General features: G+C 35.6%; 7 protein-coding genes and 1 long non-coding RNA gene across 10 annotated transcripts; 4 read left to right on the top strand and 4 right to left on the bottom strand.

Annotated features, from left to right (window-relative positions):
* Window positions 1-1,963: 1,963 nt before the first annotated feature.
* Window positions 1,964-3,030, bottom strand: LOC112012914 (uncharacterized). The gene is made up of 3 exons (XM_065772397.1): window positions 2,951-3,030; window positions 2,549-2,850; window positions 1,964-2,209 (listed from the first exon to the last, which is right to left on the bottom strand). The coding sequence occupies exons 1-3, from the start codon at window positions 2,979-2,981 to the stop codon at window positions 1,964-1,966; spliced, it is 579 nt and encodes a 192-aa protein (XP_065628469.1). The 5' UTR covers window positions 2,982-3,030.
* A 444-nt stretch (window positions 3,031-3,474) lies between these two features.
* Window positions 3,475-6,413, top strand: LOC136061491 (uncharacterized). The gene is made up of 2 exons (XR_010628625.1): window positions 3,475-4,574; window positions 5,453-6,413. It is a non-coding gene; the product is annotated as an uncharacterized LOC136061491 (long non-coding RNA).
* Window positions 6,414-14,734: 8,321 nt separating this feature from the next.
* LOC112009733 (chromatin modification-related protein EAF1 B) lies at window positions 14,735-31,850 on the top strand. 2 transcript variants are annotated; one of them, XM_024042056.2, is made up of 23 exons: window positions 14,735-15,164; window positions 16,922-17,163; window positions 17,276-17,330; window positions 17,406-17,503; window positions 17,660-19,103; window positions 19,221-19,340; window positions 19,539-19,814; window positions 20,931-21,119; window positions 21,279-21,359; window positions 21,575-21,632; window positions 21,712-22,229; window positions 22,367-22,417; window positions 23,363-23,420; window positions 23,524-23,720; window positions 23,834-23,887; window positions 23,990-24,070; window positions 24,245-24,382; window positions 24,503-24,619; window positions 26,080-26,180; window positions 26,331-26,543; window positions 26,636-27,014; window positions 28,863-30,669; window positions 31,328-31,850. In XM_024042056.2, exons 2-22 carry the CDS (start codon window positions 17,021-17,023, stop codon window positions 30,585-30,587), a joined length of 6,096 nt encoding a protein of 2,031 aa, XP_023897824.2. In that variant the 5' UTR covers window positions 14,735-15,164; window positions 16,922-17,020; the 3' UTR covers window positions 30,588-30,669; window positions 31,328-31,850. The 2 variants fall into 2 exon arrangements, with proteins under 2 accessions (XP_023897824.2, XP_023897823.2); XM_024042055.2 differs by having other exon boundaries at window positions 16,974-17,163.
* Window positions 31,851-38,387: 6,537 nt separating this feature from the next.
* On the top strand, window positions 38,388-39,828 carry LOC112009767 (trihelix transcription factor ENAP1). Its single transcript, XM_024042099.2, has one exon. The coding sequence runs from the start codon at window positions 38,676-38,678 to the stop codon at window positions 39,501-39,503; it is 828 nt and encodes a 275-aa protein (XP_023897867.2). The 5' UTR covers window positions 38,388-38,675; the 3' UTR covers window positions 39,504-39,828.
* Window positions 39,829-69,037: 29,209 nt separating this feature from the next.
* LOC112009755 (endoribonuclease Dicer homolog 3a) lies at window positions 69,038-80,141 on the top strand. The gene is made up of 18 exons (XM_065772425.1): window positions 69,038-69,174; window positions 69,304-69,484; window positions 69,729-69,842; window positions 70,759-70,893; window positions 71,441-71,510; window positions 72,647-72,711; window positions 72,806-72,937; window positions 73,102-73,254; window positions 73,707-73,836; window positions 76,956-77,061; window positions 77,140-77,332; window positions 77,424-77,584; window positions 77,715-77,933; window positions 78,053-78,318; window positions 78,818-79,089; window positions 79,239-79,804; window positions 79,901-79,994; window positions 80,136-80,141. Exons 1-18 carry the CDS (start codon window positions 69,074-69,076, stop codon window positions 80,139-80,141), a joined length of 2,964 nt encoding a protein of 987 aa, XP_065628497.1. The 5' UTR covers window positions 69,038-69,073.
* Window positions 80,142-80,278: 137 nt separating this feature from the next.
* Window positions 80,279-87,320, bottom strand: LOC112027623 (endoribonuclease Dicer homolog 3). The gene is made up of 9 exons (XM_065772426.1): window positions 87,242-87,320; window positions 84,702-84,919; window positions 84,394-84,603; window positions 83,066-83,542; window positions 82,433-82,705; window positions 81,780-82,103; window positions 80,867-81,119; window positions 80,472-80,583; window positions 80,279-80,333 (listed from the first exon to the last, which is right to left on the bottom strand). The coding sequence occupies exons 1-9, from the start codon at window positions 87,318-87,320 to the stop codon at window positions 80,279-80,281; spliced, it is 2,001 nt and encodes a 666-aa protein (XP_065628498.1).
* Window positions 87,321-88,754: 1,434 nt separating this feature from the next.
* On the bottom strand, window positions 88,755-96,660 carry LOC112027632 (phosphatidylinositol/phosphatidylcholine transfer protein SFH9). Of its 2 annotated transcripts, none has more exons than XM_024060287.2 (16): window positions 96,259-96,660; window positions 96,076-96,116; window positions 95,635-96,001; window positions 94,523-94,622; window positions 94,013-94,279; window positions 93,840-93,917; window positions 93,642-93,743; window positions 93,505-93,554; window positions 93,287-93,386; window positions 93,083-93,157; window positions 92,896-93,003; window positions 91,660-91,744; window positions 90,378-90,781; window positions 90,202-90,276; window positions 89,096-89,257; window positions 88,755-88,999 (listed from the first exon to the last, which is right to left on the bottom strand). In XM_024060287.2, exons 2-15 carry the CDS (start codon window positions 96,080-96,082, stop codon window positions 89,204-89,206), a joined length of 1,872 nt encoding a protein of 623 aa, XP_023916055.1. In that variant the 5' UTR covers window positions 96,083-96,116; window positions 96,259-96,660; the 3' UTR covers window positions 88,755-88,999; window positions 89,096-89,203. The 2 variants fall into 2 exon arrangements, with proteins under 2 accessions (XP_023916055.1, XP_065628470.1); XM_065772398.1 differs by having other exon boundaries at window positions 89,096-89,260.
* Window positions 96,661-101,950: 5,290 nt separating this feature from the next.
* Window positions 101,951-107,608, bottom strand: LOC136067108 (phosphatidylinositol/phosphatidylcholine transfer protein SFH9-like). Its single transcript, XM_065772427.1, has 10 exons — window positions 107,466-107,608; window positions 105,689-105,788; window positions 105,173-105,439; window positions 105,000-105,077; window positions 104,802-104,903; window positions 104,664-104,713; window positions 104,446-104,545; window positions 104,246-104,320; window positions 104,059-104,166; window positions 101,951-102,862 (listed from the first exon to the last, which is right to left on the bottom strand). The coding sequence occupies exons 1-10, from the start codon at window positions 107,606-107,608 to the stop codon at window positions 102,746-102,748; spliced, it is 1,140 nt and encodes a 379-aa protein (XP_065628499.1). The 3' UTR covers window positions 101,951-102,745.
* Window positions 107,609-114,977: the final 7,369 nt, after the last annotated feature.

The raw sequence follows: 114,977 nt of genomic DNA on the forward strand, positions 1-114,977 counted from the left end.
AAAAAAAAAAAAAAAAAGAATCAATATCTTATGATAATTTTGGTTTTTCAACTTGTCTTGCATCTGATATTGTGCCTTAGAAAGCATGAACCTATCTTCCATTTCTCTTTTCATCCGTAACTTGTAGCAATCTTAACATTCATAACACTTAAGAATTAAGTTAATTGTGGAAAACCACTTTAAACTATTGGGGTTACTTTCCCTTGCACCCAGGCTTAAAAACATGCAATCAACTCCCTAATTAAAGTAATTGTGCGATATGCGCCCTGCAATTTAAATAAGAAAATAAGTATGATGTTTGATATGGAGCTAAAAATATTGTTTGGAAAAAGTAGATCTATGGATATGCTAACGAAGAAGATTAAGTGTGTGATGCCTTAGGCCTTGGCTCAGTTGCTAAAAGAAAAGTGCAGGTTTGAAAAGGTCTCAGGTTCAAATAAAAATTGGGTAAAGACGATGAAATAAGTGAAAAGCTTTTCCTGCGAAAATTTGTGGGAGTTTTGGTCCTTTTGAGCTGTAGATGTTAGAATTTCTTTTCAAGTGTTTCTCTAGTATACTTCCAGCACTAGGATTTTTTTGGGGGGATAAATTTTTTTTTTTTTTTAATGAATGCTCATAAAAATTTATGGCCCTTTTTATATTTAATGAATTGCTCATAAAAATTTTAATTAAAAAAAAATGGTGAAATGAGTTAATGTAAAAAGGATTGTGCAACTTTGTGAATCAAGAGATTTAAAAGAAAGGCAATGAGCTAGATTTATCCGAATAATCGCAAGTTGACCAAGAGGCCTTTTTGGAAGCGGTGTTGATACTTATACAATAGCATAAGTGAAATAAGGGGAATAGAAAAGCCTAATGGAGCTTGGAAATAAGTGCACAGATCTTCATTATAAAAGAGTAATATGTTTGATACATATGAATTTAGTTCACCTGTTTAATTAGCAATAAGAAAACTTTTGCTGAAAAATAAAGTAGTAAATATAAAATATAATTGAATAAAAAAAAAAGCGGGTTCCATTGTTTCTATGGTTATTGTTTTTGTTTAGAGAAGGGGGCAGGATTTGAAAAGGAATATCTTGATCCTGGACTGGTGTTGATGTTGCTGTTCTACATCAGTTGTTTTGCTTATAAGAATAGTGGAGAATCAGTTGATGATCTTCTTTTTCATTGTTTAGTCACTATAGTCACTAGGGATACTGGGTCTTTAAGTGTTTGCCTTATTTGGAGCCTCTTCAATTATGCCAAAGACAGTGACAAGGAGAACTCCAGTGTCAGAAGTGCTAATATGGAAGGTGATTCCATTGTGTGTTATGTGGGCAATCTGGTGTGACCATAATCCTAGAATGTTTGAAGGGCTTGAGCATCCTAATCATGTCATCCAAAAATCTGTGTTGAGATGTTTGCACAGATGGATAACTGCCCCTGGCTGTATTCCTTGTCATTTTCTAGAATTTATCGACTCTTTGAACTTAAGTTTGTAATCCTTCAGGCATTTATCAAAAAAAAGTTTGTAATCCTCGGGAGTAGTTTGATACACATTTTGTGCATTCAAACCACTATTTTTTTATCAATAAAATTATTTTATTGTATACATTTTTAATATAAAGAGTAGGATTTTTCATATATTCTTGTATTGTATGGGATTGAAAGTTCTGTCAAAGTATGGTAATTCATTACTTAAGTACTCATTCGAAATATCAATATATCTGCAATCACATCATATCAGCTTTACAAATCAAAGAATAAATTGTTATGTTCTTCTTCTTTTTTTTTCCCCCTTTTTTCCTCCTATTTTTAATGTAATATGCTCTATTTTGGATGTCCAAATTGCATCATCATTACTAGGTCCCACACCCTCTTTTTTTGTTCTGTCACTCATTCCACAAGAAGGGCTAAAACCTCTTCTGATGTCGCTTCATTTTCTTCCATGTCCTGTCCCTGGAGTTGAGACTTCATCCAAATCTTAGTCTGCAGTTTTCTCTCCTTTCAAATCGCCTTTTCCAGAAATTCCTTTTCTACCATGTGTTGCCCCTGTTAATAACTCCATGTTCAAACTTTTGTCTACGTCTTTTTCACCTTCTGGTTTAGCCTTTTCACCAGATCCCACATTGCAATGTATCTCAGCTTTTGCCTTTTGCATTAGGATTTCTGTCATGGATATATTTCTGTCAGATCTCTGTTTGTCTTCCGCAGCTTTTTGGTTATCAACCTGTCACTTACAAATTACCCATCAAGGCTTGGAGAATTAATATATTGCTATGTGAGAAGAGACAAAATCAAGAGTTTTGTAACATTGTTGATGAAAAAAGCATGTGGTACCGGACTGCCAATATCTTTTTCTTTTTTCTTTTTCTTTTTTTTGAGAACATGCCATAATGCAACAGAATGTCCGCTTGTTTTTATTAACAAGAATGAAAATTTTTCCAAAGAATTTGTATATTGTGTTCACTTCGCAGTATAGTTATTTGTACTGGGAAATGCAGTCTAGCAGAAAGAATAATTTCTTTGAAAAGCATTAATTTGCCATTTACTATGTTGTATATCTTACGGATTTTTCAGCCTCTTTTAGACTCCCTGATTCTTCAGCTTTCATCTGTATGTCGCCTGGTCTGTCACTACTAACCCACTGTTCTTTTACAGAGATATTGTATTCAGATGGTGCACTTGGTTGAAGTTCTGCTGCTGCTGTCTTCAGTTTCTTCTTCTCTGCATTAGCCAGATCATCTGTAGGCAATGAATCACTAACTTTCCTCTGACTAGTAGGAGCAACTTGACCTTCTGCTAATGTGAGCCTTGGTTTAATTTCAAGTCGAGCTTCTATTGGTCTTGCAGTCAAACTCAACTCTGGAGCTACAAAATATTTGGATTTATAACATTTCATGTCATCTTGAGTCACTGATTGCTACAAAAAAGAGTTTTGCAAACGGAATAACTTGGGTAGAGTACCAACCTTCTGCTTTAAAGTATGGGATTGGCTCCATTCCTGTATAGGAACCCAGCAAAGGAGCTAGAAAATTATATTGTGTTAGAGCTTTGGAGACAGCTTCAACATACAAATAAAAAGAACAAGCTGTTCATGCTTAGAATTGGAGGGAGTGTGAGGACACATGCCTTGATCAGGTTGAGTCAGATCTGGGTTTTTAACTGCAACCAGCTGAGAATCCAAGGACATGTTCCAGTCCCTCTCTGGCATAGAAGCAGGTTCAGCTTGTGTCAAGAGGAGCTCTGTTCCAACCTCCCCTTGTGTTGGTAATGGTCTTGCAGTTGAACTCATTGTAGGGGCTAGATAAAAGCAAATTTTGGAGTAATAGCTTCAGAGACAGCTCTATAAAAAATAAATAAAAAAGTAAACAAGTTTTGCTAACTGACCAAGTTCTTTTACGTCAAAGTATAGGGTTGGGTCCATTCCTGTATAAGAACCCAGCCAAGGAGATAGAAAAGTATTGAGTTAGAGCTTTGGAGAAAGATTCAACATACACATAAAAGAACAAGTCGTTCATACTGAGAATTGGAGGGAGAGTGAGGTGAGGAGGTGAGGACACATGCCTTGATAATCTTCACCCAGATCTGAGCTTGCAACTGCATCCAGCTGAGGATCCAAGGAATAGTCCCAGTACCACTCTGGTATAGATTCTGTTAAGAGGCGGAGCCCTTCCGCAACTTCTTCTTCTGTTGGAATTGAACTTGAGCATGGAGCTGAGAGGATATTTTGCTGCTGTTGTTGACTGGTCTTGGCTTGAGTATTTATTGGAAACCAGCTGTCCACCATTGCCCAAAGTGAACTTGAATGATTTGGTAGCATTGTTGGTGGAGCTGCAAGAGGGATTCCTATCAACTTTAGAGACAGCAACACAGCAGATAATAGAAAATAGAAGCTCCATACACCTATCATTAGAGGGAGAGTTCCTACTTAACACTTCGATATCTGGTACTTGGTTTAACATTGCAGGTGAAATCAATGGCAGATCTGGATAAAAATTGCTCTCTCTCTCTTTGGTAGCAACACATGGGGCTTGTGCTGCTGGTAGCCTTGGTCTGAAGCTCCTCTTTTTGGTAGGGAAAGATGGGCCTTGTGCTGCAGGTAGCCTTTGTCTGAACCTCTGATGAGCTTCAGCTGGTGTTGTAGTTGAACTTTGTACAGAGGCTAAAAATATATGGAATCATTAGCATACAGGCAGGTTATTTATTTAACACATTAGCAGGATGGGAGTTCTGTACACCAACCAGCATTATTTTGGGCAATGAAATCTTCACAGTAATGAAGCAGGTACTCATCATAAAGATCAAGCAGGTCACAAACTGCTATATTTGGGTAAATAACATCACGGACCTCTTCCCACAATCCTTCCTTCTCAAGCTGCATGATTATTCACAGGCACACTGTGTCAATAAAGATGGCTTTACAAGGTCACTTTTCTAGCAGGAGTAAAAGGTTGTTGTAGAAGTAATTTTAGGCTGCATTGAGTTAATTTCTGGAGGAGATGGATTTTGATACTTGGACATACACTTTTGATTGGATAATTCCATTTTAATATCCAATAATGTGCAATTCTTATCTTACTCTTTGGAGGCAGGTATTGGATTTCCTGGACTTGAATTTTGTCTTAACAGCAGCATAGCAGTTTAATTTAGAAATATTCAGTGAAGAGCATTTTTTATTCCTCACCATATTAGTTTTGACTCCATATTGCATGCTGTTGATCGTCATAGATCTAACTCTAGATGGGCTACTATTAACTTGAATTAAAATCTATTTTCTTAGCTCTCTTTCAGTTTCTATACCACGCATTTTCATGGTTGCAGTAGTTTCTTCAATGCCACTGTCTTGATCTTCCAAAGTGAAGTGCATTTTTTAGAAGTTTGGAGGCCATAATTACTATGAAAGTGGGTGGAAGTAGATATATCTTTTGAATGATCTTTGTTAGTCTCGTATGTCATTGCATCAGAATTTTCTTTAGTAAGAGTACAGATATATATATATATATAAGTAAAATAAGCCTTTTGAATATTACATTTAACTAATCTGGGATTGTAAAATTTTCAACTTCTAACATTTGTTCTTCCCTTGGTCTCCTTCACATTGCTTACCAATTCTCATGAATACATGTTTAGGCACACGGCAGAACCATGGCTCTACATACCATATATAGAGGCTAGGCAATAAACATCTAAAGAACATATATACAAAAGAAGTACTAGTGGTAATTGCTTCATCTCACCTTTCGCTTCCCGCCTCGAGAAATCACCTCTAGGAAAAGCCTATGCAAGTCCAGCTCCTCAGGGAGAGTGGGAAGCCTGCAATATAACATTAGAATTTTTATTTGTTTATTTATTTTTAAAGGTGGAGAAAAAGAATATGAAAGAAAGATTTAATGAATTCATTTTTCTTTTGGCTATTATTACTTTATTATTAGCATATCAAAATGATAACCTTTCATGAACCTTTGTGCAGGTATAAGGCCATATTATCAAAGCATTAAACAGTTGACCATAGATTGATAGAATGGATGAAAAGAATGGCTTACTTAGGCTCTTTTGTAACAATATCCTGCATCTGTCCGACTGTGTCAAAGAAGATCTCTCTATCTGTTATATCAGTGGTACCACGGCAAGCAACTTTTTCGATAGCTAGTCGGACAAAGTGAGCATTGTAAGTGCTCCACCCCAATGGAGAAGACTCCGAAGAGGTTGTCACCAACTCCTTCCCTTTTGTTCTATCTGCCTCTCTCTGATGGTCAGTCATTTCCTATGTAAAGACTTTATTCAATAATACGTTGATCACTGCCCAATAAGGAAAATGAGTTCATTTGAATCAAATGTGTTATACAAGAAAGTGCCTGAGTTTTCAATGGCAGTAGTGGAAGCTATAAAAAAATTAGAGAACATACCCAAATGGGCAAGAAAGAAGAGTCTTGAAATTAAAAGAACATGATGAAATCTGAAGGGAATTGGCATACCTTTATATGTAAAGTGCACAAGAAGAGCCAAGAAACACGCACTAATAATGAGAATGGGAGTTGCAGTTTGTTGTTTGTGAATAAAGGATTCAAGAATGTCAATGGAGTTATAAAGCTTGGATTCGGATTTGGAGTTTTGAGGGAACTACAGATTGTGGCTGATGCAACTGGGATGAGTGCCTCTCTTAATATATTCTGAACAGAGAACCAAAGAGTGTAACTGAATTAACTGACCAAGTAACTGCCCAACACACCACTTTAATAGCAAAGGGAGTATCTATGGCTATGTATTCATTTATGAAAGAAATTTTTTCTTTAAATTGGTTTAGACAAATTTGGAGTAGGATTCTCACACTTCTTAGGATAAAAATTGTTTAAATGTTGATCTATGGATGGGGATATGATTGTAAAAAGTTTATAATGACTTTAATCCAAATTTTTTTAAGTCCTTAACAATTTAGTTAAATATCAAATTCCTCTTGATAAAAATTTAGATTAATATAGTGTTTACGCTAAAAAATTAAAATTATCACGAGGAGCCTTTTTATTGGCTGATCATGTATAAAAGAAAATTGACACGTGAAAAGAAAAGAATACAATAAATGGACTTGGAGGAGCACAGAGTGGTACTTGACGGTTATGAACAGTTGAATGGCAGTATTTCTTACTGACCTTCCTATGATTATGTGCAGCTCTTTTGGGATAAGACGTTATTACTCCAAAACTTTGGGAACAATATACTGCAAACAACCACTCCGCAGGCCACTCCACTCCAAATCCAAACCTCCTGGGAACAATATAAATGGAAAAAAAAAAAAAAGTAGTATTATTTCTTCAACAACGTATTATTAGATCTTGATCAAAATTACTATCCAAAAAAAAAACTTGGAACCGAAATTGGAACTTCTTCTATAATCACTTAAATATTCGATTAATGTTTTTTTTTTTTTTTTGCTTGCATTTGCTTGTGTCTAATTCATGACCTGTGTATACTGCTACGTTCGTCAAATGAATAACTCTCTTGGGTGTTGACTGTTGTGGATCAATCCTAATATTTAAATTCGGAAATAAGCTGACTAATCAGGAGCTTGATGCATTTGTGGCTTAAGGCAAAAATTGATTATGTTTTTTTAGATGCAAAATTACTAATAATTAACATGAACTACGTAGATTTTTTTTTTAAAATTGTTTATAGACACAAAATTTTGACAAAACTTTTCACACTTGTTAATGTGGCACATTAATAATGGTAAGTAAAAGAATGATGTTAATAGTAAATCTATATGAGAACTTATAAAAGTTTGCTAATTCAATTATTGTGAAAAATGTTGTGAATTTTTTTTTTTTTATTACTCTCTTTTTTCTTTTTTTAGAAATGCAAAATTCACAATATATTTCATAACAAATCCTACGTGTTAAATTGCTTCTTGTTTTATATTTGAACCCACCACTATAATATTATTTTTTTGCCATCAATAACACGCAGTAACAACTTGCTACTTAGAATTTGTTGTAAAAGTGTTATGGACGTAGTATTTCTCTCTCTTTTTTATTTGTTTTTCATTTGATAAAAAAATATTATTTAATTTATTGGTTATAAATAACCCAATTGGTTAAAATTTGGGGGCCTTTTTTTTTTACTTGGGGCCTTAAGTGATCACATCAATTGCTTATAACATTTAGCCGATGTTGTGACTAATATGCTAGAGTGCCAATCGGCACTTGCTCTTTATAGTTTAAAATGCCAATTGGCACATTGTCGCAACACTTATTGTTTTCGTAGTTTTTGTCATTTTATAGTTTTTATGGGCATTTTAGTCATTTTTGTGGTATTGAGGGTACTTTGGTTATTTGTGATGTATTTGGGGTCTTTTGTCATTTTAATTAATGACAATTTTGTAATTACAAGTAATTAGCATGAGCACATTTGTCATTCAAATAAATCAACACATTTAGATGTGGTAATCGCACTACAATAATCTATATATATATATATATATATTAATAGGTAAAACTACGAAGAAAGTTCAATTAGAATTTGAAATTATAATTCAATTTTGCGCCATGTGTATAAGTTTATATAAGGACCCCACCATAATTATCTACTTAAATGTTTTTAATTTTTGTGCCAAATGAATTAATGAATGCAAAATACTAAGACTATAATATTAATGAACTATAAAATTTATAAATTAAAAAAAAAAAAAAAAAAACCATCACATATGCTCAATAAAAATTACCACACAACAAATATCACCACATGTTCTATTTTATTAAAAACTAGAAAAAAAAATGATCATAAGTGGTATTAAATTTAGGTAAGAATTTTATTTTTATGATAAAAATTGTGTTTAATTTTAAATGTATCTATACATATGCATGTGTTACATGCTATTTTTTTTTAATAATTTGACTAATTATTTATATTTTATAATAAAATTTGTGTTTTTATATATGGGTTGAATTCAAGTTACACCTGGTATAAAACAATATTACACTACCTAATAACTTCTTATTAATTCATATTTTGAAAATCCAACTTTTGAATTATATGTTCTATATGATCTTAACACATATATCATTTCATATGTAATTTGCCATTTGATCCATAAATTCATCTTTTATACATTATTTTAAACTAAGCTACAATCCATGCAAAAGAATGGATGCATTTAAAATATACACTATTTTTATTATAAAAATATAAATAATTAGTCAAATTATTTTTAAAAAATAGCATATAACACATGCATACATATGAATATATTTAAAATTAAACACAATTTTTATCATAAAAATATAAATAATTAGTTAAATTATTTTTTATAAAAAGTAAACGTAATTAGTCATATATTAAAATTCTAACTCAAATTTTATACTACTTATGATCTTTTTTTTTTTTTTCTAATTTTTAATAAGATAGAATGTGAGGTGATCTTGCCGTGTAATGATTTTTATTGAGTATATGTGATTAGTTTTTTTTATTTTATTAAGTATATGTGATTTTTTAGTATTTTGCACTTATTAACTTACTTGACACAAAAATTAAAAAAACTTAAGTAGATAATTATAGTGTGGCCCCACATAAATTTAGACACATTGTGCAAAATTGGATTCTAATTTCAAATTCTAATTGAACTTTCTTTGAGTTTTACCTATTAAACACACACACACACACACACATATATATAGATTACAAAAACTTGAATTTAAATATTGATTGATGACATTGTTATTGATTTTTGATCATCTTTAAATTTTGTAAGCATAAAGAATACACAAAGATAATGTAATCTAGTGGTGAATTTATCAAAATTCATATATAATTAAAAATAACTAATATATATATATATAACCTTTTTGAGTTTGGTATAAGCTAAATTAAAAAAAAAAGGATGGTTTTTAATTTTATTTTAATGAAAAATAATGATAATAATAATAAGAAAGTGTAAAGTTCTCTTAAATGCTTTATAAAATACTACATTCTTTGTCAAAAACATTGTAGCATAACTAGCACCTAATGCTTCCGACAAAAATATTAATATTTCAAATCTCCCATCCTCCATTACATGGTGTTTTAACTTCTATACCATTACATTTTAGAATTGTGGATAATTTAATTTTTGGGTAATTACAGTAAACTCACGTATGGTTATGCGCGAACTCACATTGTCTACTTGTATTTTGAAAAAATCACTTTACTCACTTGAGATTCGCTTCGTTTGTTTTCCTTAACAAACGTTTGTTATGAATTAAAATAAATAAATAAATAAATAAATATATATATATATATATTTGCTCCTATTTTATATCTTTCTCCTCCCAAAACAAGAAAAAACATAAAAAAGAATGAGAAAACAAAATTTACAAGTTAAGGATTTGTAAAATTGAAGAACACGTAATCAATATTTCATTTCCATGTCTCTCTTCAAATCAATTAATGAGAGTTAAAAGAAGAGACTAGCTTCTACCACGTGCAATGCACGATATTTTATTTTAGTCAATTTTATCTTTTATGATGTTTTATTTTTATAATAATTATCTTTTTTGTATTTAGTTTCAAGTTAACGTTATTTAGCCTAATAAGACAAAATTATATACTTGTATACAGTATATATAATAAAAACGATCTCTAAAAAATAAAAAAATAAAGGTTTTTTTATTTTTTTTTTAATTTTTAAAGAAGAGGGTCCTGGAAGTTGTGGTTGCATAAGTAGCTATCTTATCTTAGTGATAAGTGTATACACTCATTAATTATTAATAATGTATTACCAACTTGACGCAATGGTCACTTCATAAGTATAAAGTTCTTGTAGGGTGTAGGGGAGGGGTGGCAGGGCCGTAGGGGCTAGGATTCAAGTCTCTACGAGAAGTTTTACATACATGTACACTTAAATCAGGTTAGAGTACAATTTTTATCTAATATAAAAAATGAATCTATTACCAACTATTTACTCTATGTAAAACTCCATTACTTAAGTTTCAAGCAATTAAGTGCCAAAATGCCCGATGGGCCTCGGGCCCTAGCCTTGTGATACGATATATGGCCCCGTCCCCGTTGACCTAAGACCTTGACCCGGACATACCTTGAGGCCCAACCTGAGCCCAAAAACCGTAATAAGACCATTCTATTTTGAACGTCAAAAAGCGAGCCACCTTCTGATCAACTTTAGCTTGGTCGGGAGTATGATTGCTCGGCGATACAAGGACTCGGTGACCCGATATTGCCTTGGAGGATATCGTCGCCGAATAGTCTTTTGAAAGTGGGAACCAGTTCCAATGCCATTATCACCATTCCCAACATAACATCCACTTAGAGCTGATGGAATTGGACCCCCATTTGCACTAATAAGATTTGAAAATAATCATAACACCTCCACTTATCTAGGGCTATAAATGGGGGTTGGCAATTGGAAAGAGAAGACTGAGAGGCAAGAGCAAGAACATCAGTAGTAAGGAGAGCCATTTGGAGAGGAAAAAGAGAGGAGTTAACCAAAACCAGAGGGTGTAAGTGGGTTGTCGAGCAAAGGACTACCCATAGTAGGAAACTCTAAGCCCACTATACAAATTAGTTACGAGCCCAAGTACAAGCCCATCCCATTAAAGCTAATTGGGCGCGCACTGTAATTTTATGTTTTAATAGAGTAATATTTATGACTACAACTTTTGCTTGCATTGAGTAGCTTTAACACATGTCAGTATTACACATTGTATTTCTTTCATGTCTCATTAAAATAGTTAATTTGCTTTAGGTAAAACTATTTGATGTTTCAAATGACTCGCTAATTATTAATATAATTTTAATTTTTTTATATATAATGTTTTATTTGTATTTTTTTAGAATACTAAGTATTTTTAATACACATACACATGAAAAGGAAGAAGGAGAAGGTCTTAAAGAAACTAATAGTGATGTATATCCAAAAGGGTTTAACTCTTGAATAATCCAAAAAACCAACATCGTTCTCAACTAAATCCAAAACCCCACCACCCACCAAACCCATGAATCCAAAATGTCAAAACAACTACGATATCAACCAAATCTCAACCGGATTTTAACAACCCAAAAACTCCATGCTGCGCATTGAAGTGAATGAGAGGAGAAGAAGAAGAAGAAGGAGAGAGAGAGAGAGAGACTAAGAGACAGAGAGAAGAGGAGAGAATGCTGGACTGGGTAGAGAGTGGGCTAAGCGAAGAGAGGGCAGAGCAATCACAGGGGAGACAGAGAGATACAAATATAGGGTAGAAGCAATACGCGTGTGGGAGTGAGATAGTGAGCATGTGGGAATAAGAAAATGTTTTTTGCTAATAACATTCAGCTATAGTAAGCTGCTAGAGATAGCAACTCACTGTAGCCATCACCCAGAATGTTTTAGCTTTAACTTCTTTGTTGTAGTGTGTTTTTAGTGTTTTAGTTGCTAAAATGACTATTTAGTCATTTTAGCAACCTTGTTGTGAATGCTCTTATTGTTAAAACTTGAAACCTATGTTTTTAGTTTTTACCATTGCATGAAAATAAGTTCACCTATAGGGTTTTGGTTTTTTGTTTTTTATTTTTATTTTTTGGGGACATAAGTTTGCCTATAGCTAACACAGAAATAGAATACAAAATATTAAGGTTATTTTTAGTAACAGTTTTTGTTTTTCATTTTCAAAAATTTGTTTTTGGGAATATAAAGAAAAAACAATTTTATTGTATTTTTGAATTCAAAAACATGTTTGGTTAGTTAAAATTAAAAAGATAGTTTTTTGAAGAAAAATATAGAAAATACTAAAATATATTGTTACTAGAATTTGAACTTTAATGCTAACTCATTAAATGAGATAGATTTATTAAATTAAATGTGTGTTTTCATTGACTTTTGAAAATTAGAAATTGAAAACAGTCTTTTGCATATTTTCAGCTTCCTTCACAAATTGAGTTTTGAAAACTGTTTTTGTTTTCTAACCATTTTTTTATTGCCAAACAAGTTTTTTAGTCTAAAAAAATAATTGTTTTTGAAAACAGAAAATAAGGGCAAAAAACAGTTACCAAACATACCATAATTTTTTTGGTTTCCACTTTCCAGTACAAAACATTTAAAATGCGATGATATGGCATTGATTATATAAAGTGTCAGGAATAGCAAAAAATTGAAAAAAAATACAATAACATAAAAATTAATCCACCTAGTTATTATTTATTTGTTTGGTAATTTCAAGTCAAATTCTCATAATGGGAAATTTTTGTACTTACTGAGTTACTGGCACATTTCAGGTAATTTGACTTTAATATTTAACCCTTTCAAGTACACTTTTGGGCACTTTCATTGGCCTAAAAGTGTAAATAAAATCATTGAAATTACAAAGATCTCCTCAAATAATGCCAGATTTGTCTCTTTAAAGTTTGAATAAAATATTTAAACCAGGTCCCAAAAAAAAAAAAAAAAACCAGGTCCAAAGTCCAAACCCGATTACATCAACTAAATTATTAACTAATTTAATTTTGCTTTCAACATAAGAATTATGATAAACTTCCTAGTGTCCCACCGCTAACATTTGAGGAATGCCACCTATAGGGGAAAATTTGTTGGTAATTTCACATTGAATATTGGCTTGGTACATTTTAAAAAAATAAATAATAGTGGCTTGGTAGGAGCAAAATTTTAGGTGATTTCACTATTTTGGTATGAGCAAAGTTTAGGTAATTTCACTATAAGAATTAACTCTTAAGAGCATTAGCATTTAGTTTGCTAAATCTCTAAAAGTGTTATTTTCAAACTCTAAACCACAAAAAAAATGCAATATCTGAATTGTTAAATCTAAAAAAATTTAACAACTTGCTAAAAAAAATCTTTTTATTCTTTTTATTACCCTGTCCTTTCTCATCTCAATCTCTATATGACTCTCACTCTCCCTCTCTCTTGCCCCTCTCACACTTTCATTCATCACTCTCACTTTCTCTTAAGAATCCAATACCTATAAATTGGAAGGAACTTGAGACGAACCTATGGTGGTTGCTGAGTTAGGATGAACTTGGGATGGACAAACTCTCTTGTGACAATGAAGAAGACAACAATGGTGGTGGTAGATTTGAATGAGAGGAAGGGCTAGTGGATTTGTGGGTTTTTTTTTTGGCAATGGTGGTGTATTTATGGGTTTTTATGGGTTGCTGGTTGTGGTAGGTTTAGTTGTGGTGGTTGCCGGGTTGTTATTTTGGTTGTGAGTAGTGGTGGTGGTAGCTATTGTAAATCTGTAAAGGAAGAGAGAGAGAGAGAGAGAGAGAGAGAGATTAAAATGAATAAATAAATGAATATTGATAATTTTGAAGTGAAAAATAAGAAATGGGATGAAGGCATGGTTTTAAAAACTAGTATGGTCAATGAATCGTTTTTGGTCCCGATTCTCAGTTATTTTTGGTTTTGACCGGTTCTTACTAGTTTAGACCAATTTTTATTGTTTTTGAGGTTTTTATTGGATCGGATTAGGGCCTGGTTCTCTGTTTAATCGATCGGTCTTGTTCAATTTTTAAAACCATGGATGTAGGGTGAGTTTGCAAAATGGTATGTTAAAACAAATAAAGTAGTTTTTTAGAGCTATAAAATGAGTATTTTTTAAGATACCTGGATGCTAATGCTCATTTGTAACATATCCTTAGACTCCCATTGTTCAAAAAGCAAGTCAAAATTCCAAAACTACCCCCCTAAAATAGTGCTTGACATGCCTCTTTATTAAATAATTTAACTTTAAATTTAATAAATTTCAACATGGTAGCATTAAGCTTTTTTCCTAATTTAGTTTCTAGTAATCTTACTTTCAAAATCCATAGTCAAAGAAAATTCTTACTAACATTTGAGAAACCCACCAAGAGGGGAAGGTTTGTGGGTAATTTCACCTTTGGTAATTTTAGCTCTCGGATTAATTTTTCACGGGGGATTTTTTTTTTCAATAATAAGTTTGTAGTGTCACAATTTAGGTAATTTCACTAAGGGAATTAAGTCTTTAAGTAACACTTCCTATAGACTCCCATTGGCTAAAAAGTGAAAATAAAGTAGTCAAAATTCCAAAACTACCCCTCAAATAGCGCTTGACAATTTGACATGCCTCATTAAATAATTAAACTTTGTATTTATTTAACAAATCTAAATGTGGTAGCATCAAATTATAATAATAAAAATCATAATCCCAAATCTTAATAAAAAAAGAAGCAAACACATGGTAGTAATTAAAAAAAAAAATTTAGATAGAGAAAGAAAAAGAAAAAGAAAAAAAGAAAAAATAAAAAGCCCAAAATGGACGTCCAAAATGTAAAAGCTCAAACTCAAAATCAAATCAAAGGCCTCTTGTTCGTCTTCTTCTTCTTCATGCCCAGCCCACTACTACTACTACTCTTCGCAGAGGTCGCATAGTTCTCTTCTTTCACGAAATACACTGACCAAACCAAAACACGAACAAAACAAAAACACATAACAAAAAACACGAACAAACCCTAGAAATTTCACACACAGATTGAGAGAGAGAGGCTCAGCGAGGCTTTCATGGCTGACATTTTTGCGGGAGGGACGTGTTGAATTTCGCGTTAATTTATTTTGGGGGAAAAAATTAGGGTTTTCAAAACCCTAGGAGAGAGAAAGTTATTTGTTTGTGCGAGAGAGAGGGATTGAGCGAAATAGAGAGTTCCGTGTTGGTGCCCTAGCTCTTCAATTGGTTTAATATTCGTCAATTCAGGTAGTTTTTTTTTTCTTGCTCTTTTACGAAACCCTAGAATTTGTGAAATTTTGGTGCAATTCGAATGGCATTAGGGTTTGTTTTGGGGCTTTTTGTTAGTGGCAATTAATGTGGAATTTCTGCTTTGATTGAATGCCTTGAAAGGTTTTAATGTTTTGCATTAATATGGTATTTAATGTGGTGCTCCCCATTTTGGGGAAACTTAGTAGGGTGTGTATTTAAGTGGTAAGATAGTGATTTTGTTGCTCAAATGCATTTGTTCTGAGTTGCCTATATGAGAATTTGAAGGAATATTATTGACCCCAAGACTTTTTTGAGCATTTGTTACTCGTTTTGCTTGTAGTTTCGTGTGGCACTGTGTATTTATTAATGATTTAACTCTTCTTCTTATAAGTTATCGATTTCCATGATTCGACATTGCCTAGTTGCACCCATTTCCTTTATTTATTTATTTTTTTACTACTAAACTATATGAACGAAGCACCATCGCATAGTGGTCAAATCAGTTTTAGTAGTTAAATGCTTCTTGCTTGTGCTGTTACCTGTTAGACATTGGCTTGAGGTTAGAAATGTATTGTTAAGCGTGCTCTGTATCTTGTTCTTTTAAAAAAAAATACATTTCTTTATAGGCAATATAGAAGATATTTTTAGGGTTTTGTAGATTGAATTTGATCTTTATCATGCTGATCCCCCACCCCTCCCTCAATTGTATGCTTGATTTTATATGAAATGCTCTTATGTTTTTTAATTTTTTGTAAGGGATTCCGGGGGGATTTCTATATGCTTGTATTACTGCAAGGTCCTCATCTACATATTAAATTTCTGGAAAATTTATACTTTACTGATAAATTTGGCATGGCAGTGCAACTTTTTATTTTTGAAGCATTTCATTTATACATCAGGGTGACTGTGTAAGCAAGTTGTGCAGTTATTTATACATGCTTGTGGTCATTTATACATGGGGTGACTGTCTAAGCAAGTCGTGTAGTCATTTCTTGAATTTAGAGCTATGATAATGGATTAGCCTTCTTTTTTTGTGAAGCACATGGAAATGCATGCTTGTGCTTTGCCATTTAATGGACTCCTTCCATAGTTTTAGTTCCTATTCTGAATTGAAATTTTAGATGAGCCTGCTGACATATATATGCATTTGTTAACCTTTTCTTTTTTCCAACTCACTAGCTGGTTTGAATTTTCAATTCCAAGCATGTGAGAGTTAATGCATGTTTGCATGGTGTATTTTGCCCATATACTTAAAAATATCCTGATTAACACAGCTGATGTGAGATGGTGTTGAGGATTGGTATTGGATTCTTTTTTCTTGTGTCATGTAATTGTTGGTTATTTTCCCAAACTTCTTACATTTTATTTATTTATTTTGTGTTGGTTTTCTATCTGTAACTGTTATGTATTTTGAATCCTGTGTTCAGTTTTGTTGGTATTTGAGACAAATGGCATCTCCTCCCTCTAAAAGAAGTGGAGGGTGAGGTTACTGCCATCTTGTGTGGATCATGAGTTATGTATACATATATTTAAAATATCCCATGCCTTGAGGGACTTTCACAGTGTAATATCAGTGGACATTTGCTTCTCCCCCCCCCCCCCTCTCTCTCCAAAGTATGTGAATTTGTGCAAACTTGAATATTGACTTGAATGAGGAGATTTATCCCCTGTTTGTATGCTTTGATAAAGCGTTTACTATATGTTTTAGTGGAAAGGATTTTTTTGGCTGATAACATTTTCCTTTGTTTATTCAGCGACTTGCGCTCATATGACTTCTCTTACTCTTCTGCTTTCACAAATTTGTAGAATATTGAATATATGGGAGGGGAAAGATTGTAGATATTAAGGTAGGTATGCATGGATGTAGCTCAGGGTCTGGTCTACTCGTAAATGCTGAGGTTGATTCCATGGGTGGAGTTGTTGACGGCGGGGTTGGTATTGGTTTAAAAACCTCTCCACGCCGAGCAGCAATTGAGAGGGCTCAAGCAGAGCTTAGGTAATATGGGCGTCCTTTTTGTTTACTCTGACCCCCTTTGAATTTCCATTTCTAGATGTATTTCAGCTTTCCTTTCTTTTTTTGTAAGAAATATATTCCTTGTTGATAACAGGCAAGAGTATGATGTTCGTGAGGAAAGGAGAAGGGAGCTAGAATTTCTTGAGAAAGTATGGCAAATTAATCTTTCTCGCTATTTATCAAGTCCTGTGAATGATAATCACCTTATTGCTCCTCACTTTCAGGGTGGCAATCCTTTGGACTTTAAATTTGGGAATGCGGCTTCAGTTAGTGTCCAGTCTACATCGCTCACTGATCAGCATCCAGAACAAATTGTGACCAGGTAGATTGTTTTTGTCATTGTGCATTTATGGGTTTTTGATCAACATTGTAACAAACTGATTGATTGATTCTGTTCTATTCTAACTTATCAAAAAAAAAAAAAGATTGATGGATTCGATTTGATTTGATTCTATTCTATTTTTCTTTGTTATTCTAGTGAAGCAAAAGGTAGTTTTGCATTGGCTGCCTCACCTCATGGAGATTCTGTCGAGAGTAGTGGTAGACCAGGGGTTCCTACAGTATGTGAACCCAATAGTGCTGATAATCTGTTACTTTTAGATGGTAACAATGAGTTACTTGAAGGTGAAAGGAGCTCTATTCATCCTAGGCGAAGGAATAACATTGCTCCATCAGAACAGTCTTCCCAGATGGATGGGAGTCAAAATGCCAAGGAATCTGAAGATTCAGCTATTGTTCGCCCATATGCTCGAAGGAATAGGTCCAGACCAACCCGCGAAGGTGCTCGTGGAAGGGATGGAAAGGGGATGGCATCTGAAACAAACAACATAAAGGATCAAAATATACCTTCTGTTTCTAATCCAAAGTCTGCAAGATCAAATGGTGATATGGTCTCTAAGATTGCTACTTCAAATAATCAGTTGGAATCGGACTTGGATGGTGTGCGGGCTTTAGAAACTACTGGCGGTAGCCTGCCTGAAGGTAAATTGGATGTTAAGGTTCCCAAAATCTTGAGGGACAACCAACACGACCAACCTTCTCAAGTAAATGCTCAACAGAATGCTATTGATATGGCTTCTGGGAGACCTGATCCTGTTGGAGAGATGAATCAGGTAGTTTCAGCTGGTTTTGAACATCCGCCTTGTGCAACTGCAACAAAAGCTGAGAACGAAACTAGACCTGGTCAGCCAAATGGGTTCAGCAACATCAAATTAGATAGGAAAAGTATAAATGAAGGTCAAAATAGCAATGCAGTATTGGGCACAAAGGGTTTAGATTCGGAGTCCTCTTGCACCCAAGCTAGCCTAGGTGTAGATGTAAATAATGATAATGACATGTGTACTAATACAAGGAATGTCTTATCTAATGGGAACACTATGGAACAAACCTCAGATTTGGAAGAGACAATAAATTTAACAGGTGGTGAAGTGATTAAAGAAAAGAATGAGTCCAGGGACGTTGATGAAAAGAATGAAACTAACGCTATTGAAAAAAGAAATCAGGCCATGGATGTTGATAGTTGTTCTATTACTAATGCTTGTGATTCTGTTTATCAAAACCATTCTGGCAATGGTACTATAGTCAAAGTTGAGGAAGATGTGAATATAAGTAGATTTGAACCTCAAAATGAGGTGAAATATCCTTCCAACATAGAGGGAGTGCAACAAAATGAACATATCCCATCAGATACTGAGAGAAAAGTGGAAGATGTGTTGGGTGATAATTCCAACCCCAGCAAGGAAAACTTATGCACTGGCGTACTTCAGGAATCTATGGATGCCTTTGACTGTGAGATTCCAGTGACTGCTTTGCCGGGGAGGGACTCTTCTGCTGCCTCTGAACATCAAACGTGTTCTGGTAACCATTTAAAGGCAGACAAGGCACATGAAGATTCTATTCTTGAAGAGGCACGAACTATAGAGGTTCTTTGTTTACCTTCTGTCCTGGTTTATGTTCTCTTATTGTCAAATTTGTTGGAACTTCATTTATTTTTTGGTTGTTCATGAAGCTATAAAAGATTGACATAATGTAGTAAACAGGCTAAGCGTAAGAGAATTGCAGAGTTATCTGTTCACACTTCGTATTCAGAGGACCGGCGAAAATCTCAATGGGATTTTGTCCTTGAGGAAATGGCATGGTTGGCAAATGATTTTGCACAGGTCTGTTTTTCTAGGGATTTGATTCAGTCAATATCTTTTCCAATCATTTTTTTTCTCTCTCTAAAAGAACGTCTTCTCAATTTTGGATCTATCTATCACACTATTTGAAGCACAAATATTTTCAAAGCTTACTGTAATGAAGTGCATCCAGTTTTATCCCTGTTGTAAGCCTTTTATTTCCCTCATTATTTCTTATAGGAGCGTCTTTGGAAGATAAATTCTGCAGCTCAAATATGTCATCGGGTTGCTTTTAGTTCTCGGTTGAGATTTGAGCAACAAAACCAATGTTGGGAGATGAAAAGAGTAGCTCACTCCTTGGCAAAGGTTGTCATGCAATTTTGGTCTTCAGCAGAGGCGCTTCTAAATAGTGATGAGCAAGCTGTTGTTCAAAAGAACTGCAAGTATGGTTTGGTTGGATCAAGGAGGATTGATGGGAATGAAGTTTCTGAGGACAAGATTGGAGAATCTGATATGGTGCTTGTTATTTACTGTCTCTTTTTCTGATCACCACTTTGGTCTATGTGATGATAGTAATTCAGTGTTATACAAATGATTTTTCTTGCTTATTCATTTAATATTCAGCAATTGTTCATTGCCTAGTCCATTGCTGGTAGTTGTTTCACTTTCTATTTTTCATATATAATAATAAAATCTGGTTGGCTGTAATATTATAGTTTTTCAATCAAGGACCTTTTAAGTAAATATGAAGTTGTATATAACTGATGAATCTGGAAAATGTTTAAAGAAATGAGACAAGATGGAGGGAAAATGGAGACAGATATATGCAGATAGCCATATTAAACATGGGAGTAGCAGTTTATTTTCTTTTATAAGCTCATGTGGTTATTTGAAGGTTGGATTTATTTGAAGATGTTATTTCTTTTGGACCTATTTTTTATGGTCAACTACAAATATTTGCACAATTGGATCGGATATTCTGCAGCAAATGTTTTGATTGTCCTGCCAATGAGCTCTAGCTCAAATGGCACCTCCCTTAGTAAAAGCAAGGTGGAGGCCAAGGTCATAGATTCATGTCCAAACAGTGCATGTGTAATTACCAATAAAAAAAAGCATATGTCCTTATAGTCAGGTAGATTTAATTTTTTTTTTTGTTTGATAAATAATGATTATATTGAACCCAAAAAACATCAAGTACGCAGGAAGTATGCTGGATGTAGATTACATCTAAAGCTTTAAGAGTACAATTATCAATGAATTCTAAATAGATTTTAATTTTAAAACCACTTATTGAGGCATATGGACCACTTAACTTCTAAATTTCATTATTTAGTTGTTAGATGAGATCAGGGTGTTTGAGTTCAAGTGATGTATCTTGTAGCTTTAGAACTGTTTGTTATCTGGAGCCTATAGATCTGTTCTGATGGAAAATGCTCATTTTAATGTCTTCATGATTTTTTTTTTCCCTATGGAGAGATGTATTACTGTTTTATTAGGCAGTGTCTTTTCTTTATTGTGCTTTAAGATTCTTGGTTCTAGGATGAACACGAGTGAAGTTTCATTTAAATATTAGAGTTTTTGTCTTACCTTTGTGTACTATATTTTAATGATATTTATGTTGGTCCTTGGCAGGAGATGATCAAAGAATCAGGGACACAATATCCCAGAAAAAATCCTTCAGTTTCTGTACTGGGATATGCAGTTAGATTTTTGAAATATAACAGCTCCCTTGGCCCTCTTCAAGCGGAAGCACCAACAACTCCTGACAGGATATCTGATGTAGGAATTGTTGAAATGTCATGGGAGGACCATCTTACAGAAGTATGCTACAAGTTCCTGATAGCCTTTTAGATGACCTGCATAAACATGCCACACTACTTTGTAGACATGACTCATTTTTTTGCTTATTTTACTTTGTTTCATATATTTAATCAGTGATGCCTATGGAATTTATTATACGTTGAGTTTCTGGCTTGGCAGGAAAGCCTCCTCTATTCAGTTCCATCTGGTGCAATGGAGAGCTACAGAAAATCTATTGAATCTCATTTGCTACAGTTTGAGGTAAATAATTGTCCATCAAGATGGTTGTTTTAAGCATTTTCAAATTGGGAGTATGTTGTCATATATCTTTTGCCAATAACTCATTCATCTGTTTCTGTTGTTCTAGGATGAATTTCTGTTTTTCTTTTATATGACAACAGTATTATGCTAATGTATTTTATAAGAATCTTTCCTTTGCAACCATTATTTTAACAGATTGAATTGAATTATTTCAGAGAACTGGGAGTAGCATGCAAGAAGAAGTTGAGACATCAACATATGATGCTGTAGCAGGTATAGCTGTGACTTATGTAATATTGCAGTCCTCATTGATTAATCTAGGGCTCCTTAAAAGTTTAATTTTCAAATTCAGAGTATGGATATGAAGAGAATGCGTACGATGAGGATGAAGGAGAAACGAGCACGTTTTGTTTGCCTGGACCCTTTGAAGGTAGCAAGTCAACAAAATTTGCCCAGAAGAAACGGAAACACTTAATGAAATCATACACTTCAAGATCCTTTGAAGTGGGAGCAGATTTGCATTATGGACAATATACAACTGGAACTCAACAATCCATGTTGATGGGAAAAAGGCCTGCTAGTCTTAATGTTGGTTCAATTCCTACAAAACGTATGCGTACTGCTACCAGGCAAAGGGTTGTGAGTCCTTTCGGTGCTGGAGCAACTGGGACCATACAGGCTCAAGTCAAGACAGATGCTTCAAGTGGAGATACTAATTCCTGTCAGGATGACCAGAGTACTTTACATGGTGGATCGCAGATCCAGAAAAGTGTTGAGGTTGAGTCAGCTGGGGACTTTGAGAAGCAGTTGCCGTATGACTCTGCAGAAACATCTATAAAGCCTAAAAAGAAGAAGAAGGCGAAACATCTGGTACATAGGAAATCCTATATTTCAAGTTTCAACAGACACCAAGGGCATTCTTATTCCCTTGAAAATTAATGATATATTTCTTTCTGATTTTCTTCCTTTTTTCTCTGTTAAGTTGCTTGAATTCTATATGCTTGCAGGTTTCATATGACCAGGGATGGCAGCTGGATTCTGCTGTTCTTAATGAACAGGTGATCATTGTTCTGTTCATTGTATAAAGTAGCTTGATTTGTAAAGATTCTTCATTTTTTTTCCTCTTAAATATATCTGACTAAATCTGCCATTATGGTAATAACTTGGCAAATTTATGCTATTAGGGAGGAATGTCATTTATGATCTGCTTTGTCTGACAGTGCTTGGGTGCTTACGTAATTTCAATTCTCAAAGTCTTGGCTTATGAGAAACTATTATAGAAGGGCATTATCTTTTATGTTGCATTTTCCACCTGTTTAAGTTCATGTTATCACATGCTTATTTTATTTAATTATAGTTTATAGTATTTGGTAAGAAGGTGTTGAAGTTTTGGAATTTCATTTTCCAGCCACTAGGATAAATGGTATGCGATATTAGAGAAATGGCTAATAACTTATAGGACTTGGTCATCATGGCTGCTGTCAGTTTTTGGCTGCAATCTGCATAGAGGTTGTGATTAGCTTTTGCGGGCAAACCTTTTTGGTGGAGAGACATATTATATGTCCTCTAGTGACTGCGATGGTTCAAATGTACGATAAATGTTCTAAGAGAGTTTGTTTAGCAAGCTGAAGTGAAAAGATAGGCCCTTTGAAGAGGAAGGGAGCTTTGGGAAGTTTTTGGTGATGGGGAAGCTATAATTGTCTTGTCCAGCAGTTGGGTGAACCAATTATAGAAATAGCGGGAGTATCATAAAGTCAAAGCAGATGTTCTTTCTCTTCCCTCATTTTGTTTTGTTAGCAGGCTTGAGTTTGTTGACATAAGTTTCTATGAGGAGGGTATTGCTTCCTTTTTTGGTATTTGCATGTTGTGGGTAGCGTACATGTTTTTTCCTTTTATTTATTTTTTTGCTTTTGGTCTGTTCTTTTTCCGGAAATAAATACTGCATACTGTGAAATGTTTTGTAGAAAGTATTCAAATAATTTATGGTGCCATTTGACTTGTAGAGGGATCATTCCAAGAAGAGATTGGACAGTCTTCATTTTGAATCTAATGGAAACAGTGGTAAAGCACCTTTTTCTCTCCTGTTAGCTTTATAATTTGTTTGACAAACATACTTTGTAGTTTGTGTTCTTTATCCTTATTATTTTCAAATGTTTCTCTGAAGGTTTATATGGGCAACCTAATGCCAAGAAGCCAAAGATTATGAAGCAATCACTAGATAATACTTTTGACAACATTACTCCAATGAGTGGGTCCATTCCCTCCCCTGTGGCATCCCAAATGAGTAATATGTCCAACCCAAATAAATTCATTAAATTGATAGGTGGTCGGGATCGGGGCCGCAAAGCAAAAGCGCTGAAGGTACACTTGGGGTTGCACTATTTGATAGGGCTTCTAACAGCTTGTTCTCATAATTGCTAATTTACCTTGTTTGTATTTTTCTCCATGAACTTAGCAATTCACCTTCTTTGCAGATATCTGCTGGGCAGCCTGGTTCAGGAAGTCCATGGTCGCTATTTGAAGACCAGGTTATTGTAGTCCCATATTTGTTCCAACTGTGGTTCTAGACATTTTACTACCACTAGGTAGCTGAAATGTTATCATTCTTATTATTATGTTTGTTATATTAGGCACTTGTTGTCCTTGTACATGATATGGGTCCTAACTGGGAGCTCGTGAGTGATGTTATCAACAGTACTCTGCAGTTTAAGGTAGGCATGTGTTTATTTGTCAATTTTTGACTTTGTGGCTGTCCTAGCTCAGCATGCTTTATTTTTATTGGTAAAACGTTATTATATTTTCATTTCAATTTGATAATGTTTTGGAAAATCTTGTTAGTTGTCTTTTATGCACTAGTCCCATTGACTTCTCTCCAACATGTGCAGTGTATTTTTCGTAAGCCTAAAGAGTGCAAGGAGCGTCACAAATTTTTAATGGACAGGAGTGCTGGTGATGGGGCTGATAGTGCAGAAGATTCAGGGTCTTCCCAGTCATATCCATCTACATTACCTGGCATTCCAAAGGCTAGAATTTTGATACCCTTTCTGACAATGCCTTTAAGTGTATCTGTGATTCTGTGTATTGGCACGATGTTTGTGTAATATTGCTTATTTTGGCTTCTTGTATTGTCTGGTGTTATGCAGGGCAGTGCCAGACAATTGTTTCAGCGTTTGCAGGGGCCAATGGAAGAGGATACCATCAAGGCTCATTTTGAGAAAATCATTTTGATTGGGCAGAAGCAGCACTACCGGAGGAGTCAGGTTTGTATTTGAAGTACAAGTTAGATGTATCTTTGCTGATCCCAACACATTATCTGAAGTGTATTACTAATACCACCTCTGTAGAATGCCTATCCTTACAAATATAAGTTGATTTGTGTTAACTTCAAAGGGTTCTTTTTTTTTTGGGGGGGGAGGGGGGGGGGAGGGTGCTGCTCAAGGGCTGCATATTTATATTGAAGTGTTTTCAGCTTCCAACATTTGCTAGACCAGATAACATCTTAGGATGCACCCTATATGAGTTTTATGGTTGAGGTCCATCCTATATTTTAAGAAGTCAATTTGTTGGTTAATCTCCTACCCACTGCTTCCTAGTATAGATATTATATATTATATTCACTATTACGTTTTTGCCATTGTTTGAATACAAGTTGTTGCTATAAGGAATGTCTGCTGGTTTTGCATTCCTAAGAGTAATGTTTTATCATGCACATTATTTAAGTCAATCAGTTACATTTAAATATATTATCTTTTAATTTTTTTGATCTTTGCCTGGAAACCTGTTAAAGTTTCAGTATTGGTTTTGGTGGTTGTTGTATCTGTCCTTGAGGCTGAAATTAACTCACTAAATCTGTTCTTTTGATTTTTTAACTGGTTAGTTATACATGGCATGCACCTAGTGGGTCTTGAGTTTATGACCTCATCCTCCATCCTATTATTTTGGGAGGCGGATGTTTGAGCTAGAGCTTATTGGAATCTTTTCTTTTGAATTTATGGGAAGGCTTTTGAATGGTTGTTCTCACTATGCCATGAAATTGGGATGGAATTTGAAAAAATATTCAAGTTTGTTAGATCTGAAAAGATCTGGCTAATGAACTCTAGCTCAAATGGTGCTTCCTCCCTTGTAAGAACAAGCTTGAGGATAATGTTGCATTTTCAAAACTCACTGGGTGTGTGCATAATTTACAAAAAAGGATTATTTTTTGTCATTTCATATATGCACATGTATAAACTTAAAAGATTGTAGAAATTTGTTGGCTGTTTCTTTTTTAGCCTGCACGCATGCACATACATGATCTCTATCCTTTGTCCAGCATTCTTCCCACCCTGTTGCCTTGCTATCTGAAAATTGGTCTGCACCATAATTGTGTTGGTGCAGTCTTTCATGACATTCCCTGATAACAAGGTCAACTTAAATCCGAACTCCTAATAAAATATGTTTGTCACATCCCTTGAAATAGAGATGGATTATCAAGTCTAGGGCCCCAAATTTGATTGAATTTCAAGGGCACACATAAAATGTGATGGTTTGCTCTTATCGAAAAGAAAGAAAAGAAAAAAAAAGTGATGGTTTGCTAGCTGTATAAAGTGAAATGACATCTTAGATGTTGGAAATTACAGACTTAAGACCTGAAAGTGATCTACGTAATCTTTGTATAAGTTTTTGTACCTTTTAAACTCTTTGCTGACTACTAATCTGTCTTCTTGTGTATCATGTGAAGAATGATAACCAGGATCCAAAACAAGTTGCAACAGTTCACAACTCTCATGTTGTTGCTCTTTCCCAAGTCTGCCCAAATAACCTGAATGGAGGTTTTCTAACGTAAGTATTGGTGCCTTTTCACACATATTAATGGTATTTCCTGGTACTAACTCATCAGTATTTTCTTATATTCCTGGCTCTTATGTGTAATTATTACTGTTTTATGCAAGAAATTGCAATATTAGTTTTATTTTTTATGTTTGGATGAAGGCCCCTTGATCTATGCGACGCAACCACATCTCCCCAAGATGGTCTTCCGCTTAATTATCAAGTTTCTCATACAAGTGGTTTAGCAATATCAAGTCAGGGTGCTGCTGCAACAATACTTCCTGCTTCTGGGCCCAATTCTGCACTACAAGGATCTTCCAGTATGGTTCTAGGCAGTAACTTGTCATCGCCATCTGGTCCACTTACCTCTGGCAGGTAGTCTGCCATTATATAGATTGAGTTTGTAAAATTTAATGTTCTTTCTATTCTTACCTTTAGTTTTTAACCATTGTGGTTACATCTTTTAGGGATGTCAGATACAATGTTCCAAGATCATCTTTACCAGTTGATGAGCAGCAAAGAATGCAACAATACAATCAAATGTTATCTGGTAGAAACATTCAGCAGTCTGGCATGTCTGTTCCTGGGGCTCTTTCTGGAGCTGATCGTGGTGTGCGTATGCTACCTGGTGGAAATGGTATGGGCATGATGTGTGGGATGAGTAGAGGCATGCCAATCTCAAGGCCAGGGTTTCAAGGAATGGCCTCATCACCTATGTTGAATTCTGGGTCTATGCTTTCTTCCAGTATGGTGGGGATGCCAAGCCCTGTAAATATGCACTCTGGGGCAGGCCCAGGTCAAGTGAATTCCATGTTAAGACCTCGCGAGGCTTTGCATATGATACGGGTGAGTTTTATCGATTACTTTTTCTTATGCTGTGGTTGCTGGTTTTGGATGGCATCATTTAGTTTTGGTTGTTGGCTTTTGTTTTTTAGTGTGCGCGCATGCATACACTCAAAAATTAAAATAAACTGCAAAGAGAGAAATTGAAAATTTTGAAGCCTATTAATATGCCGGCCTCTTCTAGGATCAGTGGATGTGACTAGTTTGACATTATTCGCGTCAAGTTGCTTTGATACAGCTCTTGATCTTACTTTCTTGTTTATTTCTGGGGGACCTGAGGTTGGGGTGGAGGAGTTGTTGGGCGCATTTGAGATCATTTATATGCAGACCTGTTAGCTGGCAATTTGAGCAATTTATAGTTTGATGTGAGCAGTCAGGACTGTTGAAACAATAGTACAACCCCTGAATAGTTCTAATATACTGCAATCGGAGCAATGGGTTGAGCCTGCGTTGTTTTAAATTAGAGTTACTGTTAAGGGCTGTTTACATTTCTGAACAGGCCCATCTTGTTAAAGCCAAATTCACATCTCTCTCTCTCTCTCTCTCTGCAAACACAATATTCCAAAATGTTCTTGATACCACTTTGCTACTTGTTTGATGTCAACATTGTTCATTTTTCTACTAATACATTATTTAACTGTTTAAAAAGGAAATATCCACAATTATTATTATCTCGTTTTATAACACATCATCATTGCTATATCTACTTATCAAAAAAAAAAAAAAAACACATCATCATTGCTATATGGGAGTGAATGCCATCCTTGAACAAACTAATTCACCAGTGAGGAAGAGTAGGTTGAAACTTGAAACAAGTTGTAGGAACAGAGAAAGGTAGAGGAAGATCTAACAAACATGAGTAGTAGTAGTAGAAAAAGACATGTCAATTAAGTAGGTAACGTAGAGTATATTTTGGATAGGATAGAATAGAGTGGTGAAAAAAATACATGTAGCTGCTGACCTTAGTACAACGGTACAAGGGAAGTATATAAAGAAATAGCCCAAAAAGAGGTAAAAAAAATAAAAATCTATACAAAGGTTAACTAGAGCTCAAAGTATTGAGGAACTTTAGAAAATCTGCAGAAAATAAAGTGAGAGAAGTCGAAATCTAGTCATACTGAGTCTTCAAAAAGAAAACTTCAACTTTGTCCTGGGTATTCCTTTCCTCTCAAAACATTGGGCCTTTCCTTTCTCCAAAGACACCACATTAAACACAAAGGAACAAACTTTCCAAATCTCCTCATTGCTTCTCTTGCCAAAACGTCACTTCCAACAATATAACAAATCCCACAAAGATGTTATGTGAGAAACACCAAACAAACCAAAAACCAACAATCACATTTTTCGAGCCAATGTATAATTTAGGAAAAGATGAGCCACGCTCTCTCCTTTGCTCTTGCATTAAATGCACCAATCCATAATCTTGAATCCTCACTTAGATTGTCTGTAGTCAAGATCTTATCCAACATCACACACCAGGAAAAAAACAACCCTAGGCTGTACACAAATTTTCCAAATGCTCTGCCAAGGATTTATTAAGGTTGCCTCTGTACTTACTGTTCAAATTAACAATCTGGACAACCCCTCCCTCTCCCTTCCGCCTTCTTCTGTTTTGAAAAAAACCCACCCCTTAATAAGGTTGCAGACTTATAAAATTCAATGCCTTCTCTCTCTTATGTTATTTTTGAAAAAAAATACTCGGTTGCAGAAGTAGTTGATATTTCCGTTTGATGATCTTTTGTCTTTCTTCAATAATTTCCAACTTTTTTACATATTCTGTACTTTCCATATATGTTTAATCAATAATGGTTGCTTTGATTATACTTCACTGAATGTGTATTTGTGTTATAGCCTGGCCATAACCCGGAGCATCCAAGGCAAATGATGGTTCCTGAGCTTCAGATGCAGGTCACACAAGGGAACAGTCAAGTTATTCCCCCTTTCAATGGGTTGAGTTCTGCCTTTTCTAATCAAACTTCACCACCTGTTCAGCCATATGCAGGTCACTCCCAGCAGCAGCATCAGATGTCTCCACAACAGTCCCATGCTCTCGGTAGCCCTCATCACCCTCATATTCAGGGCCCCAATCATGCAACAGGTCCCCAGCATACAGCCTATGCAATCCGCATGGCTAAAGAAAGGCAGCTGCAGCACCGGTATATGCAGCAGCAGCAACAGCAACAGCAACAGCAACAATTTGCTGCATCTAATGCTTTGATGCCACATGCGCCACCACAGCCACAGCTTCCCATATCGCCCTCTCTTCAAAACAGTTCCCAGATTCAACCTCAAACTTCGTCTCAACCTGTATCTGTGTCACCTGCAACACCATCTTCCCCAATGACTCCTTTATCATCTCAGCACCAGCAGAAACATCATCTACCACAACATGGGCTTAGCCGAAATCCCAGTGCGAGTGGGTTGACCAATCAGATGGGGAAGCAACGCCAACGACAGCCACTGCAGCAGCAGTTTCAACAATCTGGCAGGCACCACCCTCAACAACGTCAACAAGCGCAAGCTCAACAGCAGGCTAAACTTTTAAAGGGAATGGGAAGAGGGAACATGCTGGTTCATCAGAACCTCTCAATCGATCCATCTCATCTAAATGGCCTTTCTATGCCTCCAGGAAGCCAAGCTCCGGAAAAAGGAGAGCAGATTATGCACTTAATGCAAGGTCAAGGCTTATATTCTGGATCTGGCTTAAACCCAGTTCAACCGTCCAAACCACAGGTTCCTTCTCAATCTTCAAACCATCCCCAGTTGCAGCAAAAGCTTCTTTCTGGCTCAGTGCCCCCTTCGTCAAAGCAACTACAGCAGATGCCTTCTCATTCTGATAATAGCACTCAAGGCCAGGCTCCCCTTGTTCCTTCAGGTCACACATTATCTGCATCCCATCAAGCTGGTCCATCAGCGGTTGTTGCTTCGAATCACCACCAGCAGCTGCAGCCGCAACCACAGCCACACCAAAAGCAGGTTAATCAAAGTCAATCAAGTGTTCAGAGAATGCTCCAACAGAATCGTCAAGTGAATTCTGAGTTGCAGAATAAATCTCAAACTGATATATCTCAAGCTGACCAGCAGGCTGTGACTAGCGTTTCTCAGGTGAGTTCTAGCACAGTAATGTCTCAGGGCTGTATTGATTCAGCCAATGTGGTACCCGTTGTTTCATCTGCCATTGCTGCTCAGTGGAAGGAGTCGGAACCGACATATGATTCTAATCTGCCTAATTCAGCAGCTCAAGTGGGTTCCATTGGGGGCCTGCCTGTTTCAAGTTCAGCTGGGAGTGAGCCATTACCACCTATTAGTCAAGGTTTAGGCACCAGGCAGCTATCAGGTAGCTTGCCCTCACATGGACTTAATGTTGGAGCACAATGGCAGCCTCAGTTACCACTGCAGCAGTCACCTACAGCTCCATCCCCATCACAACAACAGTATCAGCCACAGGAACAGCAGCAAGAACAACAATCACCCCAACATCTTCCACCACCGCCACAATCTCAGCAGCATACGCAGCTTCTGCAAGCAGGGCAAGGCAGTTTGTACATGAGGCCCACTAATTCGAAACTGGAATGAATCAATTTAGTGGACTGAGCATTCTGATAGCGATCAGCCTGCCAGGATAGGGTCTGCATGCCCTTGTAACAGCAGTGTACAGGTATTATTATTTTCAGTTCCCTCTGCAATTGTTGCTTGATATATGCAGATATGATCTAGCGTTAAGCTATTTGATTTCTGAAAAGGGTTTTCATGTGTCAATTCATTCCCATTCAAGGGATGGGCTGGCATCATTTGTCAGTATATATACTCTAGAATTATTCAAAGCCCTTTTCTAAAAGCTTGGTAGTCCAATTTTATTGCATATAATTAATTTCATAATATATTACTATTCATTATGTTTTTTTTCCCAGCCTGACAAATTTCATGAAAGTTGGAAATCATTTCTTAATATTATATTATTTATTTCATAATGTACCATGTCATCACGATTTAATGCCTACTTACTTTTCTTGTTTTGTGCATGTGTGGTATAAACCTGTATTATATTTTTCCCGCTTAAATTGTATAGTCCAGCCTTTTTTTTTGTTTTTTTTTTTGTCCCAAACATAATCCAAATTTGAAATTAATCTTGGTTGGTTACTCTCAAGTTACTACATGTCTGATTCATGCATATCTCTCTGAATTTTTTTTTTTTTTTGGGGGGGGGGGACTCTCTGAATTTTTTTTTTTGTGGGGGGGGTGGGGGTGGGGGTGGGACATTCTTACATGTTTTAGTGAAGATACCTGACTTGTGGTGTGGGGGTTCTGATGCGCAGATAGAGCTGGCGATTCATTTGGGCATTGCAGGACAGAAAGAGATGGTGATCCTTTTTTGCAGGTTCTGTCAAAAAGTAAACTGAAGCATTGGCAGTGCATTATCATCATTATTTTTTGGTTTTTTTTTTTTTTTGGGAAAATCTTGTAAATTACCACTGGTTTAGAGTTTTGGGAAGATAGAGATGGATATAGAGGTATGTGTACAGGGTTCTTATTTCTCCTTTTCTTGTTCTTCCTTTTTTTTTCTCCCCCTCCTTCTTGGTTCCCTGCTCCTGCAGAGGGCCCTATTCCTTTTTGCCCCAGTAGATTAGTGCATGTATTATTTACTCTTTTAGATTAATGGGGTAGCAATCATTGTTGTGGCTAAAGCCTCTTGGAAATTTTGTGAATATAAGGTTTATGGTGTATACACTGGTCAGTGTTGTTAGAACAATCATCATGTGTCACTGCCAGGTGCGCCTGTGGAATTATTGTAATTTGTAACAACTTTCAGTTTATACAATGCCGCAAGCCTTCAGTTTATCCTTTTCCTGCTATGAATATCGATCAACAAGCCCTTGACTCTTCTATATCTATCTGTTTTAAGGTTTTTCTGATTTTAGGATTACACTTGCTAATGATGATTTCAATGTTGCTGGGGAGTTTGGTATGTCCGTGCTGATAATGATGAAAATTTGTAACTTGGCGAGTGCAGTTTTAAGAATTACTGCTGTGCTGATGGACATTACCTTTATTCTGGTACGTATTTGATAAAATATTTGTAAGTATTGTCATTTGATTGTGTAGAGCATTTGAGGTGTATTTATGGCTTGTGAGATTTTAATTTTAATTTTTAATTTTTTATTATAGCTTAGGTTTCGTTGATGTAATTTGTTTTTGGTCTGTAATTTGTTTTTGTTGGCATGAAAGGAATTGTCATGATTGAATTTTGGAAGTGGCACTAAATTTGCTATATTTGCGATCAAAACCCGTGTAGACACTTCGTTCTGAACTGTCTGGATTAGACAACTTGTGTATACATCAATAGTTCAGACACTGATCTTTTATTTTTAATTATCGGTTCAAAACTAGATGGGAGCGGTTTTATGCTATGAAAAGTATGTAAATTTTTAATGTCAAGTTACAATATTTGTAATTTGCTTGATTTCACATGTAACTTTTCCTACTACTGCATAGTGCAAAGTGCAAATTGGGGTTTAGTTTAAAAGGTCTGAGAAGAGACCCTAGTACGACGCAAGCATGGTGATAATTATCTTGTTTAAAAGGGAGGGCTGCCAGCCTGCTACGCAACCTAAAGTGATAATTATCTTATGCACTCATAATATAGAATCCTTTGTTATCACAATTTACAAGTTCTATAGTTGTGTGACACTCATATGCTAAAAGATGGAGATGTATATATCGAATGCATGAGATATCTTCTTTTCAGAGTTTGAATTTCTAATTTCCATAACTTTTGCCAAAAAAAAAAAAAACCCCATAAATAATGGTTAATTGCCTTAAAGAATAAAACTAAATATATATATTTTTTTTTGAGGAAAAAAACCATGCCTGAACTTTTATTAATGAACTACAAAATCAGCCGAAACAAAAGTATCAATATCTGGTGGAATAGATTTTATCTAGACTAACAACGATAAATAAAGTCTTGCTCTCTAGGCTAAGATATGTGTAACCGCATTTCCTTGACGAACAGTGTGAGAGAAAGAGAAACCCAAAGGGAGACTAAAGTATCTTTTCCTAGGTGGCCAAAAGAGGAGGAAAACAATGTACCCGTCTTTAGAGCCTTGATTATTGTTTCTGAATCTCCTTCAAAGTGGGGCTGTTGTATACCAACTCAGTGTTGCAAGGCTTCCCCACCTTTTTGGCCAAAGCAGCTATGACCTGTCCTGATGAACCGCGCACCACAACACCAATCCCTGCCTCCTCGCTCTCGTTAAACATCGCTCCATCAAAATTTATTTTATACTCACCTGGTTTTGGAGGCAACCATTTGTCTTTGTGTCACTTTTATCGGTTTGCTGCTGCAGGGATAGTCTCGGCTTTGCTTGAAAATCTGTAGAAAATTGCAAGCCGCATCTCTGATCATCTCCAGCGGTACTGTGCGCTCTTGGAGTCTGGTCTTGTTTTGGTGAAGCAATATATGCCAGGCAGTTGTTGGGAACAGCTCCATCACTCGAGGTCGAGACATTAGGCGACCAACCAGATCCAAGAAGTCCCCTTGAGCCGCTTAAAACTGATTAACCCAGCTAAAGTCTGTGCACCAGACGAGTTTAATCACCTCACAATCCCATAATGCATGCATTGTATCTTCTTCACACCGTCCACACCGATGGCACACCGAATCCAACACGATTTTCCTTTTGAGCAAGTTTGCTTTTGTTGGCAAGCAATTTGTACATGCTCTCCAAAGAAAGTGTTTTATCAGCTTGGGGGGAAACACAGAGAGGAATAGACCTGATCTGCTGTGCTTCGAAGGAGAGGAAGCATGAGTCAAGCAGTTGGTCGTTCCACACACACGCATCAGAGTCCAACAAATCTGCCACTCCAGCCTCACTGCCCAGAGCTGAAAAAACTGAAGTGACTGTGCTGATTGAACTTCCAGGCAGCCAGCAATCCTTAAAAATCCGAATAGTTTGTCCATCACCCACCCTCCATTTTGCACCCAACAGAATGACATTTCGCGCCTTCAAAATGCTTTTCCAGGCAAATGAACCCGATGATTGTTTGGCCTCAAAAATAGTACCATTGGGAAAGTATTTTGACTTAAAAACACGATAAAATAATGAGTTTTTATCATGAACAAGTCTCCACACTTGTTTGGTCAGCATTGCATCATTAAACTTTGCTAAATCTTTAAAACCCAACCCTCCTTCCTTCTTTGGTTCACAAAGCGTCTCCCAATTTTTCTAATGGATTTTTTTATGCTCTCCTTGTTGTCCCCACCAGAATTTTCGAATTAACATCTCACTGTCCCGACAAAGTCTCAATGGTAGTTTGAAGCACCCCATCGCAAAAGTGAGTATGGCTTGCACAACCGCCTTCAGAAGCACTTCTTTTCTTGCTTGAGAAAAGAGTTTTTCTTTCCACCCTTGTAATTTTCCCCACACTCTAAGGCATTTCAGGTATATGCATGAACGATTCTAAAAAAGAAAAAAAAGAAAAGAAGTTATAGGCATAGCTTATCAATAATAATAAAAAAGGGAGGATAAAATGCAAGCATAAAATTTTAATTAGAAATGGCATTTCCATTGCCCATAGTGTATCCTTTAAATAAATAAAGACAATGATTTTTGGGCAATGAGTACCGAAAATATGCATTGCATTTTTTATAATTGTTTTTATGTTGTAGTGGGGCTTAGTGTTTAGGCGTCATGAATTTTTGTGAGAGGGGTGTGAAAACTTCGGTAATTTATCGTTGTATGTGGCACCACTCCTACCTTATTGTATATCTATAGGTAGGGGTGGCAATTTGTGTTGACATGTTGTGTTTGTGTCATGTTGAGTTAGAAGTATTCGACTAAATAAGTCAACACGAACATGACCCATTGAATAATAGTATCATGATCCTTCAAACTTAACATGACCTATTTTGAAGCGAGTTGACGCGGCATAATCCACTTGACACATTTAACAAATGGGCTAGGTTGGGTTGAAACAAATGACATGACCCATTTCAACATAGTTAATATTAAACCAATTGTGTTGGTTGACACAAATCCAACTTTAAACCTGCTTAAAGACCCATTTCAACCTATTTGATATGGTTGATATTGTTTTAAATTTAATAAACAAAAAAATTTCATACAAAGTTATAACTCATAACATAAATTTACTTATAACTCATAACATCTAAAATAAAATAAATATTTGATTGTTATATGAGTTAAATGGGTCATGTTAAAATAAGTCGTTTTGTCTCAAAACAAATAAATAACTGTCTCTAATCGTGTCAATTTCGAGTTAAAAAGGTCAACTAGAAATTGACACTTTTCTTATTATGTCAATTAAATCTTGACCCAATTATGACTTAAACCTGTTCAAGCTAGATCTTAACCTAAAAAACCTGTGTTGTGTTCATGGATCATATTAAACATTGTCACCCCTACATTTAGGTAAGTTACGATTGGATTACTACTTGGTAAGTTTGAGACCTGACCAGTGCCGGCTCAATGGGTGAGCCAAATAGGCAACCGCCTAAGGCCTTTAATGAAAAAAATCCCCTAAATTTTTACCTATAGAGATATTCTTGTTCCAATGGGAGTATTAATTAAGCCCTAAATATTCTCCAATAAATAAAAAAGTAGTTTTTTATCAAAGAAAAACCAGTTAAAGAAAAATGTTTTCATTGGATGGGTCAATCATTTAATCTCTCACACATAAATGTTAAAAAAAACTCATTAATCTTACACTAGTAAATAAATTTATACTCAAATTTTATTTAGAGATATCAATTATATAACTTAATTAAAATCTTCAATTATAACTTTTTAGTATTTGGTTACTTCATTCAATAAATAGTGTTTATTTTAGTTGTATAGTTATTGAGTAATGTGATGGGTTCATTTTAATTTGTAATTTTTTTTCTAAAAAAATAGATTTTAAATAATAAAAAAACCAAAAGTTAAATAAATATTATATTAATATTCAAAGTATAAGAATAGATCTCACTTAAAGTAGTCGCCTTAGACCCCACAATACTTTGAGTCGGTCGTGGACTTGACTAAAATATCTACTTACCATATTGTGAAAATAGTATTAGGACATGATAATGTGCACAATATTTTACTAGTTCAAAATCCGAACAAGATCTATTATTATAACATTGAATCTACGTGATAGCAAAAAGATAACAAAATGTATTATTAAGGGTAAATTGTACGTATACACATAAAATATAGAATTACCCTGTGGTTTATTTTGTAATACTTCCATTTCCTTTCCTTGTGGTTTTTTGAGGGCATTTGCCTTTCGATCACATTTAGAGAGAGATTTGAAGGAAGAAAAATAATTTATTCTTGCCTTACATCTTTGGTTCTCTCTTTAATTATCTCCTTCAATCCTCATTTGCATTTGTATTCATGTTTACAAGAGGTAAAATTTAGTGTAGAACATTATTTTTCTATCTCTTTTTTAATGGACGTTTGTCACGTTCCTTGCAATGAGTGTTGTTGGCACTTGTTACAGCATCAAATACAAGAGACGTTGTATAAAACAAACCATAAAGAAAAGTTAGTGTCACAAAGATACATGTTTTAAAGAATATCCATAATGTTAGAGATATATATTAGACAGATATTAGCCCAATGTAATAGGCCCAAGCCCAGTCCTACTTGTACTAGTAGTCTAGGATTTAGTCGCCTATATATACTCATGTTAGGGTTCATTATAACTGAGGTTATTGTACTACACTCCTATACAATAAAGATGTAGCCCTTAAGGGATTCCTCCGTGGATGTAGGCCGTCAAGGCTGAACCACGTAACCCACGTAACCCTCGTGTTCTTGATGTTCCTATTCTATATTTCCTCTTCCGCATTCACTCTAGCATACACAACATGGTATAACACATTGCGTTTGATAATATTCTCCATTTAATATGGTATCAGAGCTAATATTCAACATGGTATCAGAGCTAATATTCAACATGGTATCAGAGCCAAACTTCGTTCTTGGCATTAAACAAAATCTCTACCACGCAAAGAAGATTTTAATGTGCACATCACCATCAGAAGTCACACATGCTTCTCTGCTGAATCTAGACTCCATGGCATCTTGCAGCCACCGTGGCTCAGTGCTGTGTCCAAGATCCACAACCTCAAGCAAAGCCGTGGCTCAACTTCTCAGATCTGTGCAAATCCAAGCCTCGCCTGAGGAAACCAACACCACAGATGTGATCCACGACCTCCCGCGACCAAAACCAAGGAACTCGGCCACCAAAGGAAGCTTCACGCGCCGCCACGCGCCGCCAACAGCTCCAGAACCTCCCACACGCGCCGCCTCAGATTCATGAATTTCATATCGTTTTCTTGGTACACGCACCGCCCTGACGGCCTCCTCGTTCACCGATCTACAAACCCTGAAATTCCGGCCATAATCTGACAAAACACGCGCCGTCACGCGCCGGTGGAATTTCTGGCATCTAATCCACGCGCTGGTGGCCTTCTCACGTGCCATCCACGCACCGAAGAACTCGCCTGATGTCATCATGACGTCATCTGATGACGTCATCATGCCACGTCAGAGCCACGCAAGCCGTTGCCACATCAACCCTAGTCCACGTCAGCGACACGTCATAGGATGACGTCAGCGGCTCTGCTGCCCGATACGTGACCCGACCCAGAAACCCGGAACCGACCCGGACCAGTATCTGTTGACTTTGACCCTGGACCAGTTGACTTTGACTTTTTGCGTTGACCTTTGACCAAAAGTCAAAATTTTCGAAAGGGCCTATCTTGCTCAGTTTTTCGCGTAGATTCCGATTTTGGACTCCGTTTCTTCATTTGAAGCTCCAAAATTGGTCAATTGGCACATTCATTATAACTGAGGTTATTGTACTACACTCCTATACAATAAAGATGTAGCCCTTAAGGGATTCCTCCGTGAATGTAGGCCGTCAAGGCTGAACCACGTAACCCTCGTGTTCTTGATGTTCCTATTCTATATTTCCTCTTCCGCATCCACTCTAGCATACACAACATGGTATAACACATTGCGTTTGATAATATTCTCCATTTAATATGGTATCAGAGCTAATATTCAACACATAAAATCTTTTATAAAGTAGTGCTCTAGCCGCAACATTTTTATAATAATGTTTAGATAATAATTTATTAATAGTTCTTACTGAATCCACTGTTGATATATCTTTTTTTTTAAATCTATTATTAACAACTTATCAATTAAATTTTATTGTCAAAATATTGTATCTAAAGCTTTATTATTCAAATACTCACACATAGAAAGTCAAATTTAATTTGCAGGTTGATAGAAACCTAAACAGAAGGAGGAGATATTCATACCATAATGAAATATAAAAAGGAAAATTCCATGAGGCCGTGTTTGTGGTTGAGGTCAGGGCCGGATCCGGGTCTAGGTCCGGGTCCATTAATTGCGCGGAACAGGCCTAGCTGGCGCACTAGAGTGAGTTTAGTCGTTGACCCACCTAACCTAACCTAACCCACCCACCCACCACCACCGCCCACCACCATCACCACCACCCACTTAACAAAACATTAACTCACCAAAAAACTTTCTCAAAACTGAAAAACAACACAAAGAAAAGAAACCAAACTCTCTCTCTCTCAAGTCGAAACCCTAATTTTCAAATCAAATTGAATAAATAATAATGGGCAGTCCGAATCCGAGTCCCAGCACCACATCAAAGCCACTCCCTTGGACTCACGAAGAAACTGTCCATCTGATCCAAGCTTACCAAGAAAAATGGTACTCTCTCAAACGCGGCCAACTCAAAGCTTCCAATTGGGAAGAAGTCGCCGTAACTGTCTCCGCCCGTTGCGGTTACGACCACTCCGAACCATCCTCCAAGTCCGCCCTTCAGTGCCGCCACAAAATCGAGAAGCTCCGCCAACGCTACCGCTCCGAATCGCAACAGCGCCACCGCCACTCCTCTTGGCCTTACTTCCCTCTCATGGACTCTCTCCACCGCGGCCCTCTCCCTATCTCCGCCCGCCCTCCCGATAACAACAACAACAGCAACAGCAACATTATTAACGATGAGGACGAAGACGAAGACGATAATGATAATGAGAGCGATGAGGAAAACATTTACAGCATTAGGTCGCGGAGTATTAATTATTTGCTCCGCAAACCTACTATCGTGAATAGGTTCGCCGGAATTGCGGACGCCGGCAAACCTATTCGAAAAAGGCACAGGGATTTTGCCGATGAAGTCGTCGTTGAGGAGGAGAATGGTGATGATGATGATGAGGAGGAGGAGGAGGAGGAGAAGGGGAGAGACGCGGTGGTGTCGGAATTGGCGGCGGAGATAAGGAAGTTTGCGGAGAGGTTTATTGGGATGGAGAATATGAAGATGGAGATGATGAAGGATACGGAGAGGTATAGGATGGAGATGGAGAATAAGCGTATGGAGTTGATTCTTGATTCGCAGAAGAGGATTCTTGATTCCATTCACAGGACTTTCGCTTCGCCTTAGATTCGCTACATCATCAACTTCAATCTTTTTTTTTTTTTTTTTGAAGGTTCATTTTCTTCCTCAGCTACCGTTTTTAACAATTTGCAGTCTCAACTTTGTATAGATTAATCTGTAAACTTCAAAATTTTGGCTTTCTACGAATTATGTGGTTCTTTGTTTTTATGTCGTTGTTGAAGTAGTAATCATGTATTCTTCTAGTGATCTAACTTTAATGTTTCGTTGTTAGTGTTTTGTTACATTTTAAGTCCCCCAGAGGGTATTCGAATATGTCTTCATTGGAAACATCAGGAAATGTTATTTTACTTTTATTGGTGTTTTGTTGTTAGTGTTAATATAAACCCAACTTAACATGGTGAACTGCAAATGTTTTATTTTTGGCTGGTCAGCAGACTTGGCACATTCATCATCTTAACCATTTATTTCTGCTTAATTGATGAGTTTGTTCATATTTTTGCTTCTTGTTTGTTTTCTAGAAAATTTTATGTTTGATGTTGCCTAAAAACTCCCAAGCTCTACCTTGCACCTTACAAAAACTAAACTTTAATCTAAAAATTGTAATTAATGGGGTGAGCGTTGACCCACAAAAGGAGTTGTGTTGGTCTAACTAATTGCAAAATGGCTTATTTTCATCTTTGATGTTTAAGGATATTTGTCTACTCTCATAGGCATGAACCAATTTCTTCATATTTCGACTTATATGAAGTTTTTTTTTTCTTTTTCTTTACTACAACTGATAAACTGTATATTTTCGTGACTTTGCTTGCATTGAATTTTCTAATATAGCCAAAATTGTTTGTATGACCCAAATTGTCTTGAATTCATTGCTAAGCTCAATTGTGGAGAACATCTCCTCTTCTTTTAAGGGTTGGCTTCAGGTTTTTTGGTTTTCTTCTGTTTTAGGTTACTTTATGTAATCAGCAGTTAAGCCCTACATCACTGATTGATTGTGCTAGCAGTTCTTACTGCAGTTTTGGACAACTGTCTTAAGAGGAGAGCTTTGAGCCTCTGAGGGAAGCTAATTTTGTACTTGGATATAAATTGATCTTTTAGAGTTTTAGTCTTCAAAACATCTCCTAGTAAGATGCATTTGAAACAACATTAATTAGTTAGCTATTATTCAATTTATTCTATTAGTTTTATTTTTTGGATAAATAGGTGAAGTTTTATTGATTGAAACTTTTACATCAATGAACAAGTGGTTCTTACTGGATTTCTTAAATCTTCAAAATCAGGGTGCTCCAGTTCTACTGGTAGCCATGTTTTCTTCCACAGAAACTACTCTCTAAGTTAGCAACCTAGCCAGGCTAGACTCTATTCAGAATGAAGTTGCGGCCAACTCCTTTGCACTCCACTCCAGCTCTCACATCCATACTTTAATACTTTTGAGAATCTGCTCTTTAGATTTAATCACACTTGCATGAAGCCTGGCATCCCTCTGCAGCCATAGATGACAGAGGCTTTCAAACTCTTACCTTTTAGATGAACAGTTCCCCATCCATCAACTCCTCCCAATTATTCTGAGGTTCGGAGATTAGGCAAAACATCACGATCCCTTCCCAGATTCTCTTGGTGAACGAGCATTCCAAAACAGATGATTCCTGTTTTCGATGCGTCTTTATAAGACATACAGGCAGTTTGCCCAGTGTAGCTCCATTGTCAAAGCTTATCTTTGATTGCCTTCCATCCTCCAGGTTCATGTTTGAGAAGTGTAAGCTTGAACCAGATCAGTCTCCACCACATCACTTCATCTTTCTTGGTCTCAATTCCTCCCAAGTGGCTGCATGGGTGAATTTACCTGATTTAGAAGCAGACCAAATGACTCTGTCTTCATCCTTTAGTTCAACCAGGCCTAATTTGCTTTGAATCCTTACTCAGTTATCTGATAGCCAGTTCTTGTTACTATCCACCCTTGCATCAAACTTGTAGCTCCTTGGTAAAGAATCCCCTTAGGATGCCAGGAAATTTCTGGTTTCTTCTCTTAACTTCAGAGTTGGTGTGCAAAAGCACTTTCCTTTCAACAAATATTCTTCGACCCATGCTACCCAAAGAGAGCCTTTATAGGTAAACAAGCTCCAGATATGCTTCATGGCAACTACTTTGTCTTAATCCACAACTTTTTTCAACCCTATCATGCCCTCTCTTCCCACAGAAAATTAAGATATTGTTCGGTTGTTTTAATTACTTTCTTAAGGAGTACGAATACATTGTACCAAATAATTTTTGAATACTATATAGGACAGATTGGAGGAGCTGCAGTCTACCTGCACATGATAGTTTCGTGTTGGACTGAGAATTTATTCTTGCTATGATCTTATCTGTCAAGGCCTTGCAGTCTTTCATACTTGGCTTCCCAGGAATCAGGGGTATCCCTAAATACCTTACTAGTAGGGAGCCTTCCTTGATCTGTGGAATAGCTTCCTTACTAGTCATCCATTCTTTTGAATCATAAGCTTTCTTGAAGTCTACCTTACTTGCATATCTTGCTTTGCCTTTGTTTCTTAGGTAATGCTTTACTAGCCCATGAGTAGGCAATCTCTCTGATACGTTCCTGCCCGTCACAAATGCAGTCTGATTTGAACTAATCAAGTTCCCAAGGCAGCTTTTCAGTGATACATTAGATCGCATTACAGCAAGCAATAGGCCTGAAGTTTGCTTCATTAGAGGGTTGCGACCTTAGGAACCCGGGTAATTATAGTAGAATTTACCTCCCCAAGGAGAGGTGATTTGAAGAAGGATGCTACCGCTTCTATCACATTGGATTTAACAATAGACAAAGCCTCTGCGAAGAAGAGTGCAGTAAATCCATCAAAAGTCCTGGGGTTTTGTCACTTGCCAAGGAGAATACGTACTTCCAAATCTCCTCTGTGGCATCCACCTGCAAAAATCCCTTCACATTTTTACGAAGCAGATCAGACAACAATGTTGCCACCCGACCGGTCATATTAGTCTCATTTAGGGCAGAGGATGAACCACCCAATCACTTTTGGTAGAAATCAATCACCATTTGTTTTATTTCGGAGGGACCCTTTATTCTTTTTCCATTGCTGTCTAGAAGGCATTTAATTGAGTTCTTTGATTGCCTCACTTTCACTAAGCAGTTAAAGTGTCGAGTTATTATGATCCCCAAAGTTCAGCCATCTATTCCAAGACTTCTGCTTAAGATATGACTCCTGCTCTTAAGATTGACAGATACTTGTTGAGGCACTGCTCCTCTTTACTGGTAAGTCTGATGTCACTTGTATTCTGCAGCAATTTGGTCCGGACTGCTTTAAATTTCTGTCTTGTTGGTTCTACTCTCTGAGGGATCCTACCATACAATTAAGCTTTGCTTTTTATTGGCTTCAGGTTTCCTGCAATAGAGCATACGTATGGGAACCTCTAATCTCTGTCAACCCATGCTTCCTCCAGCGTCTAAAATATTTGTGGTCACACCAAAATAATAAAAGAGTTTGAATGGCTTTGGCTGGCAATTCTTCTTATCCCCAGTTGAGATTATGGCAGGGGACCGATCAGAGATTCCTGGTTGATGGAATCCTACAACACACTGGGTGAAAGCTAGAATTTATTTTATTAGTTGAAATCCCAAACTAGTCTTTGACTTCCACTCGAGATTTTGTTGTACGGTCACATGCCTGGTGATTCTTTGAGAGTGTAGCAAAGCAAGAAATTTATTGGAGAGTAAACAGTCAAAACCTTCATCAATTTCTCTCTTTGACTACAAAAGTTGTTGCAAGATATCCCCCTTGGCGATTATTTCAAAACAAACCAGAGTTATAATCTGTTGGAGGTTTGAATTTTCGACAGCCCTTTAGGGTATTTTGAGTTTGGTTCTCTCTCCTCTAGGCAGAGCTTATGCATATTTCACTGCCTTCGGGGGTGTTTTGGTAACATCTGCACTTCTTGTTGTTGTTGATAATTTGATTTATTCAGCATAAATCTTATAATTTGATTTTGCTGCTCTAAACATCTAAAGCCATAATTTCCAAGTACAACCTCTCCCAATATCCATGCCAATTTTATAGAATATTTTGTCGTATTTTTTAATGTTTATTTCAGTTTTAGATTGAACTGCAAAATCCAAATTTGGACCAATAAATGCCGTTTTTCTAGCAATAATGTCAGAGCATTGGAATGTTTGCATATGGTTTCAATTTGTTAAATGTTTATTTAATCCAAAAAAAAAAAAAATTGTTAATTGCCTACTTATCTATAAAAAATATAATACATACAAAGAGAACCTTCATATTTTTTTTCCTTGACGATCTTTTTAATATAGCTTTTCAAATTCAAATGTGAATTTTTAACATGTAACTTAAATTTGATATTAAAACTTGTATCAGTGTATGGAAAACATGGCCCAAATCCAATCTTGTCATTTACTCATCAATCGGGTCATTTAAGATCCAATCTTCTTAACCTTTTTTTTTTTTTTTTTTTTTGAGAAAGCAATCTTCCTAACCTTTACGAATTAACATTTCAAATTTGGATTTAAATTTAGGCATGTTACAAAATCCCATTATTTATTTGGAAAATCAACCATCACGAATAATCAAAGTGACTACTCCATTTTTTTGCACATGAATTTCCTACCAATTAATTAAATGGAAACCTAGATATATTATTAGCTAACAAATTTAAAAATTTTGAACACTTTTAGGGTTGGATTCGTCATGAAAATGACTCAAAAATTCATGGAACATAAAGAGATAGATGAAGAGTAATATTAAGGTAGAGAGTAGTTGTCACGATCCAAATCCATGGAACATGAATTTAGATGCATGTGACTAACTTGCTGATTTGCTTATCTCAATAAACGCAATTAATTCCAAAATTAAATAAAACTCCAAATAAACAATGCTCTTAATAAACCTCTTACAGTCTCCAAGCATTCACAAGTTAGAATTAATCTCCAAATACTTAAAAATTTGAAGCAAAATAAAGAAAACTAAAATCCTATAAGGTTCAAGCATTATTGAAGTTGTCTAAAAGCTCCCAAGCTCTACCTTGCACCTTACAAAAACTAAACTTTAATATAAAAATTGATATTGATGGGGTGAGTGGTGAGCAACACATCTTGTAAGTAATTATATACAATATACATCAAAATAGAGTCAAGCAAAGCACGAGTATTTTGAATTCACAAATTCACTAATGATGCCAAACATAGTTTTCCAAAACATATAATGAAACCACTTAACACATATGTAATTAAATGTCAAAATCATTCGAAGACACACATAGTGTCATATACACACATGTATCATATATTCTCACATTTAATTCCGTGAGCGGATACTAACATATAACCTTTGTTGGTGAGGGTTCAACACCTAGTCTCACATACACCTAGCAAACCAAGTATTTTTGGATGCTGTGACTGCTTTTTGACAAAAGGATTTAAAATCTTTAAATCCTCATAGCAAAAATCTTATTATATATAATCAATCAAATATGGGACGCCATGTACTAGCCTTACTACCGATCTAGTTGCCTATTGTCCCATAATGCCGTTGGACTAGTTTTAGACAATGATAAAGGTGATGGTCAATCGGTCAACAATTGAGGCTATGTGTGTGAATGCATATTAATCACAAGCACTCTTTTCCCTTTAGCATGGTGACAAAGTCCCAACCTATTACCCTATTTGGTTCAATTTCAAAGTCTGTGGCTTTCCTGACATATTGACCATCCTTATCTAATAAAATAAACTTATAGGAGCCCTTTTCTATTAGTAAAATGATACTCTAGGTTCATAACAATTGCTAGTTATTGACTATTCAAACTTCTTAAATCTAGAGCATGAGAAAATCATACCTATAGACTCCAACTCCAACTCAACGCCACAGTGAAGAAAAGGCAAAGTTCAATAGTTGGCTGAAGCAAAAGGAGGCACCATCAGTAAATACACGTGTAACTTAAGAGGAAAAATGCTAGGTTTTTCAAAGCCCATATATTTACTTATGCCACCTCACTTGGGCTTCATATTCTATAGTATTTATCTTATTTTTAATATCATAGGCCCAAATCAATTTAATCCATTTAATTATAGGCCTCCCTATAATTTATGTATAATAATTAAATTGGTGTCAAAATTTTGGGGTGTTACAATCATTCCAAATACTAAGGCATATTGAAGATCACAAATTAAACATAAATCAAAGGATGCTTGATTCTCTTAGGGAATGCACAACGATTAAAGAGTTCATAAAAATATTCTACAAATTCTTGAGTAAGTTTATAAACTTGATTTTCTATAAGAAACGTTTTAAATACCATATGGAAAATAGGAATATGAATTTGAAATCACTTGTTTCTAAACAAATTTAAAGAATAAGAACCTTTTTAGAAAACTTATATTGAAACTCAATTTTTTTTTTTTAAAATTTAGTTTAGAAATCATCTTTTAAATAAGATGTAGATGGTCAAAACAAGATTTAAAAGTCAAAGTTTCTCTTTCAATAATAAAAAAATGCTTTTGATAAACTTTAGAAAATACAAGCTTAAAAACATAACTTTTAAAAACTTTGACTTCTAAGAACCTAATGAACAAAACTTGTGCATATTATGCATAATTATTTACCTCTCTTGCTAATATATCTTATTGCAGCCGAACACTTTAATCTTCTGCAAGATCTAAACAATAGAATGTTTTAATTAGTGAAATTTTATCCTTTGAAACCTACTAACTAAAATCATTTTCTTCCTTATTGTCCTACAAAAAAAAAAAAAACTAAGGTGGATCATCCAATGTCTTTCTCTTTCTCTAACTATCTCATTTTTTTTTTTTTTTTGAAGGTTCATTTTCTTCCTCAGCTACCGTTTTTAACAATTTGCAGTCTCAACTTTGTATAGATTAATCTGTAAACTTCAAAATTTTGGCTTTCTACGAATTATGTGGTTCTTTGTTTTTATGTCGTTGTTGAAGTAGTAATCATGTATTCTTCTAGTCATCTAACTTTAATGTTTCGTTGTTAGTGTTTTGTTACATTTTAAGTCCCCCAGAGGGTATTCGAATATGTCTTCATTGGAAACATCAGGAAATGTTATTTTACTTTTATTGGTGTTTTGTTGTTAGTGTTAATATAAACCCAACTTAACATGGTGAACTGCAAATGTTTTATTTTTGGCTGGTCAGCAGACTTGGCACATTCATCATCTTAAACATTTATTTCTGCTTAATTGATGAGTTTGTTCATATTTTTACTTCTTGTTTGTTTTCTAGAAAATTTTATGTTTGATGTTGCCTAAAAACTCCCAAGCTCTACCTTGCACCTTTGATGTTTAAGGATATTTGTCTACTCTTATAGGCATGAACCAATTTCTTCATATTTCGACTTATATGAAGTTTTTTTTTTTCTTTTTCTTTACTACAACTGATAAACTGTATATTTTCGTGACTTTGCTTGCATTGAATTTTCTAATATAGCCAAAATTGTTTGTCTGACCCAAATTGTCTTGAATTCATTGCTAAGCTCAATTATGGAGAACATCTCCTCTTCTTTTAAGGGTTGGCTTCAGGTTTTTTGGTTTTCTTCTGTTTTAGGTTACTTTATGTAATCAGCAGTTAAGCCCTACATCCCTGATTGATTGTGCTAGCAGTTCTTACTGCAGTTTTGGACAACTGTCTTAAGAGGAGAGCTCTGAGCCTCTGAGGGAAGCTAATTTTGTACTTGGATATAAATTGATCTTTTAGAGTTTTAGTCTTCAAAACATCTCCTAGTAAGATGCATTTGAAACAACATTAATTAGTTAGCTATTGTTCAATTTATTCTATTAGTTTTATTTTTTGGATAAATAGGTGAAGTTTTATTGATTGAAACTTTTACATCAATGAACAAGGGGTTCTTACTGGATTTCTTAAATCTTCAAAATCAGGGTGCGCCAGTTCTACTGGTAGCCATGTTTTCTGCAACAGAAACTACTCTCTAAGTTAGCTAACTAGCCAGACAAGACTCTATTCAGAATCAAGTTGCGGCCAACTCCTTTGCACTCCACTCCAGCTCTCACATCCTTACTTTAATATTTTTGAGAATCTGCTCTTTAGATTTAATCACACTTGCATGAAGCCTGGCATCCCTCTGCAGCCATAGATGACAGAGGCTCTCAAACTCTTACCTTTTAGATGAACAGTTCCCCATCCATCAACTCCTCCCAATTATTCTGAGGTTCGGAGATTAGGCAAAACATCACGATCCCTTCCCAGATTCTCTTGGTGAACGAGCATTCCAAAACAGATGATTCCTGTTTTCGATGCGTCTTTATAAGACATACAGGCAGTTTGCCCAGTGTAGCTCCATTGTCAAAGCTTATCTTTGATTGCCTTCCATCCTCCAAGTTCATGTTTGAGAAGTGTAAGCTTGAACCAGATCAGTCTCCACCACATCACTTCATCTTTCTTGGTCTCAATTCCTCCCAAGTGGCTGCATGGGTGAATTTACCTGATTTAGAAGCAGACCAAATGACTCTGTCTTCGTCCTTTAGTTCAACCAGGCCTAATTTGCTTTGAATCCTTACTCACTTATCTGATAGCCAGTTCTTGTTACTATCCACCCTTGCATCAAACTTGTAGCTCCTTGGTAAAGAATCCCCTTAGGATGCCAGGAAATTTCTGGTTTCTTCTCTTAACTTCAGTGTTGGTGTGCAAAAGCACTTTCCTTTCATCAAACATTCTTGGACCCATGCTACCCAAAGAGAGCCTGTATAGGTAAACAAGCTCCAGATATGCTTCATGGCACCTACTTTGTCTTAATCCACAACTTTTTTCAACCCTATCGTGCCCTCTCTTCCCACAGAAAATTAAGATATTGTTCGGTTGTTTTAATTACTTTCTTAAGGAGTACGAATATATTGTACCAAATAATTTTTGAATACTATATAGGACAGATTGGAGGAGCTGCAGTCTACCTGCACATGATAGTTTCGTGTTGGACCGAGAATTTATTCTTGCTATGATCTTATCTGTCAAGGGCTTGCAGTCTTTCATACTCGGCTTCCCAGGAATCAGGGGTATCCCTAAATACCTTACTAGTAGGGAGCCTTCCTTGATCTGTGGAATAGCTTCTTTACTAGTCATCCATTCTTTTGAATCATAAGCTTTCTTGAAGTCTACCTTACTTGCATATCTTGCTTTGCCTTTGTTTCTTAGGTAATGCTTTACTAGCCCATGAGTAGGCAATCTCTCTGATACGTTCCTGCCTGTCACAAATGCAGTCTGATTTGAACTAATCAAGTTCCCAAGGCAGCTTTTCAGTGATGCATTAGATCGCATTACAGCAAGCAATAGGCCTGAAGTTTGCTTCATTAGAGGGTTGCGACCTTAGGAACCCGGGTAATTATAGTAGAATTTACCTCCCCAAGGAGAGCTGATTTGAAGAAGGATGCTACTGCTTCTATCACATTGGGTTTAACAATAGACCAAGCCTCTGCGAAGAAGAGTGCAGTAAATCCATCAAAAGTCCTGGGGTTTTGTCACTTGCCAAGGAGAATACGTACTTCCAAATCTCCTCTGTGGCATCCACCTGCAAAAATCCCTTCACATTTTTACAAAGCAGATCAGACAACAATGTTGCCACCCGACCGGTCATATTAGTCTCATTTAGGGCAGAGGATGAACCACCCAATCACTTTTGGTAGAAATCAATCACCATTTGTTTTATTTCGGAGGGACCCTTTATTCTTTTTCCATTGCTGTCTAGAAGGCATTTAATTGAGTTCTTTGATTGCCTCACTTTCACTAAGCAGTTAAAGTGTGAGTTATTATGATCCCCAAAGTTCAGCCATCTATTCCAAGACTTCTGCTTAAGATATGACTCCTGCTCTTAAGATTGACAGATACTTGTTGAGGCACTGCTCCTCTTTACTGGTAAGTCTGATGTCACTCGTATTCTGCAGCAATTTGGCCCGGACTGCTTTAAATTTCTGTCTTGTTGGTTCTACTCTCTGAGGGATCCTACCATACAATTAAGCTTTGCTTTTTAGTGGCTTCAAGTTTCCTGCAATAGAGCATACGTAGGGGAACCTCTAATCTCTGTCAACCCATGCTTCCTCCAGCGTCTAAAATCTTTGTGGTCACACCAAAATAATAAAAGAGTTTGAATGGCTTTGGCTGGCAATTCTTCTTATCCCCAATTGAGATTATGGCAGGGGAGCGATCAGAGATTCCTGGTTGATGGAATCCTACAACACACTGGGTGAAAGCTAGAGTTTATTTTATTAGTTGAAATCCCAAACTAGTCTTTGACTTCCACTCGAGATTTTGTTGTACGGTCACATGCCTGGTGATTCTTTGAGAGTGTAGCAAAGCAAGAAATTTATTGGACAGTGAACAGTCAAAACCTTCATCAATTTCTCTCTGACTACAAAAGTTGTTGCAAGATATTCCCCTTGGCGATTATTTCAAAACAAACCAGAGTTATAATCTGTTGTAGGTTTGAATTTTCGACAGCCCTTTAGGGTATTTTGAGTTTGGTTCTCTCTCCTCTAGGCAGAGGTAACATCTGCACTTCTTGTTGTTGTTGATAATTTGATTTTTTTTTTTTATTTGATTTTTTATTTTTTTTTTGCTGGGTAAGTGTTTATGCAGGGGCTAGAACCCCTGAGCTGAAAGTCACTTAGATGACTAGGTACCACTTGGGCCAGCAGGCCCGGTGGTTGTTGAAAATTTGATTTATTCACCATAAATCTTATAATTTGATTTTGCTGCTCTAAACATCTAAAGCCATATTTTCCAAGTACAACCTCTCCCAATATCCATGCCAATTTTATAGAATATTTTGTCGTATTGTTTAATGTTTATTTCAGTTTTAGATTGAACTGCAAAATCCAAATTTGGACCAATAAAAGCCGTTTTTCTAGCAATAATGTCAGAGCATTGGAATGTTTGCATACGGTTCAGTGTGTTTCTCTATCAATAAAGTCAAGAATGTTTACATACGGTTCAGCATTTTGAACCGTTTCCCCCTCTTTTTTTTTTCCCAAATAGTATGCAATAATAAGTGGATGAGAGATTTAAATCTTGAATATCTTTATTAAAAACATAAAAAGAAGCCGGTTGAGTTATAAGACTGTTAATGGTTTCAATTTGTTAAATGTTTATTTAATCAAAAAAAAAATTTTGTTAATTGTCTACTTATCTATTAAAAATATAATACATACAAAGAGAACCTTCATTTTTTTTTTCCTTGACTATCTTTTCAATATAGCTTTCAAATTCAAATGTGAATTTTTAACATGTAACTTAAATTTGATATTAAAACTTGAATCAGTGTATGGAAAACATGGCCCAAATCCAATCTTGTCATTTATTCATCAATCGGGTCATTTAAGATCCAATCTTCTTAACCCTTTTTTTTTTTTTTTTTTTTTTTGAGAAAGCAATCTTCTTAACCTTCACGAATTAACATTTCAAATTTGGATTTAAATTTAGGCATGTTACAAAATCTCATTATTTATTTGGAAAATCAACCATCATGAATAATCAAATTGACTACTCCATTTTTTTGCACATGAATTTCCTACCAATTAATTAAATGGAAACCTATATAGCTAACAAATTTAAAAATTTTGAACACTTTTATGGTTGGATTCGTCTTGAAAATGACTCAAAATTTCATGGAACATAAAGAGATAGATGAAGCGTAATATTAAGGTAGAGAGTAGTTGTCACGATCCAAATCCATGGAACATGAATTTAGATGCATGTGACTAACCTGTTGATTTTCTTATCTCAATAAACGCAATTAATTCCAAAATTAAATAAAACTCCAAATAAACAATGCTCTTAATAAACCTCTTACAGTCTCCAAGCATTCACAAGTTAGAATTAATCTCCAAATACTTAAAAATTTGAAGCAAAATAAAGAAAACTAAAATCCTATAAGGTTCAAGCATTATTGAAGTTGTCTAAAAGCTCCCAAGCTCTACCTTGCATCTTACAAAAACTAAACTTTAATATAAAGATTGATATTGATGGGGTGAGTGGTGAGCCACACATCTTGTAAGTAATTATATACAATATACATCAAAATAGAGTCAAGCAAAGCACGAGTATTTTGAATTCACAAATTCACTAATGATACCAAACATAGTTTTCCAAAACATATAATGAAGCCACTTAACACATATGTAATTAAATGTCAAAATCATTCGAAGACACACATAGATAATTGATCAGAGCAGAGTGTCATATACACACATATATCATATATTCTTACATTTAATTCCATGAGCGGATACTAACATATAACTTTTGTTGGTGAGGGTTCAACACCTAGTCTAACATACAACCCTATGAGCTGGTTTACACATATATCTGATCAATTTTAAAAACATTTAATGAGTTATGTATTACAAAAGCAAAGTTTATACAAAATTAGAATAATTTACTTAATAGTAACCATCATTATAACACCCCAAAATCATAAGTAATAAAAGTCTATTTAATCTGAACAATCCATAAAAATATTAAATAAAAGAAAACAGCAACCTAAAATCTCATCACAAATGTCAAAGCTCTAATCCACCAGAGACAAAACATCCTCAAAATAATTCTCCAATACAATGTTTAATGCTATAAAAATAATAATAAAATCCTTAATTCCACAAGATAGTTCGTAACTACTGTCTCCTAAGAATCTCTACTCCAATAATCCCTCTAATGTATCTGTAAGGGGAAAATAAAGGGGGGGGGGGGGTGAGATAACTCAATAAGTGGAATTCACTAACAATGGGGTGTGGGAACAAACCTTTCAAATAAATAATTCTTACAACAAATTTCATAAATTGTAACTCATCAATATTTTATCATCAAATATTTCATATATAAAAAGAAAATATTTTTATATTGTGAGCCATCATAATATATATATCAATACCATCATATAAACAATTTCCTAGGCTTTTCTCGTGGTTAACGTTTACGCCCTGTTGACAAGGTTGTGTTGTCCCCTTTTAGGACTAGAACCTCATTTTCATCACTTTTCTTAAGGATGGTTCCTTTGGAACCTAAAGGTGCACTCCCTTACTAAGGAGCTTCCTTTTTAGATCCTCAATAGTATACTCCCTTGCTAAGGAGCTAATCAAATGTGCACCATCCCCTTTTCTAGGACCATCCCTTGCTAAGGACTAGCTGCAGTATGATTGTCCCTTGCTAAGGACTAAATACCATACTGAGCTTCTAATCACGACTTGCCATAAGTTTTCAAAACATATTCAATATACTTACAAAAATAATCCACTCATAATTCTCAACAATATAAAGGTATATTTACACATACAAGTTTAAATAAGTTTAGGTTGTCCTACAAGTTTTTCATAAAACGAATAGTCGATGTGCATATAAAGCATTCATAAAATATCAATTTATATATATAATATTAACATATTTCTTTGATATGAAATAATTTAATAATCAATACTATTTGGGAAAACCCCCAAAATTAGTAAACACCACTTACTTCTTAGTTGCAAAATAAAGAAATTAACCACCCTTGAGTCACAACAAATCTGTAGAATTAGAACCTAGCAACACCGAAAATACGTTCATCAATATACAATTTCCCACTTAAAAATCTATTTTCACACTTAAACGATTTTATCCTAGACAATATTGATATATCCAAAATTCTCCATTTATTCACCTAACTATTCAATTCACTTTCAGCTTTGATCAAGTCTTTGGACTTAAAGATATTGCTGCCTAATTAGATTTTCCATTGTAAATTCCTAGATTGGGATCCATCAAATACCAGCTCTCCTTTGCCTCAGGCACATTTATGATATTCTACACAGAAGGTGATCAAAGCCTTAAGACTTCTAATTGATGCTGGAAATAAATATAGGTATGACTTGGTGGACTTAATTAACATGGCAAGTACTGTCAAAGCTAGCAAACCAAGTATTTTTGGATGCTGTGACTGCTTTTTGACAAAAGGATTTAAAATCTTTAAATCTTCATAGCAAAAATCTTATTATATATAATCAATCAAATATGGGACGCCATGTACTAGCCTTACTACCGATCTAGTTGCCTATTGTCCCATAATGCCGTTGGACTAGTTTTAGACAATGATAAAGGTGATGGTCAATCGGTCAACAATTGAGGCTATGTGTGTGAATGCATATTAATCACAAGCACTCTTTTCCCTTTAGCATGGTGACAAAGTCCCAGCCTATTACCCTATTTGGTTCAATTTCAAAGTCTCTGGCTTTCCTGACATATTGACCATCCTTATCTAATAAAATAAACTTATAGGAGCCCTTTTTTATTAGTAAAATGATACTCTAGGTTATAACAATTGCTAGTTATTGACTATTCAAACTTCTTAAATCTAGAGCATGAGAAAATCATACCTGTAGACTCCAACTCCAACTCAACGCCATAGTGAAGAAAAGGCAAAGTTCAATAGTTGGCTGAAGCAAAAGGAGGCACCATCAGTAAATACACGTGTAACTTAAGAGGAAAAAGGCTAAGGTTTTCAAGGCCCATATATTTACTTATGCCACCTCACTTGGGCTTCATATTTTATAGTATTTATCTTATTTTTAATATCATAGGCCAAAATCAATTTAATCCATTTAATTATAGGCCTCCCTATAATTTATGTATAATAATTAAATTAGTGTCAAAATTTTGGGGTGTTACAATCATTCCAAATACTAAGGCATATTGAAGATCACAAATTAAACATAAATCAAAGGATGCTTGATTCTCTTAGGGAATGCACAACAATTAAAGAGTTCATAAAAATATTCTACAAATTCTTGAGTAAGTTTATAAACTTGATTTTCTATAAGAAACGTTTTAAATACCATCTGGAAAATAAGAATATGAATTTGAAATCACTTGTTTCTAAACAAATTTAAAGAATAAAAACCTTTTTAGAAAACTTATATTGAAACTCAATTTTTTTAAAAAAAAAATTTAGTTTAGAAATCATCTTTTAAATAAGATGTAGATGGTCAAAACAATATTTAAAAGTCAAAGTTTCTCTTTCAATAATAAAAAAAATGCTTTTGATAAACTTTAGAAAATGCAAGCTTAAAAACATAACTTTTAAAAACTTTGACTTCTAAGAACCTAATGAACAAAACTTGTGCATATTATGCATAATCATTTACCTCTCTTGCTAATATATCTTATTGCAGCCGAACACTTTAATCTTCTGTAAGATCTAAACAATAGAATGTTTTAATTAGTGAAATTTTATCCTTTGAAACCTACTAACTAAAATCATTTTCTTCCTTATTGTCCTACAAAAAAAAAAAAAACTAAGGTGGATCATCCAATGTCTTTCTCTTTCTCTAACTATCTCTTTTTATTCACTCGTATAAAGAAGAGACCCAACAACTTAAATATTCTTCCAAGACTTTATTATTTCCAATTAACCTAAATTTAAGGTTTATTAACTATTGACTTGTTTAGATAAGCTGGAACTCCAAGGGATTCCAATAACTCTTAAACTTTTTATTCAAATAAGTTTTATTCTCTTTTCTTTTCCTTAACTAAAAAGAATGAAAACTAAAGGTTTTATATGCATAAACCATAAAGAAGCCCTCTACGTTACAACTTTCTTTTTATTTTAAATTGCTGCACAAAATCGCATGCACTAGAACTTTAGAATTCTTACATATTTTGTAGCATCACAAAATCGTCTATTCCCATCTTACAATGCACACACGTAGCACCTCAACCGTATAATAATGATGATGATGATGATGATGATGATGATGATGATAGTAATAAAAATTGGGGTATTATAGTAGCGGAGAGACAAAAAGATCAAAGAAAAGGAGAAAGGTTGGAGAAAGTGTTGGAAAATGTAGTTTTGCATCTAATAGAAAACAAGTAGCAGAAGCAACACAATGATCTACTTTGTTCATGAGAGATAACATACAACTTTGAATTTTTAGAACAAAGAATAGAAAGCGTACCTTGATGTAGTAAAAATAAAAAACAAGTAGATAGTATCCTGAGAGTACATTCAATCTTTATCCCAATTTAACATAGTGCCTAAGATGTGTGGTATCTCAATAAGTTCTTAAATACATATTTTTTTCTTTTGTTTAAAACTATGTTTGAGAGAGATCAAAGAGAAAACTATTTTCTTTTCTTTTAATTGTATCTACGTTTTAACTGCCTAAGCAGTTATTTTATTTAATAACTCTTATTAAATAAACAACTGATTATCTAATTGGGTTAGCCTTTGAGGCTAGCCCAATTGGGCTTTAGGGTGTGGCTTGAGATGAGACCAAAGGAGAAATAAGGCTCCAGCTCTAATGGGCTTTGAGCTTTCATCAACTCTTGACAAGTCCAAAGTAACCATTAATTATATAATAAGTAATACTATGGAAATATAATTGCACTCTAGGCCTTATTAATAAATTATATCTCAAGATTCTAATATAATATCATTTAACCCCTTCATGAAACATCCATAGCGAACAAAATCATATAAATTGTCACTTTGTAAACCACAATTTTTATTCCTTGAGTTCCTAGATTAATCTTTTAGTTATTCATATATTTTATGAAATCTAAATTTCTTTAAATATAGAATTTAGTAACTTTTAACTAAAGTGGCTGGGCCAAGCACCTTAAATCACCAGTTTCCATTAAACTTATCTCAATGGGGTATTTTGTGTCTCTATAGAAAGAGGTTATGGATTCTATCTTGAGAATATGTATTCTCTATCCTTAACACTACTTGCGGTTATCCAACATGCTGAGATTTTGATCGTTAAATTAGATCTCACTCCTGATATATCAAAATAATCTATATTTCATGATCAGGTTCACAATCCTCTCCGGATTGAGAGTTTATGAAAATAGAAGTCATGAGATTTATTATTCATGTGACAATTGCTAATTGACTAATTAATCTCACAGTGGTCTAGTTTAGTGTGCCTTACACAATTAAGATACACCAATATATCAACTAGAAGTCTCCACTTACATGATTAAGACAAATCATCATAGTTTACATGTTATGTTCTTCGCAGATAAAACAACTAGTTTCATCACTAACTACGAACTACGTTTTTTAGTTTGCAAGGAACTTATGATTTATATCTTCTGTAATTAAATCACATAAACCACATACAATGCATTATGCATGTCAAGGGCTATATGATAATGTCCATATAAATAGTCTCATATAATTAAACAATTTTATTATTTATAACATGCCAATAAATTGAATTTTAGGGCATAAACCCTAACAGAAAGAAAGTGTAATAATAAGTTGGGAAATTAATAATAAGACAAATAGTTCAAAATAAGAGAGAGATGATATTTTGATTGTTAAATAATTGAGTTTTTAATCACCTTAAATGAGTAAATGTTAAAAAAAATTATAGAAAAAATTGAAAAGAAAAATGATTGTGGGGACTCGTTTTGCAGCCCCAGCCCAAGAGGTATGGATCTTGACCCAATGAGCCTAGTACAATGAATTTGTAGAGAGTGGATCAAAGAACTAGGCCCTAGTGAATTTAACAACGGCTAGTATGGACGCAAAAGGCAATCAAATAAGAACAGAGCACATAAGACTGAATAAATTCACTGTCCGAGAAGACAAATCTTTGTATAAATTGATAGAACCGATTACCAGTGCAACTATGATTGCTATAGTGTTCTTTTCCTATTTTTTCCGATCTCCCTTCCTTTTGGGTCTCTTACATTATATATTTCCTTCTCAGTGATCTTGGCCTTCCACCTGTCAATCGTCCAAACTACTACTTGAGTGCCCGTCCCATCAGACACTCCTTCTGGCTCTCTGTGAGTCGTAGTAGCCAAGGAAGCACTGTTTAGGGGTCTTCTCTACATAAATGCGGCTAGAAAAGTAGCTGTAGTACATTTAATGCGGTGGTAGTAGCTTTTCCTTTAGATATTTCTGAGTTCCCATCATCCTTATACATGTACGATGCACGTTCTTATTATTGGATCATCCTGGAAGGTCACCTTGATCGTTGGAACACAGATTTGAACTGCACTCATCATATCCGAGGAGGACTCCTCCTCAGACCACCGCCCATTCATTCATTACTTATGAGACTTTAAAATGGGAACCTCTCATAATTATCTGTACCCCCTTGGACATTCCCCCATCCTCGGATAAGGCCCATGGCTCAATATATAATTTTTGGGGCCTTATCCCTACAATAGCCCTTCAAAACTCCTGTTTTTCCCTCTCATCAGAGGAGAAAAAATGGAGTTTTGATTTTTAAGTGACAAACCATTTATTCCTCTGGTTTGCATGTGTGAAATCCTCGTTTTACATGTCCCATGATTGCTATTGACACTTCAAAATCCATGAGGCGCCATTAATTACTCCGAGTGGCTGCTTGTTCCCTAGATCTAACAGTGAGGCGTAGATCGAACGGCTGACCTTTCTCTTGGAATTTTAAGCAAGATAACTTCCATTCATTTTCACCCCTATAAAAAGCCTCGAGGGAGATCATTCTCCCCTTTACTTTACAAATTTTCAAGTTCTTCAGAGATTTCAAGCATTCCAACTCACTAAACTCCCTATGCTCCTGAGCTTCCGTAACTCCTTTCCTTCATAAATTTCCCTAAGGCTTTCTTAAAGGTTTAGGATTTAACACATTCATTTACTCTTGTAAGTACCTATCTCTTCAAAACTTCTTTTTCTCCTCAGCCAACTTTCTCGGCCTTCCAATTCTTACGTTCTCACTTGCAAATTCCAGTCGCTTCTCCTTAGGTTGTCCATATGGGTAGGTTTGCAAGCCTAGTAGACACCTCGGCCAAAATAGAAGCCTTTAAAGATATGTACCATATACCCCAGGAAGTTGGCTTACGGTATTGTTCTCCGGAACAAGTAGTGACTCATAAGGAAGAAGGGGAAGTCATCATCCCCATGATAGCTTTCATAGAAGGGAGAATGACTCTCCCCATGGGTAGGATAACACGAGATTACCTCCTTAACCATAGGTTATGCCCTCATCAGTACCTATTCAGGGTTTTGGGTAGCGCTGATGCTCTCAACGAGCACCTGAGTCTGCGGCTCACCTGGCACGACGTGGTCCACATGTACGAGTGCCACTCCCAGAAAAACGTAGGATATTACCTCAAATCCTGATCTAACATTGTCAGATTAGTGTTGTGTCTACCCAAATCCAACAAGGGTATCAAAGATGATTACCATATAGCTTCAGGAGCGTGGCATGATGGCCTCCATTACCTCGTCCGAGAGGGAGAGCTAGGTGAGGTACCTTAGAGTTAGGATCCTTAGTAAGAGATTTACACTTTTTAGCTATGACCATGTTTAGTTCCTCCCGTTTCACTTTCTTTTAATGTTGATTTTAATTTTCTAACCATGCCCTGCTTCTTGGCTATTTATGTAGATAAGAGACAAGTAGCTCCTTGGCTCAATCTGACCAACATTGCCGCACTCAATTATTTGCTGAGATCGAAAAATCTTCTTGAGTGAGGATAGATAGCTGCGAGCTGTCCACCTGATTCTGGACTTTTAGCCTATCTCAGAAACATACCAGGAGATAGGTCACGCCATAAAGGCAGGTGATCTTAGATTGGCCCGAATTGACGTGTCACAGCCTGGCTTTCTATCTCGATATAATCTTCTGCTAGTCGTGCACTCATATCAATAGAACCTTTCGCTGGTAGTGCAACCATTTCAGCAGGTTCCGTCTGAAGCAGCAGTGGGAGGAGAAGAGATTGCCTCTTCAAATTCCTCACTTGAAGAGGAAATTTACAAATTTTGTTTCAAGGGGGAGGAGACTTAGGGAGTGCAAGTCATTCTCGTATCGGACGCCGAGGACGAACCTGACAGGCAATCTAGTGTCCACGTTCCAGTCCTTGTAATTGCCCATCTAAACGACACTTTCGAAGAAGAGAAAGACGGGATGGCTTTAAACAAAGGAAACAAAAGTCTACGGGAACTTATGGCTGCGAGGAATAAAGTGTCAACGTCAAAAGAGACCAACAAGCCCCAAGTCCTAGCTAATCTTCCACCTCCCCCTCCTGTCCCTGTGACCTCGGCAGGGTTGCTTCCCTATCCTGATCTAAAGAAGAAGAGGAAAGTGCCAGAGGTGCACGACGTAGAGGAGGGTGAGGTGGTTCCTCAAAAGGGGGCAAAGTAGTCAGGCACGCGAAAGACAAATGGGCTTCCTCCGTGAAGAGTAGGGAGGATTCCTAAGGCGTTAATGTACACTAACCACCACGAATGTGGTCCCCCAGATTAGAGGTGGATGGCGCCCCCATCCCTTAGGATGCCTCAGTCCGAAACTTCCAAGGGGGGCACTCGGATTATGCTGCTGAAGCCCTTGAGCAGCTGCTCCTTCTGCCGAGGGATATGGATGCTTATAGATGCTTCAAGCAACCTAACCTCTTCCTGTCCTTAAAGAGAGACCTTGCTATGGTAAGTGGCCTAACAGTCTTTATTTATTTATTTTTCCTTCTTCTCATGTGGAATTCTCCTATTATTCTTATGCAGGTTACCCAACAGGTCTTTGTGGCCAAAGAGTGGATCAGGGACAAGAGCAATCAAGCCAGAGTAGAGGCCCACTTCCATGTCGAGACCAAGAAGATCTTAGGGGCACTTAAAGAGGAGCACGCTGAGTTAACCAACAAGTTCACTGTCTCAGAGAGAGAATGTCTGAATGTTGTGGTTGGCTTAAAAAGTGCTGAGACTCAAGCCGAGGATCAGCGTAAGAAGTTCTACATGACGAAACTTGGCCTGGCCACCCAAAAATAGCAAGTTTTGGACCTCAAGGCCGAACTGAAGAAGGCTAGGGAGGCAGCCCAACTGGCCAAGGAGGCACTTGAGGCTGAGAAGCAGGCATGTTACCAACTCAGCATGGAGGAGACGCAAGTGAGGCTTACTGAGAATTCTTTTGAAGTGTGTAGGGACTATTGTAACGTATCATGGGATAGGGCCCTTGACATTGCAAGCGTCCTCGCAGACTCAGTGTAGAGGCAGCTTTGGAGCATGTACTATCATTTGGACATTCGTGAGGTCCCAGATGCCATCCCTTCTTCTGCTAACCCTGCTCCAGAGACCTCAGAGCAACCTCTGACCATTTAGGCTGCTCTCCCTCCTTCTAAGGCTTTGATGGGATCCAGTCAAGTTGGTGATCATGGCTAGGGAGCTAAGGGGGTCAAGGACAAGAGCAAGGGCGGGGAGAAAAAGCCCTCAGCAAGAGCCAAAGACACTATTAAGGCCAAGGAAGGTGACACTAAGACAAAAGAAGCAGAGCTCTAAGATAAAGAAGCTAATCCTGAAGCTAAGGATGGTGTTGTCTCTCAGACGAGCCAGAAGGAAAACACTCTTGCCCTCGAGACCAAGGCTTAAAGCTTAGGACTTTCTTGTAATATATTCTTTTTTTGTAGTGACATTTTGTCACAAAATACAATGTATTCCACCCATTTGATTAATGAATGGACTTTTCTTTCTATCTCTTGTGTTTTTGCCTTATATGTTTTCAAGTTTACTGTTATTGCACATGAACTTAAGTTACTGCCAATTTAGCTTTAATAAAAACTAACAAAAGTATCCTGCCAGTGCAAATAATTTAACTAAGTCCCAACGATGAAGAGATTCACCCCACATTTGTACTGTGAATTACTCTTTTTGTAATAATGGCTGAATCTAGTAACGACTAGTGATAATGGCCGAATCTGAGGAATTGGCTATTTGTCTTGACACTTAATGAGAAACACATAGATAACACATTGTTAATTCTACTAGAGTATGCAGTCTAAGGAGCCTAACGTAGTTCAGGTTTTGTTTTATCATTCTAGAAAAAATGGAGAGATGTTATAGTGTGTTAAATTTTCCAAAGCATCTGGTTCGATGACCTCAGGCATGACTATGGTTCAGTTTAAACACTTATAAAAGGTGTCATTGAGTGTTAATTTCACCCAAGTATGTGATCTGAGAGACCTGACATAACTTAGGATCTGTTAACACTTATAAGAGATGTCATAGTGTGTTAATTTTCCCATAGCATATGGTCCGAGGACTTCAGGCATAACTGTGGTTCAATTTAAACACTTATAAAAGATGTCATTGAGTATTAATTTCATCCAAGTATGTGGTCTGAGAGAACTGACATAACTTAGGATCTATTTAACACTTATAAGAGATGTCATAGTGCGTTAATTTTCCCATAGCATCTAGTCCGAAGACTTCAAGCATGACTATGGTTTAGTTTAAACACTTATAAAGAAAGGAAAATAGGAAATGCAATGCCTTTATACAACAAATGGACACATTTGAAAAAGGAAACTTTCATTAATAATAATACATTTTTAGGTTGTTTACATTCCACGGGCATGGTATTACATGTTCATCCAGGTCTTCAAGAAAGTATTCTCCTATACTAGCCATTGCAGTGATGCGATATGGCCCTTCCCAGTTGGGTCCTAACTTTCCCCATGCTGAGTTCTTTGTAGTACCCAGAACTTTTCTCAACACCAAATCGCCAGGTACTAATGGTCTCAGCTTCACATTGGCGTTGTAACCCTGCTTGAGCTTGTGTTGGTAGTATGCTAGTTGGACCATTGCATTTTTTCTTCTCTCTTCAATCAAGTCTAAGCCCTTCTTTAGTCGTCCGTTGTTATTGCTCGGATTGAAAGAACTTGTTCTCAGCATCGGGAAGCCAGTCTCTAGAGGGAAAACAACTTCAGCTCCATAAGTCATCGAAAAGGGGGTTTCCTTGGTGGATCTGCGAGGCGTGGTTTGGTATGTCTAGAGGACGTGTGGCAACTCTTCCACCCATTTTCCTTTCACATCATCCAACCTCTTCTTAAGTCCATTCACTATGACCTTGTTAATAGTCTCGATTTGTCCATTTCCTTAGGGATAAGCTGGGGTAGAGTATCTGTTCTTAATTCTCAAGTCACAACAGTATCTCTTGAAAGATTTGCTGTCAAACTGGAGGCTGTTGTTCGAGATGAAGGTACGAGGGATTCCGAATCGTGTGACAATGTTCTTCTATACAAACTTCTTGGCATCCACATCTCTGATGTTTGCCAAAGGCTCAGCTTCAACTTACTTAGTAAAGTAATCCATGGCGACCAGTAGGTATCTCTTGTTTTCTACTACCTTGGGGAAAAGGCTCACAATGTCTAAGCCTCATTGAGTGAATGGTTATGGGTTGGACAGTGGATTAAGGACTCCCCCAAGTTGGTGTATGTTTGGTGTGAATCTTTGGCACTGGTCACACTTCTTTACATATTCTTGTACTTCCCTTTGCATATTTGACCACCAATAGCCTTGATTGATGACTCTGTGCGCCAAGGATCTGCCTCCAGTATGGCTTCCACTAATCCCCTCATTTAACTCCTCAAGAAGTAACTCTATTGGCTCGAGGTGTATGCATAGCAGGTATAGCCTAGAAAATGAGCGTTTGTATAACTTTTGGTCCTCAGACAGCTAGAATTGAGGAGCCTTTCTACGTACTTGGTTTACTTTTAATTTCCCCTCGGGTAGAGTGTCCTCTTTTAAGAACAGTACAATGGGGTCCATCCAGCTAGATCTCACCCTAACTTGGTGAACATGAACCACCTCTCTGTTAATTTTTGTGGGTTTGCAAAGGTCTTCTATAAGGATGATCTGAGGTAAGCTATGCGTCGAGGAGGTTGCGAGTGTGGCTAAGGAATTGGCATGTGTGTTTTCACTCATAAGGATGTGCAACAATTTGAAAGATTCGAATTCTAATTGTAGATGTCTAACATGATACAAAGTATCCCTATATTCTTTCATCCCTCGCTTCAAATTCTCCTTTGACTTGTCCGATGACCAATTTGAAGTCCGAAAACATATCTATGGCCTTTCTGCCCAATTTTTGCACCATGCCCATTCCCATCAGCAGTGCCTCCTATTCAGCTTCGTTATTGGTGGCCCAGAATCTCAATCTCAATGATTTCTCGATGGTGATCCCTTCGGGGGAAATTAGTACTAACCCTACTCCGGAACCCTTCTGATTCGCTGCACCATCAACATACACTTTCCAGGATAGGGGGCCCTACTAGGAGATCATGTCAACCGATTTTTCATCCATGTGTTGTGTTTCCGTTACTTCTTCTAACAGGGATTCAGCAAACTCGGCTACCAGATCCACAAGGACTTGACCCTTGACAGAAGTGCGAGGCATGTATTTAATGTTGAAAGCCCCTAAGACCGTGGCCCATTTAGCAATCTTCTCCGTGTAATCAGCGCTCCAGAGCAGATTTTTGAGTGGAAGTTGGGTTAGGACAATAATTATGTGTGCTTAAAAGTAATGGGGGAGTTTGCGTGTGGCGTGTACCACTGCCAGAATGGCCTTTTTTAGTGGCAGATAGTGGATCTTGGCCTCATGTAGTGACCTGCTTATATAATAAACTGGCCTTTTTGTGCTACCATTAACTCATATCAGGACCAAACTCACAGCATGAGGGGTCACAGCAATATAAGCGAACAAGACTTCGTCAACCTCTGGCTAGACATGATAGGAGGCTAAGAGAGATAATCCTTAAGCTGTTGGAAGGCCAATGCACACTCCTCGGTCCACTCAAACCCCTTCCATTTACTCATCAGTAGGAAGAAGGGTCGGCACCTATTTGTTGACCGAGAGATAAATCGATTTAGGGCAGTAGTCATTCTGGTTAGTTTCTGGACTTCCTTGGGATTCCAAGGTGGTTGTAAACTATTGATTGCTTTAATTTGGTCAGGGTTAACTTCAATTCCCCTATGAGTTTCCATGTGGCCTAGAAATTTGCCTGATCCCACACTAAAGGAACATTTGGAAGCGTTGAGGCACAACTTGTGTTTCCTCATAATTTTAAATATGTTCCTGAGGTCTCTTAAGTGTTCGGACACTGCCTTGCTTTTTACCACCATGTTGTCTATATAGACCTCAATGCTCTTGCCCAACTGTGGTTCAAACATCCTAGTCATCATCTTTTGATAGGTAGACCTCGCATTCTTCAAACCGAAGGGCATCACTTTGTAGTGGTAGTTTCCTGTGGGAGTGACGAAAGCTATCTTCTCCTGATCATTCAAGGCTAGTGGTATTTGGTGGTGTCCCTGAAAGGCGTATAGGAAATTCATCCGAGGATGGCCTACGATTGCATCCACCTGCTGGTCTATCTTAGGCATAGAGAAAGGATCCTTTGGGCAAGCCCTATTCAGATCTGTGAAGTCCATGCACTCTCGCCATTTCCTACTCTTCTTCTTCACCACCACAGTATTGGCTAACCACTCAGGGTAAAATACCTCCTTGATAGCCCCCGCCTGTTTTAGTTTCTCTATCTCATCTCGAGCAACATCAGAATGTTCCCTGGACGAGCACCGAGGAGGTTGCCTCTTGGGGATGGCAGATGGATTAACATTTAAATGATGACAGATGAAGTTCAAGTCCACCCCCAGGTCTTCGTAAGCACTCCATGTGAAAATATCAACATTTTTTCTAGAAAACTTTACCAGCTCTTCATTCTTTGGAGGAGGTAGTTAAGCCCCAATCTAAAAGAATTTCTCTAGATTGTCACTAATAATAACCTTTACCAAATTCTCACATTTCACCTTCTCGGCCAACCTATCGACCGGCAATGCCAGAGCTTTTAATTGCTATAAGCCCCTTTCGGCATAGGTTGAGGACTTGACCTCGGGCTGATGCCAGATGGCAGCCATTAGGCATTTCCTAGCCACAGATTGATTTCCCAAGATCTCCTTAACTTGGCCCTCGGATAGGTATTTCACCCTTTGGTGTAGAGTAGAAGAAACGACTCCTAGGGTATGAAGCCAATGCCTAGCCATAATGGCTGTGTAGGGTGAATAAGCATCCACCACGATAAAGTCTACCTCCACTACTTCTGAACTAGTCCATACAGGTAGTCTAATTTAGCCCTTCGGGAGAACGACCTTCCCATCAAAACTCACTAGGGGCGAGCTGTAAAGTGTTAAGTCCTCGAGTTTCAAATTCAGCCCCTTATACAGGTCGGGGTACATTATCTTGGCACTGTTGCCTTGGTCCACCATCACCCTCTTCACATCATATCCCCCAATTTTGAGTGTAATCACCAAAGCATCATCGTGGGGTTAGATGGTTCCGATTTTATCCTCTTCCGAGAAGTCCAAAATCGGTTGGATTTCTGGTCTAGCCTTCTTTGGCTCTAGATTACCGTCCTCGGTGGGAAACTGAGCCACAGACATCACCCTGGAAGGGCAAGACCTAGTTCTCCCTAAAGCAGTGAAGATGACATTTATTATTCCCAAGGGAGGTCTTAAAGAATCATCTCTTCGGGATTCTAAGTTTGTCTGGCCTCCCTGACCACTAGAGTTGTGCAAGAGTTGCTTTAACTTTCCTTCACGGACGAGCTGGTCCAGGTGGTCCCACAGACTTCTACAATCTTCTATGGTGTGTCCATGGTCTTGTTGGTACTGGTAATAGAGGTTGTGGTTGCGTCTTATGGGGTTTCCCACCATTTTATTTGGCCATTTAAAGAATGACTCATTCCTAATCTTCTCTAGAACTTGATGCACTAGCTCTCGGAACACAGCATTGACGGCCTGAGGGTTGGCAAATCCTGATTGTCCAACAAAATCTCTAGGTGGCTGGTTGTTATTGTATCAGTTCGACCTGAAATCCCTCATTTCCTGAGGGATAACCTTCTCCTTTCCTTTCCCCTGCTACTGATCTTCCTCAACCCTTTTATACTTGTCTATTTGGTCCATAAGTTAGCGCACATTGGTGACAGGTTTGCCAGTCAAAGACTTCCTTAAGCCGTGCTCGGCTGGGAGACCAAGCTTGAAAGTACTGATGGCCACATCGTCAAAGTTACCATCTAACTCGTTGAATATCTCCCAGTATCAGAGTATGTTTTCAGGTTTCTCCCTCTCGTATGCTTAAAGGCAGCAGGGAAGCCAAGGGCCGAGAGACCCTACTACAGGTGACGAACCAGGAGCCAAATGCCTGGGTGAGTTCTTTAAAAGAACTTAGAAATCTGCACTCAGGCTATCGAACCACCTCATCACAACGGGTCCCATACTGGTTGGGAAAACCTTGCACATCAAAGATACATCTTTGGAATGGACAGCCATTCTCTGATTGAAGCTACATCTTCCTTAGAGAGGGTTCGCCTTCGCCGTGCATGGCACAACTCTCTCTTCAACTGGTCAATCTCTAGTTGCATGACTTTCTTACTCTTTGCATGGGAGATATGGCTTCCTCCTCGACGTTGATTCCTGTCAGTATGTGTGGTATGTACGCTTCCTTCACGATCACCTCTCCGTTCAAGGTTGACAAAATGTTCGTCATGCTTAGATCCCAAAGATTCTGCTTCGTGTGGACCTAATCCTACCATAGTTAACCATTGCACTCACTATTACACAAGTTCTTTCCACAGACAGCGCCAATTATGGAGACTCAATTTGTAGCCCAAGCCTAAGAGGTATGGATCTTGGCCTAATGAGACCAGTACAATGAACAGTACAATGAATTTGTAGAGAGTGGGTCACAGAACTAGGCCCTAGTGAATTTAACAACAGCTAGTATGGACGCAAAAGGCAATCAAATAAGAACAAAGCACATAATACTGAATAAATTCACTGTCTGAGGAGACAAATCTTTGTATAAATTGATAGAACCGATTACTAGTGCAACTGTGATTGCTATAGTGTTCTTTTCGTATTTTTTTCGATCCCCCTTCCTTTTGGGGTCTCTTACATTATATATTTCCTTCTCGGTGATCTTGACCCTCCACTTGTCAATCATCCAAGCCACTACTCAAGTGCCCATCCCATCAGACACCCTTTTCTGGCTCTCTGTGAGTTGTGGTAGCCAAGGAAGCACTGTTCAGGGTCTTCTCCACATAAATGCGGTCAGAAAAGTAGCTGTAGTACCTTTAATACGATGATAACAGCTTTTCCTTAGATATTTCTGAGTTCCCATCATCTTTATACGTGTACAATGCACGTTCTTATCGCTGGATTATCCTAAAAGGTCACCTTGATCATTGGAACACAAATTTGAACTGCACTCATCATATCCGAGGAGGAATTTCTCCTCGGACCACCCCCCATTCATTCATTACTTATGAGACTTTAAAATGGAAACCCCTCATAATTATCTGTACTCCCTCGGACATTCTCCCGTCCTCAGATAAGGCCCATGGTCCAATATATAATTTTGGGCCCTTATCCCTACAATGATAATGACATGATGGCTAAAGTAGCTCAATTGAAACATAGTAATAATAAATGATGCATTTTAGCTTTCAGAGATATATATATATATATATATTTCAGATATATATATAATAGAAATGACAAAATTAAAGCTTCTGTCTCATCAATTACCATTAAAATGAATATTTTATTATATATTTTAATTTTAAAATGGTATCATTAAAATTTAAAATGATGTTTTGTTAAAATTTTAATGAATAAATGATTATATATATATATATATATATAAAGAACGTGTCAACGTGATCTCTTTTTTATCAATTATAGTTGGTAGATCAATAGCTCTAGAAGTACAACAATTTTTTCACAAATATTTCAAAATTTTCTAGATGATAAGTTACTAACTTATTATTAGTAGAGAATAAAGTAATATGATCAGTGATGAACTAAATAAGAACTATCATAAATTTGCAAACTCAATGGTTGTAAAGATTGTTGTATTTGAAATATTGTTCTTGACGGAAAAAAAGTTGGAGGAGTCATTTTTGCCTTAGTTCAATAAAACAAAATTATAAGTACAAATTGTTTCATTGAAATGAGCCCAAACCCTGTGGGTCTTTTTGCAATTCAACCCTTTGCCTTTATATTTTTTTTTATAAGGTTTCCCAAACCTGTAAACCAGTGTGGTGACTGGTGAGTTGGAAGTGAAGAACAGCAAGCAAGTGCGCTCTGTTACACTTACTTGCGTAGTACGTACAAATACAATGCTGCTTTGTCTGTTGTACTTCAAAAAATAAATTTCTTTCTTTTCTTTTGTTCAAATTCAGACTACGGTCTTTCCCCGTCTGAAAACCGACAAATAAAGAAGAAAAAGGAAAGTCTTAACTTTGTTTTTGCTTTCATTTTTTGTAACTTTCTCCAAAATGTATAAAAACATTCAACCCTTTCAAATTCTCTATACAAAGAACTTAAAAAAATAAAAAGAAGTTAGGAAATTACCAAAACAATCCTACTATTTGTTTTTTGTTTTATTTGTTGTTTCATGCTTTTGGCGTTTTACTCTTCCCATCAAAACCAAATAAAAGTTAACGTCGTACATAATAGTAATACTGTGTTAATTAATCATCATCCCCTTCACGTTTTTATGAGTATTTGCTAATTGTTATGATTGATATCACGTTTGTTGTGTTTTTGCTCTCCCTTGCATGAATTCATTCATTCAATAAATAATGAGAGACAGAAGAATTCAGAGAGACAGAAGAATTCATGTACCATTAATAGTTCTGATACTCAATTTTTTTTCACGCGGTCCAGAGCTGAATACTTAACTATTTTTGACCGTGTGTGTTAAATATGTTATACAACATAAATATGCATTCTACAATGCAAGATTTTCATACATCTCTTAAAAAAAGAAGTTTCAGTGGCATGGCCTCCAACACTGAAACAAGTCTTCTCAATGCTCTTCTTGATCATTCTCCTCAAGAATCACCAACTTCCCACAATTCCAGGCACTTCTTTCCCAGAAGGTTTTTTTCATTTTTTTTCTTTATTTTTTTAATTTTTTCATCCAAATATATTTTGATGAGGTGAAAGGTGGTAAATTTTACTAGTATGTTCATATGCACATATGTGTATGTGTATTTTCACGTGGACAGGTATCAAGAAGAAGTGTTTGAAGTTGCAAAGAGGTGGAACACAATAGCAGTGTTGAAGACTGGTGCTGGGAAGACTGTAATAGCTGTCATGCTCATCAAACACAGTGGTCAAGATATCAACTTTTGCACTGACCATAAGAAGATCATTTTCTTGGCTCCCACTGTTCATCTTGTCCATCAGGCAAGTTCTTTTGGTTTCGCCTCCTTTCATTTTATTTCCTTTTTGGCACTTCCTTTGATTTCAAATATTATTGTCCCCCACTCATCCTTCTCTCAATATTTTATCCCTATTGATTTCTTTGAACCTTCAAGTAATAAAGTAAGTAATTAATGAAAAATATATCTTTATTGCAAAAAGGAAATAATATAATTTATGGCTAATTGATTCATTTTCATGCTGAAACAAGCGGGTTTTGTGGATGCAGCAATTTGGTGTAATTAAGAATTATACGGATTTTGAGGTGGAAGAGTACTATGGAGACAAGGGGGTAGATGAATGGAACTTAATGCGCTGGGAAAAGGAAATTAATGAGCATGACGTAAGTTTGATTCTTTACACCATCAAAATAGTGATAATAATGTCAATGATCCCTCTACTCTAGTGTCATTGTATATGTTGCCAAAAGAAGAATTTTTTTTTTTTAATCAAAAGAAGAAGAAGAAGAAGAAGAAGAAGAAGAATTATTTGTGCATGTATACATAATCTATGGTTATCTAACTGAATCTCCAATTCTGTGTGTGATGTTGGTATCCAAAAGTTTTGGCTTTATGGTGTTTCATAATTTTGGTTTCGAGAGCCAACTTACTGCAATGCATCCTTGTTAACAACATTTAAAAAAAATAAAAAAATCGAAATCAAAACCTTAAATGGGAAACTTGCACTGGCTAATCAAGCCAACATTTGAATGAGTAGCCGAGAAGAAACAAACCATATATGGTTATCTAGCAAGTTTTCAATAGTTCGAAATCCTGGTCTTCTGGATAAGGTCTTGAAGATGTTGTATTGATTGACTCAAAGATCAAATCATGAAGAGCAATGAGCAGAGTGTCAACTTAGAAGAACTTATTTTGTATTCAAAACTACATGGTTATTTTCCTTTCCATATCTAAGTTTTTTGGTTATGTACTAACAAATCAATATGAGATGCTGTTAGATAAAAACAGTAAAAATTGCTGATAAATTTAGAATAACAAGCTATTTGAAGATGTTTTATGAGCATTTACCACTCATGTCATGCTCCACTTGTACATAAATTCAAAATGTTGAGATTCTAAATCATTTTTCTTATGTTACTTCACAATAATGTATGAATGTTTCTCGATTTACTTATGCTATTTTCAAGAAATCTCTCTTGAATCATTCTTCGTGTATAAATATCATTTCCTGGAATCCCATATAGAACTGAGTATTCTCAAGTTTATAATTGTTGTATATCTTTTCTTCTTATCATATAGGTATTGGTTATGACACCCCAGATTCTCTTGGATGCCTTGAGAAAGGCATTTGTCAGTCTAGAAAAAGTACGCTTGCTGATTTTTGACGAATGCCATCATGCTACTGGAAACCATCCTTATACAAAAATAATGAAGGTTGATAACTTGTCTACAGGAACTCTTCCATTGTCTTTGTTGTAATTCATCATACATCACTTTCATTTTCTTTACACAAGTGCGCATATGGGTTTGGTTCAGATTATATATGGTGTAAGTTTTGATTTATGTTACACCACTCAACATTTTTATTGGTTAAGTATTTCTTTAAAGCTACTGTTGGGTTTATTTATTTATTTTTTTTCTCATACTTGTCATCCTCTTTATATATCAAGTGATTTGAAATTAAAAACCATCTCATCTATAAATTGTTCCAAATTTAAGTGCTGGTTATTATTTTAAAATAAACTAAATGCATGACTTTATAGATTGGAAAGTAAACGACACCTAATTGATTATGATATTTGTTACGCATGATAAGCATAGAAAGAATATGTGATCCAAAGGTGCAATAATCGACAATTAATCTAATATAAAGTTGTTGAGAGGAGGAACTTGAACCTAACCCTCTTTATATGTATGTATGTAAGTGTTTATGTATGTGATCAGCTAGCGCCTGAATGATTACTATCTTGTTATGATGAAGGAATTTTATCACAAATCTAGTGAGAAGCCAAAGATTTTTGGAATGACAGCATCACCTGTAATTAGAAAAGGTATGATATTGCTGTTTCTGCATGCTCAATATGTCATTGTAAGCGATTTTTGGGTTTGATGCTCTCTACATGTTTTTAAGATCCTTAATTTCTATTGCTTCCATTGATATTTCTTGGCAATTTTTCTCTCATTTTTCAATTGTTGAGGTTTGAAGCTTTGAATCTGAAGTTGAAAAGTTTGTTAGATGCGCTTAACAATTCTGAATTTCTTGTTAAATGTTGAGTATTAGTCTGTCTACATTGTATTTAGCCTTCATCAGTGATGCAGATATAGAGGAAGATTGATTGGCACTTGTTGAGATAACCAGTTCATGCCTCTGGTAGCATATGGCTTGATAACAATAATCCTCATTCTGCCATTCCTTAAGATACTCTAGCAGTAGTTACTAATCAAGTGCTATGCCCTCTTATTATGACAGACCTTCACCCACATTTGTTTTCCTATTACATAGTATTGACAATTACTAAAATTCACTTAATCACACTCCTTGTTCAACCTCCTCAACCTGCTCTTTCTAAAATTCTAACTAGCTCTCTAGAATGTAAAGGTCCATTAAATCTGCTAAGGATTTTAGTTGATTGCACATTGCTTCTGTTTTAGATCTATTGAACTTTAAGCTACAATTTTTTTAGTGGAAATATACAGTAATCCCCCTTGCAAATTTAATCCAAACTCTGGTGAAAACCCATAATTACTTTTTATACGGTTATTATCATTAAGTCAAAACCAATGTTTATGTTATAATGGTTTCATATCAGTAAGTACATTTATAAGTTGATAGACACATCTGACAGTTTAAATTATTAGATTAAAAAACCGTGGATATTGTTGGATGTACTACTGGATATACCTGATGTGTATAGTTTTCCAGTGATAAGCAAGTCTTCTCATAGTTTGCTCATCATCTGAATAATCTTGGGATCCTAAAGAGAATGATTCTTAGTAGTAAACTCTTTTCCATCTAAAGTTCAATATTGTTTACAAATTTTGCTCCTTCTTGTCATGCTTTGTGAGACATAATTTGACCTTATTTTTTGTGGGTCGTTCTTTGCATATTCATTACCAAGTTTGTGTTATCCAGGCCTAATGGTATATCACATATTTTAATATAAGTATATGCAACCCTGTGCATCAGGTGTCTCATCCACCATTGATTGTGAGTGTCAATTGTCAGAACTTGAGAGCATCCTGGATTCCCAGGTACATAAAGATTTTAATGATTGTAACACTCTACATTGATCATGGGACTAATCTCCACCATTCACACATAAATATATATAATATGCTGCTGCAGATATATACTACTGATGACGGAAAAGAGATGGAAGTATATGTTCCCTCTGCAAAAGAAACTTGTATATTTTATGACCAAGCATGGTTTCCCAGCTTGAATTTGAAAGCAAAGTTGGAAGCCTCATGGTCTAAGGTATTCCACGATCATGTTATAAGTACATGCATGCATATATGTACAAAAACATACACAGACACACAAGCATGCGTGCTTGTTTACACTCAAACACATCATTTTTTGCTGCTTTTAACTTTGTGTGCTAAAGTGAGAGAACTAAAACAAATTTATTTCATGAACAGTTTGATGCTTTATTGTTAAAGTTACCCGGGTCACAGCATAGTCACTACAAAGACATTGATGAAAAACTCAAGACGTTGCGAAAGAGGTTGTCCAATGATCTTGCAAAGATTTTGTACTGCCTTGATGATCTAGGTCCAATATGTGCTTATGAGGTATAATTTTACTCTCAGAATGTGCTTTCCATAGAAACCTTCATATTTACTTTAAGAAATCCAACTTGTGTTAGTCACAAAAATTATCAGCCTTATGAATTACTGTTTAGATACACAGAGACAAATCAATTACTGTAAAATTAAGTTTGGTAAACAAGTTGTCTTGAATAAAATTCATGAGAATGAATTTTTGGTTGGTATTTCTAATTATTATAGGTCATAGTTTCTTACTAACTAAACAAACTTTGTTAGTTTCCTCCCATCATGCTTTAGTCCATCCTTGTTTGAAGAAATTGTCTATTCTAATTCTCCCAGATAAAGCATTTACTGTTTAATAACTGTAATATGGTTACAGGTGAAAGCTTTCTTGCACTGCTTCGGTTTTCATTATCTTGTGGTCTTTCCTTTTGGCTCTGATTTGATACTTCTATATAATGTTACTTTCATTGTAGGCTGTTAAAGTCTGTCTAGAGAATGCCCCTACCGCCCAAGAAGATTTTGAGATTTATAGAGAAATTTCCCTAGAGTGTAAATATTTTCTTGAGGAAGTCCAATGCTTAATTGGGGAGCTTTTTCCACTTGGTATGCTATTATACAATCGCTTTCTATTATAGTCCATTTTTTACAGTACCAACAATTTGATCTTTTTTCTTTATTGTTGTGTTCTTATCTTGATATATAAATATATATATATATATATATTAATGATGCATTTCATAATCCACAACAAGCTGCCTTTGTTTCCTTTTTCTGCAATTATGGTTGTTGACATGTCTTGTCTGTTTCATTTGCTTTTTTCCTTAATTAATTTTTATTTAGGTGTTGCCATTCTTTGTCAGTAATTTTCATTCTCTCTATCAGCCATCAGTTATTGTTGATTTCTTGATGTTTAGCAATAATTCATTTCTACATTGGAGGAATCATTTAACAATTTTTCATTTTAAAAATTTCCATTTCATTAGGAAAAATGGGAAATTTATAATTATTTAACCTAGAAATACCTAGAAAGTACTTTCTTTGCTGTTTTTATGATAACCTTCCTTATTGTTAGTGGTAGTTCCTGCCACTGAACACCATAAATGAATTATATAGTAGTAGTCTATATTCTTTCTAATCCAAAAAAGATATTAGATGAGTTCAGATTGGAATCAAACCATCTTTATCTGTGCTTTGTTTTATATATATTTTTTGTGATTAACAATACAAATACCTCTCTTACATTGTTCTAAAACTTGTCTAATTTTTCTCTACTTGGGCACACCAATAAAAAGGGGGGACAAAAGTTTTAAATTTCTACTTTCAGCTTCAAAGTCACTTGGAGTTTTCAGCCCTCCTCTGTCCTCTAGTCTTGTCACAATATCACTGAATCCTTGCTCTCTTCACAATGGGATATCATTCCATTCATAAATTATTCTTCAACAGTGGGATATTGAACTTAGGTAATGATGATGTTTATGTATTCTTCAATCATCTTTCTAGTTTCTTCTGCAAATGGTTGCAAGTTCAGTGTTGAGAAACTTTATTTTGTTGTTTTAGTAAAAGTGAGCCTACTGTCACACTTCTTTGCCTGTTTTGGTACTTCTTTTTCTTCCAATCCATATTCCAATCTTGTTTGTAATGGTTTTCCTAATTATTGAAACTAAACTTCTGGTGCTTCCAAACCATACATTCTTTGTTTTAAGGTCTAAAAATCTGGACTTCCCTTTCAATAGCCCAAATTCCCCAAAATCCTTTTATCCACATCTGTTATTAACATTCTTGTAATTTTGTTCTGTTCCTAACATTCTTATAATATCACAATTGCAAACCGAATTTCTTCTTCCTCATCTCTTTGCCCAATTAAGGTGCATACACAAGAGTGGAATGGTGATTTGAGATGTTTCCATAAGATTCTTAACCAAAAAATTCAAGATTCCCTACATGATCTTGAAGTGGAAGATTTTCCATTTATTCCATCATATTGTTTAGTATTTCAGTAACATGCGAATCTAAAACTCTCATGGACACATCATTTAGATAGCACTGGATGGTGGATAGATTCCAACATTTGTGGTGTAAACACAAGATTAGACCTCCAATTATATAGACCTATGGGCATAAGTGTAAAAAGAAGACAGCCCAACTTTTGCCCTTATGGATGGAGCCTACTAATAATTGGGCCTAATACTTACTAAGCCCAATCATATAATAATTATGATTTCTTTTGAGTATCTTGTTATTTGCTTTTCCTTGCTAGTTTAGGAGTTTAATTTCTTTCTTGCAAGAAAAGTAAGGTTTTGGAACCCTTTTTAAGAAACCCTAGGTTCAGTTTTCTAAGACAGAGTCTGATTGATAATAAACTTTCTTTTATTATTATTTTCAGTAGTATGTTATCAACTCCAACCAACCATAGGTGCTGACTCTTAGAGGTTTTCCCTTGCTTGGTGCTAACTCTAATCAGGTAGATGCTAACTCCTAGGTCCCCTATCTTCATTTTTCTATTCTTCTACTTTATAGGGCATCGTTATAGTTTGTCTTGCATCGAATTTGGTATCTGAGCTCTACTTTGATGAGATTGTCAAAATATATGGTCTTCCCAAGACAACAATGTCTGATAGGGATGTTCACCTCCTAACTTATTTTAGGAAGACCTTGTGGCATTTGATAGACACCAAAGTGAAGTTTACCTTTGGAGTTTCAAGTAGGATACGTATGATTCGTATTGGACCAACCTTTGGGAGTGTTTAAGAAATTGCAAGCTTGTAGTGCTGGTCTGTTCTAGATATTGAAATGGGTTGGCCCAAATGCCTATGTCATTGACCTTACTCATGATTGTGGCATTATGATACAAATCTATGGGTAGAACTCACCCTTGAAAACCGGTTTGAAATGGGAGAGTGTCCAAGAGCTCGTAAACACATGGTTAAGCTTGCACTTAAAACATATGTGACACTTGGATCGTAACACATTAGCTCTACTTTCCTAGGTCCCCTTATCTTTATTTTTCTGTTCTTCTAGTTTATTGTGCATCGTTTTAGTTTGTCCTGTATGAATTTGGCCAAGGATTTCAATAGTTTGTGCTCTAAAATTCTAAATCTAGTGAGAGCAATACATAGGCACGTACATACACACCATATGTTTAGATATATGTATGACCAGCATGGGGATGAGCCTTGATCTCAGAGTGTCGTATTTTCTGCTTACTTATTACTTCTTAACATACACAATCTTACTACTTTCATTGATGTGGCATCTGCATTATCAATTACAGTGTCACATAGAGCTCTGCCCGCCATGTTAAAGCATTTCGATGATAGCTATCATTACATTGGTAAATGCATATTTTCATAATAAAACATTTTTTTTCTTGTTGACATTGTGTGCTCTGAAGAGTATGCACTTATAAAATTTTAAGTATGTGTATTCATTGTCACTGTCATTGAGGAATCGGAGAAGCATCATCTGCACTAATGTTAAATTGCTACAAAATCACCTGCTCAGGCCTTTTATTTTTTTAATGTAAGAACAGATGTTTTTATTGATAATGCTTTTATTTTTTGGAATTTATCTATTGTTAGTTTTGTTCTTACCTGATAGTGTTATGCTGGTGAGCATCAATGCTGCTATGTGATGTTATTTGACTGATGCACTATCTATAGCCATTTGATTTAGTTTTGCTTGAAGTGTTAATTACAAATGTTATTTCTTTTTTGACTTATCAGGCGATGAAAATTTTTTGGATGTTGGACTTGACCATACAAAGGCAGTTCATTTTGGCTACATATCTCCAAAATTGCATGAACTGCTTCAAATTTTCCTATCATTTGGGTAATAGAACAACTTTACCACTCTAGTAGTATTCAAAACATTACAAAGTCAATTTACCTCTATGTTTGGTTGTTGCAGAGGAGCTAGCCATGTATCATGCCTTATCTTTGTTGATAGAATTGTTACAGCTAAAGTTATTGAAAGATTTGTGAAGAAAGTTACCTGTTTGTCTCGTTTCACTGTTTCATATTTAACTGGAAGTAATACAGCAAATGATTCACTGGCACCAAAAATGCAAAAGGAAATTTTGGAATCATTTCGCTCTGGAAAGGTATCTGACTTTTTACATCATGGAAACCAGCTTATTGGAGAGCTTTGGTATTTGTAACCCTAAATAATCAATGAGTAACCCTTCTATATAGGTCAATCTATTATTAACTACTGATGTAGTTGAGGAGGGGATTCATGTACCAGACTGCTCCTGTGTGATACGTTTTGATATGCCCAAAACTGTCCGGAGTTATGTTCAGTCTCGTGGACGAGCTCGACAAAATGATTCTTTATTTGTTATGATGCTTGAGAGGTGAAGCCTTCTCTTTCTTGTTTGTGTGTGTATTTCTTGTAAATGTTGAAGATTTCGTCTTCAGCATTCTTAATGTATGTCTGTGTTTTCTACTGTATACTATATAGTTTAATTTTACATTGGTTTACAGGGGAAACATGAAACAAAGGAATCAACTATTTGACATCATAAAAAGCGAGTATTCGATGAAAAACACAGCATTAAATAGAGACCCTGATTCATGCAGTTTGAAACCTTGTAGAATTGGGGAAACAAATGCATATTTTGTCAATGCAACTGGAGCATCAGTTAGTTCAGATTCTAGTGTCAGTCTCATACATCGATATTGTGCAAAGCTCCCTGGTGATAGGTATGCTTATGTGATCCTTGACAGTTATTCAACAGTAGTCATATACAATATGTGTTTACTAACCATTTCCTGAAACATTTAGTGACTTCTTTCAAATTAATTGGTTTCTATATAAATAGGTACTACACTCCAAAGCCAAATTTTCAGTTCTCAATTTCCAATGGGTTTTATGAGTGTAAATTAATTTTACCTCCTAATGCGGCCTTTCAAACTATAGTTGGTCCCTTGGGCAGTAATTCTCAAATATCCAAGCAACTCGTATGCTTGGAAGCATGCAAGAATCTGCATCAAATGGGTGCTTTGAATGATCACCTTCAACCTTCCATAGAAGAGCCTTCAGTAAATGATCTCAATATAAATTGCAAGGAATCAGCTTCGGGTGCCGGTATGCATTTTTATGAACATACTATTTGTTTGGTATGATTTGCATTACAAGCATATAGTTTTCAATCCCTAATTAATATTTATAGTAGCAAATATCTTGAATTTTAATCTAACACAGTTCAGAAGAGCAGAATATCTATAGCAATAATGAAAATATCCATGGAAAATGCTATTGCTTGCAATCCTATGATATACTTGTCCAGAAAACTGATAAAGGATGATCATTTATAAAAGTTTCTGCTCATGCATTACATATTATGTGCTTTAGTAACATTACGATGTCCTTCATTAGAGGAGACTATTGATTATGTTTCTTTCTGTCTACTTTTAATTAACTGCTGAAGTTAGCATTGCATGGTGCTTGATACTTAAGTTATTTCATATATATAAAATGTGGATTTTTTGTTTGTCTGTTCACATCCTAATATTTTTTTCATCTGTAAGTGCTGAGGCATTTTGTATTTCCTTTTTTTTTCCTTTTTCCTATGTGGTGTTTGAAGGAACAACTAAAAGGAAGGAATTGCATGGATTAACTAGCATCCGTGCATTATCAGGAACTTGGGACGAAAAACTTGATGGCACAATATTTCAGGCTTATAAATTTGACTTCTCCTCTACTATTATTGATGAGATTTATTCTGGATTTGTTCTTCTAATCAATTCAAGGCTTGATGATGATGTGGGAAATGTGAAATTGGATCTTTACTTGGTCTCAAGGATGGTTAAGTCTAGTGTGTCTTCTTGTGGGCAAGTGCATTTGGATGCAGAACAGGTACAAATAAAGCTTGTGTGAATGCATTTGCGGTCTTTTTTTTTTTTTGTTTGGGGGGAGGGGGGAGGGAGAGAGGGAAGGAGAGGGGGTTAAATTGCTACATATGATGCTTGTGTGAATGCATTTGTTGTCTGTTTTTTTTTCACCAGATGATGAAAGCAAAGTGCTTTCAGGAATTTTTCTTTAATGGTTTGTATGGGAGATTGTTTGTTGGATCTGAATCAGCTGGAACAAAGAGAGAATTTCTACTTCAGCACGAAACAACTCTACTGTGGAGCCCATCGTGCATGTATTTGCTTCTGCCACTCGAGACATTGAACACTTCAATTCATGAAAATTTGAGAATCAATTGGACGGGAATCAATTCTGCTGCTTCTGTAGTAGAATTTTTGAAGAAAAACTCCTTTCTGGGTTCTCAGCATTGTAATGGTAATAGAGAAAATTCATCACCATGTAGGATTAATTTATCTCAAACAAAATGCAAGGATGCCAACATAATCAACTTTGCTAATTGTTCAGTCAATGTAAACGATCTTAAAGATATGGTAGTGTTGGCTATTCACACCGGAAGAATCTACTCCATCATTGAAGTTGTGAGTAATTCATCGGCTAATAGTCATTTTGTGGGTGATACATCTGCTGAGACTTATTTTGAACAGATGCCTAATGGGGTTTTATCAGACTATAATACTTTTATCGACTACTTCCACAAGAAGTAGGTGATTTATCATCCGGTCTTTTGTTTTGCATTTATTGGCCTATGCATTTCCCTGGATATTTTATGTTTGCATATAATATGAACCCTGATCAGGTATGGAATTGCGCTTATGTACCCAGAACAGCCTTTGTTACGGTTGAAGCAAAGTCATAACCCACACAACCTTCTCAAGAATTTTAATGGTGAGGTTTGTTTATTTGCATTCTTGAAATCTGTTGTAATCATTTTTCTTGTATATTTTGCAATCTACACATTATCTTTAGTTTCAATGAGGTCTATAATCTTTTCATGAAACTTTTGCACTAGTTCTCCTTGTAATATTTCTCAGTTTTGAGATTATGGTTACGATTTGTGAGCATAACTTGGCCATACTAGAAAGGCCTTACCTTATGTCACTCTTGAAACTTTTGAATCTGAATGAAAATATTTCACACACATTCTCCACCACAGTCGTGACCTAATCTCATATTATCAACATCCATATCGCAGCCCTGTTGCTGACTCTTCATAGCCACAGCTCTCTGGCCTTTTTTTTCTTGCAACAAAAAAAGCCCAGTTCTCTCAGAATTTTTTTTTTTTTTTTTTTTTTTCTGGAAGGGTGAAAACAGTTGCACCTCGTAAGTATAACTTGAACATAATCATAATATGCATATATGAAGCTAACCTTGATTTGTGTTCTGTTGGTGTGAATATAGGCATTGGCCATTGCAGTCGTTTGCATATGTCAAAAAGAGTGGTTCTGGGTCCTCCTCTTTTGAGGTTGATTGACTCAATAACTGCAAAAAGAACCCATTACAAAATTAGCCTGAAATTTTTTTCCACATTTTTTGAAGGGTAAGCCGGAATAAGGCAGGAAGACCACCTGGTCTTATTTTAAGAATTAAAGAGAGAGATAACTGCAAGGATCATGGCTTTAGCTAATATTCTAGTGAAGAAATAAAGTATAAATATACTCTAATCTCACAAATGGTCCTTTTAGATCACTATCTTCTGTGATCTTGTGGATCACTGACTTTTAAGTATCAAAATGAGAAAAAGAAAAAAAAAAATGGCGCAGACCTGGGGTGGCAATATTGGGACTGCAGGTTTTCTTGGAACAGTCATGGCCTAGAGAAGCATCTGTAGTTGACTCTGCAGGCAATTGGGTTTCAGCTGTTTCTTGCTTTATTTGGATTATTGACTCTGAAGAACCTTCATGGGATATTTTTCTGCAGCTATTAATATCGATGTCTTGGGATGATGAATTATTAGTATGACCAGGACAACCCGTTCTCCTCTTGAAATCACACTGGGAGTCAAAAATTCCTTTGTTCTGTTGCATAAAGTATTACAGCTTTAGTAAATGTCAGTGATGACAAATTAGACGTTAATCTGATACATGCAGCATATGGTCAGCAATCTGAGATATGTGACATTTACTCTTTTTCACCAAAGCGTCTGGCAAACACTTATCTATAAATTAAAGTTATTTGTTTGGAGGTCTGGACTCTGCATTTAGAACAGAAATTTTATCTACGAAGGTTTCACATTATATAATATAAACCCTTAAATTCTAAATTGAATATCACAATACTCTTGATAACAACAACAATAACAACCAAGCATTAATCCTAAAATTTTAGGGTCAGTTATGTATTATTCTCAACAAACTAATTAGGGTTATCCACGTGTATTCTTTTTTGCCATTCTAATCTATCCAAAGTTGTACTCTCCACTACCTCTTTAATTGACATGTCCTTTTTTAACTACTTAATGGATATTCTTGATAAAAGGGGGGAAAATTAAGTATTTCATTCTTTGCACAGGGTCTGGAAGTTCCTTTTAAAATAGCTTGGAAATTGATCTAACAAAAGATCAAGTGTGCTAAAAAGTCAATACATTTTTGGAAAAAGAATACACACTCACACACAGACATATATGTATAAAAGCAGGTATTCAAATACTAGCATCCAGGCATAGAGCACCAACAAACCTCAAGTTTCTTCAATACACTCTTAGCTGCTTGTCCTCTTGCAGCTTTTCGGTTCCTATGATATCCCTCCCCGATTAATAGCTCATCTTCAAGTTGTAACCTAATCTCAACATGCACAATTTCTCCCTCGTTAAATATTTCCTTTTTAAAGTACCCAAGAGAGTCACATAATTCGTTCAGTTTACGCAAGGGATGCAGTACTAGATTATCTGGGGTCACAATTGGAGATAATAATGGCTTAAATATTCTCCACACATCGTCAAGATGAAGCTTGGTATCAATAAGCATAGCCCCTGCAATACTTTCCACCATATCTCCAAGAGCCTGTAGCAGAATAAGAATGGTCACTTTAAACTCTTAATAGCAAAAATAAAGATGCATAACCACAAAGCGGCAGTCCATGAAGAAGTATAACAGCTAAATAGCCTATGCAACTACTGGTGGTAAACCATTGGTCCCAAAAGCTTTAGCTGTCAAATATTGGGCCGACACTGAATATCAAGCTCACACATACTATCTCTAACAACTACAATTTGAAAGAAATAAATTTTTAAGTATATGATACATATGGAATGTGTTAAATTTTTATACTTTTTAGACAAGTAGTGCAGTTCATTAAAAAGAAAGCAAAAATAGGCAGTATAAGAACTTACCTTCGGACATTTTGGTTCTTCGAGTGTCCTAGTGGTTTCAGTAGATTCAGTTAATGACCTCACATAATCTGCTATTTGACTAAGAAGTAACCCAGAGCAATGTCGAAGGTTTGGTTGAATGTTTCTTCTGACTGCGGCTTGAGCAAAGTTTTCATTGCTAACTGCAGCTCCACGCAAGTCGGTCAACTTGCCTGGATCAATATCTGTGTGGCTTTGATAGAGATGCCAGGTAATTAGCAGATCCAATACTGAGTCCCCAAGAAATTCCAGCCTCTGTAAAAAATTCATGATGTTATAAAAGATATTTCTTATGGCATTTCATAGAGACAGAAAATCCTGCATCTACATCATCTTGTTTTCACTTTTACATATCCCACAGAGAGAGAGTGAGAGAGAGCATGCAAGCTTTCACATTCTAAAGTACAGTTGAATGTGTGTATATATACCCTAACAGAGATATTTTGACAGAGGTATACATATTATCAGCTAAAACTCTCTAAAACATTAGTGCATCAGACATCTATAGAGTTGTTTTAAACCTATTAGATGTCCTTTTGCTTGCTCTAGATTAAAAGAGACAGAAAGGGAGCAAATTCAATCAAATACAAAGTCTTGCAGAGACTTCATTGCTACCTGGTAACAGTAGCCAACTCCTGCTTCTTGCTCAGATGCATGTGTTATGGCCTCCTGTAACAGACCTTTGGTGGAAAATATATACCCAAGCTTTGACTCTAGAGTTTCAATCTCATTAGTTTTTGGGATGTAAGAATGTAGAGATGCTCTTGTAATGGCTTCAAGTACTGATGTAGGCTCAAGTTCAGCATCAATTCCAAGCCACTTAATCACGTGAAGTGCAGCAACCAATCCACCACCAACATAGTATGCTCCAATGAGTGCCTCAACACAATCAGCTATTGTTTTTGAAGCCAGCCATCTGTGACCTCTATCACAGCAAACTCCAACTTTAACTTTCATGTCTACAGTTTGGAATTGGGCATCCAAGGGCACTTCTAAGGCATCCACACCACATTCACAAGGAACAGGATGTATAGAACGGTGTCCTGGAGCAACCCAACGACGTGGATCAAATGCACTATCTCGTATGTAACCCTAACAAATAAGAAATAACCTCATTTCAATTGCTCAGGAAATTATGTTGAATATAAGTAAACAGTCTAAAGTGAATTTATACGGAGGATAAAAGGATGTTTGTGTGAGACAACTAGGTATTTTGAAATCAGAAAACCATTGAGCCTGATAAATTACAACTCCCTTTCACGTGCACATCGGATTTTTTACTTAAAGTGGGAGTAAGAAGAATGGAGACATGCTTTGAACTCGAAATCACCTGCTCTGATACTATGATAAATGACTACTTATCTCTAAAGTTTAAGCTGTTAGGAAATTGTGATTTAATCATTTAACCATTATTCTAATGGAGTCCTATGTAGAATCCAATATATAGTGAAAGAAGGGTGCAAAGTAGGATATGAACATAATATTTTGGAAATGGAGGATACTAAAAGAATATGTACACTGGTAATATATACATGTTAGACATTCCAAAATTCCAAACATGTTTACAAAACAACAATATCATTTACCCAAAGCAAGAAATTCAAATACAAACATGATGCTGATTAGCAGAAAAAATAAAAATGCCATTTCAAAAGGTTTTTGAACAGGAAAGGTACTGTACCACCATGCACCCAATGATATCACTTATATATGTGTGTGCATGTGTGTTTAGAGCATGTCTCAATATCATTGGAAAAACTAACAGTATACAATTAAATATAAATTGATAGAGTGCATATAGTTTTGACTGAAGAAAGGAGAGGCAGTTTTAGATTATAGGTTGCACCTCAGAGTGAACATATATTTTATTTTATATAGTTGGACAAAGCAATAGCTGATTAATTAAAGGAATCTAAGCAAAAGATAAGTATATTGCCAGGTACCTGTAATTTGTGATCTGTTCCTAATTTATGTAGGTTTGAATTGCAAATAGCCCATGAGCGGCGAGCAGTTAATTGTCCTTCATGTTTTTCTGGATATTTAAGAAATAGGTGGCAACTCACAGCATACTTTAGAACCGAATCCCCAAGCAATTCCAGACGCTCCATTGAAAAACTTTCACAACATCTTAGTGTTGTCAGTGCTTCCAGAATCTAATCACAAGAATGTTAATTAGATCATCATAACACTGAATGATTCATTAGAAATTAGATGAGTCAAGTCAATTTATCAATCCAACAATAGGACAAACCAATGAGGTTGAAATTTGAAAGTCACTAGAGGGACAACTGATCTCTCCTCTAAGCTGGCTGGCTAACATCAGAGATTCCAGACGGTGCATCAACGCTGGTAGCAGGTAAAATGATCTTAAAACGTCCACCGAAACATTGATGTAGACTAAAATCTCAGGTGGCACAAAAACATGAATTTGTGTCTTTTCATTAACTAGGCCATCACAAGAAGAAGTACCTGTGCAGTGAAAAGAAAATATTAGATGAAGTGTGACTATAGTGTAAAATCAGATTTTTATTTTAAAAAAAGAAAATAAAAAAAAGATAGTGTAAACAAAGTTGTGTAATCATTACACAACATAATTTTCTATTACAGTTAGATGCCGAGAATATAAACTAATCGGCACCTTCTTCATGTGTGAGCATTAGCCTTGTGAACTATTCTGGTTTAGTGGTGCCTAAGACTAAGTCCCCTTTTTTACTCTTACAAAGGATGCATCAGCCAGATTTTGATTCTATTAATAGTTTACCTTTGTCAACATCTGAATACTCAACACCACCCCCCCCCCATGCTACATGACTTAATAACTTCCTATTGGAATTTTTTTTTTTTTTTTTTTTTTTTTTTTTGTGTGTGTGGGACAAATACACGATTAGATTGCATTGCTTCCTTATACCATCCATATTTGCAAAATGTCAAGTTGATAAAATATCAATAGCTTCTTAGCGGACAAAATGGGCTTTTGCCCTTTTCGAGCAAATTAAATAGCTTTATACCCCATTTTTCAAACTAATTAAGGAAATGCCTCTCTTTTAAAACTCGATTTATGATAAATCGAGTTAGGAAAAAAAAATTCTGAAGCTCTATAGTGGCATTTTAAAGAGCCTATAGTGACGTTTTTTTAACTCGATTTCAATAAAATCGAGTTATTGACAATTTTTTTACCTATAACTCGATTTCATAGAAGTCGAGTTAAAAAACGTCACTATAGGTCCTTAAAAACGTCACTATAGAGCTTAACTCGATTTTGAGTAAGTCGAGTTTCCAAAGAGTGGCGTTTCCCTAATTAATTTGGGAATGGGGGCAAAAGGCTATTTAATTTGCCCGAAAAGGGCAAAAGCCCATTTTGTCCCCTTCTTAGCTATAAAATGTTTAAATTTCAAAGTTTTATTTACTTTTAAATTATACAAATGAGTGAATAAATTGGATAGTAAATAGAATCTAATTAACAAAGTTGGCATGTATATTATCAAGAAAGAGAGTATGTAATCTAATAAAAAGATTTTCAAAATATTAATCCAATAAAAAGTTTTAAGTAGTCAAGTTATAATAGCTATAACTATTTATCAAAGACTAACATTGATAAATAGTTATAGCTATTATAACTTTATCATGAGCTGATATTACTCTAGTATCGTTGATTCTTTTGGTTTTGGCCTAACTATTATCTCCTTTCCTTCCTACAGAACTCCAATTGAAATTGGTGAAGGCCCTGAAAGAAGAACAGGTTTTAATATTTTTGTTTCCAAAATTAGCATCCACATACCAAACTCTGGGATTATCATGTGCATAGGAGATCCGAGAGCTGATAAGAAGAGCTCATTTGACTCTGCGGCACTTGTCATGCTTAATGAGCTTGCACGATTGGAAAAACTTGTGATTGCTAACTCCTAACTGCTTCACTCAGAAATATAGGTGAATGACATCACATGACTTTACCACATTTCGTGGGTTCCAGTTAGCTCAACTGGAAAAGTTTCTGATAATTATATAAAAGATCTAGGGTTCAATCCCCACTTATACCAAAAACTGATTAGTGTCTTAATTTGATGATAAAGAGTTATCAAAAGCGGACACCATAAGTTGAAACTCTCTCTTAAAAAAAAAAACTTTACCACATTACATTCTCTCAAATCCTATCAAAAGCGGACGTCGTAGGTTGAAACTCTCTCTCAAAAAAAAAAAAAAAAAAAAAACTTTACCACATTACATTCTCTCAAAATACATGACTAAATAACTTCCTATTGGAAGAATTTTTTTTTTTTTTTTTTTTTTTTTTTTTGGGAGGACAAATACACGATTAGATTGCATTGCTTCCTTATACCATCCATATTTGCAAAATGTCAAGCTGATCAAATATCAATACCCTCTTGGCTATAAAATGTTTAAATTTCAAAGTTTTATTTACTTTTAAATTATACAAATGAGTGAATAAATTGGATAGTAATTAGAATCTAATTAACAAAGTTGGCATGTATATTATCAAGAAAGAGAGTATGTAATCTAATAATGAGATTTTCAAAATATTAATCCAATAAAAAGTTTTAAGTAGTCAAGTTATAATAGCTATAACTATTTATCAAAGACTAACATTGATAAATAGTTATAGCTATTATAACTTTATCATGAGCTGATATTACTCTAGTATCGTTGATTCTTTTGGTTTTGGCCTAACTATTATCTCCTTTCCTTCCTACAGAACTCCAATTGAAATTGGTGAAGGCCCTGAAAGAAGAACAGGTTTTAATATTTTTGTTTCCAAAATTAGCATCCACATACCAAACTCTGGGATTATCATGTGCACAGGAGATCCGAGAGCTGATAAGAAGAGCTCATTTGACTCTGCAGCACTTGTCATGCTTAATGAGCTTGCAAGATTGGAAAAACTTGTGATTGCTCACTCGTAACTGCTTCACTCAGAAATATAGGTGAATGACATCACATGACTTTACCACATTACGTAGGTTTCTAGTTAGCTCAATTGGAAAAGTTTCTGATAGTTGTATAAGAGATTTGGAGTTCAATCCCCACCTACACCAAAAATTGATTGCTGTCTTGGTCTGTTGATAAAGAGCTATCATCAAGAGCGGACGCCATAGGTTGAAACTCTCTCAAAAAAAAAAAAAAAAAAAGTCATGTATGTTAAATAATTGCTTGGCCATAGGGCTCTATATAGATGAATCAATTCCTCGTGCTGCTAGTGCAATGCATGGAGCAAAATATCCCTTTAGGTTTACCATTGATGATAAGGTACACTCCATTTAGAATCAAAGTTATGTCATAGGGCTCTATATGGATAAATCAATTCCTCGTGCTGCTAGTGCTATGCATAGAGCAAAATATCCCTTTAGGTTTACCATTGATGGTAAGGTACACTCCATTTAGAATCAAAGTTATGTTGTACAAAATTTCTCCAATGCCACTCTGCTTGATTTTGCAGGTTTCTTTTGATTGTGTCCAATTCTAGTGCCATGTTGGAAAATTTCGCCCACCTTTAATTTCTTAAATCCGCATTTCCAATCATTCAACATTATTAGCGTTTGGTTTCCTAGGCACAAATACCTTTTTAGGTCTAATTTGCAGGCTACAATTCAAATGTCGATAAAGAGGGGAAAAAAAGAGGCTTTAAGCTCAATATTTATTCCATTATTACTCCAGACCATAAATAGAAACACATTGATATTTAGTTAAAAAGCCTCATGGCAATGTTCGGTCCCTCATGAGAATAAATATTATATGCACAATAAAAAGAACTGCTCTGAACCGTGTGGTTATATGCGATTAGGAGGTTCTTAAAAATAGTTAAAAAGGAGGTTACCCGAATTCAATATATTGCAGAAGTCATTATCAAACGGATGAAAAAAATAGTTGCTTATCTACCAAATGAATGAGAGAGAGAGAGAGAGAGAGAGAGAGAGATTGATTCCTTCAGGCTCTGATTCTAATAAAAGAAAAATCAGGTCTCTTTTTAGATTAGAACCAAAAATAGGGGAGGGTTGGGAAGATTTTTGTACTTGTTAAGTGGGGTGAATGTCTCCTAATTTATCACTGCAATTTCAGAGAATAAAAATGGAATGAGTCATCCATCAATGCAAAGAACATCTACGATGACACATTTCTTAAACACCTTTCTTTTTCTGCAATCAACACATCCTTTAGAGTGTTGTAGAACATTAGTAGTCTAACTTCCAATGGCACCTCACTGTACAAATAAATGAAATAAGAATTCCAAGATGAGTCAGATTTTTAAAAGTAAAAATAAAAAATAATTTAAAATAATGCAACAGTAAGGTTTCAGGTGAAAATTGTTGCAGCACACAGCCTCTACTTCTGTAAATGTGCAGTTGGTATGGTATAAAAGTGAGGTCAAGTATCATACAGTATACCAGTCCAAAAAGAGAGTAACAAAATAAATATATAGTACTATGTACACGATCAGAGACATATTTGCATATGCTTATCTAAAAGAATGGGCTCAAATAACCCTGTGGTTTCCTCTGTTTGGTGAATAAACCAGTAACTGGCATCTCAAAGAACCTGAGAAAAATGCAAATGAGGAGATTCATTAATGAGAGGCAGAGAGCAAGAGACAGTGGATGATCTCACATCAAAAATTTTAGAAGAGATAGTCACCTAAAAATGACAACCTCCCAAATCTGCTTATTCATCTTGCATGAGGAAGTTATTGCATTTTTCAGAGTCAAAAGACATCAAGGACAGCTGTCTCTCAAAATAATTTATTCATCTTCCTGGGGCATAACACTTATAATTTCTTGGCCAACAAGAATTTGCCCCCTGCTATTGGCAAAAAATAAATCTCATCAGCATGTGGATGCTATTTAATGATTTGAACAAGCATTCAACCACTTAATCAATCACACATTAGTAAAAAAGAACAACATACAGAAAATTACACAGGTCTATCAACATAATAAAATTTAACAAACTGATAAATATTAAACTAATGTTAATTTTCAAAAATAGTCCAAAACTAGAATCATAACTAGGACCTAAGATAAAAGAAATCATATTCAGTAAAATGCTTTTATATCTTAAGCAAACACAAGGTAGGAAAGTATTGATGAATCCAGCCTCCCAAAGCTTATCAATTATAATAAGATACAGATTTAAGGTTTCTCTTGAATAATTGAAGTTTCTTGTACCAAAAATAATAAGATTTATCTTTATATCCGTAGGCCACAATCAAATTTCTACAACCAAGTAAAAGATGCATAAACTTTCATGTTATCTTTGGAAAACTGATGGGACAAAACAAAATTCCTTAGCTGGTAGATAGTATAACCATCTACCTTGTGAAGATTGCCACAATGCTGCATAGCCTTGGAGATCATCATTTCAATATTAATATCCTCTCCATAGCCAAAAGCCATAAGAATCAAGTGTAAGCTGTCCAAAGGGAGGAAAAAAAGGGGCAGGGTTTGATGAACACTCCTAGTAGGGGACTCTAATTGTTCATCTTTGTTTAATATTGCCTAATCTTTTACATTAACAGTTCAAGGACATCCCAAACTCAAGTCTGGCCTGAGGTGCCTCTCAGGTTTTATGAAGCCAACAATAAATTATCATTCTCCAGTTATGAGCCAAGTAAACAAATCTACCCTTCAGGAAGCTTTTGGCTCAACTTCCATAAGCTCCTTACTTGCATAAACTTCTTTTAACTTGCAAATTTGAATATAAATGTCCTCAATTTTATATTTCCAAGGAAAATGTGAACTTACTGTTAAGCTGTTCTCCTTTAAATTTTCCAGTGAGTCAGCAAGCTCCACTTGCTTTGATGCAGTTGCAAGTAGTGCCTACAAATGAAGATCACAAATACAATAAAAACAAGAAACTTAGTTGAACAGGAACTATATTTTTCGGAACAATTCATGTTTGGGAGAGAAGGATAATTTACTTTCTTTGTCTTCTGTAAGTCATATTCTATGGATTTGATACGACTCAGAGATTCCCGAAGCATATCGTCCTTTTCTTGAGGAATTTTTGTAGGTTTGCTAACCAGATCATTTACTGTGGTTTCTAATTGCTGCAACCTCTTCCAAAGTGGGTCCTCTTTGATTGACCGTGAAATGTGCTGCTCTTGCGGTCTTAAATCAACAAGCTGGGGCTTTCTATTGTTTTGGGGTTTGCTATTGTTACCTAAATGATTTTCTGCACGCTGCGCTGCAAAAAATCTCCCCAACCAAGGCAGTACTAGATATATACATCCTAATATTTTTAGTGTGATGTAAACCACTAAATTTGTTACATAGGGAATGAACTTCAACGGCCTTCTTGGTTGACAATTGTTGGTTGAATCACCTGTCACAAGCACCAAGCCAGGAGGATGTTAAAGAATGTTGCATTAGCAAATATCTAAGTAGCGAAATTTTTTTTTTTTTTTTTCCTTTCATAAGAAGTCACAAGATCTTTATGGAGCTTTTGCACTGAGAAAGTGAAAAACAAAATGACAAGTTCACCTCCCCACCAGATAAATCAACTTACGCAACAATGAGACACTGACTTCATAGGAATTTGTTTTGAAGTCCATCTGATTGGGACCTTTGACAAAACTAGGCATATTTTACATAATTACTTAAGAAAGTTTTTCATTATAGAAAATTCAAATTGGAAGCCCCCATGTAATATGTTTAATTGACATGACATGAATTGATTGGACCAACTAGCACATGTGACTTAACAACCACCTCATCAATATGAACAGAAGGACTAAATTTAAAGCACTATATAACGTTAGGGACTAAAATCCAAAATTTTAAACATAAGGAGGCAAAATCAAATTAAACCCAAACTTAAATGGTGCAATTGCAATTAAGTCTTTTTTTCTTCATAATTTGATAGTTACAATGGGAAAGAGGGGATTTGAACCCTGGATATCTCTACTAGAAACACCAAGAGGTGCCAAAATGAATTCTTTCTTCTCCTAATTAAAGGAGAACTTCAGCTGACAGCCTGGACAACAGGACTTAGGCTGCCCAACACATTTTCCTTACTTCTGCTTTAATATTGGACTTATTAAAGAATGCAGAAAGTAGGAAACAGTTCAATAACTACTTAACAAGTAGATTTTAACCAATGTCAAACTACTGTACAAGTAAATCGTGAAAGTAACTTGCTGTAAACCAATAATCAAAACCAACACAAATTTTAATGATTAGAAGTTCTGTGTGATAACCTACTTGTTAAACAAGCATCTTCAAGCCTTACAGCTCCACCAACTGGTTCAATCAGGTTGCAGCTAGATGCATGGTCACTGTTCCTTTCCTGATGCATAAAATAGGTACAGAGCAAGGGTTACAGAGATGACTTGATATCTATGCATAGGTACAATCAAAGTCCAAGATTTACATTTTAAAAAAATAAAATATAGAATAACTCTGTTTAAAAGAGCTAGTTCAAATACAGTGTCATCAAGTGGACACACATAAGAACGCATATCCTCACAGAAATTATACCACCATGTTGCAAAAAACATAGTGGTGAAGTGAAAAGGCCTCATATGATGGTGCTTTCTATGGACTAAATGCATCATTTATAACGCTGATTCCAGCCATTGATTTTATCATTCCAGATAAATTTATCGTGCGTTTGGCATTGGCTTAAAAAGCCAGCTTTTTTTACTAATTAGCTTATTTTTGCTACTATCCATGAGTCTCATTGCACTTTTTGGTATTATTTATAGGTCTTACTGTATTATTTCAACTACCTTTTAACTTTATCTATATTCTTTTTAGCAAAAAGTTTTTAGTTTCAGCTAAATAAGTTATTCCCAAATAGACACTTAATGAAATGGTAGAGCAAAAAGATTCTTTGTTCTTAGGGTTAACCAAAGCTTCAAGAGTTGAAGAAAGTATCAAGTACAAAAGTTATTTTCCTTTAACACTTCAAAACTCAAGGTCATGTTTTCTCCAACCATGTAGAATGATGCAAGGAATGCTGCCAGAATTAGAGCTAAATAGATTTCACTGGGCCAGAATTTTTATCTTTATTTTATTCCTAAATTTTATGTAATTTATTATATTATTTCTTTCCTTAGTTTTTGTAATCCTGAAAGCTCTATTTAAATTCTCCAGGGAAAGATTGCTGGACATGTTGAATTTGATGAGTAATACTATATTGAGAACTTCTCTTTAGCCTGGTGCTGATTCTAGCCAACCTTACGGACTAATTCCCAGGTTTTCTATCTTGCTTGGTGCTGATTCCGAGGTTTATTTTTATTTTCCAATCTTATTGAATTTGTCCTACATCAAAATATCTTCATTGGGAGATAATAAATAGAGACTATTAGTTAAGCACCATTACACTTGATCTTAGCCAAAAGGCTGAGAAAGTAATTACTATTAGTTACGCACTATTAAGATCAGTTCAGTAAAACAAAGGCTAATACAGTAACCGGAAGGACAAAGAAAACTAACTTCAAGTACACTTATTTCATGACCAACTGGCATTCTCTGCCTGACGCTAGAAGCACTTGTTGTCATGAGTAATTTCGACCCAGCAGCAGATATTTCACCATGTGCAACCTTTAAAAATAAATAATAATGTGAGAAAACAATATATGACTAGGAAGATGATAGAAGACAGTGTGAAAAGTTAAGTCACCTTGGAGGAAAAATCATCATGATCAGAGGAACTTTTAACTCTTCTTAGATACATTGCTTCTCCAGCATGTACCAGCTGTAAATAGAAGTGACAAGGACGATTCAAGATTTTAGATATGGCATTGGTTTGAGTCGTTTGACATTGACATCTCCTCAGATATCAATATTAGTAATGAACAGTGTTGTCAACTGACTAGGAACTTACCTTCACTATTTCTCGATCATTCCAAGGCCCCTTGTCAGATCTAAGACACCCACCTTCATTTGGGCACGAGCAAGTTCCACCAAGAAAATCTGGTAGTTGGCTGTTTTAGCAGATAAATGTTCAAATAATTTTTGTAATGAGTAATAACAACAGTATGCTTGTAATTAAATACCAAAAATACTATGGTAAATGGTAAAAGTCAAGAAGGAATCCCAAACCTTGGGTCTATGGCCTCCAACAACTTACTATGGAATCTGCTGCCTAAAACCTGTGGAATTAGTGAAAGAACAACTAGTGATGAGTTCATATGGTCTCCAAAAGTAAAAAAACACGAATATAACAAAAGAACTTGTACATGTATCTTCGAAGTAGTCCTTGGGTCTAGAAAGCTTTTTGCTGTATTCCATAGTAGTTTGAACCCACTACCAGCATTAACAATGAACATCTGATGTAATGTCTGTAGAAAAAATGCTAATATCAGAAATGATTTGCAGATTAATAATCCAAGAATTCACATACTATATTTCTTTAGTTTCATATGCTATTAAACCACCTCAGGATAGTTATCACCATCAATTTTCTGCATGTGCATAACAAGATCATGGGCAACCTTGCCAAAGCTAACCCAATTCTGCAAAAAATAAAAAGAAATGGAGCAATGAGAAGCAATGATATTGTACAAACATATGCAGGAATGAAATAGATACAACAGTAAGCTCAAATTACCAGCCCTTGCACATCCAATACTGTCGTTGTAGAATCTATGTGTCTCTTGGCTGCAATGGAACATGCTGGGAACTTCTCACTGAAGACCTTCTCAAAACCCTGAACATGATACTTTAAAAACCGGTCCACCGAAGTGACATTCATCAACTTGCTAAGTTCAATTTTACCAAGTCTTTCAATATAAACAGGTCGCCCCGCTTTGTCTACACCATGGTAACCATGCGGATACCAACGCCGAACTTCTTCATATTCATCATATAAAAAATCCTAGACATAAGTCATTACAATGCAGAATCTGTAAGAATTGGAAACATTATTATAAATTACTACTAATAAACAGGTAGTTCAGGAAAAAATTTCAACAATAATACTACAAAGGTTTAATCCCAACCAAAACAACATGCCTTGACTGCCCATTCTGAATCCTAACATTGGCCAAGACTCTTTAGCTTCTATATGTTAGACCATTCTTCTTATCAAATTCATATTTAGGAGAAACCCTGATATTACCTTTAGAAAAGAATCTACTCCAAATTCTTTCCTCCAGTTAAGCATTTCAGCCCACATATAGAGAGTTTTATCTATGTCAAACTTCCTTGCCTTTAGAAACCTGCAGCAAGATATCATTAAGTAGAATAAACAGGAAGACAAAACATAATATGCATTAAAAAAACACTTATTCAGGAAACTAAATTACATGGTATTACTAATAACTCATGATTACTTCTAAAATAATGATAAATAACAGATATAATTATAGATTCCCCACCCCCCCCGGGTGGGTGGTGTAGCCCATTTGCACCTTGCCTACCTATGATTTAAAAAGTTGCACATTACCCACTCAATTCATGGAAAAATTCTAAATTTTTCCTAATGTTCCATGACTTGATTATCCAATCCCAAATTTCTCAATTCTCAACATAAAATGATCAAATTTTTTTTTATTAGGAGCTTGTAGTAGTACTCCGGAATGATAAGTGTATTGAGATTTCAAGTCAGCCAAACAAATAAAAATTTAGTGTATACCTGTATACATAATTTTTTTAATTTTTTTTATGAAAGGTTAAATTTCAGGCATTAACTTTTTCGAGTAATGCGATGCAATTGCGTTTGGATTAGTTTTTTTTTTTTTTTTCATTAGCTTATGTATAATAACTATTTAAATACTCTAACTTTTTTCTAGCTATAACACTATAATTTTGCCAAATTTGAGGAAATTTGCAAAATAAGCAAGCTTGGGGTTTGACTTGGATCAGGAGCACTGTACATGACAGTGATACAACATGTCCAAATGTCGGTGGCCTCGTATCCCATCCAGTGCACCAATAAGCTTTGCAGCAAATAGTTAATATTCCAACGCAAGCGAAGTAGTGTATAGTACAACTGTTGAGGGAGGAGGAGGACCCATAGCCGACCCCAAAATTTTAGGCTAAAAGGCTTGGCTATTGAGTCCTGTTGTTATTAGCTAATATACTAGCTTTTAAAGTTTCACTTTCTGCATAAAACAACTGTGATTTTGACCTTTTCAGCAACAAAAAAACCTAATCCAAACGCAATCCGATTTATCAAAATTAATCAAATACTGGAGAAAATAAACAATGGTTAGAGAGAGAGAGTTATACCTAAGCAAAGTGTGATAATCATCATGGGAAGGTGGGAGGAGATCTTTGGCGAGCAATGTCTGTCGAAACGCGTTGACAGCTTCTTCCTCCTTGGAATCACGAACGTCGTTGATCGAAATCGAAGCGAATCGGCAATCGGCGACCTTGTTTCCGCGCTTTCTAAGAGATTGAGAGAGGGAGATCGAAAGCCTAGAACCGGAATAACTACCACTACCACCACCGCCATTCATTATAACCTTCTTCTTCGTCCTCTTCTTCAGAGATCTGACTCGAACCTTTCGCCTCTCGTCCTCAGACGCTGTCGTTTCAGCCTCGCAACAACTCTTTCCCTTCCCTTCCACTTCTTCAATCGACGCCGCCACTTCCTCTACAAAATTTTCCAAACAAATCCAAATCCAAATCAAATTTTGTAACCAAAATATAAAAAATAAAAAATTGTACCTGGCATTGTGAGAATCGGAATTCAATATGTGATCAAAGGTCTGCATTAAAACAAAAACAAATAAGATCCGCATAATTAGCCTCTAGATCTGCTGAAATCTGACATTGACGATCAAAGCCAAAAGAAAACAAAAAACAAAAACGAGAATCAGAGAATAGTGGGAATAAGAAAAGAAAACGCACCGAATTCACAAAAAAGGAAATGATATGTGGTGTAGGTGTAGGTGTAGCTCTCAAGAATAGTAAATGGCTGCAAAGAGAAAGACAGACACAGAGAGAGAGAGAGAGAGAGAATAAAAGTTGCTTTGAGAATACGAAGGAATTTATTTTCTCTCTGTTGAAATTTTTTTTTGTTTGTTTTTTAACTTTCAGGTAGAAATATGAGAGCCGAGCAGAGGAACGTAGCGCAGAGAGAGAGAGAGAGAGACAGAGTCAGAGAGAGAGAAAGAGGGATGTCGTTGTCAAAAGCGTTACAAAGAAGACGTAGCGTGCAACGGCCGCTTCAGATCTTTTGTCTAGTTTTTATTTACATAGCGCCGGGCTGTTTCTCTCCTGCAACTTTTTGTTTCTTCCCCTGTTTTTTTTTTTTACTTTTTAAAAAATATTATTCCTTTTATTTTCTTTGGTGTGAAATATATGGGGTTAAATTAATGGTGCATTTTCTTGGAGTGAGGCATATGCATATCCCATCAAAATTGCAAGCTAAACTAGAGCAAGAAAAAACATAAAAACAAGCCTACATTCGGTGCAGATTTTTGCCTAAGCTAAACAAATTGTATCTTGTTACACTGTCCGACTTGTACAATTTTTTTGTTTTCTCTCTCTTCTCTATTGCTAAATTAAGAATGAGATGTAGAACTAAAGTAAAATAAATAAAATGACTTTTTAATTATTAAAAAAAAAATTAGATAAAATACCTTAATTGAATAATTTTGAAACTTTAAAAGACCCAATTATAAAGTTATAAAAAAAAAAAATTTAAATGAATTTTGATCAAACTTAAAAGTATACTTTCATTTTAGCCTTAAAATAACTATAAAGTTTAAGATTCAAACATATAATTTAACCTTGAAACTTTTAACATCGTGATTTTATGCTATGTAAATTTTATCATTTTACTTATAACAATTTCATGAAATTCTTAATTCTTTTAACAAAGTAATATATATATATATTCAAGACATACAATCCTATTCCGATGTATATATTTTAACAACAAAAATAATCAAACGTCACAAAATAGACCTCACTTTAGGAAAAAAAATAAAAAATGCTCCTTTTTGTCCAAATAAAACCCACGTGTGGAAAAAGTCTCGTTACCTGTTTTCTTTTTAATCATTTCTGTGTTTTTTTTTGGACTGTCGTTCGTCGACGGAACGGGAGAAAGCGCGGAATGAAGACGGAGTTAGCGTACGCGTACGGAGCGCAATAGCTGGGACCGAGTTTTTGTCACGGACCACTAGTTGTTTGCCACATGGAGATAGGTGATGTTGCCACCCTTTCTCTTATCTTTTTTGGAAAGATATTAAAGGGCGTAGGAAATAAGAATACTACCTACGTAAACAACCATTTCACATCAAATTTATCTGCCAACTATTAGTTTTTTTTTTTTTGGGTAAAGTAGGCAAATTATTAGTTTATTAGAGCATTAGCATTGGCAAATGCTAAAACCAAATCTAAGGGATATTTAGCATTTTTGGTCTCAAAACCAGCTGCATCAGAGGATTGCAAACAGCACTATTGCAAATTTTTTTGCAATAGTGCTACAGTGCAATTCTAAACATAGAATTGCACTGTAGCTAGTATTGTATCCAAAATAATATATTTTATCTGACTCTCTCTCCTCTGTCTCTCATCTCTCGTCTCTGTCTCTCCATCGCTGAACCCAAAAACCACCCAGCACCACAGAGCACCATATCACGCCACAGAGCACCATGGCGAAACAGCCACCCAGCGCCATATCACGCCAACCCAAAAACCGAAACAGCCACCTGCAACCCAGCACCATATCACGCCATCGAGCACGGCGACGCCATATCACGAATTCGCGATCCATGGATCACAACCATCGAGCACGGCAAAACCCACCGGATCACAACCATCGAGCACGGCGAAACCCGTATCACGAATTCGCGATCCACGACCCACGATCCACAACCGGAGCAATGCGAGTACGAGCTCGTCAAGGAGCGAATGAAGTTTTGGGTTTTATTGAAGTCGAGTTTTGGGTTTTATGGGAAATGAAGGCTCCAACGGAATTACAGAGGGAAGAGAGCTGAAAATGAGAGAGAGGAGAGAGATGGGTGAGAAAAAAATATAATTTTAAGATATATTATTTTATTAGGTAGATATATTATTTTAATGGGTAAAAGAGAGAAATAGAAGTTAGGGATGTGGAAGAATTGTAAAATCGTATGGTATAATAGAATTGTGGGTTTTTAGAATTGTAAAATAGAATAGCATTAGCATTTCCCAATGCTAATGCTCTTACTAGTTTTTACCTATTTAATTACTTATATCATTTTTTACTTATAAAAAAAAATTTAGATCACAAACTTTTTTTTTTTATATCACAATTGTGACATGGTAGCCTATAAATGATAGACAAAAAATAGTAGTTCTATGAGTTTGGCAAATTTTTAAATGCACAATAATTTAACAACAAAGTCATAGATAACAAACTATTAATAGTTTTTATTTAGATCCACTACCGATATTACATTTTTACTTAGAGGAAATCTAAGATCATAAATTTTGTTACCACAACTATGATGTGGCAGCCTATATATAAGTGATAAAAAAAATTGTGAATTTATGTGAAAGTGATAAACAACTATTAATAGTCCACTACATCAAAGTTGTGGTAAAAAAATGTTATGTCTACAACATTTTCACAACACTTTTACATCAAATCCTACGTAGTAAATTGTTACTGATTATTATTGATAGATTAAAAAGTAATTTAAGTGGTGGGTTCAAATTAGAACCAGTAACAATTTACTATATATGATTTGTTATGAAAATATTGTGGACATAACACTTTAAAAAAAAAAAAATCCAAAGTTTGGTAATAAACTAGGTTGTAGCATAAGGTTACAATTTCATTCAATATTTTTTAACGAATATGAATTTTGACAAATTCACAATTAAATTACATTTTCTTCTTATAATTTCTATTCTTATTAATTTGTTTAATTTATCAAAAAAAAATTTATATTTAAAATTATGAATAAAAAATAAGTTTATTAATCAAAGTATAAATAATATCCTATTGACATGAAACTTGAAATGTGTTTTTAAAACATTATAAAAAAAAAAAAACATTTAATCCAACTGTGAGAATTTCAGAGTATCTAATTATATTAATTTTTTTAATGAGAATTATAACTTTAGACTACAACCAAATTTGCAACTAAACTTTGTAAAAAAAAAAAAAAGTGATCAAAGTTATGGCAAAAAAAAAAAAAAACAATTATGGTTCCAAAACAATTCTTTTACTTATGGGTTTGGTTAATGTATCAATTAATGTATGTCTTTAGAGAATACATTAATCATCTATTTTGAAAATATTTTATATAGAATTGAAAAAACCATTAAAAAAAAGTTAAATAACCTTTTTTCATTTTTCTATAACAAATTTATTAAAATAAGCATAGAATTAATAAAACTCTTTATCTATACTACTATTGAAGGGGCTTCCCCTATTTGAGATCCTCATTTTTATTTATTAAAAAATGCTCTTGTATCCCTATGTTTAAGTAAAGAAAAAACTAAAAGACAATCTCGTAAAAATACAACTTTAACTCTCACTAAAACATTGCCTAAAAATATGGTTACTCTTCTGTTGATTTTTAAATTTCTTTATCCAATTATAAATTAGATTCTCAAAATTAAAAAAAAAAAAATATATATATATATATATATATAATAAAAACAATTCTAATCTTCAAACGGAGAAATAACACACTAGGGAGACTTCAATACATAGAGGAACCCCATTTAATTTTAAAGTTTAACTCTTTTTTTCTTTTTCTTTTTTCCATTTCTTTTTAAATTTGTTAGTAACAAAAATGGGCGNTTGCTCAAGTACCTGTCACGTCAGGCAGCTTCTTTCATCTCTGTGTGAGTGGCGGTAGGTTATGAAGCACTTTCCTCATCCTTATCGTTCCTGAGTATGTTTTGAGCTTATCTTGATCAGGTGGAGTCCTCGGACAATCAATCAGGCTTTTCCCCTACTCAGTTAGTTTCCGATATCATATCAAAGTAAAATATCTTCCTCGGACAGGTGATGTCCTCCTCGGACTGGAGATATCATCCTCGGACAGCGTTGATTCTCTACAGGAGGATTCCGCTTCACTCTGGGCCCTGCACTCTCCGCATCTTTATCTTCGGATGTGAAACAGTCCTCTCCTGGGTATTCGGCCCATTAACTTGGGCCTGACCCCCTTATCCCCCACAATATATATATAATAAAATCACAAAAAAAAAATTCTACAAAATAAGACCACTAAAAAGAAGAAAAAGCATCATTTACGCGCAAAAATGTGTAATGAGGCTACTTACCACTAAAAAGTTGGCTTGAATTTTTTTTTTTTTTTTTAAAGAATGAATTGGCTTGAACTTTATTTTGAAAAATGAAAATTCTTAGGTAGTCCCAAAATACAGTGAAATGGTACTCATTTATCTCACATTCATAATGAATTCTATTATGATATGAATTTAATGAGTATACCTCAGTATAAATATGAGAAAAAAAACAACACTCTCCATATTTCGGAAATAACTAAGATTTACTCTTTGAAAAAATGGATGTAAAAAGTTAGTGGGATATAACGATATATATAGCTTTATTTGGCGTCAGCGTTGCCTCGTCCGCTTACAATGCCGTTGGTAACCTCTGTAGTGTCCGAATCTGGGCCCCACACGCATATTGAATTTGGCTCCCGTTAGAGACTTTTCAATTGTCTTCTTATTTGTCCTTTTCTTTACAGTTTTTGTTTAAATTCACTTTTTATATATATATATATATAAATTATGTTAATAAAATGAGAAATGCTATGTCTACAACATTTTTTACAACAATTTTACAACAAATCCTATGTGGCAGATTGTTACTGGTTATTATTGTTGGGGCAAAAAAGTAATCTTAGTATTAGTTTCAAATTTGAACCAATAATAACTAACCACCTATAATTTGTTGTAAAAATATTGTAAAATTATTGTAGGTGTAGCATCTCTCTAATAAAATATGGGGTAATGGGTATTCTTAAGTCAATTTTTAATAAATTATTTTAGACAATTTTTCACCTTACTTTTATGGGAATATAAAATACTATCAAAATAATTAATTTTTTTATAAAAAAAATTTTAAAATTTTTTTAAACCAATAAGGCATTTTGTTTTTGATACAAAATAGAAATTTTACTTTAACTTAATCTAAATATATATGTGTGTAAAATTTCCTCTAAGAGATATTTTAATAGATCAATGATGAATTTTTTTTCCCAAATTGATTTGAAGAAAAACTTATATTTTTTAATGTAACAGCTCTAAAATGAGGTGTTATTTGTCACATTTTTTATAATTGGGATGTTGACTTCAAGTTTTTTAAGTAACTAGTGATAGGCCGTGATTTGCATGATTTAAATTGGCTTAAAAGTCATTACATTAATGTAGGGTCTTGTTTCTTTAAGCAAACCCAAAAACAATAGATTTGTAGAGTAAGGGTTGAAGAACTAGAGTTAACAAGGGATTCACCGCAAAAGATCACTCCTTTTCTTTTTTATTCATCTGTTTTCATACATTTCATGCTCTGTTTCAAACCCTTTCCCTCTGTTATATAGATTTTTTTTTTTTTTTTCTTTCATAAGAAGTCACAAGATCTTTATGGAGCTTTTGCACTGAGAAAGTGAAAAACAAAATGACAAGTTCACCTCCCCACCAGATAAATCAACTAACGCAACAACGAGACACTGACTTCATAGGCATTTGTTTTCAAGTCCATCTTATTGGGACCTTTGACAAAACTAGCCATATTTTACATAATTACTTCAGAAAGTTTTTCATTATAGAAAATTCAAATTGGAAGCCCCCATGTAATATGTTTAATTGACATGACATGAATTGATTGGACCAACTAGCACATGTGACTTAACAACTGTCAACCGCCTCATCAATATGAACGGAAGGACTAAATTTAAAGCACTATATAATGTTAGGGACTAAAATCCAAAATTTTAAACATAAGGAGGCAAAATCAAATTAAACCCAAACTTAAATGGTGCAATTGCAATTAAGTCTTTTTTTTCTTCATAATTTGATTGTTACAATGGAAGATGGGGGATTTGAACCCTGGATATCTCTACTAGAAACACCAAGAGGTGCCAAAATGAATTCTTTCTTCTCCTAATTAAAGGAGAACTTCGGCTGACAGCCTGGCCCTTCAGCCCTGAATGTCCTAATTGAGCCTGGACAACAGTACTTAGGCTGCCCAACACATTTTCCTTACTACTGCTTTAATATTGGACTAATTAAAGAATGCAGAAAGTAGGAAACAGTTCAATAACTACTTAACAAGTAGATTTTATTATTTTAAGCAATGTCAAACTACCGTACAAGTAAATCATGAAAGTAACTTGCTGTAAACCAATAATCAAAACCAACACAAATTTTAATGATTAGAAGTTCTATGTGATAACCTACTTGTTAAACAAGCATCTTCAAGCCTTACAGCTCCACCAACTGGTTCAATCAGGTTGCAGCTAGATGCATGGTCACTGTTCCTTTCCTGATACATAAAATAGGTACAGAGCAAGGGTTACAGAGATGACTTGATATCTATGCATAGGTACAATCAAAGTCCAAGATTTACATTTAAAAAAAATTAAAATATAGAATAACTCTATTTAAAAGAGCTAGTTCAAATACAGTGTCATCAAGTGGACACACATAAGAACGCATATCCTCACAGAAATTATACCACCATGTTGTAAAAAACATAGTGGTGAAGTGAAAAGGCCTCATATGATGGTGCTTTCTATAGACTAAATGCATCATATATAACGCTGATTCCAGCCATTGATTTTATCATTCCAGATAAATTTAGCATGTGTTTGGCATTGGCTTAAAAAGCCAGCTTTTTTTATTATTTAGCTTATTTTTGCTACTATTCAACTTATTTTTGCTACTATTCATTAGTTTCATTGCACTTTTTAGTACTATTTATAGGTCTCACTGTACTATTTCAAGTACTTTTTAGTTTTATCTATATTACTTTCAGCAAAAAGTTTTCAGTTTCAGCTAAATAAGCTGTTCTCAAACAGGCGCTTAATGAAATGGTGGAGCAAAAAGATTCTTTGTTCTTAGGGTAACCAAAGCTTCAAGAGTTGAAGAAAGTATCAAGTACAAAATTTATTATCCTTTAACACTTCAAAACTCAAGGTCATGTTTTCTCCAACCATGTAGAATGATGCAAGGAATGCTGCCAGAATTAGAGCTAAATAGATTTCATTTGGCTAGAATTTTTATCTTTATTTTATTCCTAAATTTTATGTAATTTATTATATTATTTCTTTCCTTAGTTTTTGTAATCCTGAAAGCTCTATTTAAATTCTCCAGGGGAAAATTGTTGGACATGTTGAATTTGATGAGTAATACTAAATTGAGAACTTCTCTTTAGCCTGGTGCTGATTCTAGCCAACCTTACGGACTAATTCCTAGGTTTTCTATCTTGCTTGGTGCTGATTCCGAGTAACTCTAGGCGATGATTCCTAGGTATATTTTTATTTTCTGATCTTATTGAATTTGTCCTACATCAAAATATCTTCATTGGGAGATAATAAATAGAGACTATTAGTTAAGCACCATTACACTTGATCTTAGCCAAAAGGCTGAGAAAGGAGTTACTATTAGTTATGCACTATTAAGATCAGTTCAGTAAAACAAAGGCTAATACAGTAACCAGGAAGGACAAAGAAAACTAACTTCAAGTACACTTATTTCATGACCAACTGGCATTCTCTGCCTGACGCTAGAAGCACTTGTTGTCATGAGTAATTTCGACCCAGCAGCAGATATTTCACCATGTGCAACCTTTAAAAATAAATAATAATGTGAGAAAACAATATATGACTAGGAAGATGATAGAAGACAGTGTGAAAACTTAAGTCACCTTGGAGGAAAAATCATCATGATCAGAGGAACTTTTAACTCTTCTTAGATACATTGCTTCTCCAGCATGTACCAGCTGTAAATAGAAGTGACAAAGGATGAGATTTTAGATATGGCATTGGCTTGAGTCGTTTGACATTGACATCTCCTCAGATATCAATATTAGTAATGAACAGTGTTGTCAACTGACTAGGAACTTACTTTCACTATTTCTCGATCATTCCAAGGCCCCTTGTCAGATCTAAGACACCCACCTTCATTTGGGCATGAGCAAGTTCCACCAAGAAAATCTGGTAGCTGGCTGTTTTAGCAGATAAACGTTCAAATAATTTTTGTAATGAGTAATAATAACAGTATGCTTGTAATTAAATACCAAAAATACTATGGTAAATGGTAAAAGTCAAGAAGGAATCCCAAACCTTGAGTCTATAGCCTCCAACAACTTACTATGGAATCTGCTGCCTAAAACCTGTGGAATTAGTGAAAGAACAACTAGTGATGAGTTCATATGGTCTCCAAAAGTAAAAAAAACACGAATATAACAAAAGAACTTGTACATGTATCTTTGAAGTAGTCCTTGGGTCTAGAAAGCTTTTTGCTGTATTCCATAGTAGTTTGAACCCACTACCAGCATTAACAATGAACATCTGATGTAATGTCTGTAGAAAAAATGCTAATATCAGAAATGATTTGCAGATTCATAATCCAAGAATTCACATACTATATTTCTTTAGTTTCATATGCTATTAAACCACCTCAGGATAGTTATCACCATCAATTTTCTGCATGTGCATAACAAGATCATGGGCAACCTTGCCAAAGCTAACCCAATTCTGCAAAAAATAAAAAGAAACGGAGCAATGAGAAGCAATGATATTGTACAAACATATGCAGGAATGAAATAGATACAACAGTAAGCTCAAATTACCAGCCCTTGCACATCCAGTACTGTCGTTGTAGAATCTATGTGTCTCTTGGCTGCAATGGAACATGCTGGGAACTTCTCACTGAAGACCTTCTCAAACCCCTGAACATGATACTTTAAAAACCGGTCCACCGAAGTGACATTCATCAGCTTGCTAAGTTCAATTTTACCAAGTCTTTCAATATAAACAGGTCGCCCCGCTTTGTCTACACCATGGTAACCATGCGGATACCAACGCCGAACTTCTTCATATTCATCATATACAAAGTCCTAGACATAAGTCATTACAATGCAGAATCTGTAAGAATTGGAAACATTATTATAAATTACTACTAATACAACAGGTAGTTCAGGAAAAAATTTCAACAATAATACTACAAAGGTTTAATCCCAACCAAAACAACATGCCTTGACTGCCCATTCTGAATCCTAACATTGGCCAAGACTCTTTAGCTTCTATATGTTAGACCATTCTTCTTATCAAATTCATATTTAGGAGAAACCCTGATGACATATTACCTTTAGAAAAGAATCTACTCCAAATTCTTTCCTCCAGTTAAGCATTTCAGCCCACATATAGAGAGTTTTATCTATGTCAAACTTCCTTGCCTTTAGAAACCTGCAGCAAGATATCATTAAGTAGAATAAACAGGAAGACAAAACATAATATGCATTAAAAAAAACACTTATTCAGGAAACTAAATCACATGGTATTACTAATAACTCATGATTACTTCTAAAATAATGATAAATAACAGATATAATTATAGATTCCCCACCCCCCCCCCCCAAAAAAAAATTTGGTTAAAAATGGGCTACAATATACTTATAAATTGAAATATGTAAAAGTAGTATGGAAGTAATGTTATTATTACACATTAATACTTATTTTCAAAAGCTTATCAACTAGATATCAATTTATCTGTACTAATCAAAAAAATATAGTTATAATGAATGAAAAGCAGGAAGTGAAAGAAATAATGTATGAATTCATAAATAACACTAAGTTGAAATATTTAGATAGGATAGCACACTAAGTTTGGTTTTTTTTTTTTTTTTAATTCTTTAATTTTACTTTTCGTTCAATTGAAATTGTAAAGTTTCAAATTTATTCAATTACGACATTCTGTCAATTTTTTTAATAAATTCCCTTAAAAAAGATATTTTTTTTCACATAAAAAAAAATACAAAATTAATTAAAAAAATTTATAAATTTATAAATTTTTTATGTAACTTTTTTTTCAAAAAATATTTTTATTAATTAATTACATACTTAATAGCAATTATTTTTACAAAATTGGATAAATACCTTAATTGAATAATTTTGAAACTTTAAAAGACTCAATTATAAAGTTATAAAAAAATTAAATGAATTTTGATCAACTTAAAAGTATACTTTCATTTTAGCCTTAAAATAACTATAAGTTTAAGATTCAAACATATAATTTAACTTGAAAACTTTTAACATCGTGATTTTATGCTATGTAAATTTATCATTTTACTTATAACAATTTCATGAAATTCTTAATTCTTTTAACAAAGTAATATATATATATATTCAAGACATACAATCCTATTCCGATGTATATATTTTAACAACAAAAATAATCAAACGTCACAAAATAGACCTCACTTTAGGAAAAAAAATAAAAAATGCTCCTTTTTGTCCAAATAAAACCCACGTGTGGAAAAAGTCTCGTTACCTGTTTTCTTTTTAATCATTTCTGTGTTTTTTTTTGGACTGTCGTTCGTCGACGGAACGGGAGAAAGCGCGGAATGAAGACGGAGTTAGCGTACGCGTACGGAGCGCAATAGCTGGGACCGAGTTTTTGTCACGGACCACTAGTTGTTTGCCACATGGAGATAGGTGATGTTGCCACCCTTTCTCTTATCTTTTTTGGAAAGATATTAAAGGGCGTAGGAAATAAGAATACTACCTACGTAAACAACCATTTCACATCAAATTTATCTGCCAACTATTAGTTTTTTTTTTTTTGGGTAAAGTAGGCAAATTATTAGTTTATTAGAGCATTAGCATTGGCAAATGCTAAAACCAAATCTAAGGGATATTTAGCATTTTTGGTCTCAAAACCAGCTGCATCAGAGGATTGCAAACAGCACTATTGCAAATTTTTTTGCAATAGTGCTACAGTGCAATTCTAAACATAGAATTGCACTGTAGCTAGTATTGTATCCAAAATAATATATTTTATCTGACTCTCTCTCCTCTGTCTCTCATCTCTCGTCTCTGTCTCTCCATCGCTGAACCCAAAAACCACCCAGCACCACAGAGCACCATATCACGCCACAGAGCACCATGGCGAAACAGCCACCCAGCGCCATATCACGCCAACCCAAAAACCGAAACAGCCACCTGCAACCCAGCACCATATCACGCCATCGAGCACGGCGACGCCATATCACGAATTCGCGATCCATGGATCACAACCATCGAGCACGGCAAAACCCACCGGATCACAACCATCGAGCACGGCGAAACCCGTATCACGAATTCGCGATCCACGACCCACGATCCACAACCGGAGCAATGCGAGTACGAGCTCGTCAAGGAGCGAATGAAGTTTTGGGTTTTATTGAAGTCGAGTTTTGGGTTTTATGGGAAATGAAGGCTCCAACGGAATTACAGAGGGAAGAGAGCTGAAAATGAGAGAGAGGAGAGAGATGGGTGAGAAAAAAATATAATTTTAAGATATATTATTTTATTAGGTAGATATATTATTTTAATGGGTAAAAGAGAGAAATAGAAGTTAGGGATGTGGAAGAATTGTAAAATCGTATGGTATAATAGAATTGTGGGTTTTTAGAATTGTAAAATAGAATAGCATTAGCATTTCCCAATGCTAATGCTCTTACTAGTTTTTACCTATTTAATTACTTATATCATTTTTTACTTATAAAAAAAAATTTAGATCACAAACTTTTTTTTTTTATATCACAATTGTGACATGGTAGCCTATAAATGATAGACAAAAAATAGTAGTTCTATGAGTTTGGCAAATTTTTAAATGCACAATAATTTAACAACAAAGTCATAGATAACAAACTATTAATAGTTTTTATTTAGATCCACTACCGATATTACATTTTTACTTAGAGGAAATCTAAGATCATAAATTTTGTTACCACAACTATGATGTGGCAGCCTATATATAAGTGATAAAAAAAATTGTGAATTTATGTGAAAGTGATAAACAACTATTAATAGTCCACTACATCAAAGTTGTGGTAAAAAAATGTTATGTCTACAACATTTTCACAACACTTTTACATCAAATCCTACGTAGTAAATTGTTACTGATTATTATTGATAGATTAAAAAGTAATTTAAGTGGTGGGTTCAAATTAGAACCAGTAACAATTTACTATATATGATTTGTTATGAAAATATTGTGGACATAACACTTTAAAAAAAAAAAAATCCAAAGTTTGGTAATAAACTAGGTTGTAGCATAAGGTTACAATTTCATTCAATATTTTTTAACGAATATGAATTTTGACAAATTCACAATTAAATTACATTTTCTTCTTATAATTTCTATTCTTATTAATTTGTTTAATTTATCAAAAAAAAATTTATATTTAAAATTNAAAGTAATATATATATATATATATATATATTCAAGACATACAATCCTATTCCGATGTATATATTTTAACAACAAAAATAAGCAAACGTCACAAAATAGACCTCACTTTAGGAAAAAAATAAAAAATGCTCCTTTTTGTCCAAATAAAACCCACGTGTGGAAAAAGTCTCGTTACCTGTTTTCTTTTTAATCATTTCTGTGTTTTTTTTTTGGACTGTCGTTCGTCGACGGAACGGGAAGAAAGCGCGGAATGAAGACGGAGTTAGCGTACGCGTACGGAGCGCAATAGCTGGGACCGAGTTTTTGTCACGGACCACTAGTTGTTTGCCACATGGAGATAGGTGATGTTGCCACCCTTTCTCTTATCTTTTTTGGAAAGATATTAAAGGGCGTAGGAAATAAAAATAATACTACCTACGTAAACAACCATTTCACATCAAATTTAGCGGCCAACTATTAGTTTTTTCTTTTTTGTTGGTAAAGTCGGCAAACTATTAGTCTATAGAGCATTATCATTGGCAAATGCTAAAGCCAAATCTAAGAGATATTTAGCATTTTTAGTCTCAAAATCAGCTGCATCAGAAGATTGCAAACAGCACTATTGCAAATTTTTTTGCAATAGTCCTACAGTGCAATTCTAAACATAGAATTGCACTGTAGCAAGTATTGTATCCAAAATAATATATTTTATCTGACTCTCTCTCCTCTGTCTCTCATCTCTCGTCTCTGTCTCTCCGTCGCTAAACCCAAAAACCACCTAGCACCACAGAGCACCATATCACACCACAGAGCACCACGGCGAAACAGCCACCCAGCACCATATCACGCCAACCCAAAAACCGAAACAGCCACCTGCAACCCAGCACCATAGAGCACAACCAACCCAGCACCATATCACGCCATCGAGCACAGCGACGCCATATCACAAATTCGCGATCCATGGATCACAACTATCGAGCACGGCAAAACCCACCAGATCACAACCATCGAGCACGGCGAAACCCATATCACGAATTCGCGATCCACGACCCACGATCCACAATCGGAGCAGTGCGAGTACGAGCTCGTCAAGGAGCGGATGAAGTTTTGGGTTTTATTGAAGTCGAGTTTTGGGTTTTATGGGAAATGAAGGCTCCGACGGAATTACAGAGGGAAGAGAGCTGAAAATGAGAGAGGAGAGAGATGGGTGAGAAAAAATATAATTTTAAGATATATAATTTTATTAGGTAGATATATTATTTTAATGGGTAAAAGAGAGAAATAGAAGTTAGGGATGTGGAAGAATTGTAAAATGGTATGGTATAATAGTGTGGGGCCCGTGGGCCTGATAGCCTCGACCCATCGGATAGCAGGCACAAGGCCCATGCCGAGGAACACTGACTATTCAAGGCTAAATTGGGGAAAGTCTCTTTTCCCAATCCATGCCGAGGACCACCTCATCCTCGGCCTGACAAGGGTGACTTTCGGGAAAGATCAGGCCCAAAGCAAGCTGTCACCCTCGCATTTAATGCATTCACCTAACCCCCCCTGGCCGCATTAATGGGGATATAACCCCTTAGCAGGGCAACGTTGATCAGAGTGAACCACTAAATTTTGAGAATCTAATTTATAATTGGATAAAGAAATTTAAAAATCAACAGAAGAGTAACCATATTTTTAGGCAATGTTTTAGTGAGAGTTAAAGTTGTATTTTTACGAGATTGTCTTTTAGTTTTTTCTCTACTTAAACATAGGGATACAAGAGCATTTTTTAATAAAAAAATGAGGATCTCAAATAGGGGAAGTCCCTTCAATAGTAGTATAGATAAAGAGTTTTATTAATTCTATGCTTATTTTAATAAATTTGTTATAGAAAAATGAAAAAGGTTATTTAACTTTTTTTTTAATGGTTTTTTCAATTCCATATAAAATATTTTCAAAAATAGATGATTAATGTATTCTCTAAAGACATACATTAACTGATACATTAACCAAACCCATAAGTAAAAGAATTGTTTTGGAACCATAATTGTTTTTTTTTTTTTTTTGCCATAACTTTGATCACATTTTTTATTTTATTTTTTACAAAATTTAGTTGCAAATTTGGTTGTAGTCTAAAGTTATAATTCTCATTAAAAAAATTAATATAATTAGATACTCTGAAATTCTCACAGTTGGATTAAATGTTTTTTTTTAATGTTTTTAAAAACACATTTCAAGTTTCATGTCAATAGGATATTATTTATACTTCGATTAATAAACTTATTTTTTATTCATAATTTTAAACTACAAATACTTAAAATTTATACATTTGATTTAGAAGATCTTTGGTCTTCTATAAATTTTACAAGAATAGAAATTATAAGAAGAAAATGTAATTTAATTGTGAATTTGTCAAAATTCATATTCATTAAAAAATATTGAATGAAATTGTAACCTTATGCTACAACCTAGTTTATTACCAAACTTTGGACTTTTTTTTTTTAAAGTGTTATGTCCACAATATTTTCATAACAAATCATATATAGTAAATTGTTACTGGTTCTAATTTGAACCCACCACTTAAATTACCTTTTAATCTATCAATAACAATCAGTAACAATTTACTACGTAGGATTTGATGTGAAAGTGTTGTGAAAATGTTGTAGATATAGCATTTTTTTATCACAACTTTGATGTAGTGGACTATTAATAGTTGTTTATCACTTTTACATAAATTCACAATTTTTTTTATCACTTATATATAGGCTTCCACATCATAGTTGTGGTAACAAAATTTATGATCTTAGATTTCCTCTAAGTAAAAAAGTAATATCGGTAGTGGATCTAAATAAAAACTTTTAATAGTTTGTTATCTATGACTTTGTTGTTAAATTATTGTGCATTTAAAAATTTGCCAAACTCATAGAACTACTATTTTTTGTCTATCATTTATAGGCTACCATGTCACAATTGTGATAAAAAAAAAGTTTGTGATCTAAATTTTTTTTTAAGTAAAAAATGATATAAGTAATTAAATAGGTAAAAACTAGAGCATTAGCATTGGGAAATGCTAATGCTATTCTATTTTACAATTCTAAAAACTCACAATTCTATTTGTAGGGACTCAATTTGGATTGACCCTGAATATGAATGAGTTTTTAGCCCAATCCAGCCCAAACAATAAATTTATAGAGAGTGGGTTAAAGGTTTAGGCGCTGGCCGTCGATCACCATGCATGAACTTTCTTTTATAAAAAATACTAAGAGTTTCTTTACAAATGGGGGATGCTCCTCGGCCCGTGGCCGAGGAGACCCTTTCTTCTCTCTTTCCCCCCCCCCCCTTTTTTACTTTATTTGCTTTCCTTATATAGTCTTTATCTTCCTATCTCCTTATTCCATCTGTTGATCATTCATTTGCCTCTCTTCTGGCCATCTGTCCCATCAGAGGCCTTATCAGTATTCGAGTGGTTCACTCTGATCAACGTTGCCCTGCTAAGGGGTTATATCCCCATTAATGCGGCCAGGGGGGGTTAGGTGAATGCATTAAATGCGAGGGTGATAGCTTACTTTGGGCCTGATCTTTCCCGAAAGTCACCCTTGTCAGGCCGAGGATGAGGTGGTCCTCGGCATGGATTGGGAAAAGAGGCTTTCCCCAATTTAGCCTTGAATAGTCAGTGTTCCTCGGCATGGGCCTTGTGCCTGCTATCCGATGGGCCGAGGCTATCAGGCCCATGGGCCCCACAATAGCCCCTCAAAACCCTGCTGCACGTTCCCTCGGACGGGGAGGAGGGTTTTGATACCGCGGCCTCTAGACGAGTCAACCCACTTCAGTTCGTGTTAATGCTGGCGGCTTTTTGACTGCCCGATGCGCGTTTTTAGCGTTTCAAGACTTAATGGTGCCCACATTAAATTTTGGCGGCACCACGTTTCCCACTTTCAACGGCATGATCTTTTGCTTTTATGAGCAAGCGGTTACATTTGGGGAACCTAAGGGGAGTATAAGTACCTGTTTGAACCGCCTGGTTTCATCATTTTCGGCTTACAACGATTGATGCGTATGACTTAAGTCTAGTTCAACTTACACTCTTCCTGAAGAGAATCGCCATACTTCTGTAAGTTTTCTTTTTCTATCGACCCTCCAAATTTCCTTGATTTTACTCCTCCTTTTCTTTTTTTAGACTTTTAGTTGTCTTTGAGGAATGGGTAAGTTTAAGAAGTTGGTCGAGTCCGACGAGATGAAACAAATTCATTGTCGACTATGGAATACCCAATAATGTGAGTTTGAAGTACTGTGAAGAAGGGAGTGGTACCTTAAGAGGAGAGAGGGTGAAGTCGTGATCCCGATAGTTGCTTTCGTAGAGGGAGGGATGAGAATCCCTATGAGGCCAGTGACCCTCAATTACCTTAGGCATTTTCGCCTGGCTCCTACTCAGTGTGCCGTGAATGTATTTAGGATATTAGGGTGTGTAGATACCCTGAATGAGAAAATGGGGCTGAGACTGACTCACCACGATGTGAACTGGTGCTACAACCTTCACCACCTGAGGGGTAAGACTGTACTATATGAAGACAAGGGACGATAGGGTTCGTCTCATCCATGTCTTCCTGATTCCAATAAGGGTTGACCCTAAGACTTCCTCATAGTGTCGGGGGAGTGGCACAACGGTTTTCACTGCCCAACAGTAGAGGGGGAGCCAGGTAGGGCATCCGAAGTAAAAGAAATCTAGGTTTCAGTATTTTCAAGTTTTATGACTGCATATTCAATTTGGTTGATGTAACCATAGGAGTTTCATTCTTCTTTTCGCAGATCCGCACGCCTTTGCGCGTCATTTCCACCTTGTTAACAAAGCGGACTTGGAAACCTTGTTCTTAGGTCGGACCTTTTCCTGAACGAAACTGATAACCAGGTCAGAGCTGCTCATCAAATCCTCGGATGCGACCCGGCCCAGAAATCATTCCCAGTCCCGAAGCATGTAATTAGAGCTCGTGATCCTCGGCTTACACAGATTACGTGGTGGAGGACGGTTTTTGCATTTACTGAGGGGTCTTATATACCTGAAGGCATTCCGCTATCAGTTCCCTCTTCATCTCAGCAAGTAACGGTGGCCGAGGCGGATTATCTAAGAAGGCAAGGGAGGTGGTTGAACTGAGTTCCTCCGAGGACGAATATAGTGTGTTTGACCTAGCTGATCAGTCGAGGATCCCCCTGGTGACTGGGAGACCTCTCATTCGTCCGAAGCCGATCTCCAGTCCCTAAGAGTTGGTACTCAGCTGAGATGGGTCTAAAAAGACAGCCCCAAACCAATCTTCTTGACTTGCTCGAAGCGGTTCCAAGAAGGGTGTACCAGAGGGAGTCGCAGCCCCAGCCCCCCAGCACCTCAGCCCCAGATTCTACTCCGTGCAAACCAGGTCATCCTCTGTCCCACATATCAGACCCTCAGACCGAGTCTCATGACCCGAAAAGGAAAAGACTTTCCAAGGTAAGGAGCCAATGGATGGGAGCAAATCCCATTCCCCGCCCGAGAGGGGTAGGTTTCGCAGGCCTCGAAGCAACTGAAACTCGGTGTCAACGAAGGGTAAGAAGGCCACCCAGCAGTCCGAGGCTCAAGCCTGGCTGCCCGCTGCCATGCTCCATGATCAGCCCCTGATGGATAACGCGTCGATCGCGGGAGTCTCAAGGAGCCTGAGGGGCTCTCGTAGCCGAGGCCCTGGAGAAATCTCTTCTTCTTCCCACTGACATGGCCGAGTTAGAGAATATGAGTGGGTCAGAGGTTGTCCTCGACCTTAAGAAGTATCTAGGCATGGTGGGTCCTTTAGCACCTATTTACTTTATTCAAAGTTTGCCACTTAGTATCTTTCTTCTCTTACGGAGTTACTTTTTTTATTGGCAGGCTATCCAGGCCCTTTTCAGGTTAGGCGAGGAGGTCGATGACCATAGCAATGCCTTAGCGCAAGAGCGTGACAAGTTCTTGGAGGCTACCAATACTCTTAAGAGATCTGAGGCCGACCTAAAAAGCGACCGATGATCTGACAGAAATGACGAAGGCCAGGGATACTGCTGTCTCTGACCTAGCTGGCCAGGAAGCAAGCTGAGGATCAAAACTAATCGCTTGCAAGACGTTGAGGGTCAATTACAAACTGTCAAAGAGAACATTACCTATATGAAGAACAGTTGACCAAAGCAATCCATGAAAAAGGTGTTGCCGAGTATGCTAGGGACGAGACTGTGAGAGCCAAAGA

Source organism: Quercus suber, unplaced genomic scaffold (genome assembly GCF_002906115.3).
Source record: "Quercus suber isolate HL8 unplaced genomic scaffold, Cork oak 2.0 scaffold_58, whole genome shotgun sequence".
In the NCBI taxonomy this organism is placed as follows: Eukaryota; Viridiplantae; Streptophyta; class Magnoliopsida; order Fagales; family Fagaceae; genus Quercus; species Quercus suber.

Bases quoted from the DNA above. Each gene is read 5' to 3' on its own strand.
- LOC112012914 (XM_065772397.1), bottom strand. From the start codon at position 2,981: ATGGAGCCAATCCCATACTTTAAAGCAGAAG. The intron at 2,851-2,950 runs GTTGGTACTCTA...AATATTTTGTAG, and splicing joins CCCATACTTTAAAGCAGAAG to CTCCAGAGTTGAGTTTGACT. The intron at 2,210-2,548 runs GTAAGATATACA...TGTAAGTGACAG, and splicing joins TAAAAGAGGCTGAAAAATCC to GTTGATAACCAAAAAGCTGC.
- LOC112009733 (XM_024042056.2), top strand. From the start codon at position 17,021: ATGCATGGATGTAGCTCAGGGTCTGGTCTACTCGTAAATGCTGAGGTT. The intron at 17,504-17,659 runs GTAGATTGTTTT...TTGTTATTCTAG, and splicing joins CCAGAACAAATTGTGACCAG to TGAAGCAAAAGGTAGTTTTG. The intron at 23,888-23,989 runs GTTATTGTAGTC...TTGTTATATTAG, and splicing joins GGTCGCTATTTGAAGACCAG to GCACTTGTTGTCCTTGTACA.
- LOC112009767 (XM_024042099.2), top strand. From the start codon at position 38,676: ATGGGCAGTCCGAATCCGAGTCCCAGCACCACATCAAAGCCACTCCCT.
- LOC112009755 (XM_065772425.1), top strand. From the start codon at position 69,074: ATGGCCTCCAACACTGAAACAAGTCTTCTCAATGCTCTTCTTGATCAT. The intron at 78,319-78,817 runs GTATGCATTTTT...TGGTGTTTGAAG, and splicing joins GGAATCAGCTTCGGGTGCCG to GAACAACTAAAAGGAAGGAA. The intron at 79,805-79,900 runs GTAGGTGATTTA...AACCCTGATCAG, and splicing joins ATCGACTACTTCCACAAGAA to GTATGGAATTGCGCTTATGT.
- LOC112027623 (XM_065772426.1), bottom strand. From the start codon at position 87,320: ATGACAAGTGCTGCAGAGTCAAATGAGCTCTTCTTATCAGCTCTCGGA. The intron at 83,543-84,393 runs GTACCTGGCAAT...CTTATTTGTTAG, and splicing joins GAACAGATCACAAATTACAG to GGTTACATACGAGATAGTGC. The intron at 80,334-80,471 runs GTTAGCTTCATA...AAGAAAAAAAAG, and splicing joins CCAACAGAACACAAATCAAG to GCCAGAGAGCTGTGGCTATG.
- LOC112027632 (XM_065772398.1), bottom strand. The intron at 94,280-94,522 runs GTAATATCAGGG...ACTTATGTCTAG, and splicing joins GAGTAGATTCTTTTCTAAAG to GATTTTTTATATGATGAATA. The intron at 91,745-92,895 runs GTTAGTTTTCTT...TTTATGCATCAG, and splicing joins ATGAAATAAGTGTACTTGAA to GAAAGGAACAGTGACCATGC.
- LOC136067108 (XM_065772427.1), bottom strand. From the start codon at position 107,608: ATGGATCGCGAATTCGTGATATGGCGTCGCCGTGCTCGATGGCGTGAT. The intron at 105,078-105,172 runs GTAATTTGAGCT...TATTTTTTGCAG, and splicing joins TACTGGATGTGCAAGGGCTG to AATTGGGTTAGCTTTGGCAA. The intron at 104,167-104,245 runs GTGACTTAAGTT...TTATTTTTAAAG, and splicing joins ATGATGATTTTTCCTCCAAG to GTTGCACATGGTGAAATATC.